The sequence below is a fragment of the Narcine bancroftii genome, chromosome 8 (assembly GCF_036971445.1).
Source record: "Narcine bancroftii isolate sNarBan1 chromosome 8, sNarBan1.hap1, whole genome shotgun sequence".
NCBI classification, from domain to species: Eukaryota; Metazoa; Chordata; class Chondrichthyes; order Torpediniformes; family Narcinidae; genus Narcine; species Narcine bancroftii.
In genome coordinates, this window is record NC_091476.1 from 80,145,247 (window position 1) to 80,289,425 (window position 144,179).

Sequence of the window (144,179 nt, forward strand, 5' to 3'; positions counted from 1 at the left end):
AATACAATTCACTCGCCCCAGTAAAGTTAACTGTAAATCTTTCAACCTATTCAAATGAAATTTAATTTTATTTAATAAAGCTATATCATTTAATTCGTATAAATATTGATAATTTCCGTCAATAAATTTCCTAAATATTCAATCTCATTTGACCATCGAAATTCATGCCATCTGCTTACAATCTAAATACATGTCATCTGCTACCAGTAGTATTTCACGTTTCTCCCAATTAACTTTATAACCTGAAATATCCCTATATTGCTCCAATTGCTTTTGTAAATAACCCAACTATTCCTTAGGACGTGTTAGGTATTTTAAAATATCATCCACAAATAAATTAATTTTATATTCACCTGGACTTACTTTAACACATTTAAAATTAACATTTTGATTAATCACTTGAATCAATGGTTCTATTAACAACACACATAAGGCTGGCGACAACGGGCACCCTTGTCTAGTCGATCTATTTAACATAAATGAAGCTGATATTTGTCCGTTTGTCACCACCCTAGCTGATTTATTCTTATATAAGAACTTAACCCAATCAATAAATTTCTCTACATCTTTAAATTAAAAAAAATCCATTCCACCCTTTCAGCATTTAAGGCTACTATCATTGGCTGATTGAGTTGCTTTCTAGAAACGTAAATCAAATAAATTAATTTAACAATATTGTCCACAGAATATCCGTTCTTTCTAAATCCAGACTGATCTACATGAACCAACTTAGGCAAAAAATTGGCTATTCTATTACTACAACCTGAGCTAAATTTTATAATATAGGTTCAATAAGGAAATTGGTCTATATGAACCAACTTTTAATTGGTCTGTATCTTTTTTTTCGGAATAGCAATAATTCATGGCTTCGTAAAAGATTCTGGAAAATAAAAGAATCTGTAGTTTGTTTCAAGACATCTATGAATACTGGTAACAATAAATCATAAAATTCTTTACAAAACTCTGAAAATAAATCCATCTTCACCCGGTGATTTCCCATTAGGCATAGCCTGTAAAGCATCTTTAATTTTCAAGCCTGTAAAGAAATTATCCAATTTTTTCTTATCTTTTTTTTGTAATGACGGTCAATTGAAATCTGACAAGAATGATTCAATCCAGTCATTATCCTGCACAAACATGAAGTATACAAGTCCTCATAAAATAGACAAAATGTTTCATTAATCTCCTGGGTAATAGGTAATATTAAAAAAAAATTCCAGCTACATTTATTGTCCAAGAAGCTTGTTCCATCTTTAAATGCCAGGGTAGAACTTTGTGAGCCCGTTCACCTAACGTTGTGTAGACCTTGGTAATATTTTTTTTCAAATTTATATGTTTGTAAAGCATTGTAATGAAACTTTAATTTAGTTAAATACGTTTTCTGTCTTCCATAGAATTTTGCTCTAAATCTTTTTCTAAAACCTCAATTTCCTTCTCCAAATTTTGACTTTTTAGCAAATATTGTTTCTTTATTTTAGTTAAGTTACCAGTAATTTGACCTCTGAAATATGTTTTTAAAGCATCCCATAATGTAAAATTAATTTGTACTGAATTTTCATTTAATGTAAACAAGTTTAATGTGGTCTCTCATTTATACAATAATACAGGTTGTTTTAATAATATCGTATTAAATCTCCAGCGGTATGTAGTTTCTCCATTTTCAGGACTTGTACAAGAAATTAATAGTGAGGAATGAACAGACAAAATCCGAATTTTATATTCAGCATGTATAATTCTTCATTGTAATTGCACTGATACTAAAAATAAATCTGTTCTAGAAAAAGAATCATGTTGGGTGAATAAAAAAAAACATTTCTCTGTCTGGTTTAATCTTCTCCTGACCTCAACCAAATTTAAATTCTACATAATTGATGACAATTTCTTAGCCATTTTTGTTCTTTTCAAAAGTATTTTTAGAGTTTTATCCACTAATGGATCCAAACTGTAGTTAATGTCACGACCCAGGAAGACATTTTCATTCACTTGATTCAAATTTAAGAACGTTTCTATTACAAGCAACCCGTCGACCACATTGCATGCATAAATTTTCATCAGTGTCCCTGCTTAAGCAAAAATGTTAGAAGTTACATCCAATACTCTCCTTGCTGCTGGACAAAACTGAGTATAATGTAAAAGGTAAATTGTTATGTATTAGAATAGCCACTCCTCTTGCTATAGAATTGAAGGAAGTCGCCACTTTGTGCCCTACCCAGTCTCATTTCAATTTTTGATGTTCCTTCTCAGTCAAATATTTATTTTGTAAAAAAGCAATGTCAATCTTCATCTTCGTAATGTAAGCTAAAACACTTTCCCTTTTAATTTGTTTATTTAATCCATTAACATTAAATGTTTCAAGACTTAAATTCGCCATATCTTAAAATCTCCCCTGTGTGGCACCTAACATGGATTTATAATAAAAAAGCCCCTTTAAAAATTAAAGAAAAAATCCCCCAAAAAAGAAAGAAAATCAAAGAAGAAAACAATACAATGAAAAACATATTAAAAAATCCCAACAAAATTAAAAAAAGGAAAATAATATATAACAAAGTGTAGCACCCTCTCTGATATGCGAGCATAACAGAACCAGTGGCAGACGACTCGGGAAGTATCTTAGTTATTTATCTTCTTCAGACTAAACCCTACACTATAAAAGAAACATATTTGTTCATGTGTGACCCTCATCTTCCAATATACGATTGACTTGATAATCATCATCGATATTAATCAACTGCAAAGACTCCAATTCCTTCTTCCCATTCTTTGCCTCTGATATCTTCACAAATAGCTGGTTCATTAGGTCCTGACTTGAAATCAGGGAATTAACTAAGGTTAGAAAATTATGATCATTTTCAAAAAACTAAGCTTCAAAATTCCCATAAAACACTTCCAATACTGCCAGATTCTGAAATGCAAAGTTGTGTCCCTTTTATTTTACACAAAACCGCTTTAACTGGATTAAATTCTTCGTGTCATTTAATTAGATCTTGACTTAAATCAGCATAAAAAATACACCCTATTACCCTTAACCATTAAAGCACTCTGACTGGTCTAGGCATCTTGTACAGCAAGACACAAAATCATCTCACGGTTCTGATAACGCAAGCAGCAGATAAGTACTGAACGTGGAAATTGACCTGGAAAAAATTTTATCCTTATTGCCTGGTACGCTCTCTCTCATTCCAAGCCATGTGTAAAAGCCTTAATCCCTAACACCTGAGGAATCTACCTAGAAAAGAAAATTGGTTCTGGTCCTCTCATATCTTCTGGTAGCCCCACTATCTAAATATTATGAGGTTGACTTTGATGTTCTAATGAATATATCTTCTTCAGCAACTCTCTCTTCTGAATTTCCCAGTCGGTAAAAGAATATTCAATATGGTCAAATCTTTCTTTGTACTGTTTCATCTGATCATTACATAAAAAAAGAGGGTTGGTGTGAAAACACAGCCTTGCTTCACGCCATTGTTAATGGAGAAGGGTTCAGAGAGCTCATTGCTGTATCTGACCCGACCTTGTTGGTTTTCGTGCAGTTGGATAATCATGTTGAGGAACTTTGGGGGACATCCGATGCGCTCTAGTATTTGCCAAAGCCCTTTCCTTTCGGTGTCGAAGGCTTTGGTGAGGTCAACAAAGGTGATGTAGAGTCCTTTGTTTTGTTCTGTGCACTTTTCTTGGAGCTGTCTGAGGGCAAAGACCATGTCAGTAGTTCCTCTGCGCGAAAGCCGCACTGTGATTCTGGGAGAATATTCTCGGCGACACTAGGTATTATTCTATTTAGTAGAATCCTAGCGAAGATTTTGCCTGCAATGGAGAGCAACGTGATTCCCCTGTAGTTTGAGCAGTCTGATTTCTCACCTTTGTTTTTGTACAGGGTGATGATGGTGGCATCACGAAGATCCTGAGGCAGTTTTCCTCAGTCCCAACAAAGCTTGAAAAACTCATGCAGTTTGGCATGCAGAGTTTTGCCGCCAGCCTTCCAGACCTCTGGGGGGATTCCATCCATACCTGCTGCCCCCAACAATGAAGACGCTGTTTACATCCGGTACCGCACGGATGGCAGTCTCTTCAATCTGAGGCGCCTGCAAGCTCACACCAAGACACAAGAGAAACTTGTCCGTGAACTACTCTTTGCAGACGATGCCGCTTTAGTTGCCCATTCAGAGCCAGCTCTTCGGCGCTTGACGTCCTGCTTTGCGGAAACTGCCAAAATGTTTGGCCTGGAGGTCAGCCTGAAGAAAACTGAGGTCCTCCATCAGCCAGCTCCCCACCATGACTACCAGCCCCCCCACATCTCTATCGGGCACACAAAACTCAAAACGGTCAACCAGTTTACCTATCTCGGCTGCACCATTTCATCAGATGCAAGGATCGACAATGAGATAGACAACAGACTCGGCAATGCAAATAGTGCCTTTGGAAGACTACACAAAAGAGTCTGGAAAAACAACCAACTGAAAAACCTCACAAAGATAAGCGTATACAGAGCCGTTGTTATACCCACACTCCTGTTCGGCTCCGAATCATGGGTCCTCTACCGGCATCACCTACGGCTCTTAGAACGCTTCCACCAGCGTTGTCTCCGCTCCATCCCCAACATCCATTGGAGCGCTTTCATCCCTAACGTCGAATTACTCGAGATGGCAGAGGTCGACAGCATCGAGTCCACGCTGCTGAAGATCCAGCTGCGCTGGATGGGTCACGTCTCCAGAATGGAGGACCATCGCCTTCCCAAGATCGTGTTATATGGCGAGCTCTCCACTGGCCACCGTGACAGAGGTGCACCAAAGAAAAGGTACAAGGACTGCCTAAAGAAATCTCTTGGTGCCTGCCACATTGACCACCGCCAGTGGGCTGATATCGCCTCAAACCGTGCATCTTGGCGCCTCACAGTTTGGCGGGCAGCAACCTCCTTTGAAGAAGACTGCAGAGCCCACCTCACTGACAAAAGGCAAAGGAGGAAAAACCCAACACCCAACCCCAACCAACCAATTTTCCCCTGCAGCCGCTGCAACCGTGTCTGCCTGTCCCGCATCGGACTTGTCAGCCACAAACGAGCCTGCAGCTGACGTGGACTTTTACCCCCTCCATAAATCTTCGTCCGCGAAGCCAAGCCAAAGAAACATAAAAAAGCTTCTTCAATCTTATATTTATCTAATGCATTATCGTCAGTCTTTTGGCATTTATTGACATCAGTCTTTAATGAAGAAACATCCGTTGTCACTGCTGAAATTTCACCACATATATCATTCATTTTCCCGTTTATTTCAATAAATTGCTCATAACAGCAGCAAAACTTTGATTGACTTGCAAAACCAAATTTTCCATCTGTTTAGCAATGTCCAATAAAACTGAATTTCTTGCCTCATATCCAATAGGTACAGATTTTAAAACATGAGACCTACCTTCCATTATTCTAGCTGCCGCCATAAGTAATTCTTCTTCATTTTCTTGTGGGGCAGGAATATCTTCTTCCTCTACACCTGCCTTTTCTTGGATCTGGGCCTGTTGACTGCTGGTCTGCATCCCAACTCACTGGGCAGAACTCGTCGGTACAGCGGAGACCAAGTGCCCCCACAGCCTGGGCCCGTTGCAAGAATGCGCACATGTATGAGTCACGTTTGCTTCTGGCCCTCTGTAGACACGTCGCGACGCAGGGCCGGGACACCAGCCACATATGCGCGCCCGCCAACTTGCACCTCGCTGCGCTTCTCCAGCACGCTGACTGCGCGCTGTTCACAATGCATGCACAGTTTGCCCGCATCTACCGATAAGCCAGGAATGTTGGGAACGTCAGCACTATCGATCAGAACGCATGGTACGCGCCGGCATTGTATCTGACCAGCCGGTAGAATTCCTATATGGCTTCGGCATCACTTCACCCCACTGCTGAGGCTCCTTTTGGAAGGTAGTCCGAAGTTCTTCAGCACTCTCAGCTCTTTTAAATATCGTTTACTTCAATAATTGTCCTTTTATTTTCTTTATTGCTACTCTAGTTAATGTTTAATTATCTTTTTATGACTTAAAAAAAATAAAACACTTATAAATCAGGTTTTTAATAGCTCAGTCGGGGAGTGGACTTTTCTCACCTCTTCTTCCTATGCCATCTTGAAAACCGCCCCCCATATCCTGGCCTCCGCTAAAATAAGTTTAAAAAATATCAATCGCTATTTCAACATGCTTATTTTGTGTATTATATCTAATTATTTCCGCACTAAAAGCAATTCTGCCACCCTATGATATCGGATTCCAGTAATTAGTAGCAGGAGATTCCCTAAATCCAAACAGACGTATCTCAACTTGTTTCACGACCACATCGAATTCAAAAATGATCCCCATATCTTAACCGCTTGAAAAGTATAAATTGGATATATTTTTGGCGGAAAAAAGGTGCATCTGATATAAAACATATATTACTTTAGGTTATACCTCACTTAATTATATTGCTCATGCTGCCCCGACGTAGGACAGACCAGCAAACTGCTTCAATACCTAAGCTTAAATCTGATTCCCATCTTTGTTTAGGGGATTACGCCTGAAACAAGAAAGACAATTCTTCGTAATTCCGTTTCTAACCAGAGTCACGCATTCAGTACATTATGAAAAGGTCAGTATTCGACCTGATTTAACCAGTAAATAAGATCTTATCTTAGTTAGCAGACGAAGCATGTATTTAATACTCCAAATGTAACCCTGATTTACTCAAATGTCATAAATTTGCCTTGTTTCAAATACTTTTCAATATATATGAGCACACTCAGACCAAGTTTCAAGAATGATATTTTGAATAGTTAACGGAAATAAATTTTAATTGAGATGGGGTGTGTCCGGTACGAAGCCTATCATAAAACCAAATTGACCATTGCGTTTATTCCAAATTGTAATAATATGTTTTTGGAACCCGATTTTAGTTTACTGTTGTCTTTCGTTTCACCAACCTTATGCAATTCCAACTTTACCCTAGCTGACTTGTCTCCTCTGGTAAAGAAGTTGGTGAAGATCTTCATTTGGGTTGCCAAGCAATTTTTTTTAAAATCTGGGAGCTTTAAGCCTACCAGTCATAACTACCAGTTAATTTATTGGTAGTACGTCTGGATATCCTGCATTTCAACAGAAACTTCCAAATATATTTATTTAAAATTACAAAGAGTTAGAGTGGTAATTTAGGAGAAACATTCATTTTTTAAAAAAATATAACTGATCCAATAAACATAATAGAATGATTTATCAATTTATTTACATAATCCTCATTTTGCCAAGAAAGGAAAGACAATTTAACCTAAAATTCTGTAAATTATCATCTATCTTAATAGCTAAATATTTTATTCCATTCTTCTTCTTTGGCTTGGCTTCGCGGACGAAGATTTATGGAGGGGGTAAAAAGTCCACGTCAGCTGCAGGCTCGTTTGTGGCTGACCAGTCCGATGCGGGACAGGCAGACACGATTGCAGCGGTTGCAAGGGAAAATTGGTTGGTTGGGGTTGGGTGTTGGGTTTTTCCTCCTTTGCCTTTTGTCAGTGAGGTGGGCTCTGCGGTCTTCTTCAAAGGAGGCTGCTGCCCGCCAAACTGTGAGGCGCCAAGATGCACGGTTTGAGGCGTTATCAGCCCACTGGCGGTGGTCAATGTGGCAGGCACCAAGAGATTTCTTTAGGCAGTCCTTGTACCTTTTCTTTGGTGCACCTCTGTCACGGTGGCCAGTGGAGAGCTCGCCATATAATACGATCTTGGGAAGGCGATGGTCCTCCATTCTGGAGACGTGACCCATCCAGCGCAGCTGGATCTTCAGCAGCGTGGACTCGATGCTGTCGACCTCTGCCATCTCGAGTACCTCGACGTTAGGGGTGTGAGCGCTCCAATGGATGTTGAGGATGGAGCGGAGACAACGCTGGTGGAAGCGTTCTAGGAGCCGTAGGTGGTGCCGGTAGAGGACCCATGATTCGGAGCCGAACAGGAGTGTGGGTATGACAACGGCTCTGTATACGCTTATCTTTGTGAGGTTTTTCAGTTGGTTGTTTTTCCAGACTCTTTTGTGTAGTCTTCCAAAGGCGCTATTTGCCTTGGCGAGTCTGTTGTCTATCTCATTGTCGATCCTTGCATCTGATGAAATGGTGCAGCCGAGATAGGTAAACTGGTTGACCGTTTTGAGTTTTGTGTGCCCGATGGAGATGTGGGGGGGGCTGGTAGTCATGGTGGGGAGCTGGCTGATGGAGGACCTCAGTTTTCTTCAGGCTGACTTCCAGGCCAAACATTTTGGCAGTTTCCGCAAAGCAGGACGTCAAGCGCTGAAGAGCTGGCTCTGAATGGGCAACTAAAGCGGCATCATCTGCAAAGAGTAGTTCACGGACAAGTTTCTCTTGTGTCTTGGTGTGAGCTTGCAGGCGCCTCAGATTGAAGAGACTGCCATCCGTGCGGTACCGGATGTAAACAGCGTCTTCATTGTTGGGGTCTTTCATGGCTTGGTTCAGCATCATGCTGAAGAAGATTGAAAAGAGGGTTGGTGCGAGAACACAGCCTTGCTTCACGCCATTGTTAATGGAGAAGGGTTCAGAGAGCTCATTGCTGTATCTGACCCGACCTTGTTGGTTTTCGTGCAGTTGGATAATCATGTTGAGGAACTTTGGGGGACATCCGATGCGCTCTAGTATTTGTCAAAGCCCTTTCCTGCTCACGGTGTCGAAGGCTTTGGTGAGGTCAACAAAGGTGATGTAGAGTCCTTTGTTTTGTTCTCTGCACTTTTCTTGGAGCTGTCTGAGGGCAAAGACCATGTCAGTGGTTCCTCTGTTTGCGCGAAAGCCGCACTGTGATTCTGGGAGAATATTCTCAGCGACACTAGGTATTATTCTATTTAGTAGAATCCTAGCGAAGATTTTGCCTGCAATGGAGAGCAACGTGATTCCCCTGTAGTTTGAGCAGTCTGATTTCTCGCCTTTGTTTTTGTACAGGGTGATGATGGTGGCATCACGAAGATCCTGAGGCAGTTTACCTTGGTCCCAACAAAGCTTGAAAAACTCATGCAGTTTGGCATGCAGAGTTTTGCCGCCAGCCTTCCAGACTTCTGGGGGGATTCCATCCATACCTGCTGCTTTGCCACTTTTCAGTTGTTCGATTGCCTTATATGTCTCATCCAGGGTGGGAACCTCATCCAGCTCTAGCCTTAGGGGCTGTTGAGGGAGCTGGAGCAGGGCGGAATCTTGGACTGAGCGGTTGGTACTGAAAAGAGATTGGAAGTGTTCTGACCATCGGTTGAGGATGGAGATCTTGTCGCTGAGGAGGACTTTGCCGTCTGAGCTGCGCAGCGGGCTTTGGACTTGGGGTGAGGGGCCGTACACAGCCTTTAGAGCCTCGTAGAAACCCCTGAAGTCGCTAATGTCCGCGCTGAGCTGTGTTCGTTTGGCGAGGCTAGTCCACCACTCATTTTGGATCTCCCGGAGTTTGCGCTGAAGATGGCTGCATGCGCGACGGAAGGCTTGTTTCTTCTCTGGACAGGACGGCTTTGTAAGGTGAGCCTGGTGGGCAGCTCGCTTCTTTGCCAGCAGCTCCTGGATTTCCTGGCTGTTTTCGTCAAACCAGTCCTTGTTTTTCCTGGAGGAGAAGCCCAGTACCTCTTCAGTGGATTGCAGTATGGTAGTCTTCAACTGATCCCAGTGGGTTTCAGGGGACGGGTCCGTGAGGCGGGTTGCAACGTCGAGCTTTGCTTTGAGGTTTGCCTGGAAGTTTCCTCTCGCTTCGTCTGACTGCAGTTTTCCAACATTGAACCTCTTTCTGGGGGCTTTATTGTTCCTGGGCTTTGGCTTGAAGTGAAGGTTGAGCTTGCAGCGAACCAGCCGGTGGTCAGTGTGGCAGCACTTAAATGACGTTCACTTTCAATATGATCATAAATCCCACCCGTTAGTGGCATACGTCCGATCTTTATCCCAATGAATTTAATAGCCCAGGAAAGTCACAAAAAATTGCATATTATCTGTAATTTCTGTAATGGAATTAATTAATCCTACAGATATAGGAGAACATCGACAGCAATTAGAGTGATATAAATTTACATCTGGTTTAAACTGAAGTCCTTTATTTCTGTATCATGATAGATAGGTTCCGCTAACGTTTCGATAGTGAGTTATAAAAGTTGTGGAGATAATGAACAATCTTGGCTTATCGTTCTGGAAAAGGGATAGATCGATGAGATTTGACAATTAATTATTTATTTCACTTTTATCTCATAATCTAGAGTTTTAACCCAAATAATAATACCCTTCTTATTCCAAATACTCCCAAGACTTAAATTAAATAGTCCCATTCCAGTTTGTCGAAAGAGTTCTCCACATCTAGGGCCAGAGCGTCACTCAGTTCATCTCATATTTGTGTCAGATCTATTATATTGAGCATACCGCTGGCATTGTCCGCTGACTGCTGCATCTGTACGAAACCCGATTGATATAAATGTATATATTTATGCAGATATACTGCCAATATATTTGCTAGTGCTTTAGGAACAATAATTTTGTCGTTATTCACTAGTGATTTTGTTTTACAGTATTACGATTTCAATTGGATCCATATTTTCTTTCGGAATCACTGTAATAAATGCAACTCAGACGCTCTCCAGGAGAGTCCGTGTTGCCATCACTTGATCTTATATCTCCATAAATAAAGGTATAAATGAATCTTTACATTATTTACTAATTTGGTGTGGGAACTGTTTTGACCAGGGGTTTCATGAACATTGAAGGATAACAATGCATTCACGATGTCAACTTGATTAAAGGGAGCGAAGAACCCTGTTTTTCAAGACACAAAAATGGAAGATCCAGTTGTGTCAAGATTTCCTTTGATTTTGTTATTATTTTAAATTCTCTACTTGTGTATTTTAATGTACTTGAGCTTCTCTACTTTTGTTTTGTAATGTACTTGAGCCTCTAGGCCTGATTATTTTATTGCACCGGTACATATGTTTAATGTTTTTTTCCATAGAGCCTTTTTGGTGAAATAACTTTTCTAAATTTGTGATTCTATTCCAAGTCGATCGCTTCCCTCGTGGATGGGTCAGAGTTCATTTCAAGGTACATATAATGCGAGTCAGAATAAAACTAGAAAAATCTAGCCTTTCCAACAGCAAAGTGTAAAAGCGCCTTTTATGAAATGTTCCCTGCTTATCTGGCGAAAACAGGCGCTGACTGATCTGATCAATGTCTCGTGAGACAGACAATGTTATATTTAATAATATATATCCTTATGTTTTAAAAGGAAATCAATTGTGGCAGTTTAATTTGAATATAGGTCACACACAGATGCAAATATTTCATAACAGATGCAAACACTTGAAAACAGATGTCCTATAAAATGCTGGAGTTCTCATTCCAGATAGGTCTGTCTACGAGTTCCCTTTGGAAAACATTGATGAGTGCCTATAGAACCATCACCAATGGATTATTACTTTGCAAAGGAACTCATGAAAGGACTCAAAGGATTTGATTCGGAGCTACTGTCTGTCTGAGTGCAGTTTTCATTTCTAAGAGGGTCATGTTGTTTTTCAACCAGAGAGAGTCACACAGACTCTCCACTGTGTGGGACTAAAACATTACAAGCTGGGAAGCTGAAGTATAACCTGATTTTAGTTTACCCTTGTCAAATCACTTTTCGCCCATAAAAGATGATCCCCTTTTGAAGTTTAAAGATAATTAAAAGCAACTTTTCCGTAAGTTACAATTTGTTGGTGAATAGCTATTGCAGTTGGGTTCTGGAGTCATCTGGGCTCGTAACATCTTTTGGGTGGCTCGATTTTTCGTATAGAAAATTGGAGTTTTGGGATCTTAAACGTTTAAAGTTTGTAATTTATTCTTTAATTGGTTCTTCCATGGTAATTTAAAGCTTGTGTGTATGGAAAACAGCAGCAATGGATGTTAGCACATTTTTGTCACTACCATCACCTGTGTAGTAGAGCAAGAGAAAAGACGAACTGACAGTGATTTGTAAGACATTTAAACTAATTGAAGTCAAGCATTGGATGAATAAAATACAAATACAGAGGATTGTAGTGAAACTTTATTTAGATGACGAAACATTGTTGAAATAGGCTTAGATCATTTTTTGGAGGATAGACTTGTTGATTTGCAATTGAAGATGGGAAAATTGAGCATTTAAAAAGAAAAAGAAAAAGAGAAAGGGAAGATATTGGAACAAAGTGTGAAACGTAACATTGCATAAAACCCTGTTTTCGCCAGATAAGCAGGGAACACTTCACAAAAGGTGTTTTAACACTTTGCTGTTGGAAAGGCTAGACTTTATAGTTTTATTCTGACTGGAATTATATGTACCGTGAGATGAACTCTGACACAACCACGAGGGCGGCGGTCGACTTGCAAATAGAATCACAAATTTAGAAAAGTAATTTCACCAAAAAGGCTCTATGAAAAAAAAAACATTAAAATTATGTACCAGTGCAAAATGAGGCAAAAGAGGATAAGAAACGAAGACAATATTATGAAGATGAAGCTAACAACAAGGAGAAGAAGCTGAAGAGGGTCGAAATATGAGTTACAGGCAACTGAAAATCGTTGGGGGTTTGAATAAATAGGAAGCGAATATGACTTGTAATAGGGTCAGATGGTTTCAATTAGAGAATTTAAAAATTGATTTGGACGTTGGTAAGATATTTGTGGCTGGATCTCCTGGTAGAGTGGTACATCTACTTCCTCTTTTTGATGAGGGAGATATATAAACAGATTTGCAGGTACATATAATGCGAGTCAGAATAAAACTAGAAAAATTTTGAGGAGAACTCAAGATGGCCAAAATGAAAATGGCCTCTTCTGCACCAAGGGAAAAGCACAAACTGTTTGACTACAGAGCAAGTGGGAAATTATGGTACTGTTAAACAAGCAGTATTAAACGCTCATGCTTTGTTTCCAAAAGCAGAAAGACAAAATATTTAGAGTATGTTGAAAACATGAAATCAATCTTATATTGATTTTTCTCTGTGACAAACTGTATATTTTGACCGCTAGTGCGCCTCAAATTGAATAAACGCTGATTTTTTACAGATTATGAGTATTCATATTAATTAAAGAAATTAAAAGGTGTACTTGAAAGGAGATTAGATGAGATGAGAGAGATACGAGGACATGGCTGCAAACGGCAGAGTATGCAGAATATGCCGACATTCATAAAAATAAAATTTCAAAATAGTACATATGTTCAGAAGGTTAATGTGGAGCAGACTAGTAAGCTTGAAATTAAGTCTGGGGAGAATATTAAGAGAAAAGGTGAAGGCAAGGCATAAAGCTACAGAACTTATGGATTTGAATCTCATTTTTGGAAGAAATCTGACCATGTTATTGCATAACATAACATAACATAACAATTTACAGCATGGAAACAGGCCATTAGGCCCTTCTAGTCCGCACCGAACCAAACACCCCTCTCTAGTCCCACCTCCCTGCACAATGCCCATAACCCTCCATCTTCTTCTCATCCATATACCTGTCCAACCTTTTCTTAAATAATACAATTGACTCCGCTGCCACTATTTCTCCCGGAAGCTCATTCCACATGTCTACCACTCTCTGAGTAAAGAAGTTCCCCCTCATGTTACCTCTAAACCTCTGCCCTTTAATTCTTAACTCATGTCCTCTTGTTTTAATCTTTCCTCCTCTTAACGAAAATAGTCTATCCACATCCACTCTGTCTATCCCTTTCATAATCTTAAATACTTCTATCAAATCCCCTCTCAACCTTCTACGCTGCAAATTGTTTAGTTTTAAAAAATAGAGACAAGAAAAGGGGGATTTACCTAAAGAATGTATTCATACAGTTGAATTGAAGGAGACCAGATAATGCAAACATGGTAAGCGAGCTATGCATGTTTTTAAAACTCTTGTGTAGGAGGGTTTGGATTCAGTGACAGATAGACAATCACAGGCTCCAGTTTAAATTCTCAGTATACTGGGACTGCTCAGTCTCGTTTTTTGGAAGGTGTTTAAACTCTTGGTCAGAAGACTGACACAGGGGTTACAATTTTGATTAGATGTGTTGAGGTGTATAGTCAATATCTCTTCACAACATAATGCTGAATTCAGAATTTTTAAAGATCTTATTGCCATAGGAGTTATTTCAACGTTACCCATGCAAACAGTCTCATGTTTATTATGGAATGATTTGGCAAACCATAGATTTAGGTCAATTTTGAGAGTAGTAATTCAGCCGAGTAACCATGAAATTGATGAAGATTGTGTGGTATTTGCTCTACGTGCTGTTACAAGTTCTTTCTCTAAGAAAAATATGAGAGCAGAGGATGATTAATCGATAGAGACTTGCCCAGTATTTCCGAAATAGTTTTGATAGATAAGGTTAATTGTGAGTGTAAGTATTTTTCTTTATCAAGGAGAACACAGATATAGATTTTATTGAATTAAGGGTCAAAGCCGTAACTGAACAGAAGATGAAAAAAATGGATTGTGGATATTACTTGAAGGGTGAATTGTTGATGATGAAATGGAAAACATTTGATATACCTGTAAATGAAGAGTTTGGGTGATTCAATTTCTAGAAATTACTTATTTTAAATCTATCCTCCAGTACAACATTGGGTGGTCATTGCCGTGTAAACAAAACAATGAATAAGATTTTGAGACAATTTGTTCTTGCCTTGTTTGTAAATTTTTTAACCGGACATGTCACATTTGTCAGGTTATAAGGAACCCTAAACACAGTCCTCCAATAGCTCCAACGTAACATATTCATGTTGTGTGGAACCTTTCATTAGAGTTATTATGGATTTGTTGGACCCCCTTCTAAAACAAGTCCGTGAATTAGTACTTGTTGGCAATTAAGTGTACGGGGTCAAGATTTCCAGAAGATTTACCACAAATGAATATTAAAGCTAAAACGGCAGTAAATATTTTGGAAACATTTTTGTCAGTTTTTGGATAACCTAAAAAGATGCAGAATGATGAAGGATCTAACTTTATGCCTGTTTCAGCAGTTGATTTATGAGTTGGATCACTTCATCTGCGTTCAATGGTGAAACTCATGGAGCTTTGGAAAGAATTCATTCTACTCTTAAATATAGTATGAGGATTTATTGTCTGGAGAATGAGAAACATGGGAATGAAGGTGTTTATTTATTGTCACTTGCAGCAAGGGAGGCTGTGCAGGGTTCATTAAGGCTCAACCATTTTGAAATTTTGTTTCGACATCAGGTTAGAGGATAACAAATGTTAATGAAAGTTTAGTGGCACAGGAAATAAATAGAGAGATAAGTGAGGCATGTAATAATGATACGGCAGTAGTCATGGGGGACTTCAACTTCCACATAGATTGTAAAAATCAAGTTGGTCGTGGGAGTCTGGAAGAGGATTTCATCGAATGCATCCGCGATAGCTTTCTTGAGCAGCATGTTAAGGAACCAACAGGAGAAAATGCTCTCCTGGATCTAGTGTTGTGCAATGAGATAGGTAAATGACGTAATAGTCAGAGACCATCTGGGAAATAGCGATCATAGTATGATTGAATTTCCCATTCAGATGGAAGGGGAAGTAAAACTAAAACTAATATATTATCTTAAACAGGGGTGACTACCATAGGATGAGGGAGGAATTGGGCAGAGTGGACTGTGAGCACAGGCTAATTGATGAAACAGTTGAAGAACAGAGGAAGATTTTCAAAGGAATATTTTGTAATTCTCAACAAAAATATATTCCACTCAGGAGAAAGAGCAGCAAGGGAGGAAAAAATCAACCGTGGATAACAAAGGAAATAAAGGAGAGTACCAAAATTGAAGGCGCAGGTGTACAAAGCTGCAAAGAGCAGTGGGAAACTGGAAGATTGGGATAACTTTAAGAGACAACAAGGGGTTACCAAGCCGGTAATAAGAAATGGGAAAATGATTATGAAAGTAAATTGGCACAAAATATAAAAACAGAAAGCAAAAACATTTATAAATATATAAAACCGAAGAGGGTGGGCAGAGTTAACATAGGATCCTTGGAGGATGAGAAAGGAAAACTGGTAGCAAAAAAATGAGGAAATGGCTGAGGCAGTGAACAAATATTTTGTGTCATTCTTCACGTGGAAGACACATCCAGCATGCCCAAGTGCGTAGTTAAGCATGCGAATGTTGGGGAAGGCCTTGATAAAATAGTTGTTACAATGGAAGTAGTGATGGAGAAACTAATGGGACTAAAGCCAGACAAATCACCTGGTCCTGATGATATGCATCCAAGGGTTCTGAAGGAAATGGCAGAATTTATAGTTGATGCATTGTTGGTCATATCCCAAAATTGCTTGGATTCTAGGCAGGTCCCAGCAGACTGGAAGACAGCAAATGTCACGCCACATTTTAAGAAGGGATGTAGGCAGAAGACTGCAAATTATCGGCCAATTAGCTTGAAGTCTGTAGTTGTTAAAATGCTAGAAGCCATTATTAAAGATGAAATAGTGAAACATTTGGAACTTAAGGGTTAAATCATGCAGATACAGCATGGTTTTAGAAAGGGAAGATCTTGTTTGACAAACTTGTTAGGATTCTTTGAGGATATAATGGGTGCATTGGATAGAGGGGAACAGGTTGATGTTGTATATTTGGATTTCCAGAAAGCATTTGATAAGGTGCCGCACAAGAGACTTATCAGTAAGTTACAGGAAAGTGGAGTCCGGGGAACTATATTGGCATGGATCGAAAATTAGTTGTCTGACAGGAGGCAGAGAGTCGGGATAAGTGGGAGTTTTTCAGGTTGGCAGAGAGTGGTATGTGGGGTGCCGCAGGCGTTGGTGCTAGGCCCATAACTGTTCATCATTCACATTGATGACTTGGAGGAAGGGACCAAATGTGGTGTAGCCAAGTTTGCGGATGACACCAAATTGAGTGGAAGAGCAAATTGTAATGAGGATGTGGAGAGTCTGCAGAGGGATATAGTTAAGCTGGATGAGTGGGCAAAGGTCTGGCAGATGGAGTGCAATGTTAGTATGTGTGAGGTTATCCACTTTGGCAAGAAAAATAAAAGAGCTGAATATTATTTAAATGGTGAAAAACTACAGCATGATGTTGTGCAGAGGGACTTGGGAGTGCTTGTGCATGAATCACAAAAATTTAGGTTGCAGGTGCAGCAGGTCATTAAGAAGGCAAATGGAATGTTGGCCTTCATCGCTAGAGGAATTGAATTCAGGAGTAGGGAAGTAATGTTGCAACTTTATAAGGTACTGGTGAGATCGCACCTGGAGTACTGTGTCCAGTTCTGGTCTCCATATTTAAGGAAGGATATACTCGTTTTGGAGACGGTCCAGAGGAGGTTTACTAGGTTGATCCCTGGGATGAAGGGGTTGACTTATGATGAAAGATTAAATCGTCTTCAATTGTATTCCCTCGAGTTCAGAAGAATGAGAGGAGATGTTATAGAAACATATAGGATTATGAAGGGTATGGATAGGATAGATGTAGGAAGGTTTTTTGAGCTGGCCGGGGAAACTAAAACGAGAGGACACAGTCTCAAGATTCGGGGGAGTAGATTTAGGAAAGAGTGAGGAAAAATATTTTTTCCCATAGAGTAGTGAATGTTTGGAATTCTCTATCCAGGGAAGTGGTTGAGGCTGCTTCATTAGACATATTTAAAATTCAGTTAGAGAAGTTTTTACATGTTAGAGGAATTAGCTGATATGGGGAGAAGGCAGGTAGGTTGAGTTATGTCATAAATTAGATCAGCCATGATCGTATTGAATGGCGGAGCAGGCTCGATGGGCCGTTTTTGCCCTACTCCTGTTCCTATTTCCTATGTTCCTATGAAAGAACAGTGGGTTAATGAGAATGTGCAGCTGGACTTGTTGGACTATGTTTTTAAATTTAAAGATAGCTCACAAAATGTGTGTACGTTTGCTCAAGAGAATTTAGAAATTGTTCAAGGTAAAATGAATATTTTATTTGACAAGTCAGCTCAAATGACGATTTGTAAGACAGTATGCAGGTTTCAATTTTGTTCCCAACGCATAATAATCCTTTGAGAGTTAAATTTTCAGGATCGAATGTAGTTTAATCAAAACTGAATGGCGTGAAATATCTTGTAAGTACTCCAGATCGGAGGAATGAAACTATGGTTTGTCATATAAATATGTTGAAACCATATTATAAGCAGAAGGGCAGTGGAGAACATTCTGTGTCTGAGGTGTTGGTTTTTGAAAGTGTTGAAGAAGTTATGTTTCATAAGATTATGAAAACAGAATCTTGTGAGGGTAACTTTAAAGAAACCACGTTTCCAATGCGTCTGTCTAACTCAGCAATTTGGGGTAACATGGAGGAAAAGATAGGCTATCTTATGTCACAAGGACTGTTGCAGTTCAAATAATAAATTTTGAAAAATACAAATTAGTTTTGTAATGTGCCAAAATATGAGAACAGTGATTTACCATGACGTGGATATGTGAGTATCAAGTCCCATAGAACAATACGCATATAGAATAAACATTAAAAATAGTACAGCCATGGATCAGGAGGTGGACTAGACGTTGCAAAATGGTATTATAAAACCCTCGAATAGAGATTGGCATTCTCCTTATATTCTGGTACCGAAACCTGATGGAACTGTTAGGTCCTTTACTAATTAAAGGAAGGTTAAATCAGTAACTAAATCAGATAATTATCCTATGTCATGAATTTATGATTGCATTGACTAAATTGGGTAAGCTAAATTTCATACTAAAGTGGTTTGTTGAAGTGTTACTTGTGTGTGATTTTAACGAAGAGAGGAAAGAAGGTTTCGGCTTTTGTAACTCCATCAAATTTGAATGACACAATTTATTGTGACAATAAAATATGAAACAGAGAGAGAGAGGAGACAGAAATCAGTTCCGGAAAGACAAAGCTGGCGAACATTGGAAGGTTGCCTGGTCAAAGGAGCAGATTGGCAGTCTGAAAGGTGACCTTAAAGAAAGAGGATTATCTGGAGAACCCTCAAGGAGCCTAGTTTCGTCAGCAAGTCTGATTGAGAATGAATCAGTTGTGGACATCCTGAAAAAGGAATCACTCTCTGAAACCAGAAAGAAACTTTCTGAGTGGTAACCATTTGCCTATTAAGGACCAAAGACGGGTGAACTTTGTTAATGCTAACTTCTGTGCACAGTCCAAGAATTGCCTGCAACCAATGAGATTGAATTGTGATCCCAAGTACATATTTAATGTTAAATTTACATTATACACACATGCACAGAGTTAGAGAAGGGATTGAAGAGTTAGATAGGTTATTTAAGTAGGTTAAGTGATAAATTAATGTCTAATTCTGATTTCTTCTTCAATTATAACTAAAAACTACTTTTGTTTAAGTAATCATGTGTAGTGGTGCATATCTAGTGCTGCTGGATTTTGGGGTCCTCTGGACTCCATAACGCTACTGACCATCTTATTCAGCAGTAGTGTTAACGGATTAATTTTAGAGATTTTTCAATAAACAAAAGGCTGTTATATGTGGTAAAATTGCTCAACACCTCTGAGCTTCCTGTGATACCTCCTCGCACTCTCTTAGCATGCACATTAGTAGTTTCCATTAGATTGTGGGTGGAAAGGTTGATGTAGCGATTAGCCCGAAGCATTTACAGGGCCAGCATTCATGTCCTGGATTATATTTCTGCGCCTTCAGTCATTAATTTGTTCCTTCACTCTGTGTCAGCCTATCTCACCTCCTGGGGCTCCGATTTCCTCCCATCGTTCAAAGGCACGAACCACTCGTCGAAATATCCTGTTGCAGTGCATTTTGCTGATTAATTCAATTTCAAATTTAAATTTAGACATTCTTTCCTCTCAGGGATTTGTGCTGCTATATATACAGTCAGTTATACTACATTTTGAAGGGTAGAAGGAAACATGGACCCCCACATGAGACCGAAACAGAGACAGGGAGTTCATACAAAATCATCAGATATTTTGCACGTTGCGCAAAAAAATACTTCTGTGCAAAAAGATCACCCTAAGTTACCATGAATGTTTGACCTTACAACTTTAACCCACGTCCCTTGATTTTTATGCCCTTATCTTTAATGGTAAAAAGCCGAACTCCAACGATCTCCGTATTTGGACGAAATATATCGCTCGCTCAAATCTCCGCTCTTTTGATATACACCGTGGAATAACGTTCTAGACTGTTTAGCTTTTCCCAGTAACTCATTTTTGTATTCCGAGCATATTCTTGGTAAATCTTCTTTGCAAATTTATCAATCTTCTTGGTATTTTTCTGTAGTTCATAATCACCGTTCATAATCTAAATAACGCTCACCAATATTTTGTTAAACATCACAACATCTCAATGCTTGCAGTTATGGAGGCCAATAGGCAAAAAAAGTTTTCTTGGCAACGCATTCACCTGGGATGTCACTTTCAGAAAATGATGCATATCTATACCCAGAATCCTCTATTCTCCAGCACTCCTCAATGCTACATCATTTACCATATCGTATTCTTGGGGATTTTGTTCAAATTGTAGCACAAATGTCACAACAGTCTGTACATTGCCCTATTCTTTGACTGCACATCGCACTCCATAATGTATTATTACACTACACCATCAACGTTCGCTTTATTATTGCACAGACGTGCTTTTCATAAATAAATGTTATCAAGCCCATATGACACTCAGAATTAAGTGTTAACGTTTCAGTGCACGTGGCCAGAAACAGTGCCATTCAATTCAATGCAATCATTTTAAAAAATCACGCAAAAATCCGATCAGAGACAACTGTTAATCGCCTGTGTGAAATAGCTGAAATTTACAACTGCATACAAAGTATATAGATATGTTTTGGGAGATAAATTGGGAAAGACAAGTTAGATTATGCAACATACAAACACTTTAAAACAGGTGTTATTTAAAATACTGTAGTTCTGAACAATGCTAGACATATCTGGGCCTCAGCTTTTTGAGGAGATTAGAAGAGTGCTCAAGAGACTTCACTAATAAAGGCAGCAGATGAAAGAATGATGATTCCATAAGATTCCATTATATATGTCTGATCAATGTTATATGGAAGAGAGCTTGCTGTCTGAGGAGGATCATGTGGTTTTGAAAGCAGAGAGATTCAAACAGGCTGTCTCTCAGAGAGGGAAGGAGAGAGAGAGAGAGAGAGAGAAAGAGAGAGAGTCTGTTTAAAGCCCTTGTGGTTCATGCAAGAGTAGAGGACTGGGTGTCAAATATTTCACTACCACATGGAGAACCTTGGTGGGGCAAGAATCTTCGACAAGACTCTGAAATGGCTGATTAAAATGATGCAACAATTGTCTCTCTGAAACCTACTATTTACCTTGAAAACACCAAAGCCTGGCGAACATTATAAATTTTAAATTTTCTGAACAGCATAAGTATTGACGGCAACCAGTGATTTGGAGCAATGAGAACAAACATTTGACTGTGAACAAAAGAAATTTTCTGAAATTACACACACACATAACATACAAGTGCGCTTAGAATTCGAAGTGGGTTGTTAGTTTAAGTAATGCAGTGGAGATCAGGTAAAGTTTGATTGTATTTTCATATTTAAAGATAATTAATATTAACTTTTGTTTCAATAACCAATTACATGGTGACTGTCTAATGCTGGTGGATCTTGGAGTCCTCTGGGCTGGTAACACAACAGATGACAGAATATCGAACAAAGAAAAAAGGTTAATAGGGAATGACAGGAGATGTGAAATAAAGTGTCATGCAATTTGAAACGAGGAGTAGAATGCGTGGCTGCATTTATTCAAAAAGATAGTGTTGACAATAAAATGGATCACTGATTCCTTAAAAATAAGAGACATGCTTATTTGTGCGATGACAACGTAAACTTTAGAAGTCGGAAGTGTAACATAGCATATAGATACCTTCCAGGAAAAAAAATGATAATCCAGGCGATTAGACACCTCTACGATATTTGAATATCCCGTGCTTAATAAATATTGCATAAGATATGTGAAACGCAAAATGTTGTTGGAAAAGTCAAGTCTGGTCTACGATACAATTGACAGAATCCCTCAGTATCGTGGTCATTATTTACCGAATCGATCAGTTCAGTTTTGTCAGCACTGATGCTATTTTACTGACAGTATTGTTTTCATGATTTAATAATAAAGGTGAGAGATACAGAGAAGATATTCCTTGGAAAAACCCTGTTTACCTGAAATACAAAACTAGCAGAGTGCAGATGTTAGGTTAAAGGGTATGACATCCTGAATGTAATCTCAATTGATCAATATGGTTGTCTGAGAGTATTGTATAACGTGAATATACTGGCTGGGAGAAGGATGCATGTAGAGCCACTATCAACATATCAAAGGCACTTGCAGAAGCCTTCCACGAACTTACTCCCCGCTAAATCCCGCCCCTCATTCCTCCTCCCCTTCTACTCCCCCCGTCATCACCGCGCCTGACTCAGTCCTCCACCCCTCGGCATCCCCCACAACGCCCCTGTCCCCTTCCCCGCGCCTCTCTCTCAAACAATGGTTGAAAGATAAGATGAGCACCGTTCAGCAATCTTGCATTTGGAGGTAGAATGGAATACGTCCTTGCGAGGGGATTGAATGTAAAATCAAAAGCCCAATATTGGCACTTATTATAGGATTTTTCAGACTAGCAAAATCGTGAGAATTTGTTGACTTCATATTGAGAGGGTCCACAGGATTTTCACGCAAATGATCCCAAGAATGAAAGTGTTCTCATCTGAAGAGCATGTTGTAGCTCTACCACATTAATAGCCGGAGGAGTCTGTTATCATTGAAACCAATCACAAGTTACATAACAGTTGGCTCGCAGACTTTGACCTACATGGCAGCTTAACTGTGATCATGGGAAATAGACTCAGAAAAGAAAAAAAAACATGGACTGTTACAGCACCGTTCAGCCCACTATTTTCTACCGACAGAGGAAACATACACCATTACAATCTGATTTTTGGATGCCTTACATCAGCCTATATATGACTTAAATCCATGTACCGGTGTATGAGCCTTTGAATATCACTATTTTACCACTCTTATAAAAACACTCGACAACTCATTCCGTGCACGCAACACACTCGGCATAAAAACGCAACATTAACAATAACCCAACGTTTCATCTACTCAGATTCTACAAATGATCTATAGTATTTTCTTTTGTGGCACCAGGCAACGAAGAGTCAAGTCTATCCACCTGATTTTATCCGTCTCAAGTCTTGAATTCTTACACTATTACATCCTTCGTATTTCCAAGTAGAATTCCAAAGGACAGACGAAGGAGGAAGTCACAATAGGGTGAAAGCTGAGTCGTATAACTGGTTCTGGAATGGTAGAGAGTCATTAATTCATTTTCTGATAGCATTGGGAAATTTCCTGGAGAATAATGACGTCCACATGTTGGAACTAATATTCTTGCGTGGAGATGCAAATAATTGGTGGGGTATATGAACCTCCGATGGATGGAGCATCATAGTGAATAGGCAGGGCAAGTGCCAGTTGTCGCACAAGTAGAGAACAGATTGCACCCATTTGAGTGTTTGGTAATCCACCCTTGGGGATATGTTCATGATACCTTTGAATTCAATTTCATATTTAACAATGAAAAATAAATTCAGATGTGTCGATATTTCTGTGGAGTGCAGGAAATTTTAGTGGTATGAGAGAGGAACTCTATATTAGATTCGATTAAATGTAATGTAGAACGGAGAATAAGTGGGGAAGACGGCAATGCAGTAATTCATGGAGTTTCCTCAGAGATGAGAAAGATGCGGAAAAATGCAGAACAAAGCAGACAAAGGAGTACTGTCAGACCTATGGCTGACAAGTGGAAACAAACCATTTAAAAAGCAAAAATGAGGGAATTCAAGGAAACAAAATGTACAGGAAAAATCGTGATTTTATTCACTTACACTGTGTGGAACGCACGTCACACCTGGTTTATAGATGGTACTGATAACATTATGTCTTTGTCCCTCACTTCCAGGAACTGACACGGGCGACATGAAATCATCTGGGCATTGCTCTGCCAACGAAAATAACATCGCGGGAAAGAAGATACCAAGTGAATATTGGGCATCACCCTCACTAGAAACAGAAAATGACTCACTAATAGAAAGACAAAAAGAGTCTGGTGAGTATTTTTATGCACATTTGAAATATATCACATTTTCTGGTGTCTCCTAGTAAACAAAATCTCATGATAGGAAAGTAAAACGGATTAATTAATTTAATTATCACAGATAGGTCTACAAATTAAATCTAAATAAATATATAAAACAATATTACCAGAAGACATTGGAGTAAAATAGGCCATTCAGCCCATCAAATCTCTCCTGCCATTAATTCAGCCTAAACGCCCGGACTACGTCAGATAAATTGTCATGCCAGGCTTGAAAGGTAACCTATCAATTTCCACACAAAACATCACGAAAGACACTCCACAACCGTCTGACATGACCATTTCCACCAACTCATCAAGCTGTGATGAAATGAATTCAGCTGCATCTCTCTTCCAAACTGATGCCTTCCGAGCTCTACCACGCTGGAAAAAAAAACATTTTCACATTTACTCCGACCATGTCGATGTATATTGCAGATGCTTCAATGATAATTAGGACAGAATGATTGGCATAGCGGTATGTGCAACCCATTTAGTGCAAATGCGTTGCACCAAACCATGGGCCGAAATGTCCTGTTCCAGTGCATTTTGCTGAATAATCAAATTTTAAATTCTAATGTAGACTTTCGGCTCAGGGATCGGTGCCAACATATATACACTCCGTTAGCCTACGTTTTGAAGAATTGAAGGAAAACTTAACCCCCACATGAAACGTATGCAGACACTGTGAATTCGTACAAAATTCTCAGCCTCAGTGTGCAGTCCTGTTCGCTGGCGCTGTCAACACGTGGGGCAAATAAATCTTCTGTGTAAAACCATCAGCCAAAGTTCCCATCAACGTTGCACCTTTCAACGTTAACCCATGTCCCTTGATTTTATGCCATTGACTTTAATAGGAGAAAGGGAATCTGCAACGATCTCCGTATTTGAGCGAAATATATAAGACTGCTTATCATTTCCCTGTAACTCGTTTCTTACTTCGGGGCATATTCTTGGTAAATCTTCTTTGCAGTTTTATCAGTATTATTGATATTCCTTCCGTAGTTCACGGGAGGAAAACCACCCTCACTAATCTAAAATTGGTTCATCGATGCCTTGTTAAACTTTACCAAAACTTCCAAACATGTATACTCACTCCTTTGAATCGTGGCCAATATGTCAAAAGAAGCTTTCTTGGCAACCCATCCACCTGTGATGTCACTTTCAGGGATTAATGCGTATCTGTTCCCAGATTGCTCTGTTCTACAGCACTCCTCAGTGCTATATCATTTACCATATCTTTTATTTTGGGGTTTCGTTCAAATTGCAGCACGTCGCAATTATTGTACGCTGCCCCTTTCACTGACGGCACATCATAGTAAATAATGTATTATTACACTACACTCTCTACGTTCACTTTATCATTGCACAAACGTGCTTTTAATAAATAAATGTTGACATGCCAATATAACACTTAACACTCAGAATTAAGTGTTGACGTTTCAGTCAGCGTAACCAGACATAGTGCGAATTAATTCAATACAATGTAATTCTGTTAAATTATTGAACAAAAGCAGGCAATGAATCGATCAGAGACAGCTGTTCGTCACCCTGGTGAAATATCAGAAGTTCACAACTGTGTACAGAGTATATAGAGTATATAGATATGTTTTTGGGATATAAATTGGGAAAGGATTGTTATTGTAGGTCACATAGAAACACTTTAAAACAGATCTTATTTAACATAACAGAGTTGCCCAATGCTAGACATATCGGGGCCTTTTTCAAGAGATTTGAAGAGTGCTCAAGAGACTTCACTAATGGATTGTTGTTTATAAAAGTCAACATATGAAAGAGAATGTCTGAGACGCTGCAGTCTGCAAGGGAGTCTGCTGTTTTAAATGTGTTATGAGGTTTCGCAAGCAGAGAGGGTCAAACAGGCAGTCTGTCCGAGAGAGAAAGACAGAGAGACAGAGATTATTGCATAGTGTTAGAGCCAGCAGAAGTAGCTCGGCCTAGAAGAGGACAAACTCGCAAGCTTGTAGAATCCCCATTTTTGAAGATGGCCTTGGCAAAGCACTTGCAGAGGACTGTTTGTCAAATGTTTCACTTGGAATACGTTAAACAAAAAGGAACTCTGTGCTGACCTGAATGAAAGATGTTATCACCTGGAGAACCCTGATGGGGAAAGTCTCTTTGACATGACACTGAAATGACTGACTAAAAAGATACATCAAATCTCTCTCTGTAAACCAACAAGGACATTACTAACGGGTCACCATTTACCTTTTAAACAACAAAGCCTGGTGAACATTTTAAATGTTACATTCTCTGACCAGCATAATAATTAACTGCAAACAGTGAACTTGGAAGAATGAGAAGTTTGATTTGACTGTGAACCAAAGAATTATTTCTGAATTTAAAAATACGTGTCATAAACGTGCGCTTAGAAGAAAAAGAAGTTATTTTAGGTTAAGTACGTCAATGGATATAAGTTAAAGTTTTATTATATTTTCAAGTTTAAAGATGATTATAATTAACATTAGTTTAAGTAACCATTTATCATGTTGAATAACTATTGCTGCTGGCTTTTGGGGTCATCTGGGGTCATTACACAATAGGTGACAGAATATCGAACAAAGAATAAAGGTTAATGAGCACATCAAGTGACAGGAGATGCGAACTAAAGTGTCATGCAAATTTAAAAGAGGAGAAGAACGTGAGGCTGGAATTCTTCAAAATGGTAGTGCTGACAATAAAATGGATCACTGGTTCCGCAAAAAAAGAGACCTGCTTATTTGTGCGGTTTCATCATAGACTTTATAAGACTCCAGTGCAACAGAGTACTTGGATAACATCCAGGAAAAAGATAATCCAGTCGATTATACACCTCTATAAATATTTGAATATTCCGTGCTTAATCAATATTCCGAAAGATATGTTTCCGCCCAAAGGTTGTTAGAAATGTCGAGTCTGGTCCGCGATACAATTCAGAGAATCCCTCGTGATCGTCGTCATTATTTATCGAAGCGATCACTTCACTTTTTGTAGCAGAGATACTATATTTCTTACATTAATGTTTTCATGATTTAATAATAAAGGTGAGAGATAGAGAGAAGTTATTCCTTGGACAAACTGTGGTCACACGAAATGCCAATAACAGCAGAGTGCAGATTTATGTTAAAGTCGAGGACATCCTGCGTTTAATCTCAATGGGTCAATATGGTCGTCTGAGTGCAGTGCATAACTTGAACACACTGGCTGAGAGATGGATGCAAGCAGAGCTATTATCAGATTTTTAAAAAGCTCCTGCAGAAGCGTTAGAATGGCTCTGCCATCCACCACCTTACTCCCCGCTGCCACACGCCCCATCCCTCCTCCTCCCGTCCAATCCCTCGTCATAACTGCGCCTCTCTCAGTCATCCGCCGCTCACCATCCCCCACTCTGCCCCTGTCCCCTTCCTCGCCTCCCTCACTCAACAAATGGTTGAAAGATAAAGTGTGCAGCATTCAACTACCTTGCAGTTGGAGGTAGAATGGAATGCCTCCTTTTGAGGGGGATTGAATGTAAAATCAGATGCGTAATATTTGCACATTATAGAAATTTCAAACTAGAAAAACCATGAGGACTTGTTGACTTCATATTTAGATGGTCAAAGGGATGTTCACGCAAATTATCCCAAAAATGAAAGTGTTCTCATCTGAATAGCATGTTATGGCTCTACCACACTACTCGCTGGAGGAGCCTGTACTCATTGAAAACAATCGAACACTTACATAACATTATAGAGTTGGCTCGCAAAATTTGACTTTGATGGCATGGTAACTGCGATCATGGGAAAAAGATTCAGAAAAGTAAACTCTGAAAACATGGAATTTTCCACACCCTTCAGCCCATTATTTTCTACAGATGGAGGGAAGCCTAATCCATCTCAATCTGATTTTTAGATACCTTACATTAGCCTATATTTGACTTACATCCAGGAAACATTGAATATCACTATTTTACCACGTGCATTAAAACACTCATCAATCTACTCCAGGCATGCAACACTCTCGGCATAAAAACTGAAATTTAGCAATACCTCAACGTTTCATCTATTCATATTTTACATATGTTCTCTCATATTTCCTTTTGTCATAGCAGGCAAAGAAGGGACCCGTCTATCGACCTAATTTTAATCGCTACAAGTTTTGAAACTTACACAATTAAATGCTTCGTCTTTCCAAGTAGAATTCCAAAGAACAGAGAAAAGTATAAATTTCCTCACCCAGAAAAGGGAGAATGGGTGGAATACGTTGTTCATAGTGTTATGGTGTGTTTACGACAGAGGTATATTGATGTATAACGTGGTAATAGTCACAGTATCAGGAAGGAACAGGTCACAACAGGCAAAAAGGGGAGACAAATGATTGGCTCTGGAATGGTAGAGGATCAGTGGTTAATTTTCCGAGAGCACTGGGGAATTTGTTGAATAAATAATGACCTGTAAATGTAGGAACCAATATTCCTGCTTGGAGATGCAAAGAATTAGTGAAGTACATGAACCTTACACGGATTTAACATCAAAGTGAATAGACAGGAAACGTGCCATTTGTCGCACAAGTAGGTTGCAAAATGTACCCGTTTGAGTGTTTGGTAATGCACACTCGGGATATATTCAGGATACTTTGAGATCAATTTGTGATTTAACAAGGAAAAATAAATTGAGATGTGTCAACGTTTTAGTAGTATAAATGGAAATTTAGTGGTATGAGAGAAGAACTGTATAGTAAATTAGATTAGATGTAATTTAGAAAGGGTAATGAGTGGGGAAAACGGCAGAGCCACATTTGTTGGAGTTTCCTCAGAGACAAGGAAGATGTGGAGAAGTACAGAACAAAGCAGAGGAAGGAATAATGTCATAACTATGGCTGTCAAAGGGGAAAATAAACCATTTAAAATAAGCAAATATAAGGGCAGTAAAGAAATAATGCACAGGAAAATTCGTGATTTTAGTATCCCATTCACTGACCCTCTGCGGAAGGAACGTCATCTTTGGTTTTTAGACAAGTGTAAGGTACTGATCACATTATGTTTATGTCCCTCATTTCCAGCTACTAACAGCGGCGAAGTGACATCAGCTGTGCACGACTTTGCCAAGGAAAACGACATCACCGGAAAGAAGATGCCAAATGAATATTGGGCGTCATACTCACGAGAAACAGAAAAGGACTGGCTGATGGAAAGACAAAAAGAGTCTGGTGAGCATTTGCATACACATTTGAAATATATCGCATGTTTAAAGTGTCGCCGAGTCAATAAAAGTCTCATGATAGCAATATAAAACGGATTAATTAATTTATCACATATATATCCACAAACTAAATCCAAATTAATATTTAAGGCAATATTACTGGACGAAATTGGAGCAAAATCGGCTATTCAGCCCATCTAGTCTTTCCTGCCATTAATCAGCCTAACGAACGTCTCCACGTACACTTGGATACCAGGTCTGAACATGAACCTATCAATTTCCGCACAGAAATTCATGAAATACACTTCACAACCGTCCGTCACAACCATTTCCACCAATTCACCAAGTTGTGGTGAAATGAATTCAACTGAATCTCTGTTCTAATCAGCGGCCTTTCAATCCTAAAATTATGCTCTCTTGTCCGAAACTCAGCCATCATGGGAAATAACATTTCTACATTTACTCTGACAACGTCGATGCATATTCCAGATGCTTCAATTATATTTACGGCAGCACAGTTGGCCTAGTGATTAGTGCAACCAATTTAAAGCACCAACGATTGGGGCATGGGTTCATATCCCACACGGTCTGTACACAGTCTATACATAGTTTGTCTCCCTGGATTTTCTTTGAGACTTCTTTTTTTCTTCCTACCCTTAAAATGCTACCAGGTTGTAGATAATTTAGTGTAAATTGGTCGGCACACACACAGGTGGACCGAAATGGTCTGTTACTGTGAAGTATTCATATTTCATATTTCAAGTTTAATGTTTTTAAACTTTTATTTCCATCTCTCTCGTACATTCAAACGAGCACGGTTCAATGTTCCTTATGTTATAGCCCTTTGATAATTGCAATCAATCCATTGATCCTTCCTGCATCGTCTCCAAATTCCGCATATATTTTCTGCTAAATGAGGACCCCATATCTACTCACAATACTGCATGTGAAGACTTTATGTCAAAGCCTGCTCTTATATTTCATTCCTCCTGAAATAAATACCACCATTTCACTTTATTTCTTCACTACGGTCTCAACATGAAAGTTTTCCTTCAGCCTACTCTATACGAGGGATCAAAGATCCTTTTAAGCAGGGTAATTCCGGTTTTCTCTTCAGTTGAAAAGCGTCTTCCAAAGTGCATGACCATACGCTTTCCGATATGGACTTTCCTTCATCACTTATTTGCGCATTTCCCTTATCTGTCTAAATCTTCTCAGCCTCACTGTTAGAACTGCTTATTCCTCCAGTTACTTTCGATTCATCTGCAAATATGGACAAAAGTCCATTCATTGCATGATCTAAATCATTGAAATACAGGATGAAAAAAGTCCTCTGAACATTGCCCCCTCTTAAATACCGACAGATTCCCATGCCTCGTCGTTTTAGGTTGTATGTTTATTTTTCAGTCCATTTAATTTCTTGTTTTATTTTGTTAAACCTTGTCTCGTCTCCTTCTACTTTCACACGTCCTGTCATCTTTCTCTCCAGTGCAACTACCTATATCCTGCCATTATGTGTTTCATCTGTGGCTCATTAACCACCTGTGCCTTATTATCTTCCCTTCCCCTTGTGTATATATATTTTTTCCCTACTGATATCCTACTCATGGGTTTTTCAACTTTGGATAATGCAACTGTCTCCTAGACTTGCTTTTGGGTCTATACTCTGTGAACCTAATTCTTTGATACACATCACATGTTACCTTCTCCATGTTAAATCTCAAGTTGACCAAACATATTTTGATCAATGACCCCCAATGTTGACCTTTTATAACCTCTGGTGTATTGCAGAGATCCCATCCAGTACCCCTGACCAACTTACCTTTTCATCAACAAGCTGCTCTAAAATCGATTAGTGGGATTTGTATAAATTCTCTCTCAAGCTCTAGTTATAACTTGGATTTACCAGTATTATTGCACGCTGATAACACTCATGATAAATGATAGATTTTACATTCTTATATCCACATTTGATCTATTATTTAGAGGCTAGCTATAAATTCCAAAAGTGTCTTTTTATTTTTGACATATCTTGTCAACCCATAATAATTCTGCACAAGGTAATAAGGCGATAACTCAATTTGTAAAGTAAACTCTGTCCCCTTTCATAGCCAGTTAACTATTCAATATAAATATTTCCTTAGAAATTCGTCCCACATTTACTCCACCATTTAGGCACGAGTGGGTGATGCCCGCAACCTCATGCGTGCCAATCTAGTGCTCTACAAGTATGTCATCTAGTTTATTTCTATTTCTGCATGCACATAAATGCAAACATTTGACTGTGTCCCTGTTGCAAATTTATGCAAGTTGTCTATCCTTCCACACAGTCTCCCTACCAACTGTCCCCACGTGGGCGGCTAACGACTCTTCATTTACTTATTCAGATTAGTACCCAACCTCTTCGAGGTTAGTGTAAAAAAGTCTTCTCAAACAAATGTATTAGCATCCCTCCTTGACAACATATTAATTCCGGTTCAGGTGCACATCGTACAGGCTACCATGTGGCGAAAAAGGTTTCACTGAAACAGTAACCTGAAATCATGCATCCTGCACAACATCCTCATCCATAGGTTTGTTTGCGTTTTTTTTTCTTTTCTGGATCGTGGCAACGGGCTCGATCCAGTGATTAGCACCTTGGATGCCATGTGTTTCAGCCACATTCATTACACAGCAAACCTAGGTTGCCCGGATTGTCTCCCACCTTTCCAACTGCCGATGGCAATGATAAATAGGTAGAAAATAACAGAATTGGATTTTATGACTCGCGCCTTTATTATGACAGTTTCTCGTCGAGATAATTTGTTAAAACCTTTTTTGTATCTATCACTATTAGAAGGGGTCGCCGAGCAGGAATGGCTTCGGACAATCATGTACGTTATTGCCGTCGGAGTTGACTACCAGCTCGGAATATATGCTGTAATTTCCGTGATCTGCATATTGATAAATTGGAAGCGACGAAACCAAGAATATCATCTCACAACATCTGAAGGTTTGTTGCACAATCTTCAGGGAAGCTAACGGAAGAGGTCATATAATTAGATCTACCATGGTTCACAGCATATTGACTGCCATATACTTGCCTATCCACTCATCCTTTTCAATGCTAGGTTTCCTTTATGCAATATGCTTTCCCACTCAGTGAGTGTCCTCAACAAACTTAGATCCGCTGCACAGTGTCCCGTCTTCCAGATCGTCAATGTACATTGTGAAAGTTTCAACCCATGTTCTAAACTCTGCAGCACCTCGCTTACCATCAATTGCCAAAGAGAAAATTGTTTCCTTTACCCCAACTCGGTGTTTTCGATTGGCTAATCAATGCTCTAATCATGCTAATACATGAACCTCAAATCTATGTCTCCTCATCTTATTTTTACATATTTGACCCTTCACCGCATCAAACCCAATTTGGGAATTCAATACGATAATATCCACCTACCCCAGTCTATCTGCCGCGCTCGTTATGTCATCAAAGAAATCCTTGGACCAGATATGAATCAACCGATAAAAGAAAAGATGCTATAGCCTAGCCCCTTCACTCAGTCCTGGCGCACCTCGGGAATAATCTGTGCCACGCCAGAACGTTGTTTTGACTTTAGCTCGGCTTTTAATATAATCATTCCCCAGAGACACGTGCAGAAGATTACCTCGCTGAATTAAAATTTACTCTCTCTAAATTGGTTCTGGATTCCCTAACAGCGACAACGCCGTCTGTCTGGTTCAGTAGCAGCGCAATGCTGAGCGCTGCCGCACATTATGTCTGTTTGCTCAGCCGCTCCTGTTCATATTAATTATTCATCGTCGGTCAAATACCAACAATGTCTTGATGTTTGCAGGCGATACCTCAGTAATTGTACCCATCGCCAACATAAGAGCATAAGAAAAAAAGATGACGCATCTGTTTCCAGACCATAAAGCGTCCTGCGCCATTTCAAATTATCATAGCTGATTAGATGATGGTCCCACATCCATCTACCTGCATTATCACCATATATCTTAAATCCTTTCTTAATACATATATATTCTAACATTGTATGAAATATTTTCTGAGGTTTCTGCCACTTTTCAATGGGCAGCAAATTCCATATTTCAGGCTTCCGTAACAAATTCATACACATGTCCTTCTTCTATATTAGCTACGCTTTACATAATTTTATATGTTTCTTTCTGATCTCCTGGTGTCCATTTTCAGTCAGTTCATTTCCAGACAACTCAATCTCTCCTCACAATCTTACCCCCATCTCTCTTATCAATCATGTGTACTTGATTAACACCGGCTCCAGCTGTAACAACTTTCTGCAGGTGCAGATAACAAGAATTACACAGGAAGAATGTATGTTTCATTTTGCATAGCTTCTTAAAATGCACTGTTGCTGACAACCACATCATTTGCCACAGTGGGACAGAGAGATAACAATGATCTTGCTTGCAGTCACGTTTATTAAATTCATTGATAACTGTTGAGTTTATCCAGGGATGTGTTTTAGTTTTACTTTGAAGGCATGGTTAGAAAAGCGGTTAGTGCAACGCCATTACAGCGCTAGTAACTTGAATTCGAATTCCGTGCTGTCTGTAAATAGTTTGTAAATTAACCCTGTGTGTCGGAGGGATTTACCCTTGAGTTCCGGTTTCCTTCGATCATTCAATAGTACGGTGGGGTGGGGGGGGGGGGGGGCTGTTCGACAATTGTAATCTGGTGTTCTTCCCGATAGAAAGGAATACAATGTATGACAGAGAAGCAGATATAAAACGACACAGAAAATAGACCTTCAAATCTTTCCCGGACACACTTTAGGAGTGGTGTCGCATCAAATCTCCTCGCATTTCAATCACAGAAAACAAGTATTAAAATCTGAACAGTGTTTATTGAATTAAATTGTGTGTACGTTTTCCAGTTCGATCATAAAACTTGTTAATGATTAATGAGCCACAAACCCAGAAAATGGTATAAAATTTATTTTGTGATATTATGTTTGTAACGTGACGGGAAGTGTACGAACATTCAATCTTCCTTACTTCAAATCGTCCTACTGACGTTTTGAGAGTCGTGTGGAAAGTTGGACACGAATAGTTCAGTGGCGTCAGGGCGTGGAGGTGGAGCGTGTGGGAAATTATAGTTGGGATCTTGGGATTTGTTTCATTTTTGGGGATAACGGGGGTTGAGACACAAGGCAATTTATATTTCTTCAGCCACATCCATCGCTATTAACAAAACAGTTACTCCTCCCCCTACTTGCAGATGTGACCTCCCTTTCTTATTACTTCCAGAATTTAGGACCAAGGCCGTTCCGACACAGTCACCCTACCAACTGTCTCCATGTGGGCGGAAATCGCCTATTCCTGAATAATCCACACCCTCATCGAGGTTAGGTTAAAATCGGCCTCTCAACCAAATGCATTAGCATCCCTGCATTCCAAGGTATTAGTTCAGGTTCAGATGTACCCTATGCAGATTACCTTGTCCCACCAAAATGTTTCACTGATTCAGTAACCTGAAACTGTGCACCCTGCACAACGTTCTCATCCATAGCTTTGTTTACGTTTTCTGTCTCTTCTGGTTGTCGCATCGGGTTCGATCCAGTGATTACCACCTTGGAGGTCCTTCAGCCACATGCCTAACTCCACAAACCTAGTTTGCAGAGTTTCTACCCCACTTGCTAACAATATATAGTGAGACAATAACAAAATTGTACATTATAATAATTTCTTGTCGAGATAATTTGTTAAAATATTTTTGTATCCTTCACTATTGGCAGGTGTCGCTTGGAAGTGCTGGTTTCAGTCAATTGTTTTTCTGATTGCCGTCTTTGCTGACTTTCAGCTCAGAATACCTGCTATAATTTCTGTGACACGCATACTTATAAGTTTGAAGCGACTTAAGCAAGAATACCACCAGCCAGATTCTGAAGGTTCGTGGAACAATCTTCAGCGAACCAAGCGAATGTTGTCAGAAAGTAAGATTCAAAATGGTTCGCAGCTTATTGACTGCCAGATATTTGCCTATCCACTGAATCTATGCATATCTTTCTTCACACACCAGGTATCCTTTCCGCATTGTCCTTTTCCATTTAATTGCGCCTCATGAGCAAACGTAGGAATGCTGCGCAGTGTCCCGTCTTCCAGATCGTCATTCTACATTGCCAACACTTGCAGTCCAAGTTCCGACCCCTGCGGCACCTCGCTTACATTCGATTGCCAAACAGAAAAGGAAGTTACCCTTACTCCAACTCTGTGTTTTACTTGGATAATCAATCAACTATCATGTTATTACATCAATCCCAAATCTATTTTTCCTGATCTTATTTTTACATATTTGATCTTGTTCCATTTGGGAATTCAAGTTGATCATCTTTAGCTAGCCCTCTCTATCCACCGCTTTCGTTATGTCACCAAATAAATCCTTGCACAACACATCAATTCGCCGATAGAAGAAACGATGCTTTAGACTTATCCTTTCACTCAGTCCTGGCGAACCTCGCGAACGATCTCCGGCATGGCAGAACTTTCGCCTGGCGTTTAATACTTTCATTATCCAGAGACAGGTGAAAAACTCTTTCCTCGCTGGCACTAAACGTTCCTCTCTATTAATTGATTCTGAACTTCCTAACAAAATCACTGCACTGGGTCCAATTCAGCAGCAGCTCAACGCTGAGCACCGGCTTACCCTAGCGCTGTGTGCCCAGCCTGCTCCTGCTCACAGTACTTACTCACGAATGCATCGCCAGTCAAGTGCCAATAGTGTCTTGAAGTTTACAAATAATACCTTAGTGGTTGTCCTCATCATCAACAAACGAGCATAAGAAAAAAAAGGAGGGTCTTCTCTCCAAAGCATCAAGCCTGCGGCACACACAAAATAATCATGGCTGATCACATGATGGGCCCACATCCACCTAACGTTTCCCCATATCTCTTAAATCCCCTATTAATAAAAAATAGCATTGTCTTAAATTATATTTTCTAAGGTTGCCGCCACTCCTTCAATGGGCAGGAAATTCCATTTATTAATTTCGCCGTGGAAGAACTAGTTCCTTATCTCTGTCATAAATCTACTGGCTGATTCTTCGGGCTATGTTCCCTAGTCCTGGCTTCCACTACAAACTAAAACAACTCACTTACTTCTATATTATCCACAAAGTTCATAATCTTATATGTTTCTCTCTGATCCCCGTGTATTAGTGTAAATTCAAATCAGTACATTCCAAGACGAATCAAAATCTCGTCACTATCTTACACGCTAATCCCTCTAATCGACCTGATGAACTTGCTCCACACCGGCTCCAGCAGTCATATTTTTCCTGAAGGAGCGAGAACACAACTGCACAACTCTTGAGTGACAGAAATTTCATCGGGAGACTGTATGTTTCATTTTGCATATGTTCTTAAGATGCACTGTCGCTGAGCACCACCTCGGTTGCCAGAGTGGAACAGAGAGAACGGGATTATCTCGTGATTAACGATGATTAGCCTCATGGATAACTGGTGACTTTCTCGAGCATTGTGGGTTTTTTTTTACCTTAGAGTAACGGTTAGAATAGCGGTTAGTGCAACATTATTACAGCATCAGCAACTCGAGTTCGAACTCCGTGCTGTCTGTACAGAGTATGTAAATTATCCCACTGTGTAAATTGGATTAACCCGTGAGTTCTGGTTTCCTCTCATCATTCAAAAATACGGGAGGGGTGCGTGGGGGGGGGGGGGCTGTTCGACAATTGGATGTAATCTGGTGTTCTTCCCGACAGAAAGTAACACAATATACGACAGAGAAGCAGAGGTAAAACGACACAGAAAGTAGGCCTTCATATATATTCAGGACACACTTTAGAAATGCTGCCTCATGTTATCTCCTCGCAATTCGATAACACAAAGGGGAGGATTCAAATTGAGTGTATTTAATTAAATTATGTGTAGCAATCTCCTGTTCGATCCGAAAACTATTTGAAAATATACATTACCCACAAACCGAGAAATTGGTAGAAAATGTATTTATATATATCTACAACGTGACTGGAATAGTGATAACATTCATTCTTCCTTAGATCAAATGCACCTTATTGAAGTGTCGCGAATCGTGCAGAAATTTCGATACGAATTGTGTGGTAGAGTTTTATGTTTTAGTCTTTTTTAGAAACGTTAGAGCGGGGAGGTGCTGTGTGGCGGAAGTCATAGAAGGGAGTTGCGGATTTATTTTAACATTTTGGGGGATATGGGGGTTGTGCCAGATGACAATTTATAGGCCTTCAGCCACCTTCCTCTCTATTGAGCAAACAATTACTCCATCCACTACTTGCTGTTGCGACCTCCCTATCGTATTAATTTATGAGCATGACCTTTCCCACGCAGTCACCCTACCAATTATCCCCACGTGGGCAGCAAACGCCTCTTCCTTTAACTCTTCAGATTAGTCCGCCCTCTCAACCAAATGTATTAGTATCCCTCCTTGTGGAGATAGTGGCTCTGTTGCAGGTGTACCCAGTACAGGGTTTCACGTCGCACTAAAATGTTTCACTGATCCAGGAACTTGAACCCCTGCAACTTGCACAATGATCTCATCCATAGGTTTGTTTGCGTTTTCTTTCTTTTCTTGTTCGTGGCACCAGGTTCGATCCAGTTCTTACCATCTTGCAGCGCCTGAGCTTCAGCCACATTCCTAAATCCCCAAAGCTGTTTTGCACTGTTCATACCCCACTTCTGACAACGTGGATGATAATATATGGAGAGACAATAACAAAATTTGACTTTATGACTATTGGCAGGTGTCGCCGTGAAGGACTGGCTTCAGTCAATTATTTTCCTGATTGCCGTCGTTGGTGATTTTCTGTTCGGAATACAAGCAGTAATTTCTGTGACCTGCATATTGATAAATTGGAAGCAACGTAAACACGGATATCACCTCGATAATTGTGAAGGTTCGTGGCATAATCCTCAGGCAAGCTAGCGAACGATGTCAGGAAGTTAGGTTCATAATGTTTCGCAGCTTCTCAACAGACAGCTGTTTGCCAAACCACTGAAACTTATCCCTCTTCAGACACTCCGTATATTTTGCACAATGTGCTTTTTTAATCAAGTTAGTGTCATTAGCAAACTTTGATACGCTACAGTGTCCAGCTTCAAAATCGTCAATATTCATCGTACACCTTTGTGGGCTATGTTCCGACCCCTGCAGCACCTTCCTTTACACCCATTGCCAAACAGAAAATGTTACATTTACTCAAATACTGTGTTTTCTATTGGCTTATTAATCCTCTAATCATGCTAATACATCAAGCCAAAAATCCATACCATCTAAACCTGCACCACAGCAAAGGCCTTTTGAGAATTCAAGTTAATAATCTCCACCTACCTCTCTATTTACCGCGCTCGTTATATACTCAAAAGAAAACCTTGGACCTCATTTTAATTGGCTATAGCCTTGTCCCTTCAGTCTGTCCTGGCACACCTCAAGAATGATCTCTCCAGCACCAGAACGCTGTTAGCTCGGCGTTTAATGCAATCATTCCCCAGCAGCAGGTGGAGAAGCTTTCCTCGCTGGCACAAAACTATCCTCTCTCTTAAATTTATATCTAGATCCTGTCCCGTTCATTAGCAGTGCGACGCTGTGCGCCTGCACTCCTTATGGCTATGTGCTGAGCCCGCTGCTGTTCACAATACTTACTCACAAATGAATCGCTGGTCTTGTACCAACAGTGTCTTGAAATTTGCAGATGAAACCACAGTAGTTGTCCTCTTCACCTACAACAAATATAAGGAAAAGGTGGAGGAGTCTGCTTTCCAGACCATCAAGCTGCTCCGCCATTGAATAATATCCTTGCTTATTTGACGATGGGACCTTGTCCACTTGCCTGCCTTTTACCCATATCCTTAAATCCCTTATTAGTACAAATATATTCTAACTTTGAAATATATTTTCAGAGGTTTCCGCCACTGCTTCAATGATCAGCAAATTCCTTTCATTATTTTCGCTCTGGAAAAAAAAAGAACAGCTGCTCATTTTAATCAACTGGCTGATTCTTCGGGCTCTGTCCCCGAGTTCTGGATTCCCCTACGAATTCATACAACTCGCCTACTTCAATATTATATTTGCCTATCATAATTTTATATGTTTCTCTATGATCCCCGATTATTCGTGTAAATTCCATTGAGTACATTCCCAGACAACTCAATCTCTCCTCATAATCTTACCCCCATCCCTCAAATCAACCCGGTCAACACAACTGCACGATTCTTCAAGACACGAATTACAATGGGAGACTGAACCTTTCATTTTGCATAGGTTATTAAGATGCACTGTCGCTGAGCACCACGGCTGTCTAGACTGTTGGACAGAAAGATGACAATTATCTGGTGCGCAGGCACATTTATTAAACTTATAGAAAACTTTTGAGTTTATCTAGCATTGTGTTTATTTTTCTATAAAGAAACGGTTAGAATAACGGTTAGTGCAACGCTATTACACAACAGCAATTCGCGTTCGAATTCCGTGCTCTCTGTAAGGAGTTCGTAAATTATCCACTGTGTGCGCGACTTTACCCATGAGTTTTTGTTTCCGCCTGTAATTCGAATATACAGGGGGCAATTGAATATTTGGCTGTAATCCGGTGTTCTTCCCGAGGGAAATGAACACAATGTATGACATAAAAGTAGAGATAGAACACACAGAAGATAGACCCTCAAATCTTTACTGGACACACATTAGAAGTGGTGTATTATATACTCACTTCACAGTTCGAACAAACACAAAAAAATGTATTCAAACCTCGACAACTTGTGTGTTGAATTAAATTCTGTGTAGCAGTCTCCAGTTCTATCATAAAACTCTTTGTGCGAACATTCAACCTTAGGTAATTCAAATCAACCCTTTTAGTGTGTCAAGAGTCGTGTGGAAAGTTCGAAATCAATAGTGTAGTGGAGCTGGATCTTTTCGACTTTTTTTTTAGAAACGTCAGAGCAAGAAGCTGGAGCGTTGTGGAAGTCATAGAAGGGAGGTGGGGATATTGTAATCACTTTTGTGGATATCGGGGGCTGTGACAGAAGACATTTATGTGCTTTCAGCCATCTCCACCTCTATTGAGAAAACAATTAGTCCCCTCACTACTTGCTGGTGCGACCTCCCTCTCTTATTACTACATGAATTTCGGACCATGGCCCCTTCCACACATTCTCCCTACTAAATGTCACCACGTGCGCGGAAAATGTCTCTTCCTTTACCTCTTCAGATTTAACCCCTCCCTCTTCGAGGTTGGTTAAAATCACCCTCTCAACCAACTTGCCAAGATATTAGTTCCCGTTCAGCTGTACCCCGTACAATTTCTCATGTCCTAATAATATATTGCACTTATCCAGTAACCTGAAACCATGCAACATGCACAGGGTTATCATCCATAGGTTTGTTTGGCTTCACTTTCCATTTTAGTTTGTGGCACCGAGTTCCAACCTGTGACTACAACCTTTGAGTTCCCGTGCCTAACTCCCCAAATCTAGTTTGCACGGATTCTACCCCCCTCCTCCACTTTGGATGGTAACAATATATGGAGAGGCAATAGAAAATGGACATTATGACACGCACCCTTGTTATAATAGTTATTGTTCGAGATAATTTGTTAAAAAGTTTTGTATCCTTCACTATTGGCAGGTGTCGCCGTGAACGACTGGTTTCAGTCAATTCTTTTCCTGATTGCCGTCGTCGTTGATTTTCTGCTGGGAATATATGCTATAATTCATGTGACCTGCATTTTGATAAACTGGAAGCGACGTAACCAAGGATACCACCTCGCAACTTCTGCAGGTTCGTGGCACTATGTTCAGGGAACCTAGCTAACTATGTCAGGAAGTTAGATTCCTAATTGTTCACAATTTATTGAATGCCAGATAGTTGCCTATCCACTTAACCTATGCAGATATCTCTTCAGATGCTATGTATCCTTTGCGAAATATGCTTTTGCACTCATTTGAGTGTCATCAGCAAAATCTGATACACGGCACAGTATCCCGTTTCCAGATCGTCAATCTATATCGTGTTCAGTTGCCAGCCAAGTTCTGACCTTGTGGCACCTCGTTTACCAAACACAGAAAAGTTGTCATTACACAAGCTATGTATTTTGTATTGGCTAATCAATCCACGAATTATGTTAATACATCAACCCCAACGCTTTGTTTTCTGATCTTATTTTTTTATATTTTTGATCCTACACCATCTCAAATGCCTTTGCGTAATTCATATTGATAATGTTCGCCGACCACATTGATGCTCATGTAGATAGGTTGGTTGAAAAGATTTCTGGGATGCTGTCGTTCATAAATCACAGCATAAAATATAGGGGAAGGGAGGTGATGTTAAGAGTGTACAAGGCATTGGTAAGGGCAAATTTGGAAGACTGTGTTCAGTTCTTGTCTCTAAATTATAGGAAGGATATCAATAACGTAGAACGGGTGCAGAGATAATTTATGAAAATGTTGCCAGGATTGCTGTATCCAGAATACAAAAAAGATTGACTAGACGGGATATTTATTTATTGAAGGGTAGAAGGTTTTAGGGGAAATTTAATAGACGTATTGAAATTATCAGGGGGATTGATAAAGTAGATGGGGTAAGCCCTTATCCTTGAGGGTAAGTGAGATTGGAATGAGGGGTCATATGTTAAGTGTTACGGGACAAAACTTTAGAAGCAACTTAACAGCAAGCTTCTTAACTCAGAGAGTGGTTGCGGAGTGGAATGAAATTTGGAAGAGGTGGTTGCAGCAGGGTCACTTTTGTCATTTAAGAGAAGGTTGGATGAGTGGTGGATGTGAAGGAAAAGGACGGTTATGGACAGTTAGCAAGTAGGTGGAACTATTGGAGTTCACTTAAATTGATAAAGACTAGAGGGGTCGAAATGGGCTGTCTCTTTACGGTAATTGTTATATAATTATATACCCCTCTCTGCCTACCACGCTCAAAATGTCATCAAAGAGAACCTTGGACCAATTTTCAATTCGCCAATGGAAGAAAAGTTGCTATAGCCACACCCCTTCACTCAGCCCTGGCGCACCTCGAGAACGATAGTTGCCACACCAGAACGCTGTATTTGACTGTAGCTCGGTGTTTAACTCAATAATTCCCCAGACGGGGTGGAGAAGCTTTCCTCGCTGGCAATAAACGTTCCTCTCTCTTGATTCTGGATTTCCTAACGGAGACACAGCATTCTGTCAGGTTTAGTAGCAGTGTAATGACGAGCGCCGTCGCACCTTAGAGCTCTGTGCTCTATGTTCTGTGCTCAGCCCACTCCAGCTCCAACTACATACTCACGAATGCATCGGCAGTCAAGTACCAATAGTGTCTTGAGGTTTGCAGGCGATGCTGCAGTATTTGTCCCAATCACGATCTTGAACTTAAGAAAATGAAGGAGGAGAATGCTTTCCAGATAATCAAGCCTGTTGCGCCATTGAATAATATCATGGCTGACATGATGATGGGCCCACACCCACCTCCCTGCCATTTCCCAATATCTTTTAAATCCCTTATGAATACAAATATATTCTGACGTTGTCTTAAATATATTTTGTGAAGTTGCCGCCAGTGCTTCAATGGGCAGCAAATTCCATTAATTAATTGCTCTGTGGAAAAACAAGTTGCTCGCCTCTGTTGGCTGATCCTTCGTGTTATATTCCTAGTATTGTCTTCAGCTAAAAAGCCATACATCTCACCTATTTGTATGTTATCTACACCTTTCATAATTCTATGATTTTCTGGATTCCCTCCTTTTAGTGTAATTTGCAGTGAGTACATACACAGACGACTCAATCTATCCTCGCAATCTTACCCCTCATCTTTCTAATGTACCCAGTGAACTTGGTATACACCTGTTCCAGCTGTAACATCTTTCCTCAAGTAGGGAGAACACAATTGCACGACTCTGCATGTCAGGAATTGTATCGACAGGCTGAATGTTTCATTTTGCATAGGTTCCTTAGATAAATTGTCAGTGAGCACCACCTCTGTTGCCAGAGGGACAGAGAGATAAGAATTAACTGGTGCACAGGTGTGTAGAAAGTATCAAAGTGTATGACAGAGAAGCAGAGGTAAAACGACACTTAAAATGGATCGTCAAACATTTCTGGACCCACTTTAGAAATGGTGTTTCATCTCCTCTCCCCTTTACTGATCAATATAACAAGAAAAACCTATTGAGGTGTCGAGAGTCATGTGGAAAGTTCGATATGAATAGTTGAGTGGACATGCATGTTTTATGAATGTTTGTTAGAACCGCAGAATGGGGATGTGGAGGGTGGGGGAGCATAGGACGGAGCTGTAGATTTTTTTTTCATTTTTATGGATATCGGGGGTTGTGGCATAGGACAATTTTGATGCATTCAGCCACTTTCCTTTCTATTGACCAAACAATTACTCCATCCCTACTTGCTTTTATGTCCTAACTTTCTTATTATCCCTGACTTTATGACTGTGGACCTTTCCAAACCATCACGTTTATCTGTTTGGCCACCTGCTAACATTTTCTCTATCATTTGAGTAAGTACTCCAGCCTTATTGTTTTATTTGCTGAGGGTATCCTGCTTTTTTTAATTTCTTTTTCATCATGGTAAACATAGTGGTTAGCACAAAGCTATTACAGTGCTAGCGACTCGAGTTCAAATACTGTGTAGTCTGTCAGGAATTTGTCCATGATTCCTCTGTCTACGTTGGATTTACCTGTGATTTCCAGTTTCTTCCACCATTCGCAACGTACCTGGGGTTGAAGGCCAATTGCCTGCAGTTCCTGTTGCTGTCTACAAGTCTTTTAAATGTTCCCCATTTTTAACTTCCACACTTCCAACGACGAGCCTTCCATACGCCCACAATCATCTCTGAGAAAAAAGCAAGTGAACCCTCATATCTCCCTCAAATGTGCTCACTACATTTTACATATGTCCGATGGTTGCCCTGGTAAAAGGAGGATGGCTTTCAACTTTACATATGCCAATCAGAATCATCTGGTCCTATATTAATTAATCTTCCACCTTTATACTCTCGAAAGACAGACGTCTCAGTTCTGCTAACCATATGACATATTTTACAATCCATCCAACATTCTGGTCAATCTCCTCTGAACACTCTCAAAACCTTCCGGATCCTTCATGTAATGAAGTGACTACAACTGGGCACAACTGACCTCCATCTCAGCAGAGATTTTGGAGTAAAAATCTGGTCTCTTAACTCTTTAACTCAACTCACCCCTCTCCCAGTAATAAATAGATATTCGTAATTATCATATCAAACTGTGTGGACACCTTGCGACCCCTTGGTCACAGGCTGTCAGACACGAGACTATACAAGCATTTGAATACAAAAAAGCGTAAAAGAGAAATCAAAACTACAATAATCACAAAAACAAGCAATAAAGCGAGCAACCAACGGAGAATTTTGTGGCCCAATCCCCCAAATGTACCAGCTAACCATGAAAAAGAATTCCAACAAAGGCTCACATTATCCTTGTTGGCCACAATACCCAGACGCTGGAGCTCACGAACAGACTTCGAGACATGCTGAATAATAACAGAAATATTAGTGGTTACATCAGGAACATACGAGCAACATTCAGAACCAACAACGGCACACGTGCCACCCTGTTTTGCCAACAGAAAATCCAAGGCCATATGATTCTGTAAAGCCACTGTCCTAACGGAAGAGAGTTCATCATTAAGGTCTCTAAGGCCCTGATTTACAGACAAAAGAGCAAAGGATGTCTCATTGGCAATAGAGTTCATCAGATCATATAATTTGTGAATCTCTAGGGAAATGCGAATATCGCCATAACCTGGCATCAAGGCGCCAAGGACAATCTCGGCACCTGAAAGGTGACATCTATGCCGAAGGACAGTGGACCTATGCATAAGCGAGGGATGGTCCTGCAAACGGGAATTATGGTGCAGGTAGGGGACGGCATATGCTAAATAGCAGCAACCACCCCAGGTAAGGGGCAGCCAGACATAGGCGTGAGACCCACAAATCCAATAAGTCCCGTTCACAGGGTGCTTGGAAATGAAAAGGGAATATGTCAGACAATCAGTGATCTCAGTGAATCGGCAGGTTTGGCAGGGAATTTACAAAAACAGACAGAGCCCTTCACATATTGGGAAACAATAAAATAGGGGGGTGTGATATTATGAGAGGAGGTAGAAATATGCCATCCACGGAAGGTACCCAAAATGTCACTCAGATTGAAGAAACGAGCCTCCTCAGGCACAGGCTGATCAACATCAATGTAAACTCTGCCTTTGGAGGGGTCAAAATATTTCCAGGCAGCAACTTCCTTTCGGGTGAAAGGGATGGGGATCATGGGAATGCCTGTACCAGCATGCAAAGGGCCTATGGTACAAACTGAACAATCAGAAACATTTAATCGGTGAGCGTATGCATAGGAAACATGGAGAAAGGAATTGTCAGACAAATCTGAAGGAATGTTTGATGGCGAGGTAGGCCACCAATTCTCCACAGATCTGGAATCCTTCCGCCACTTAGCAACAGGTGGAGCAGAGTTATTACAAGATACAAAGCGAGTACAAAAACGACCATCACAGAAGTAGGGGGCAACCTCTTCAGTTGGTCCATCTACAAACAAAATATAAGAACCGACATTGGCAATAACATATCTATATAAGCTGCACTTGAGGCGGGTGACCGAGGACTTCCTTGATGTAATGCACCAGACCGTGTCTCCCACGGACAACTCCCTCGGAATGTTATTACAAATCCAATTGTTGGCACCAAAGCAGCTGTTAAGCCAGATCACGAGGAGCGTAAAACGGAGAACCTGGAACAAAGAAGCCTGACACATGTCACTCACAATACCGTAAGCGTTCAGTGTTTAAACAGACTAAATCATCCTGTCCCTCAATAGCTACCCATCGAGTGTTACCCTGGGCAGGTGTAACTATTTCCCCTTTTACAGGAGGGCCACTACCTGGTGGTGCCACCCATACCTTTTTTCCGGCATTCTCTAGTTCAGGAGTGGGGAGCAATGACTGTTTTTCCTCTGGAATAGGCTGTAGTTCAAAGGCATGAAGAAGTCGGTGGAAAGGTGTACCTCCTTTTAAAGGCTGATGATTTAAATTGTCGACTGCCTGCTGCAGCACATGACACCACCCCATCAGGGTTCCCAGTGGTGTTAACAAACGAATTTGTTCCTTCAGTAAGCCATTCATTCGTTCAACTAACCCAGCAACCTGTGGGTAATAAGGAATATGGTGAACCCACAAGATACCGTTTTAATTTGCCCAATCACAGATTGCTTTCCAGGAGAAGTGCGAGCCATTATCAGACTGAATCTCCTCTGGAACATCATAACGAGAAATTAAATTATTTAGTCCTTTGATAGTACTAGCTTGGTGTCAACCATTACTAGGACGTAACGTTTACCCATACAGTCTGGCATGGGGCCTATGCAATCAATTTGCCAAACCGCAGCTGGGAGAGCACCCCGTTTTATTCGGCCATGAGGACCAGGAGGAACAACACGGGACTTCACAAGTTGACATTCTGGGCATATACGCACGACCATGCGGACATCATCCTGATGGACGGGTAAAGCATGTGTTCGGGCCCACATAGCTGATCCCTTCTCCCCAAAATGACCACTCTGTTCATGTGCCCATCGAGCCAGGGGGACGGTATCAGCACGGCTGATGGTGGCAAGCTGATCTGCTACTGCATTATGTTGTACCATGTTAGTCGCCACATTAGTATGGGCATCAACATGATACACAGTTATCTCACGGTGGTGGGAAGAATCCCACAACAGCAGCCACAGCTCTTTGCCCCACACTGGGTGGTCATGTATCATCCAGTCATTCTTTTGCCAATCAGGCATCCATACCACAAGTCCATTAGTAACAGGAATTAGTAAACAGGCGAAGAGGGTGATCATGGGGATCTAGAGGTAAAGTGACTGCCTTCAACTCAGCATACTCACTGGAGCCACCATCCCCCTCCTCTTATAGGTGAGTTCCTGACTTGGGATGGTAAGCCACTGCCTTCCACTTTTGCTTTCCTTGCACCCACCGGCTGCTACCATCAGTAAACCAGGCATCCTCTTGTTCTGCTGGAGTGAGCAAATCATATGGTTTACCCCACTGAACTGGTGAAGGGGGTAAAGCAGGGGGAAAGGCAGGTTCAACATCCTCATGACGAGACGGAAGATCAGCCACCTGTTTGTGTATGCGGCCCACCCCTTCAGGCCCTCTGGTTGCACCACTCTGAATATACCACTTCCATTTAACAATAGAAGACTGCTGCACCCGCCCGATCTTTAGATTAGCATCATTAGCCAGAACTCAATTCATTATTGGAAGTGCAGGTCTCAATTGAACATCTGCATCACCTGTCATTCTTTCAGTCTGCAGCAGGGCCCAGTAACTGTTGTTCAAAAGCAGAATAACGAGTGGCAGCCTCAGGCATGGTACGTGACCAGAATCCCAGTGGGACTCGGCGACCCTCTTGTTTCTGCCAGACGCTCCAGCAGGCCACATCATCAGTAACGGAGTCCTGTAGTTCGTAGGGGGTATCAGGGATGCAGGGAGCAATGGGCAGGGCCTGAAGAGTAGTCTGCTTTGCGGACTGGAAAGCCGTTTCCTGATTGTCACCTCATACAAAGTCTGTTTTCTTTCGGGTAACCTTATACAGACGACGTAAAAGCAATGCCAATTGTGGAATATGGCGTCGCCAATATCCTAATAACCCCAGGAAACGCTGGGTCTCTTGTTTGTTAGTAGGAGTGGCCAAGTCTGCGATTTTATTGCGAACTTTATCGGGAACCACTTGTTCTCCAGCATGCCACTGAATTCCAAGGAAAATAACTGTCTGGGACGGGCCCTGTACCTTGGCGGGGTTAATGGCCCACCCTCTTTGCATCAGGGTATCTTGGACACTCTCCAAACCTCCCTGTATCATCTCTTCTGTGGCCCCTTGGATCATCACATCACCAATACAATGGTGAATTGAGAGGGAAGGCGATATTGGCACTGTCTCCATGTCATGGGCAATTAGGCTGTGACAGATGGTGGGAGAGTGTACATAGCATTGAGGGAGGCGAGTGAAGGTATACTGCTGCCCCTTCCAGGTAAAGGCGAACTGATCCTGTGAGTCCTCAGCTATAAGAATACTGAAGAAGGCGTTAGCGAGATAATGACAGCATACCATGTTCCTGAGTTCACAGAAGCAATGTTTTCAATAAGGGTAACAATGTCCGGAACTGCCGAAGCAAGTGCTGGGGCATGTTTGTTCAAAATGCGATAATCAACTGTCATTCTCCAGGAGCTGTCCGGCTTCTGGACCGGCCAAGCAGGGCTATTAAAGGGCGACGTTGCGTACCTCACTACCCCTTCTTGCAAAGCATTAATGGTGGCACTAATCTCTTCTTGCCCTCCAGGCAGGCGATATTGTGGAATGCACACTGGTTTCATGGGGGGGGGGGTGTGGCACCATCACAGGATCCCACTTAACCTGACCCACTACTAGTTTTTTTGTAATACTCCGAATTCCAAATGCAAATCCCCCTTGGCTAGTATTAAGGGCCGTACCGGCCAACATATTAATACCCAGGATACACTCGTCAGTAGCAGCCACCAGAGCATGTAACCAGATAGGGGAAGGGCTATCACCCACCGTGGCACGGACTTTTATTTCCTTTGCCAGGGTGACCGCCCTTCCCAACCCCTCTATTCGAAAGGTCGCTCCAGTCAAGATGTCAGGGTTACCCGGAATCACCGAGTGCTCCGCACAGGTAACTGGAGCAGGAGAAGCCTGCTTGATAGAAGCAGCAGGGAGAGCAGAGGACACAGCTGGGCCAGGAGGACTCAGCAGCTGCGGGATGATGTTCCCCTGCTTTTATCTTATAAGGGGAATAAAGGACTGCAGTAGGTTTCCCATCAATATCACTTTTAGGTACGCCTAACTTTAACAAGGTTAGAATAAGGTCCTTTCTTGTCGGTCTGTTATTAGTAGTAGGCCCTCTCTTTTCATCCTGCTTGTCTGATTTAACCTGGGCTGTACGTGAGTGGATTTTACCTCCCAACTCTAATTCTTGAAGCTCAGATAAGGCGTGCACCGCCTCAGACACAGGGTGCCCAATTAGTGGACTAGTTATGGACAGAACCAACCCCCGTGTGGTGGGTTGGGTGGAATGAACCAATCTGGTATACATTCCGGCCGTGAATATCTCTTCATCTGGGCTCCCCCCATGTACCCATAGCGTCAAACACCCTGAATACAAGGCAGAGGCTAGGGCCTGTTGATGAATTGCTGCTATACCCTCCTCTGGGGTTCTCCAATTGTTCTGCAAATGTAAATCCCAATCTACTGGTGATGGGTACACTCGTAGCAGGGCATCCCCTAGTGTAGTAAGTAAGTAATCCACCTCTCTCCCTCTACCCCGCAGCTCAGCAGTGACCCTGATATCAGTAGACAATGTTCCTAATCCCAACAATTCCTCAGGCGTTAAAAATACATTACCCCCTCCTTGTTCCCAAACACGCAGGAGCCAGGCCGCCAGAGTTTCTCCTGCCTTTTGCCTAAATCGATCTCCAATGGCAGCCAGCTCCTTTATTGAGAAGTCACGGATCATTGACTGTTTCTGAACCCTATTCCCACTTTGGCCCACAGGGTCCTCCACCCAGTCTAGGGGAGGAGGTCGAGGCCATCCTGTAGAGGGAGTAGGCCATAGAGCATAAGCAGGGGTTTGGGTATTTTCCCCTGGGTCCACTTGGGAGACTGGGGTATCTATTCCTTCCATCTCTACCCTTATATCATCCCCCCTTCTGTCTGTTTAGGAAGTCTGCTGCCTTATGGGGTGGGCGTGAACAGCAGGTGGAGAGGGTGTTGCCACATGTTGGGGAGTATCTGCATCATTACCATTATCATTCCAGATATTCCCATCCCTATCCTCAATTACATCAGGATTATCACCATTCCTTATCATGGCATGAATACGATATGGATCGGGTACTACTCCTTGCCTTTCCTTATTTGCACAGAGCTGCTGCCGGAGTTTAATATTACGGCAGATCGTTTGGACATGCTTATCTTCCAATTCTTTGGCTCTGTTCTGACTGGTGTGAACAATTTCGCTCATCATGGAACAGCGTTGTCGCATGGCTTCTAGCTCCTCCTCTAATTGCTTTCTCTTGCGCTGAGATTCTACTTCTCTTTGAACTGATTCTGCTTCACGCTGAACGGAGTTGCGTAAGGCTGTGGCCAGCAACCAAAAACCATCCGTCAATGTCCCCTTTTTATCAGGAAATTTTCTTTCTCGAAGGAGAGAGGCAACCCGCTCTCCCAGAGGTGCACATGATGAATCTAACTTCTCATCCCAACAAATGGGTAGTCCCAACAAAGATAGGGTATTGGCTAACATGTCAAACCCATCGTCTTTGGAAGTCCATCCAGGAATCAACAACTGCTCAGGGCTCACCTCTTTCTTTCAGCGAAACATCTTGAGACCAACCCTGCTCGCTGCGCCAATTGTCTTGGGTAAACTTATACCTCTCATTTTTTTAATTTTAGATTGGTCACAGTGTTTGAGCTACCGAAAGAAAATAGACACACACACCGAGAGCAGTTCAGATTATACAAATGTTTATTACAAATTCAAAAGCTGATTTCACACTACAATATGCAAGCCTTTCCCAACTATATTTATCAACGCTTGGACTGGTCCCAACTGCCGAAGCGAGGCAACGACTGCACACTTGTAGTAGGTTGTCAGGGCGCTGGTAGCAGCTTCTCCACCTCCCGTTACCGGGACGTTAGCTGGACTCCAGAAGGTATTCTTCTTGCTGAGAGATGTTGCCACCTCTCGGAGATTCTCAAACTTCAGCAGCGGGACCATGGCTTATATTACCCAAAAACTGCTTATCCAAGCACCTATTCCCAGCACAGCAAGAAAGATAAGCAAGCAAGCTAGCATGCTAGGTTAATTAACGAATAACATAATTTTCAGCTATCATTTTGAATACAATGGTTTATTCTACATCAAGGTTAGGCCTCTGTCAGTCTGTGACCAAAACAAGCAGGAAGATTAAATGTTCTTGGTACACAGATGTCCTTTCTTCAGATAACAGCATCTCTGGCCCCTCGGTGGAATTTTGCTTATGTCTGCTGATTCTAAAAACAATTCGGTTCTCAGCCTTGCAGAACCCAAAGCTGCAAGTTTTAAAAAAAGTTTCTCAGCTCTGCAGAACCAAGAGCTGGAAATTAAGAAAAAAACAGGTTAAAAAATAGGTTAGAATCTTCCATTACAATGTATTTTGAACTAATGTCTCTTTACTTCTCCTCACTGAAAACTAAATATCATTATCCCTATATTCAGTTTTCAGGTTTGACCTTCCATCCCGCATCAACTGACACTTGTCTGGATTGAAATCCATCTTTTACTTTATCACCTAATAATCATGTTGTCATTGTCCTTTCTGATGCTCTAACATCCAGAGTGGATGAATGAGCATGCTCTAAAACATATATCTTAAGCAAATCTATAGGGATTAATAATTATCCTCCAATAATTTGGCATGGTTGTAGAAGGGTGTAAAAATTTTTAAAAACTTCTACCGTGTTTTGAAAAAAGCTAGGTAAGTATCAGGATGGATATAGGAGATTTGATCATAATATCTGATGTTCGAATGTTGTTGGCGTCGATTAGCAACGCGATTTTATGGTGGACCTGAAGATGAATGTCAGTATTGGTCAAAGTCAGCATGATTTCCTCACTTTTATGGCTTGTACACTGTGCCACTCTAAGACAACTATTTAAATATGTCTACATCGGATGCTTTAAAGGGCGCGACGAAACCCGACCACTGGACGCAGCAACAGAAACATCGAATATAGAGTATGAGTTAATGCATAGTTAAGTTGAAGATGCAGACAGTAATGTGGAAAGGTAGAGGCTGCAGTGAGCCACATATAGATCAGAAGAATGGGCAAATAAGAGACAAATCAAAAGCAAATTTGGAAAGTGCAATCTCATGCAAGTTATTGGAAGGAATTCAAAGATGAAATATTATTTTGATGGGTAAAATAATTAATCTTCGGAGGTTCAAAAGGACTTTCTGGTCCTCAGGCAGGATAGCCCCCAGATTTAAACCATGCTGATTCGGTAATGATGAAGGAGACGATAAAGTTTTAAACTAATTTCGAGCATCTTACAGCGGTATCAGGGGTACTGGAATCCATCAAGGCTAACTAACTACTTCTTGGTAATGACACAATTTGACAAATGCAATATGGTAGCATAATTATGTGATTAAACATGATAATATAAGTAAAGGTTATTTCATGTTTATCCAACGTCCTACATGATAAAACATATCTAAAATTATATTGTGTTCATATAACTATAGAATCTTCCTCACTAACCTTCCACACGGAATCTTATCGAAGGCCTAACTGAAGTCCATATGGACAACATCCACTGCTCTACCATCATCAACATTCCGAGTCACCTCTTCAAAAACTTCAATAAGATTGGCCAAACATACTCGTCCACGCACATATCCGTGTTCAGTGATCAGACCCAGTCTCTCCAGATACTTAAATATAGTATTTCTAAGAAAGCTTTCCATGAATTTACCCATTAGAGGTCTAAAACCTACTGGCTGATAATTTCTAGGCTTAAGTCTTTGAACCATATTTAAACAAGTGAACCACATGTGCAATATGCCAATCCTCTGGCACAATATAAATATCTAATGACATTTGAAAAATCCCTGTCAGATCTCTGCTACTTCATCAATAACTTCTCTCAATGTTCTGGACATAAATCAGCCGGGACCTGGAGACTTATCCATATTTATAGGCTTCAAATGCTCCAGTACTTCCTCTTTGATAATCATTATAGTCTCTATAATTACCTCGTTTGACTCTTTTACCCCGCACAATTCAAAATCCTTCTCCTTAGTGAATACCGAAGAAAATAAATTGTTCAACATCTTCCCCATTTCTTTTTGCTCTACTGTCAGTTGTCCGCTCTGATTATCAAAGGGACAATTTATTCCCCATTCTCCTTTTTTTATTAAACATTTTTGTTGAAATTCATTGGAATTATTTTCATCCTGCTTGCCACCTCGTACCTTTTTTTCTAATTTGTTTCTTAAGGTTCTTTATTAATAAAATGTATTCAACGAACATCACCTTTACTCCTTGTGTCAATTATTTATTTTTGGTCTTCATCATTTTCTAAGCACTTTTCAAATATCCATTGAAAACAATGGCTCTCTAATATTTTTTTACCCTACCTTTTACCCTAATAGATTTTGTACCCTCAAAATATTACTTTAAAAGAACTCCATTCTCTACTACATCCTTCCAATAAAGCAAATTTCCAAATCAACTCCTTGAAAATCCTTACACATATCCTCAAATCTAACATTTCCCAATTGGAATCTTCAAACTTATGTCCGGACCTAACACTTTGCATAATTACTTTGAATCATCACCTTTGTTGACCTCACCAAAGCCTTTGACACCGTGAGCAGGAAAGGGCTTTGGCAAATACTAGAGCGCATCGGATGTCCCCCAAAGTTCCTCAACATGATTATCCAACTGCACGAAAACCAACAAGGTAGGATCAGATACAGCAATGAGCTCTCTGAACCCTTCTCCATTAACAATGGCGTGAAGCAAGGATGTGTTCTCGCACCAACCCTCTTTTCAATCTTCTTCAGCATGATGCTGAACCAAGCCATGAAAGACCCCAACAATGAAGACGCTGTTTACATCCGGTACCGCACGGATGGCAGTCTCTTCAATCTGAGGCGCCTGCAAGCTCACACCAAGACACAAGAGAAACTTGTCCGTGAACTACTCTTTGCAGACGATGCCGCTTTAGTTGCCCATTCAGAGCCTCCTCTTCAGCGCTTGACATCCTGCTTTGCAGAAACTGCCAAAATGTTTGGCCTGGAAGTCAGCCTGAAGAAAACTGATGTCCTCCATCAGCCAGCTCCCCGCCATGACTACCAGCCCCCCCACATCTCCATCGGGCACACAAAACTCAAAACGGTCAACCAGTTTACCTATCTCGGCTGCACCATTTCATCAGATGCAAGGATCGACAATGAGATAGACAACAGACTCGCCAAGGCAAATAGTGCCTTTGGAAGACTACACAAAAGAGTCTGGAAAAACAACCAACTGAAAAACCTCACAAAGATAAGCGTATACAGAGCCGTTGTCATACCCACACTCCTGTTCAGCTCCGAATCATGGGTCCTCTACCGGCATCACCTACGGCTCCTAGAACGCTTCCACCAGCGTTGTCTCTGCTCCATCCTCAACATCCATTGGAGCGCTTTCATCCCTAACGTCGAAGTACTCGAGATGGCAGAGGTCGACAGCATCGAGTCCACGCTGCTGAAGATCCAGCTGCGCTGGATGGGTCACGTCTCCAGAATGGAGGACCATCGCCTTCCCAAGATCGTGTTATATGGCGAGCTCTCCACTGGCCACCGTGACAGAGGTGCACCAAAGAAAAGGTACAAGGACTGCCTAAAGAAATCTCTTGGTGCCTGCCACATTGACCACCGCCAGTGGGCTGATATCGCCTCAAACCGTGCATCTTGGCGCCTCACAGTTTGGCGGGCAGCAACCTCCTTTGAAGAAGACCGCAGAGCCCACCTCACTGACAAAAGGCAAAGGAGGAAAAACCCAACACCCAACCCCAACCAACCAATTTTCCCCTGCAGCCGCTGCAACCGTGCCTGCCTGTCCCGCATCAGACTTGTCAGCCACAAACGAGCCTGCAGCTGATGTGGACTTTTACCCCCTCCATAAATCCTCGTCCGCGAAGCCAAGCCAAAGAATGGCACTATGATCATTGGACCTGAAGTTCTTTCAACATATTCCTCCGTCGCCTACCTATTTCATTCCACAAAAGTAGATCCAACACTGCCACTTATCAATTTGGTATCTCTACATTTTGCTGTAAATAAAACACTATCCTGCACACATTTTACAATCGACAATTCATCATTCCTTTCAGAGAATGGAGTTTCCAATCTATATTTGGAATATAATGGTATATAATACACCACTATATGTATAACTACCCCTTTCTCATTGTTCAATTTCACCAAAGTATCCTCCCTGCATGAGCCCAATAATAAATCCTCCCTACCACCACAGCGTTATTTCCGCTGACACTATCCCCCTTTCCCCCACCCCGATTCTTAAAGTTGTCCATCGTACTTGTCATTTCAATCTGTAAGCAAACCTTTCGAGAAAAAAACTACCTTGTGATAGAGAACCACAAATGCAGCATTGCACCCAATTATTATCAAATAACAGTTTTAGATGTCATAATGAACTGATCTGCATTCTGATATATTATCTCATAAACTGTGCACAACTCCACCAATATTTTTCATGACCGAGCACATATGTTGACCGTGAAGTGTAATATATGAAAGGTTAGGGAAACATGATTTGCGCAGGTAGCCGAAAAGTTTAACTTAGCAGTTAGAGCAATGCCGTTACCGTGCCAGCGTTCGGGAAAGAGTTTGAAGCTCTCTCTGTCTGTAATGTGCTAAAATTATATTCCCGTGTCTGAGTGAATTTCCCCATGGGGCTCCTGTTTCCTCCCACGTTCGAAGTTTAACGGGGTTTGGAGGTAAATTGGGTGTACTTGACCGGCACAGTCTCGTGGGTTCCTGGGCCAAAGTAGCTAAAAGTCCGCATCAAGTGCCTGGCACGATTTGCTATTTTATACAGTGTTGTGCTTTCGATTTTGTGAAGTGTTTGCCTGTTTGTGAAATGACGTACAAACTAAACACTCCATAATTTAGCTATTAAAAAAATATTAATATATAATATCAAATAAAATATACCCCATTATATCATCCTTCTAATAATAACCAGATTGAACACAATATTCCATATGCGATCTGTCCTTCTTTTTAATATGCTGCAATAGCTCTCCCTTCCATTTAGTAATTAGGAAAGGAATACCACTGAACAGAGCATGCTATTCTACACTCGATCTTGTGTCGATTCATATATGACTACAGAAAGAAATAATCTTCACCCTCATGACGCAGTTTTTATTCTTCCACCCATGTATGTTTCTAAGAGTGGGTTTCAGTCACATAAAAATGGCTAGATTAAAATTGGGAAAGCAAACTTATTTGAGTATTTGTTTTACTGTTATAGAAGTGAGGGAAGCTATGGTACATTACAGACCAATAAATATCCGGGAGGGGGGGGGGAAATTAATTGATTTTCATCTGACTTATATTGAGAATGTAAAGGGTTTTTACTTTCTATTAACTCGAGCTGAGATGACCCCAAAAACTAACAGCAATAGATATTCACCAAGACAAATGGTTTCTTAATCAAAAATTGATTTAATTATCTTTAAACATGAAAACAGAATCACATTTGAGTTTATCACTATTGAGTTAACTAATGTAACATAACCCCCTTCTAATTCTAACCGCATGTGTACGTAATGTGTGCGTGTTAAGAAAAATTATTTGTTTCACAGTCCAATCTCACTTCTCATTCCTCCAAGTTCACTGGTTGCAGGATATTCTTTTACTGTGGACAAAATTTAACATTTATGAAGTTTACCTGCCTTCGGTGCTTGCAAGATGAATGGTTACGGCACAGGAAGATTCAAGTCGGTTTTCAGAGAGAGTTGTGTTGTACGATGGACACCCAGCTACTTCAGTGTCTTCCGAGAGAAGCTTTCCCCCTCAGGGTTCTCCAGATGATAAATTATTTCTTCAGCTAAGCTCAGAGTTCCTTCTTGTTTCTCTGATTTCAAATGAATCATTAGACAGCCAATCCTCTCATCTTGCATGAAGCACAAAGGCGTTGACTTGACCAAACTAAGAACTCGCAACCCTTCTTCCAAATGCCTGCCAGCTTGTCCTCTTCCAGTCCCAACTGCTGTTGCTGACTGTATAACCGTCTCTGTCTGCCCCCACCTCTCTCCCTCCCTCCCTCCCTCTCTCTCTTTCTCCCCCCCCCCCCTCTCTCTCTCTCTCTCTCTCTCTCTCTCTCTCACACGCACACACACACACTCAGAGAAACCCTGTCTTACTCTCTCAGCATCAAAACCCACATGGTCTTCAAAACAGCAGGTGTTTTTCCAGACAATATACGGTTCCGACAAAGGGTTTCATCTGCTGCCTTTTTCTAAATAACAATCCATTAGTGGAGTCTACTGGGCACTCTTCGAAGCTTTTGGGAAGGCTCGAAGGGCCCCAAATATCTGGCATTTGCAGATAACCGGTATATTATATAAGACCTGTTTAAAAGTGTTTGGATGTGAATTTGACTAACAGACATTCCCCATTTACCTCCAGAAAAATATCTATATGCTATGTTACACACTGCACACCTCCATTGTCTACAATTTAACGAGTTTGATCTATTTTGATTAGTCATACTAAAATGGTACACCTCGGATTTACCAGTATTACATTTCATCTGCCATCTTTCAGCCCATGGTTCTAACTGTCCTGTATTGCACTGTAAATTCTGATAATCTTCCTTACTGTCCACAATACTGCCAACCTGTGCATCATCTGAAAATTTGCTATTCTAATTTGCCTCTCTATTATCTAGATATTTAATAGACATGATGAACGGCAGTGGACCCATTACCGATTCCTGAGGCATTCCATTCGATACCGGCCTCCAATTCGACCAAAATAAATTCATCACTATTCTCCAGTATCTTTCATCCAAACATTGTTGAACCAACCTTGCCACTTCTTCATTAATACCTAATGCTTACACCTTCCCTACAAACATCTTATGTGGAACCTTATCAACAGACTTTCTAAATTAAAAATAGTAAACCTTCACCAACTTCTCCTCATCAACCATTTTAGTAACATCCTCAAAAATATCCATAAGATTTGTTAGACATGATCTACCATAAACAAAACCATGCTGACTACTACGAACAAATCCCCTTCTTTCCAAATTGTTGTATATATTATCTCTAAGAACAATGTATATTAATTTACCCACCGCTGATGTCAGTCTTAGAGAATATAATTACCACCTCCACTTTTGGATCCTTTTTTGAACAGCAGAACAAATGAGCCATCCTCCAGTCTTCTGTCACTTACCCCTAGGACAGTATTTTAAAAAAGATATATATTTGTATCCACGCCCACACTATTTGTTCACTAACGACCATAGAGTCCTATTGAATATTGTTTTCAGGATCTGGAGATTTATCCACCTTGATTTTTTCAATATAGCCAACACTATCTCCTCATTAAAACTTATATTATCAATGAGCTGCCTATCATTTATCTTCACTTCGACTGGCTCATTATTCTTTTCCTTAGTGAATACGGAAGAATGAAATCGTTGAAAATTTCACACATCTCTGGCTTCTCACGGATCCTACCAACCTCATCTTCAACGGGTCAAATTTTATCCCTCACGATTCCATAACTTTTAATGCATCCTTAGAATTCTTTTTGGATTTTTAAAAACTTTTACTGTCAAAGTAGCGTCATATCTAATTTAAGCAGTTCTAATCACTTTTTAAATATTTTAACAATCTTTATATTCTCGAGCATTTAATCTCTTCTTTGCAATTTATACTTTTTGTGCACAACCCTCTTCCTCCGAACCAAGTTCCCAATATCTTGTGAAAAACAGGGCTCCCGATAGCATTAAACACTTGTGTTAATCCTCACGGGGATATATCAACTCTTCACTCTCGGAAATTCTCCTTTGAATATCCTCCAATTTTCAGCTATCTTCTTCCCTCAAAATAACATCCAATCCACACTCTCCAATTCTTTCCCATTCACTTGAAATTTGCTTCCTTCCAATAAAGTATCTCAACCTTTGGCCCATCTGTCTTTTCATTAGTCGACAAAAACAAATAGTATTGTGATCACTACACCCAAACTGTACTCCAGCACATACCTCTATCATCTGACTTACCTCGTTTACTTTTAGGAGATCCAAAGCTTTACCTTCTCGAGTCAGTTCTTTCACGATTTGTTTCAGAAAATTGCCTGAACACTCTTAACAAACTGTCCTATTCAGCTCTCTTACACTATGGATCTCCATGTTAATGTTTGGAAAACTGAAATATTCCAAATCTACCATCTCATGTTTATTACACATATACGCAATATCCTTACAAATTCCCTCAGCCCGTTGGTGGTATATAATGTACTCCGTTTATTGTATTATGCCTCTGCATACATCAATTCCACCCAAATACCCTCGCTGGACGATGCTACCAAGTCATTCTGCCACTGCACTGTTGTAAAATACTCTCTAATAAGCAATAGAGCACCTCCACATATTTTTACCACTTTCTGCAATGCCTAGAACAACGGGATCCTGGAATATTTAACTGCTCAACATGCTTTTCCCGCTCCCAAGCTTATCCGATGGCCACAATATCATATTACAATGTGCCCATCCATGCCGTAAGATCAGATCCATTATTGAGTATGTTCCTTGAATTACAATATATGTACATGAGGAAGTGTCCTCCACATATACTCCCTTTGGTACCAACTACTTTACCTTGCTCCCTTCTTCATTCATATATCTGTTTTGGTCCCTCCATTCTAAGTGTACTTCTTCCCGAATTTCCATACTATAATTCATATTGTAAACCATTAGCAAATTATTTTAAAATATCATCAACAGCTCTAGGAAACCTTCCCATCAGTTTGTTATTCCCCCTCCCAGTCAACTGCAGCCCGTCCCTTTTGTACATGTCTGACTTAGCCCAGATGACATCCAACTGATCCAGATATGTAAACCACTGCCCATTGCACCAGCTCCTGAGCCACGCATTCATCCTCCACAATTTTCTATTTCGACCCTCACTAACTCGTGGCACAGGGATAAATCCATAGATTGCAACCCTGACGTCTTGGTTTTGAAATGATTCCCTGATTATATTTAATCACATTTCAGCGCCTCATCCTACTTCTAACATTGCCATTGATCCCGACGTGGACCATGACTTCTAACATCTCGCCATCCCCTTCCAGAAAGCTGTGCACTCGATTAGAGGCATGACTGACCCTGGCTCCTGAGAAGTAACATATCAGCCGAGATCCCCGAATTCGTTCAACAAACCTGCTATATCTTCCCCAACCAGCGAGCACTCAACAACAATAGCCCTAAACTTTTCCCCTTTCACTTCTGAGCCAAGGTTCCAGCCCCTGTGCCAGAGACCCGACCTCCATGACTTGTCCCCAATAGATCGTCTCCTCCACAACAGTATCTAAGACAGTATACTTGTTGTTGACTGGAGTAAACACAGGGGTACTCATAATCAAACATGATGTTAATAAATCACAGTTGGGCTGCCTTATATTAATTCATAAAATTGAGGAGGTGTAATCTTCCTAATTCAAAACTCCACGTTATTTTCTCCATAAAAACCTCGCCATATTTCCTTTCTATAAACAATCCTAACACTGGATATTAACATTTGATGAACTATAGCTTCATTGAACAGATTCATTTCAAATCAACTATTCATAACTACAAAATAAATAGGCAATGCATTTCATATCTATAATTTACTTCAACGATGGTGAATAATTTAACTTATTATCCTTTAATACTTTATCCACACGAACACTTAAGTCATATATTTCGAATTCAGTACCCATAAACCAGTAGTCCTCAACATTTTTCCTACCATTCACATTCAACGTTTGGTATTTCCTCGGCCATTGCTGTTCTGTGATGAGTAATGGATTCCTTATGGTGGTATGTGAGTGGGAATATAAGGTTGAAAATCACTACTTTAGACCAAAGTGCTACTGAAATATTTTGCTTGATATGAAAATGTCATTGGCCAGTTTCCTTTGGAGTTATGATGCGGTGTACATAATGAAACAATTACTTATGATTAATATAATGGTTTTCAAAATCTTTATTTCCACACACATACCACCTTAAGCAATTCCTTATTATCACAGAGTATCTATCATACAGGGAATAATTGAAGTTTTATGTGGGTGGAAACAAAAATGTTGAGAACAACTGAGGTAAACTGAGAGCACGTTTACACTGTGTATTGTAACCATTTGTTAAAGGCATAATTTCATTTTTATCCTAATTCATGTTATAAACAGAAAGTTCCCCATATTTTTCTTGTCTTCATTGCAGTTGACACAATGAATTCAAAGGATCTGTTAAATAAATCAGAATATTATCCCCAGATCATTAATTGTTATACTCTTGCTTATTCACCATGATACAGTTTATCTTGGAATCCTATATTATTAACTCAGCCAGGCTTTCAATTGCTAAAATGAACAAAACCGGTGATAAAAGATAGCCGACCTGTCCTTGCAACCATCGGTTACAACTTCTACACAAGGGTTTTTACATATATTGTTAATGCAATAACCTTAGAAAATACCATTATAGTCTATCAAGTGATATTTCTCTTAATAAAAATCAAGCGCAATGCTCTATTTCCCATTTTTGTTCAACTCTTCAAACCCCGGTAGCCAAGCAGTGGACAAGAGTAATTTCCATCACCCCACGACAGCTCATTATAGTCCTTTCTAAATTCTATATTGTACAGACCTATAAGTTCATTAGAAATAGGTTACCCTTCCTATTCCTTCAACCTCCATTTTTTCTTTCATCCGAGTGCCTGCTGACTAGATTTTTAAATACCCCTGCTCTTTCCGCCTCCACCATTATCCCTGGCAAGTCATTACAGGCACCTTGAACATTCTTTATATATTATACCAAATGTCAACCTTAAATATCCCTCCATTCAACTTGTTTAGATATCCTCTGGTATTTGCTATTCCTGCCAACAGTAAAAGGCGCTGTTTGGTCACCATATTTGTGCCTTTGATAAACTTGTACACCTCCGTTATTTCTTCTAATCCTTATTCTCTTCAAAGAGAAAGCCTGAGCTCTGCGAACATTCCCCCTGTGAATTATTTTCCAATTCAGACAACATCCTGATAAATCTTCTCGATAGCTTCCACGACTATCCTATAATGATGTGACCATACAGGAAAAGAATACCTCATCCAGTGAGAGTAAAAGTGGAAATGTTTAATGGAGACATAAGGGGGAGTTTCTTTACGCAGGAGGTGGTGGGGCTATGGAATAAACTTTCAGCAGTGGTGGAAGAAGTGAGATTGATGTTAATATTCAAGGATAGGCTGGATAATTATATGGACGAGAGAAGAGTGGAGTGTTATGGCCAAATGCGGGAAATTTGGATTAGGTTGGAGATGATGATCGGCACCGACCTTTAGGACTAAACTAGCCTGATTTCGTGTTGTAAGTGGTTATAGGGTTACCTTGTAAATATTTTTACGAAGATCAAGCACTTCCTTTATTCTTACTTCAACATTGTTCAGCATACAGGCTTGTTCTAATCAGACGTCAATTCTACAATCTTTCATTTCAAACTTCTGCACACAATAATCTCATCCACATTCTGAAAACATTCTTGTTCGTTTGGCAAGATACTTAAATTTATTCCTGAGTCGTTCGTCTATATGAAATCAAATATTTGCTTGTCTATTAAATTCGCAACAACTAGGACAGAGACAATTATTATCGTGCTCGTTCGTTTTCCCCAAATGATTTTCACTGGCACACGAATAAAACAAATCCACGAAACTCTCTGTCGATGCCTAGAACCGAATTGGAAATAAATATCACAAAGGCAGATACCTCTTCCCGTTGACATTTTGTGACATCATAGCTAAAATACTACTCTCCTCTCTGCACTCACTCATATCATGTGTCTTCCTGACATTAAGCTTTGTACAAATCTCCGTTGGGACAGGCAGTCAGGCCAGGAGTCTCCTGTTTCTGCTTTTCAACAACTGTTGCTTTTAAATATGAGTAAATACGTGTAAGGATGCTGTTCAAGTGTACTACAAGGAAATACGCAGGACACGTTCGGTGTAATTATTGCTTGACAGATTATACACCCAGACATTTTAAATAGTTTCCAAATATCAAGATAAATAAATGATACAACGTGAACTACCTCTTTATTTAACAATATATTTTTGCCAGAGCTGGAAAAGCTCTGCAGCTGATTGGAAAGTATATAAATCCAATCCTGACTAATTCTCTTGATGAAAGTATTTTGAATCAGTGCTGAAACCGTGAAAAGAGCAAAATTTCAATTGCTGAATATCCTGAGTGTCCCTGTAGAACGAAACTGTGTCTGACAACTCATTCTTTATGCTTTTGAAATTTTAAAATGATAATTCTCGATTACATGTAATCTTTCCTCGCACTTGTTCTATTGACACGTTAGGACGAAAATTTGCTTCTGCGAAAAAAAAATAATTTAAAGATGTAACTATTTATTAATATTGAAAATCATGTCATGGTGCAACGTAACTTTGAACAAGTCGCCGTATAGGAAAGGAAATCACTTTGCTGGATCCAAATTAAAAGAGAGCATATGTGCGTAGCAATGTTGTAGGAATTACCACGACCGTCGGAAGGAAATACCTCTTGTCAAATTTCAATTATAGTTTATACATCATTGCAGCTTATGCATGCACACTTCTTCGACCTATTTCTAAAGTTATATAACATACACTCCAGACGGTGTTCGAAACCTCTTCGTGCTGTGTAAACATCAGGGCGACACGGTGGTGATTGAGAGATCACTTGGCTGAACAATTTCGCTCTGTTCGAACAAGTGGCTGAGACCTCCCAGTAGCAACCATTATAGTTATTTATCACACAGCTATACACATAGGTCCATGGTCTTATGTACTGTCCCACCAAAATCACCAGTAAATTGGTGGAATAACAAATGATTATTCATTCAGGCAACCTCCAGGTAGTTGGAATAAACAACGAAATTTTTGTTTTTTCTGATCTGATTTCCTCCTCACCAATCCCCTTCACCTTCCCTTCACACCTCTTGTTCTCTGACCTTTTTCTCTATTCACCTAGCCATCCTTCTTTGCGTTGATCACTGCTGTCTCCTCTTACGTTATGCACCTACTGCTTTCCTGCCTTTGTGACCATTCTCTCATACCTCAGGATTGAATGCATGGGTAATCTATGTACTGCAAAAAATGGGATACCCAAATTATGCGCTTGTTGGTGGTCCCTGAAAATTTAGGCACGTAGCACAATTGGTAATATTGCAGGACATAAGATATAATTGGATAAAGCGTGCTAATTGGTCATTGGTCGTCTTTGTATCTACAATGAAATAGTTTTAATATATTCTAAGTATTTAATTTAACTAATTTGGAGGTAATCGATTAATAATATATTTTTACTCATTGGTTCTCCGACAATTCTGTTTAATTCAAACAACCATGGACACCACTAAAGGGAATGAACTAACGATAACTTGAAGGTATGATATGGATGGATTATGCAACGAAACAATTGTCATTTAATGATTTTTTCATGAACATAATTATTTAAACTGCAAACACTTTTCGAATACGCTGCACAAAGAAAATGGATGCAACGCTAACATTTTTCGAGGTAAGTGTTTGAATATATATTTAATTGGCCCTGTTGCACGTCCAACATTTCTACAGCTGTACATAGAGAATATTGCATAGCATCGGATTAGAATGAAGTATCAAATCATGTAAAGTTTATTGACCTCTCCTTGTGCTGAAATAAAACATAAAGAAAACACACAACCAGACATAACATATATACAGATAAAAAGAAAACAGGCCGTGTATCCATACATACAAATAAACACATAGGTATTGTTTAATGAATAAAAGGGTCTCGAATGATTAGTGTGAGCTGTTCCATTGGTCGTTTGGAATTTTCACAACCCATGGTAAGACGATGTTCCTCAGATTGGTGTTCCCAGCAGCTATACTCCTGTATCTCTACCCGATGGGAGAAGTTGCAATATGCTCTGTTGGTCCTCAATGATTTTGCCCCTGCGGACCTCGATCCCATTAGATCACGTCGATAGTGAAGAAGGATATTCTAATATACCAGTCATCCACTCTTATGGTTCTGTGGATTTACATCCGCTTCATCTCTCCGCAGAAACTGTACCATACCATGTTTCAGGCGGAGAGGATACTCTCGATTGGGCCTTTAAACGGTGATAATGGTGTGCCGGAGCTGTTACTCCTTCCGTTCAGGTGCGGTGAAGATGAATGTCCATAATAAATCACTGATTAAGTGAACGTCAAGGAGTTTAGTACTCTCCACTCTTTTCACGACAGAGTTGGTGATCATCAGTGGAAGTGATCGTTCCTGGTCCTCTTGAAGTCCACCATCATCTTCACCGTCCTGTCCACGCTGAGCCTCGGGTCGTTATTCATCCATCGTTTCATGAACAAGTATGATAAATTGGATGTGTAGGGTGATAGCGCTGTGATGCGGTTCATTCTGGAGCATGACGGCGGCCTGTAAAATATTTGTTTCAGTCTTTTTAGACTTTTGAAATCCCCTCCTCTCTAGGAGGTGGAGTCAGAGAGCGTGGCCGTTGTGTGACTGGTCTTTCAGAAATTTTCCTGTCCCAGGCATCAAGAGAGGTGAAAGGAATCCATGGAAGCGAGGAGAGTTTGGATAATGTTGTGAGATGTATTCACCGTTACTGCAGATGCTTCTGATATTGAACCTTGCCGAAACGTGCTGTCATGCAATGGATGATTATAATTGTCAATTGTAATTTATCGTGGGACAAGGGTGGGAGGGGGGGGGGTGCATGCCGAACGTCGTTCATTAAAAAAATGCAGGTGTTTTGCGCTTTTAGGAATATCGTGTCAATATTTTTTTTTAAAAGAGGAACGGTATAAAATAGGATATATTTATTTTTAAGGTGTTCACAATAGTCCACGCTGCACACAGTCCTTTTGAACACGTGTGTACGGCATGCAGTTGAAGTGGAATTTGCATTAAGAAAGCAATTCTGGCTGTGCTCATGACCAGGAAACAGTAATGGGGAAGATATACCGTATATAGTGGTGTGGTTGAGGATTCTGTGTAATCGCCCACAACCCCGGCGCACCTTGGACGTAAAATATCGTTGGTTCCATAAGACACGTGAAAAAAAGCAATCGCCCCTGCATATTAGACGCAGTCCGTCCGCTTACAAGAGCCTCCGAAGCCCAAATCACAGACTCTTGCCTTGGCCCCGCCCATCCGAGCTCCCGACTCCGTACTGCGAATCCTCCCACCGCCGGTCCGAGCACCAGAAATCCCGTAGACCAGAATGCCGACTTAACAAGCTGTCCCACCCATATGAACTCGAGTCACATTGAACGACGCAAATAATTATCATGGTCAAGTGCACGACCCCTGATAAAAGGGATACCCACATTTATCCCGAATAATTCAGTCTGAAAACTGTATAATTGCACACAAATATATACGATAAGCATTCTGGATCACGTGTAGACCTGTAGGAATTAGGGAACTGGAAAGCTGACTAAGTAAAAATCGTTAAACGATAGAGTATACCAACGATGGGTCTGGCAGATATTTTAAGGATATTCACACGTTTATTTATGAGTAAATGAGGCGTCTACGGGTAACCAGAGAAAAGGTGGACCTCTTAGGAATACCTTTGGTCAAATTTGTATGGCGTCTCTAAGAAATTTCCCTCTGTTTCAACTGTCGGCAGAAGCATATAGATTGTGCAATAAGGGAACAGCTGTCATCATGGGAGACTTTAATTTGCATGTAGATTGCACTAGTCAAATTGGTAAAAATACAGAGGAGGAGGAATTCCTTGAATGTTTACGGGACGGTTATCTAGACCAATATGTCGAGGAACCAACTGGGGAGCAGGCCATTTTAGATTGGGTATTATGCAATGATAAGGGGCTAATCAGCAATCATGTTGTGCGAGGCCCTTTGGGTAGGAGCGATCACAATATGATCGAATTCTCACTCGACATGGAGAGTGATGAAATTAAAACCGAGACTAAGGTCCTGAATTTAAATAAAGGGAATTATGATGGTATGAGATGGGAGTTGAGTAAGATTGATTGCGTGGTGTTTATGGGGGAGTTGTCTGTAGATAGACAATGGAAAGCATTCACAGATCTAATGGAGAAATTGCAAAAATCGTTCATACCAGTTTGGCATAAAAATAATCCAAAAAAGGTGACTCAACCGTGGATAACAAGGGAAATTAGAGACAGCATTGGGTCCAAAGAGAGAGCATATCAATTGGCCAAAAAAAGTACCGCAACTGAAGACTGGGAGCAGTTCAAGATGCAGCAAAGGAGGACAAAGGGATTAATCAAGAGAGCAAAAATAAATTACGAAAGTAAGCTTGCGGCAAATATAAAAACCGATTGCAAAAGCTTTTATAAATATGTCAAGAGGAAACATGGAGACTAATGCAAGGGAGGAACTGAAAGAAATCAGTATCTCTAAGGACATGGTTTTGGGGAAATTGATAGGATTGAAGGCAGATAAATCCCAAGGGCCTGATAATCTACTTCCTAGGGTACTCAAGGAAGTGGCCATTCAGATAGCAGATGCTTTAAGAATTATTTTCCAGAACTCGATAGACTCAGGATCAGTACCCATGGATTGGAGGGTAGCTAATGTTACCCCACTATTTAAAAAGGGGGGTAGAGAAAAATTGGGGAATTATCGGCCGGTGAGCCTTACATCAGTAGTGGGCAAAATGATGGAATCCATTATTAAGGATGTAATAGCGGAGCATATGACTAGCAGAGAAGGGATCGGATGGAGTCAACATGGATTTACAGAAGGTAAATCGTGCTTGACAAATCTATTGGAATTCTTTGAGATGGTGACAGGTAAAATAGATGGGGGAGAGCCAGTAGATGTGGTGTACCTGGACTTCCAAAAGGCCTTTGATAAAGTCCTGCATAAATGACTGGCTTCCAAAATCAAGGGCCATGGGATTGGGGGCAAAGTATTGAAGTGGATTGAGAACTGGCTGGCAGGTAGAAGATAGAGAGTTAGGATAAATGGCTCGTTTTCTGAGTGGCAGGCGGTAACCAGTGGGGTACCACAGGGATCTGTACTGGGACCCCAGCTGTTCACAATTTACATTAATGATCTGGATGAGGGGATTGGATGTAATATCTCCAAATTTGCAGATGACACTAAGCTAGGAGGGGTTGTGTGCATGGAAGAGGGGATCAGGAAGCTCCAGTGTGATTTGGATAAATTGAGGGACTGGGCAGATACATGGCAAATGCACTACAATGTGGATAAATGTGAGGTTATCCACTTTGGTAATACAAACCGGAGGGCAGATTACTATTTGAATGGCAATAGATTAAGAGATGGGGAAGTGCAGAGAGACATAGGGGTACCTGTACATCAGTCTCTGAAGGCGAGCATGCAGGTACAGCAGGTGGTTAAAAAGGCAAATGGTATGTTGGCCTTCATATCAAGAGGGTTTGAGTATAGGAACAAGGATACCTTACTGCAGCTGTACAGGGCCTTGGTGGGACCACACCTGGAGTATTGTGTGCAGTTTTGGTCACCTTATCTAAGGAAGGATGTTCTTGCAATGGAGGGAGTGCAGAGGCGATTCACCAGGCTGATTCCTGGAATGGCAGGAATGACTTATGAGGAAAGATTGCACAAATTGGGATTGTACTCCCTGGAGTTTAGAAGATTGAGAGGGGATCTCATAGAGACATATAAAATTCTGGCAGGACTGGACAGAATGGATGCAGATGGGATGTTTCCAATGATGGGAATATCCAGAACCCGGGGCCATGGTTTGAGGACAATAGGCAAACCATTTAGGACCGAGATGAGGAGGAATTTCTTTACCCAGATGGTGGTGAATCAGTGGAATTCATTGCCACAGAGGGCAGTAGAGGCAGGTTCATTAAATATATTTAAGAGGGAATAAGATATATTTCTTCAGTATAAGGGTATTAACGGTTACGGAGAGAAGGCGGGGACGGGGTACTGAACTTTAAGATCAGCCATGATCTCATTGAATGGCGGAGCAGGCTCGAAGGGTCGAATGACCTACTCCTGCTCCTATCTTCTATGTTTCTATGTGTAAGATGCGCCAGTGGATGAAGTGATGAATGTCAAGATGCCTTTAAATTTAGTGAATTCTCCTATGCCTCGTTAGAAAGGGGTAGGAAACTTTTGGAAGCTGAAATTGGAAGTGCCCTATCTGAGATGTTAGGGTTACAATTAATAAAGATGCTGGATGATGTGACCAGAGAATTATGGATATTGTGTCTCTGTATTCTGCATGAAAACACAAGGGAACTACAGGCTCGTAAGCCTAACATCTGTGTTTGCTAATATTTCGTGAAGTAGTCTGAGAAATAATATGTTCCTAAGAATTTAGTCTTTGGCAAGACGACAGGCATTTAAAAAAGATTTGGCACAATAGGATGATGAGAAATGGTAGATAGCATGGGATGGAAACTGAGATAGAAAAATAGATATACAGTTTCAACACAGAAAAAAAACACAGAGGATGTTGGAGCTGAGTATTAAATTGCTCATAATATTTCAAGTCAGGTCTCATTTATAAAGCCACAGCATTACTTCCATGTCCTTGAATTCCATTATTGTTGAAATGAATCCATGCTGTGCATTCTACTTCTTCACCACAATATCTTTCATTCCTTTTTTAAAATATTTTTGTTAATTTCAATAACAATGAATTTGTGCAGTATAACCATGGACTGTTCCATTGAAAATATTAGATAAACTCCTGCATGCATAAACAAACAACTGATATTCAAAGTACATGCTTAATAAAGAAATGACATAATAAAATTAAATTTAGGAAAACACCTAAACGCTACAGCAATATTTAAAATATATTAATCAAAGAGAAAAACAGGTACAAAAGTAGAACGAGCCCTTTAATCCAAACAGTTTCGAGTTGACAAGTGTCAAAATAAATCTCGCATGTGGATATTGAGTGATGATTATTCAAAAGCAACACAATAATTTCAAGTTTTTGAAAATTCTTAAAAAATTATATTATGATAATATTCCACAGAGGCCCCATGTATTTGACAAATTATCATTTGATATTTTTCTAAGCTTAAATCTGGTATAATATAATTTAAACATTGTATGTGCAGGTGGAGTGCTGTCTTTCTAATTGTTCAATGTACATCTGGATATTGATGAAATAAAATATAAAAGAGGTATTCGTGAAGAAGTAAAAATACACGTCATTATCAGATAATATAAACACAGCATTTAAAGGGAAATCCTCCAATAAAACCTGGAGGATCACCCATAGCGTGTGCAAAATACCTTTCTGGTTTTGTTTTTGTTCTAGCATTGGGCAACACCAAAACAGGTGAACCAAGGAAGTCTCCGAAATTTTATATTTGTCACACAAAGTATTTATATCTGAATAAAAGGAGCTAATTGAGTATTATAAAAAAATGCTAAATGGTCCACTTTAAATTGAAATAAACTATGTCGGATACCAACGAAAGTAGCATTAACTAAATTACAAATAGAGTCCAAACCTCATCAGAAAATTAACGACTATAATCCGGTCCCCAATCGCTCTTGTTCTTAACTAACACGGATGATCGTAATCAAGCGAAAGTATTATAAATCTAGATAATTAAACATTTGTTGCGAAGCTGTAAATATAAAAGTTAATATTATGCCTTAGAATTCGAGGAAAATAGGTCATCTGACAGTGAGCAAAATGATTAACATGCAAATAAGTGAAACAAATTACAATTTTTTAAGTTAAAATTTGCCACCAATTGTCAAATTCAATCGGAACATGTAAGTTCAACTTTAGGCAATACTGCACGAGGACTACGAGCTCCCGTTGAAACTGGGTCATTTCAATTTAATACCCATTTATGAAATAGATTGTCCATTTATGTTTTCTCCAAGAGTGCATGGCGTACGTTTTCTACTTTGCATTGTTTCCAGTTCTGCGCCTATTCTTGTAATCTGTCCAAGTCCTTCTTTAACGTGCATGTAACACTACCTGCCCTTATAACTACCAGTACCATCTGCAAAACTGGCCACAAAGCAATTCATTTTAAATTTTAAGTTATAAACATACAAAATAAAAAGAAGCGAACCGACTCAAAACTTTGTGGAAGTCCTTTAACAATGTGGAACCAATCAGAATAAGATCCCTCTTTACCAGTCTGTTTCATGCTAATCACCAAAAGCTCTACCCAGGGTTGTGTGTTATCGATGAAGTAAAATATTAAAAAAAAACTCTTAACCGGTTAAATATAGCATAATGTATGGAACCTTATCAAATTCCTTCTGAAAATCCATTTTTCTGGTTATCGATTCCCGTGCTCTCAACAATAGATTCTCTCCGTAACCTCGATGTATTACTCTCATGTTTTGTCCGTTATCTTATTCCTTCGTGTGCTGAAATAACGAGCCAGCTTGCTTGACATCATCTTACAGTTCACCAGCTCACCAGCCCACCCAACTATGACCTCTTCCTAAACCACCGTATACTGAACTTTTCCATTTACTTTTATTTCATATATTCAAGGCTTACTTGATCAGCACAGAAGCACACTTCTATGTTCAAAGAGAAATGATATATTCGTGAACCCAGGACGAATGATGTATCAGATGACACAAGGGTGGAATTTGGTTGAACAATGTGAGTTGAAAGAAGAAATTATTAACAATAGCTATAAAGATGAGTTTACTCAATTATTTACCAACAATGACGGAAACATGCCAAGAACTACAATCGTATGTGGGGTTGCAGGCTGTGGAAAAAGCAAAATGATACAAAAGATCATCCATGACTGGGCCACGAAGTATACGGACAAACAGTTTACATCAATATTTAAATTTAAATGTCATGCCTTAAATTCAATTAGAAACAGAACCAATTTAAATAATCTGATCCTTGATGCCCATCCATATCTCAAAAATTGTCTTGACAATCTGTGGAGAGAACCTAAAAAAATGTTGTTTATATTTGATAATTACGATACCTTGAATCGAGCCATTAATTCCCCGATCGATGAGAGGAACAGTGTTCCATTTCACCAATGCATCGAACCCCAGTCATACTGTTATGTGTCCGACATCGTGCACTCACTCATACAGGGAAATCTACTGAACGGCTGCTCCATTCTTATCACAACGCGGCCCTGGAAACTAGAGGATCTGCGTCAGACAAGATTAGACGCAACATTCCAACTGGCGGGATTCACAACTGACAACACGAAAGAATACTTTCACCATTATTTTCAAGATGCAGTGTACGCGGAGCAAATTATGCAAATGACTGGGCAGAGTGAAATATTGCGCTGCATGTCCTGTAACCCTTTGTTATGCTCGATTCTCTCCTCTTATCTGAAGTCTCAAAAATCACAGGGAGCGGGACAAATAAGGGCCATAAACTGCACACGCGTGCTCTCTGCTTACCTCTTAGATCTTCTGCAAAGATGCGGATATGACAGGGAAACCTCGCGAAAATGTTTGCAACAACTGGGCGAAATGGCCTACCAAGGAATTGCATGTCGAAAATATTCCTTTGAAACAAGTGCATTAAGCGATTTGAATTACTATCTTCCAAACTTCACCTCTGCCTTTATTACTCAGGTGCCAGAGAAAGATAAATGTGATTTTAAGTGGAAGTTTTCATATTCAATTATCCAGGATTTCCTGGCTGCACTTACCAAAATACAAATCACTCCAGGATCTCAGCTAAAAGAAATTTTGGATGCATGTATCATGGTTAACGATGACAGATTCAAGACATTTTCACGATTCATTTTTGGCTTTTCCTCACGGAATTTAGCCGATTGCTTTCAATGGAAATTGGGCTCATTTCCTTCTGACGTATCTACCCGTGTCACTGAATGGATCAGAAAAAGTATGAAAAATCGAATGTCGAACATCGATAGGAAGGGCTCCCAAGTGCTGTTTTTAAACATGTTGCATTGCCTATTTGAATTTGATGACAAAGAACTAAATAGGGAAATAATGGAAGGGTTGCAGTCTATAAGATTCGATCAATGCGTCCTGAAATCCCTCGACTGCGCCGTTTTATCCAGTGTAATTGACTGTTCTGAAGAGATCAAGGAGCTGCATCTCAATTCATGCGGTGTAAAGATGGAGGAAATTCAACAGCTTCAATCCGTGCTGCACAAGTGTAAAAGACTCAGGTAATTGTCCAAACTCAGTAAATCATAAAGCAATTTAAAAATTAATGGAACGTTGAGATTGATTTTGCAATTAAGGTTAACTTTCCATGATTTACTGAAGCTGAACACCGTTTTTCATTTAGTGACCAAGGCATTTTCGAATACAGTTGGGAATAGTGCTAGATTCAAATCTGTGTCAATATGATAAGTTCGAGAATAGAATGTGTGGTGTTCAATTTTGGAAGGTTGTCGTCTCATGTAAGTATCACCTCGAATGTAGATCTGGTTATTTTGTAATCAGAGTGATGAAGGAGCACTGGTACATATTTATTTGGAATTGGCGTCGCATGTACATGATCTGATCAAGTGATTTTGGATATTTGTGGTCAGTGCATTGAGTTTGGGACGTCATTTTGCAGATTAATAATACGTTGTCAGTTGCACATTCGGCATATATGAAGTCCAGATCGCAGTGCACTGAGTTAAACATTGTCAAGCTATGATGACTGCACAGTAAGTTGATGAGAATTTCGCTACGACTTGGAGTGGCTGAGTTAGATCAAGAGTGTTGTATTATTTTGAGCGTAATGGATGAAGATGTGTTCTCATAGATGTGTACACAATACTAAGAAGAGTAATACAAGTTTACAAGGAATATTAGGTCCACAGCTTCAAGGATAGAGTGGTGAGATTTAGCAAGAATCAGTGCGTGAAAGGGGTGTATGGATATTTGTCTGGGCAGGTACTATTTCAACGTATTTTAACATAGTGGGATTATCGATGAATAGGATGGGTTTGTAGAATATGAAGGAGGAGGAGCGTGGTGAGAGTGAGGAGTAAGGTAATGCAATAAATCCAAGTCTTGACCGGTGTTCGGACTTATTTGCTTCGAGCAGCGAGTTGGAGGAGACGGCGACCAGAGCTCGGGCATTGTTTGGAAGAGGGAGAGCAAGTTGAGAGTGAGAATGTTAATTTGGGCCAATGAAAGGAGTGTAATGCAAAGAAGCGGCCAGCGAGGAGAAAGGAGAAGCACAGCGAGTGAGTAGGCTGGTGAAGGAGTGTGGTTTCAGTGCTTTGGCTCCAGGGGCTTCGGCGAGCAGAGGCAGGGGTCAAGCGTATCTTGATTAATGTAAGATTGATATTTGTCATATATAACGTACATATATATTTATCTTTATAAGGGGAGGGGAAGATAGGATGAATATGTGTGAGAATAGTTTTCTGCTTTCAATGTCAGATGTGGGAAGTCCTGGAGCCTTCTAGCTCCCCGGGCATCCATGTCTTCAGTAGGCTTGCTGAGCTGAAGCATCTCAGTGACAGAGTTAGGGAACTGGAGCTGCAGCTCGATGACCACGCTCTGGTCAAGGAGATTGAGACCGTCATATATAGCAGGTATTGCGAGGTTGACTCACCAAGACCACGGAAGGAGGATCAGTGGGTTACAGTTAGGAGAGAGAATGGGAACAGACAGGTACAAGAGAGGGAGCTGTGCCTATAGCCATAAAAAAAAAAGGTACTCCTCTTTGACAACTGTTTGGGAGGACTGTCAGGCTTGCGATGGTGTAAGTGGCTTTAACTCTGGCACAAGGTCAGCTTCTGTAGCCCAGAAGGGTAGGGAAAGGAAGAGGAGGGCAATAAGTATAATGGACAGGAGGAAAGATAGGAGATTCTGTGGTTACAATAAAGAAAACAAGATGGTGGTGCGCCTCCCTGGTGCCAGGGTCCGGGATGTAACTTGTCATGTCAATGATATCCTAAGTGGGGCTCGTAATTAACCAGAGTTTGTGATACATTTTGGTACCAACGACATGGGGAAGAGTGAAGTGATCCTAAAAATGAATATCGTAAGTTAGATGATGGAAGCCGTTGATGAGCGGTGTGCCTCAGGGATTGGTGTTATGTCCAGTGTTGTTTGTAATTTACATTAATGATATGGATGATGTAGTGGTAAATTTGGTTTGTATATATGCGGATGATACACAAATAGTGGGAGTTTTTGATAGCAAAGATGGTTTTCAGTAACTTCAGAAGGATTTGGACTACTTAGAAAATTGGGCTGAAAGACGACAGATGGAGATTAATATCGACATGTGTGAAGTGCTTCATTGTGGGAGGAATATTGAAAACAGGAAATATGTGGTGAGAGAAAGGGCATTGAAGAATGAAGAGGAACAAAAATATCTTAGAATAACGGTTCAGATTCTTTTCCTAATGGATTCTTATGTGGATAGATTTGTAAAGCTGGCTTTTGGTATGCTGCCATTTATGATTCACATCATGGAATATAGGAGTTTGGAGGTGATGTTGAGACTTTTCAATCCATCCGTGACGCCAAATTTTGAATTTATTTTGCAGTTCTGTTCACCAAATTATAGGAAGGATATCATTAAGGTAGAGAGGATGCAAAGAAGATTTACTAAAATGTTGCCTGGATTACTGTATCAAGAATACAAAGAAAGATCGAATCGACTTGGTCTTTATTCTTTGGAGCTTAGAAGGTTGAGGGGAGATTTATTAGATGTATATAAAATAATGATGGGAATAGATAGAGTAGATATGAATAGGCAATTCCCCTCGAGGGTTCATGAGATGGGAACGAGGAGTCATAAGTTACGTGATAATGGACAATAGTTTAGAAATAACATGGGATGGTGGGGGGGGGGGTTCTTCACTCAGAGCGTGGTAGCTGAGTGGAATGACCCTGAGGAAGAGGTGGTTGCAGCTGGCTCAATTTTGTCAATTAAGAGATGTGAGGTCAATGGAGGATTAATGACCCTTCTGGTACGTGGGTCTCGAGGCGATGATTTAAATCGGTGAGGTCTGGAGGGGCCGAGGTGGCCTGCTTCCGTACTGTAGTGGTCAAATGGTTTAATGTTTATGGTAACATTGCAATGGCCGGTCTAATATTGTTCAAAAATGACAGCGATATCTGGTAGTGAAAATATAAATAAGACAATATACATACAGTAACAATTTTGTTGGTGACTATGTTCTAACGGGCCATGTAGAATTTTGATTTTTAAATTCACATTGTGCCACTTAAAACTTAGTACCTGGCTGACATTATCAGCGGGGGAGCAGCATTTTGTCACCCCTGATTCAGGAACTGATCAACTTCCTCTCCGTCAAACCACATGTTGCCTATTTCATCCTTAAGCGGTCCTACTATCACTCACGTAATCATTCTATTCTTCACACAAACTAGAGCACCTTCCATACTCCTGCTTGCTAAGGCCTTCTTATGTCCCCTTTGTGCTCTACTAAATCTGATTTTAATTACTTTCTTGGTCCCATATTTTTCTCATGAACCCTTCCAGCCTTTAGCTTCCTAAACCTTCTGCACGCTTCCTTCTTACTCTTGACCAGATGTTCCACCTGTGTTGTCATCTACAGTTTCCTTATCGAGATCTCTTCATCTGTCACAATGTTGCAATCCTATCTAAAACTGTGCACACGTGGTCCCTAAACCTACACCTTATTACGTCGGTGCTTTATAGCCGAGGAGATCCAATCCCAATATTCACTTTATAATTCATACTGATCCCAATATTTGCCCAATTAGACCTTTAACCTTGTGGTCCATTCCAGTGGTCCTGAATCTTTTTTTCTTTGCATTGACATATCATGTTAAGTAATGCCTATGCCATCGGTGCTCTGAGAATAAATAGTAGGGGATTGCTGAAGGTGAGATGTGAAGTGTGTTCAAAGAGAAGGTTGTAAACGACTGCTCTAGACCCATTTGTTACAGAAATAATTTGTATGAAAAAAATGTGATTTGCCAATTTTATTTGGAGTTCTGAACCCACGCTACGTAACATGTCAATTAGATACGATTAAAGCAGTCGTTCTCAAACTTTTATAATTCCACCCACACACCATTGTGAGCAACACCTTAGTAATCGATGAGCACCGATGGCATAAGGAATACTTAAAGTGTTATGTGAGCAGAAAAAAAAGTTTGAGAAGGCTCATCATGTCCAGGCCTCTGCTATTGTTCAGAGTGTTGTTGTTACTTTAACAAGAATGCTCTGATACGTAGAGGTCTTTCACCTGAGCAGGTTCAATACCATTAGATTAATTAAGGCCCTCCTCAATTCAACTTGTCCACATACTGTGTCAGAAATGCATCTTTGTGCACTTAAGAAATTCTGCCCAATCTATCGCTCTTGCAGTAAGGGGTTTCCAGTTAATATTGTGGAAGTTAAAATCCCCCCCCCCCAGGAAAACCATTTTATTGCTACATCATTCCAAATATCAGTCTCCTTATCCACTTTTCAGAGTGTTGATGGGTATTTTGGGGCCCATTAAGAACTGCAATCTTTGCAATCTGATCATCAGTGTCAAAACGTGGAGATATCCCGCATTCTGTTAAGACAAGTGGTTAAAGGTTTCACACATCATACAGTGATTGATCCTATCTTCATTCTGACTTCCACCCACATTGACGGATAGCAGAAACCCACCACAATGACTTCCCTCTCATCAGCTCTGGTAATGCTACTGTACATCTCTTCCTTTACTACCTTATTCTATTCCTCTTCAAAAATATATATGCAGTGACCTGAATTAGTTGTCCTTTCCTTGTATCATCCAACTCTCTGTACTGGCCATAACATAATAATTCCATATACAGGTCCATTATGTAAGTTAAACCCTTGTTCCTGATATTTCTTTCATTGAAATAAACAAATGTTAAACTCTCCAACTGAATATATTTCTGCTCCCTTCACTCCTGTCTTTCTCACAAACGCAATCGTTATAACATCAATAATAACATAACATAACATAACAATTTACAGCACGGAAACAGGCCATTAGGCCCTTCTAGTCCGCACCGAACCAAACACCGCTCTCTAGTCCCACCTCCCTGCACAATGCCCATAACCCTCCATCTTCTTCTCATCCATATACCTGTCCAACCTTTTCTTAAATAATACAATTGACTCCGCCGCCACTATTTCTCCCGGAAGCTCATTCCACGCGTCTACCACTCTCTGAGTAAAGAAGTTCCCCCTCATGTTACCTCTAAACCTCTGCCCCTTAATTCTTAACTCATGTCCTCTTGTTTTAATCTTTCCTCCTCTTAATGGAAATAGTCTATCCACATCCACTCTGTCTATCCCTTTCATAATCTTAAATACTTCTATCAAATCCCCTCTCAACCTTCTACGCTCCAAAGAATAAAGACCTAATCTGTCCAATCTCTCCCTATACTCTAGATGCTTAAACCCAGGTTTGACAGTTTTCCCCTTTATCTGGTTCTAATCGCATGTCAAAATTTTAAAAATGCCCTGGAGTAGCGTTGCCAACCTTTTCCATAAGGATATTAGTTCCCCCCCCCCCCCCAACCCTCCCACTACCTTCAGGTTCAGATGCAAACTATCCATCCTCAAATATTCCACCTTCCTGATCGACAAATCTGAAGCACACCTCCCTTCATCATTTCTATCGCGACGTGCATTTCCATTATCCTCCTATTTCTGACCGCAAAACCCATGAGTTCCTGTCCTTGATCTTCGCACCCAATTACATGGACTCACCCTACAGGGCCTTATGAACCTTCGAACACCCATTAGGGAACACAATATGTGGCTGCACTAACTACCCCGTGAGAATTCCGTGTACTCATCTGAGATATCCGGGCACATGGGAGGGAAACTATGACGTATGATTCTCGATAAGCTTCCAGAAAGCTATCCGTTCCCCTTGTCCTTCCTTCGCATCTTAGCTAAAAGGAGAGAGTCTGCGCCATAGGCCTGACCGCCGTGACTCGTCCCTGGTAGGTCGTCACCACTGACTGTATCCAAAATGGTGTAAATGTCATTGAAAGGAACGGCGACACGGGGAATGAACTGACTATCTGTTCTCTCCCCCCTATGGACTGGAACACAGTAACTTATTTGTGCCACCGATGTGTGACTTCGTCCTTGTAACTTCAATCTAGAACCACTTCCCCACAGCCTCCTGAATGACCTGAAGATCGTCCAGCTCCAGCTCCAATATCCTGACCTGCTTTGTCAGGAACTGCAAATGGATGCACGTCTCACATACGACGTTGACAGCGATGCTGCTGGCATTCCTGAATATCCACATTTGCAAGAAGTGCAATGCCTCTACCTTGTCTGTCATCCCAACTTGTCTGTGAAATGGAGAGTGAGAAGGAAGAAAAACCTGCCCTAATGTATACCGTCTTACTGAATACATTTGTTCCTTGGTTGGGTTATTCTTACCTCCGCTTCTGTACCGCCGCCTGCACAGCATATTTTCACGGAGCAGTTTGAGCCTTAAGGTCAACTTCACACTTTGGCGTACTGAAACAATGGTTACTCCCACAATGGCCCTCCTCTTATACCTTTCCCCTATTTAAACAAGCCTGTTCTTGTAATCCCTCTCTCCAACTTCCATAAGCTCTCTCCATTAAACTTCCCCTCCATTGGTGAGACTCTTCCCCACCTCTCTCTCTTCCCCACTCTCTCTCCCTCTCTCCACACACACACACACACACACACACACACACACACACACACACACACACACACACACACACACACACACACACACACACACACACACACACACACACACACACACACTGCCTCTCACTCTCTCTCTGTAAAATTCTCTCTATGCATGCGAATTCTCTCTGTCGACGGGATATCCCCATCTCTCTGCGTAAGACTCTCCTTTCTTTGTCAGACTCCCCTCTCTCTAAACGAAACATTAATCTCCCCTCTATGGGTGAGACGGCCTCTTTATATTATTCTCCCTATGTTTATGAAACTCGTCTCCATGTGAGATATTCAATCTATTTGTGTCAGACGCAGTTTTTTCTGTTGCAGTCTCCATCTCCTCATTTCATGTCACTCCTTTATGTGCGACTCTCTCGCTCTCAATCTCCCTCGATCTGACTATTGTCCGCCTCCTCACCTTTTCATTGAGAGACTGCTCTTCTTCCCCTAATAAAAACCATGGTCCTGATGATCACACCTGGGTGTGTGTATTTGCCCAGTGACAGTGAAGAAGAATGTAAGTGTCATTATTATATGAATATCAGATTATTAGATATAAAGGTTCTCGTCCATGAAATGATGTGTATCCTGTCGAGCAGGTGCAGAGGAGATTTACAAGCATGCTTCCTAGTTTGGAGAGCCGGTCTTATAAGGAGAGGTGATGTGATCTTGGTATTTCCTCCTGGGAATAATGGAGATTGAGGGGTAATCAGATGGAGGTGTTCAAGATGATTAGAGGTCCTGATCGTGTGATGGCCAGAGCCATATGGCGAGGCTTGAAATACGTAACACCATGGGGCATAGCTTTAAGGTGCTTGTGAGTATGTACAAGGCGATGCAAGAGGCAGGTTGTAACACAGAGTGGTGCGTGCATTAAATGATCGCCACCAGTGGTGGGCGAATCGGGGACAATAAAGAGACATTTCAGAAATGTACATGGAGCTGAGAGAAATAAAAAGATGATGGAATGAGTTTAGCGACCCCTGGGAAATTTTCCCAATTCCATGCCCATGTTTACTTCAGGAGTAGAAGTTACGGGACAGAAACCGCGATGGGGAAAACCGCTTCCTGATGGAAGAGTGGGCAGACTTCAAGCACCCCCACACAGTCTTGACAAGAGGTTAAAGCATCACATCGACAGATCATTCTTCAGTGCATTTGTGGCATTTCGGGAAATTTCTGTGGAGTTTTTAATTATTGAAATGACCGAATGTTATAAGGTATAAGAGACGGGAGGCATGAATCGGTTGGTTTCTCTCGTTCTCTCTCTTTGTATTCAGACTGGGGGTCAATGACCTGGGAGATTCTGGAGTGAAATTGGTGTCTACGGCTCTGAGGGAGCAGGACTGTAAGATAGAGTCACTCGAGTAAGTACCAGAATTTGGCAGACTGTGTTTTTCCCATGTACTCTTTAGGTTGTCCTCTCATCCTCCGGCTCCCGGTCCACTCAACATCTGGGCTGCGAAATGGGCACCACCGTGTTGGACCTGGATTCCATGGATCCTGCATGTGAAATGATTCACTTCCATTCCTGTCTATAGTCGGTCCAATCCTGCACGGGACCAACAGTGGGGATGGCTGGGATTTGGGAACCCGCCGGGAAAACACATGGGCCTCGCTCCTCCCGTGTCCCCATTAGCAGCACCTCTGCCAATACTGCAGCGCTGGGTTCTTGACTGTTCTGTCTCTCCCTGTGGCTCACCCCCCTCACTCTAACATCTACAGGGTGAACAGCGTCGGGCTCACACAATATGGGGCCGAGAATCTTGTCGCTGCTCTCAGTACAAATCGCTCACTGATGGAGCTGGATCTGGGTGATAATCAACTGGGAGATTCGGGAGTTAAACTGGTGGCTGAGGCTCTAGTGAACCCGTACTGTAACATACGGAAACTGTGGTAAGTCCCAGACTGTGATAGAATGTTCACTGTCACTGGGTCACGGTGTTGGTGATAAGCTCGATATTTGTACTGTCTCCTGTCTCTCCCTGTCCCTCACCCTCTGCCTCTCTCATCTACAGTCTGAAAGAGGTCGGTGTCACAGATTGTGGGGTCGAGGATTTCGTCTCCGTTCTCAGTACCAACCGTTCAGTGACAGAGCTGGACCTGGGGTCAAACCTTCTTGCAGACGGGTCTGTCCCCGCTCTCCGCCTCCTCATTCAGTCCCTCCCGACACTGCAGCGTATATGGTGAGTGTTTTGTTTTCATGTCCCATGGGGTAAATGGTCAATGTGTCCGCGCGCTTCCCTGGAGATGTTTCCCTGTGAGTGTCGGTGAAATATTAACCGCGGAGTCTATCGTTTACCCAGTTATTCAATCTATTCGTCTTATTTCTCTCCCGTCTCTTTCAGGCTACGGGGGAATCATTTCAGTGGGAGCGGGGAGAAGCAGCTGAAGTCTCTGCAGGATTTCAGACCCGAACTGAGCGTGGACGTGTAAAGCCCATCATCCCGAGTGGTTGGGGCCGTTTCCCGCCCTCCCCTGTGACCAGCCACGCTCCAGGTTTAAATCGTAACTGCCCAAACCATTCCGCATCCAGCCAGAACTGCACGCGCCCCGGTTGGTGGAGGCAACGGAGAAGCCCGCGAACACTTGACTCGATGTTGCCGCCGTCCTCGTGCCGGGAGCCGCCATGTGGTACCTGGGAATTCACATCCAGATCTTCAGCGATCCCGGACCCTGGTTGGAAGTGCAGATCTATAGTGACCAACCCGTCCTGGTGCGGAATGAGGGTGATGAACACACCTGATCAGTCCACCTGCCGTTCACCATCACACCTCAGTTCAGAGGATAGCAATGCATCTCACCGTCAATAATGTTTTTAATCTCATTTTCTAACATTAGTGTTTAGGTGAACATTGGAACTGAACTCGGAATTTATTGTCCTGAATATGTCCCGACCTTTGTTGTTCTGTGGGAGCATCGCAGTGGAAATAATTATGTAACCATACTAAAAGATAATAAACAATAATGCAAGGAAAAAGACTACGTCAGTCAGTGTTTTTGGTACATTATCCATTCAGGATTCTGAGGGCAGAGTGAAAAAAACTGTCATTCAGTTGCTGAGGGCAATTCTTCAGGCTCCCATACCCGTTTCCGCGTATGGTTTCTCCTGGGGGTCCATAATCGTCACTTCACTAATTTAACCTCGGATTGTAAACCTATAGCTACAAAAAGTAGGCACTAGAATAAAGAGGTCATACTCTTTATAAGAGACGAGGTTAAGAGCTTGTTAAATGAAAACATCATTGAGTCCAACACATGTCCTTGACGCACTCAAGCAGTAGTGGTCAGGATTGGCTGGAAACCTAGAATGGTTATGGATTATAGCCAAAATATAAACAGGTACAATCAACTAGACACTTACCCCCTGCCTCGCATTTCAAATTTCTAAGTGCGAGATATACTCAACTATTGATCTGAAATATCTTACCACAAAGTTCCCATCCATAAGGAATAAAGGCAGTTTACTGCTTTTCAGGCAGATGGCAAACTCTTCCAGTTTAAGATAATTCCTTTTGTTGTCACTAATGGACTATTCATTTTCTTCAAAGAGAAATTGATAGGTTAGTGGATACATCTAAGTTGTAGGGCACTTTTCCTTATCTGGACAATGTTACCATCTGTGGCAAAGATTGAATGAATATGGCAGTTCCTGCAAGTAGCCAAAATCTTGTGTTTAACCCTGAATAATGACAAATGTTTGTACTGCATGAAGAGTCTGCCAATATTAGCCTACGCAGTAAGTAAAGGAGAAATCAGTCTGGATCGAGAGAGAATGTAACCACTCATGGAGCTTCCCCCTCCAACATACAAATGGCCCTCAAGCGCTGTTTAGGATTTTTTTTTTCCTTTTACACTCAGTGGGTGCCATATTATGCTGACAAAGCACGAACTCTTTTTAAAACATTCAATTTTCTTTGAGTAAAGAGGCTCTCTCCAAGCCTTTGAAAATATTAAACAGGATATAGCCAAGGCCTCCATGTATGCAATTGATGAGGGTTTACCTTTTCATATGTAATCAAATGCATCTTATTTTGCTCTAGCTGCCACAACAAATCAAGTTGGCATACCTGTAGCCTTCTTTTGTCTCGCACATAACCTGCGCCAGAATTAAAACACTTTACTTTTAGCGTAAGCATTAATTATAAAATCAGCTGGTTATATTGTGGCGTCCCACTTTCTGGTAACAACGAACAGGCTCCGCTTGTCACACGTGATCGACGGGCCATCCACTGCAAAGTTGACTCAGCGGGACGTCTATTCCAGTACAAGATGGAAGGTTGTGTATGCGCTTGAATCATTAGGAATCAAGATTAGGGACGTTGGAGGTAGAATGAAACACAGCCAAATAGCTGCCGCGCTAGATTCAAATAAATTCAGGTGTGATCGCTGCGCTCGATCACAACACGCAACAATATAGAGAAACCTATACATACCGAGGGTTTAGAGCTATTTCATTTAAAATGTATCGTTGATGAGCATGAATTTAATATTGAAAATGATAGAAATATTGGACTGACAAATTGTCAAATTATAATTTTATTATTCAACATATTGCCATAAGCGTGACGTGGATTAAATTTTACTGGGTGAACTCCGTCTTTGGGGTTATTCATGCTTAGATATCGATGGCAACTGTGTGAAACAGCTGATAAATAACGGTCAAATAATAAAATATTCATATGCGTTTCAATATTTTTTTCTCGATAACTGCAAAAAGGAGCCGAGGTGTCCTAAAATCTGATGAACCTGGGTATCCATCGTCTAAATCTCTTGGTGCCTGCCACACTGACCACTGCCAGTGGGCTGATATCGCCTCAAACCGTGCATCTTGGCGCCTCACAGTTCGGCGGGCAGCAACCTCCTTTGAAGAAGACTGCAGAGCCCACCTCACTGACAAAAGGCAAAGGAGGAAAAACCCAACACCCAACCCCAACCAACCAATTTTCCCCTGCAGCCGCTGCAACCGTGTCTGCCTGTCCCACGTCGGACTTGTCAGCCACAAACGAGCCTGCAGCTGACGTGGACTTTTTACCCCCTCCATAAATCTTCGTCCGCGAAGCCAAGCCAAAGAAGAAGAACAAACTGAACGTTTCGCTGGATATTAATCTATCTTGCTAATTTGAACTAACAGTCAGTGAATTGTTTCCTCTCATACTACATGAAATATAAAAATACTCGTGAATCCATTGTATAATGAAAGGATAAAATGCTAAGTATCTTTTTCGTGAGACAGATTATGTGAAAAAAGTGATTTCTTCATCAGAAAACCAAATTTCTTCAAGGAGAAAATGGAATACGAGAGGAATTTTTTGGTGATAATATTCGCGACATCTTTTCCCCCCGCATATTAAAAGGAAGTTCTAGTTTCTGAGTGATTGAGGAGTCAAGGCAGAAATATCATTACAATGTTTGAGGGAAACGTGCTCTCTTCGTAGTGAACGCGATGAAATTGGATCCTCCTGTGACTGAAGTAAAAAGCTTTAAAATGTCACAGGTTGAGGTGGAGCATTTTGAATGTTTCCATTTACTAAATATCTGTGGCTAATAATTAAAAGGGGGGCTCAATATGAGCAACCAATGTCGAGCGGCCAGTACGTGAGTGGCTCAGGGTCGGATTGGATAGTTGAAGCCTTGACCGGTAAACCTTCCGCGAGCTGCCATTAGCGAGGAGGAGGTGATTATGTCTCATTGGCTATTCATATGTAATGAAATAAAGTAGGCGTGCAATATCAGGTTAAAATAGCATAATGCGTGTCTGGCAGATTCATTTGCCCTTCCTGATGACTATATGGGCATCTCGAAGAAATCAAGCGCACATTTATTACCTGGTATATGCGCTTCAAAAACTGCCATATATCAGGGACGAGAGAGATAACTTGATACTTTGATTCAAGAGGAAGTAATAGATATTTGATTAGCTGCCTCATATTAAGCCTGTGGACAGGGAGAAGAATATGTGACTGCGAGTGAGGCGAATAATGGGATCCAGGCGAGAGTACTGGTGGAGCGTCGGCACTTGATGTTATCTAACAAATTGAGATTCATTCATGTCGTCCTCATCAGAATGCTGGTAAGGAGTAGTAGATTGACGCAATGATATAGGTAACTATTCGCGGGGAAAGAGGGTGTCTGTGTAGGGAAGAGAAATATATTGCCAACCTTTTATTGTTTAGTGAAAAAACTTGAATTTATAGAAGTTTTCTGTCATAGGGATACAGCGTCACCAACGTCTGCGTTGCTTTCCATGCACTAAGGCTTTTTTTGTAATATTATGTCACGTTCTGTTGAATTTGCGGTGGTAGAGGAAAGATCCAGTTTCTGTGTTCCATGTAGGCACCGACGACGTAGGCAGAAACAGGAACGAGGTCGTGCCAAAGGAATGTGCAGAGTTTGGACTAAACTAAAAAGCAGAACACAAAAGGTGGTGCAGAATGACGACTGGATCAGCTCGGCGTCGAGGAGTAGTCGTAGACGTTGACTGATGGGGTGTCCTGTGCTGAATAAAGCAACAGCTTTAAGATCTTCTGATAGGGAATGGAGATGTAAAGATATTCGATAACCATCGTGAAGCTGATGCGACCGTGTTCAGTGGTCTTATCCTCTCTCCGTAACGAACCCGACTTCACCATGAAACCCAAGAAAACCTAATATTCACGCTTTATATTTTACCAGAAAGGTGGTAATATTTCGAATACTACAGATGCATATGCACATTCGCATCGGGAAAAGATTATTAGATAATTAAATAGGTGGTTGCTCATGAATAGGTTATGAGAATTGTGTTTCCATATATTGGAAATTCCCATCAGTATTCTTAAAGTGAAGAACTATTCAAAGTGCACAGGCTGTATGTGAATAGTAATGGTACCGTGATGGTACCCTGATCCTGGTGTATTTCATAACTAGGACTGTGGACCTAACTTAAAAATCAGTTGCGTGATGGTGGGTTCAACGGATTGTGTCAGGGATGGATAACGTTAAAGAGGAAGTGTGTATAAAGATAGTTATGTTGAAAAAGAGAAAAAAAAATAACAGTAGAGTGCATACAAATCACAGGCAAAAGTGGAATAAATGCCAGATTTGAAAGGCTCAATGAATCTAAGGCCACTTTATATCAATGCATTTAATATTTGAAACAAGCTAATTGAACGTGTGCCACAAAATAATGCAAATGCATATGAATTCTTGCTTATTATTGATACGTGGTTGCATAGTGGAGAGAACTTGAAGTAAAATCTAAAAGAATATTAGTAAATACAGAAATAATGGCAGGGTGGTAAGGGCGTTTTGGTAGAGCTATTAGCTAAGAGAGACAACAGTTCAAATGAGAGAGATAAGCCGGAGAACGATGATGAGTGGTCACTTCACACATTGGAGGCCTGTGCATAGTGGTGGGCCTGATGAATCGGTGCTGAGACCATTGCTGTTTGTCATGTACATAATAGATCTATATGTTAACGCGGTAATTTGAACCTGCAAGTTTCCGGATGACATAAAGTCTCTAGGCATTTTGTGCATAGCTAGGAAAGTTTTCAAGGTTTTCAGAGAGATCTGGATCAGATGGAAAGATTGAACAAATATAGCATGTGGAATTGATTTCCGATGGCTGTGAGGTGGTGCATTTTGAATGGAGAATCGAAGAAAGATCATACAAAATAAATTAGAAAGCAAGAGGGAGTACAGCAGAACTCAGGAATCTGGGAATATAGATAGGTGAACCCGTGAAATTGGCGTAACAGATATATAAGTGAAGTATCCACTCCAATATTTTGCACACCACTGAATTTAGAAACAAAGGTCTATAATTCCCATGATTCTACATATATATATTTTTAATCAACAAGATAACATTGAGATTCCCGAAGGCCAAAGAAGATGCAAAGATCATAGCTATTTCTCCAGTACCCAGAGCAACATGGTGAACATCGTGACCAGCCCTGTATCTTACATATATTAATGTTTAAGGAACACTCAATGGCCCGCTTCGTTAATCTCAACATGGTCGAGCAAATATTCCTGTTCTATTCAAACTTCACCATAACCTAGTTATTTTCCTTGTGAATAGAAACAAAATAATATTTTCGGCCTTCCAACCCTCTTCTGCGTACTTTCACATGCTGCCTACTTTACAGGATAGAGACACACAATCTTTTCAATAATCCTTCTGTTCTTCAAACACGTATAGAAAGCCTTGCTGTATTCCATAAGAAGGAAATTTCATGACACCTTCGATCTCTTTAAAGTAATTTCTTATGGACCTTCGTGCTACCATATATTTACCATGATCCATTCCTGTTCCCTGCTTCCTATATATAATCTATACTTTCTTCTTCCTCTTGAATAGCTGTCTCACGTGACCAAGACTAGGGTTCCATTTTCCTACCATACTTTCCCTGACCCGTAAGCATAAACCTATCATTAACCCAGCACTAATGCCCCTTAATTCCTCCAAATTAGATTTTTACTTTTCTCCTTGAACACGTTTCGAATTAAAAGTTTTCCCATTTGGTTTGCTGCAATCCTTTTCCATTGATATGCTAAAGCTCAGTGAGTTGTGGGCACTCTCCCAAAAATGCTTTCATACCCTGAGTTCCGCCACCTGGCCAGGTTCATTACCCAGAATTAGATTAAATGCGGTCATTAATCTCGTCGTCTGGTTTACAAACGGTGTCTGTAATTCTTCTGGGACACATTTGACAAATGAAGCCTCATCTGTGCCTCTATGATAAGAATGATCCAGACAAAGTTATTGAAGTTGAAATCCCACATAACTATAGCCCATTATTTCCTACATCATTCCAACATTTGCCTGCTTATCTGTGTTATGCAGGCTAAATGGCAGACCATAATCTACTCCCAGCATATTGATTGATTCCGTCATATTTTCTGAATTCTACCCACACGACTCAGTTGACACTACTTCTGTAGCCTTCTCCCTTTCAGGAAGGATGAACTGTCCCTTATCAGTAGTGCTACTCCACCTCTCCAACATTTCATCCCTTTACTTATCTATAACCAATTACTTTCATCAGCCATTCCTTCAGCCAAGTCTCTCTAATAGCCGCAAAATCGTAGTTTCAGGTACTGATCCATGCTCTAAGACCATCTTCCTTTTGCCTTGTACTTCTAGCTTTGACGCAGACAAATTTCGAACGCTCTTTCCACTTTTATGTTTTTTTATCACAAAATAATGATCGATAGAATTATACCTTTTCACTTCTTCCCTAATTTCTGTACTCACGTTGTGGTTCCCATACCCTTGTCAAGGTAATTAAAACCATGCCCAACAAATCTAGCATATATACCCTCCTCGATATTGGTCACGTTACAGTTTTGCTGCAGCCCGTCCTTTTTTTTTTACAGGTAAGACCTTCCTCAGAAGAGATCCAAATGATCGCCAAATTTGAAACCGTGCCCCTGTATAAACACTTTCCACTTTCTCTCTCAACTTTATTTTCCTACTCTCCCTACCACGTTGCACTGGAAGGAATCCGCGGATTTCCACCCAATGAGATTTTTTCTTTAATAATTCCACATTCTCCTTATTCAGCACTTCAACCCTACCACTATATATGTCATTGATGGCGACGTGGACCACGAATTCTGGCGACTTCCATTCCCCTTCAGAATATTGACTATGGCACCTTGAAGGAAAGATAACATCGGGAGCCTCGATCCGGTTCACAGAACTTCCTATCTATTCGGCTGACTGACGTGCCCGATTCACCAAGGATCTCCTCTTCTCTCCACTTCCCTTCTGGGCCGAAGGGGTAGCCTCTGCTCTAGAAACGTTTCAACTACAAACTGTTTCTGATAGAGCGTACCCCTAACAATATCCCAAATAGTACATTTATTGTTAAGGGGAATGATCACATGTGTGCTCTGCACAGATTGGCTATTCCACTTCCCTCTCCTAACATATATCCTGGTATTTGGGGTGATTTTCATGCTGATTCTCCTCTAGACCACTCCCCCTACACCCCGAATGATCTGAGTTCATCCGGCACCAGCTCCAGTCTCCCATCTCGGTCTCCCAGGAGCTGCAGCTGATGCACATCTTTCATGTGCAGATATCAAGGGCTATTGTGCTACCCAATGTTACCCTCGGTCTGAAATCGGAGAAATCCGCTGCACTTGCTACTGTCTCCATTAACTCTTTCAAATTTAAATACATATATGACCTTACCTCACTGGACACATGCAGGTCCTCAGCAACGCCTGACCGAAGCCTCGTGAGCTAAAGCCTCAGGTTCCTATTCAAACCCTGAGCTACTCTCCACTGGCCTCTCTGCTGGAGCTACCGCTTGTTTTTCTTGTGACCGCGCCTTATATTTAATACTGTTAATCCCATTATGAACCGTTCAGTTTAAACTATATCATTTCAAAAATTTGTCCATATATTAATATTTAATTTTAAGTAAACTTTTAACAGCTTTAATTGGTATTGATAAAGAGAATGACATACATTTAAAGGCATCTGGCCTTTAAGTAGTATCCTCTTTTCCACTGATAAGAGGGTGAGCAGTCACGATTAGATGGAGGGATATTAGCGCTGCTAATCCTGTTCAGTGTCTCTGTGACATTATATCATGTTAAAATTAGAGAAGATTAGATGCTCAAATTCCGATTTGAAGTGAGTATATTAAACAGCGTAGGACCTATTAAAATTACCATTATAATTTTGATTTGTTCAGAAGTTAGATGTGTTGACCAATGAGGTAAATTATCACTGTGTTAAGAATTTTTGCTCTTTTTATTTTAAGAAACTACTTGTTTCTAGGTAGTGCGGTTTTGATGTTCCTTTTTTTGTAATAAAATAATAAAATATCAATACAATATAATTTGTATGATGAAAATGTATGATACCTTGGATTAAATTATATGATTTTAATGTCACGTGATTTAAAAAATATGTATCTGTGTGCAAATTCGTATTAAGTTAAAAAATGAAACGTGAAAAATAATGATCTTGAACCAATAACTTTCCATCTTCTTCCTATTAAACTCTCTTAGATCCATCTGGTTCCTGTCAATCGCAGCTCTCCCGAGCTCTTCATTCCTCCTATTTCAATGACAGTCCCGAAATTAATGGCGTATCACAAACAATATATATATATATCTAAAGATAAAAGTGTAAAAACGGTAGCCGGAGGTGAAGTCAAAGCAAACATAAAGACAAAGACAAAGCATGTGTGTTATAGAGATCAGCGGAAATATAGAGGTTTGAGCAGTTTTAACGGCAGGAAGAATAGAAAATAATTAATCAGACGAGTAAAGATGAATTTAAAAGGCTGGGAATCAAACAATATATAAAGCTTCTTCAATTTACCGAAGAATTTAAAGAGTTGAGAAGCGCTATACGACCTCTAACAATTGAGTCTGGAGAAATAATTATATGATACAAGGTGAAGAAGGAGGAATTAAAAGAGTTTTTCTTCATCAATCTCACTGTACAATTCTGGATGAGGAAGGGAATGAGCGCACTCAATATTTCAATGAATGGTGATTTGTCTCAGGGTAGATAAAACTCCTGAAATGGATGATGGTTGTTTAAAACCGATAACACGTTAACAGCCCATGTTTACGGTACAGATTTCTCGTGTTGTAATTGAATTATTTAGATTATAGAATAAATGGATTATTGTCTAAGTTTGTAGATGCTACGAAGGAAGTGGAGGGCCAAGTCGTGCTGATAAAACAGGGAGGCGCGGAAGGATTTAATCAGATAAGGAGATTGGGCAATGACGTTTCAAATGGAAAACAATGTCGGCCGTATAATGTCATGTACTTGGGTTAAAAATAATGTTGAAATAATGTACTAAATGTGATGTGTTGGGATTTATTTACGGAGGAAATGAATAATCTCAAATTTATAACCACTGGTTGTCGTGGTCCAAATTCTTTCGTGTATTCAATTGTGTTTTACAGGTTGTTGCTTATCCTTGGCTTCAATAATTATGGGGAAATGCTGGACAGTTGAGGGGAGTGGGTAATTACATCACCTTATGATACACAGTCCTTACATATGGATTTGGAATGAACTGTGACTGGGTGATGCAGACATCTCCTAATGATTGTGTTAATGTCAGGTTTGACAGATGTAGGTGATTGACGTGGTATATACTGAAGGTGTTGAACATGTGTGCACTTTCTGAATACTGCAACTGCAATGGAACATTTCACCTGCTCAAACAAATAGAACACACACCTGTTAACAACCCAATAAACACGACAGAGTAGTGCTTTTACATCACGAAAATGGGTGTCAAATGCAACAGGTGGAATTCATCTATTATGTGTGAGTTATCTTTGGAAGCCATGTGAGGCACTAATAATTTTTATTTACATAATATCTTCGCTGAAAGCGAATTTGGGTCATTATAAAGTGAGAATATGAATTATTTGCATATTTATCTGCTTGGGGAATGTTGCCTAACAGTTTAAACAAGCATATCAATTACACTGGGCATGGCATTGTGAAATATGGCTGAAAATAATTAAACCTGCACCAAACTGGTACCATTCTGTGAAAAGGAGATGGAATGCAACGAATGTAGATGAGAGCTTGAAAAATGACAATGCTAGCTAGTACGCCTCTTCTTATCAGTAGCCCCAAGGATGCAAGGATGTGGTTCAGGCTGGTATAGTGACCTAAGGTAGTCTATAGCTAGTACTGCGCTTGCTTAATAGAAACATGAATATTAACTTCGACACCCCTAAGGAGGGAATGAACTAATTAACATAACATGCAATGTATGAAGAGGGAGGAACTAAGTGATATCTGTATTGCTGGATGGCAAAAGGAGAATTTTGTAATGTATTGGCATTCTGATTGGAAGAAGGTAAATGAAGGTTGGGTGATGTTGAGCGCAGAACTGTACCAAAAAGTGATAATTTGAACCTTTAGTGTGTCTTCAGACCCGGGACACCCGACTCTGCAGACTCGAAATAAAGCTGAACCTATTCTCCAAGACTTTGTCGCCAGAGTAGTGATTGTGAACACTTTATATTTCACAGAATATTTCACGTGATCTCTGAAAATCTGAATGACAGACACCAAAAGGATTGGAATACAATGACAGATGAACATTTTCAGCAGGTCCATATAGACACAGCACATGAGAATGAAGACAGGGCGTTTGTCCTACCATTCCCTGTGTGTTGCTCGCTTACAGAGAAATTAAAGTGCACACTAAGGTCAGTAAACTGAAACCAAGGTGGAAAAAATCTGAACAAAATATCTTACTTCGTGGAATGCAATCATACTTGTATTAAATTAAACCATGCCTATAGAGCTCTATAAATCATGAGCTATGGGCCGCGCACAAATAATCTTGAAAATAATCAACCTTACATTTTAACAAAGATTCAGTGCGCACTTAATTTTATCACAGAGAAGAATTGCCCAAAATGACAACTTTGCGCATACTGTCTACTAAACATCGGAGGGAATATTGGATGTCACCCAGCAGGGCACAAATTTCGCCGGTGGCTAAAGAGCAGAAATATGCAACATCTTCGGATTCCCCTCTCTCGCCTCTGAAGTTTGTTATAGTCAAAGGCTGGGATTGGTGACGAGTTACACATTGCTTCACAATGCACTTTGTGGCGTTCGCTACGGACAGCCTCTGAAAACCAAGCTGAACATTTCTCCTTCACGAGTTGCACAATTCGTGTGTCCGACCGAGGTATTCCGAGCACAAGGGGCTCGTCAATCACAAATTTAAGGTTCACTGCCTTATGGCCCTAACCTTTACAGGAAAGGCTGTGGGCGTAAAGCCCAAGGAAAAAGAAAAACGAAATCAGTATCTGGTAGGCCGCTAACTTCTACACTGAGGAGCTACTGACACCAAACTGCATCGAGTTTCGTCGTTTATTTGGATGTGTCATTTTCATAGAGAGGGCATCCCATTACATGGGAAACAGACGGATGTCCCTGCCAGCTCTGTTTTGCCTTCCGCCTTAGAGAGGGAATTCCAGCTACGAGGTCATCCTCGACCAATGGAGGGAACACACACACTCTCTCTCTCTCTCTCTCTCTCTCTCTCTCTCTCTCTCTCTCTCCACAATCGTTACAGTTTTGTTAAGAATGAATGTTCCGTAACCATCTCATAATGACCTACCGATATAGGTTTTGATTTTGTGTGCAGAAAGCAAAGGGATTATAATGGATCTGAAACGTGTTGAGCAATGAACGAAATGCGCATTTTGGATTGCAGTGTGTTGTCTTGTATTTTAGGAAGATTTAATCGGGAGACGTGAGGGAGACACCGAAATACACAGCGAGAGCATCGAATTAACACAAAGAGGGAAAATATGCAGAACATAGCTCTGCAAGTAAGATAACGATATTGTAGGACGTTGGTGATCAAACCTCCAACAGAATCCATGAACACTCAATTAGCTGCAAACGCCGAATTCGATAATCACAACTGCGGGTCCAGCCACCTCCATCGCTACCATATCGCAAGTGGTACATGTGGATGAACCGGGATCCATGGCAGAAAGTTAATTTGTGTTGGTCCTTCAGCCACAAGATCCAGCATCAATCAGCCGCTTACATCCACGCTCGCCTGCTGTATGAATGACAACGAGCCGTGTTTCCTGGATTACCATACAGTACGAAGAAAGATAATCAAAGGAGAGTTCCTTCTGAGTCACTGAGAATCCGTGGATTCGCCTTAGGGCTCCTCTTGTCCCTGCAACCTTGCGGATCCCTGTTAGAATTCCAGGGTTACGCTTTACGTTACTGAGACCTGCTCCAGTACGCTACCTGACCGAAGTGTGCAACACCTGGTGGCCGCTGTCACAAACAAGTAGTACCATCATGGATAAAGAAACTCCATTTTAAAAATTCCAGATAATAATGACGTCAACTCAATTTCCCGGCTGTTTGAGCCATGTGTTGTCCCATGGACGTGGGGGTCGGACTGTTGGACGCAAGGACAGAGCCGCTGTTCCAGCATTTTTGCAGCGTTGACATAATGTCCTAGCTCTACGCCCTACAAAGGAAACAGCAGAAACATTTGTTGCAATGTTAGAACTTCGGACTTCGCAAAAAATAAAAATAATAAAAATGAAAGAAGTGAAAGATGATCAAAAGATATCTGGATGGATAATGGTGGTGAAGTTCCATTTGATGAAGTAGGCAAAGACGATGTGGTCAAACAATACTCATGGCTTTTATTAGCAGAAACTCATGGTACAATAATGAAAGACAAAAGTTGCATGTACAGTTATATTCAAGGGGAGCGTCCTTAATAGTAGAGACAAAGCACAGCCAATGTTAGAAAAGCAAGGCTCGCCAGAGGGGAGACAGTGCAGCTTGGCAGACATTCGCTAAAGTCTCCCCCTGGCAGAAAAAAGTGTTAAAATCAAAAGGACATCTCATAGGAATGACTGAAGCAAGCGATACATGGATATCATGTTTGGCCTTGAGATACTCTAACAGACAATATACGTCAGTATCTCACAAGCAATCGAAATATAATGAGATGTTTTATGAATATGTCAACCTATCAGTTTATTTACTAATTCTGGTGCTTTGTCGCAAAACAGGTGGCTCCTTTGCAACCTTGGTACAGGTCCTGGGAAGGACTGACTTCTGGACCCGCTCAAGAATCGCCAGCGTGAGCCAGTGGAGTCTCAGCAAGGCCATTTGAAAGCTGACTAAGGGGTCAAAGGCTGGGGCGGGGCGTGTCCAACCTCTTAGGCGCACACTGAGTAGAGGTGCGAAGAGGGGGTGAACCAGGGAAGGCCAGATCTCTTAGGGGTACAGTGTCAGTACTCCCGACTGGGAATCTAACATGTGCGTAGTTGGGGTTAGTATGTTGTAGCTGAACTGTTTGGACGAGAGGTTTTGTTTTACACGCCCGAGCGTTGCTCTTGAGCAGCACGGTTCCAGACTCAGATAAACAGGCTGGCCAGTCCATCACTGTTCCTGATTTCCTAGGAAAGGCAAACACACGTTCATGAGGTGTTTGATTTGTTGCAGTACACAATAAAGTCCGAATAGAATGTAGTGCTTCAGGCAGCACCTCCTGCCACCGTGTAACAGGGTAGCCATGTGTTTTTAAAACAAGATTATCAGTCTTCCAGACTGTAGCATTAGCCCATTTAACCTGCCCATTGCCCTGCGGGTTGTAGCTCGTGGTGCGGCTGGTGGCAATCCTTTTTCGTAGCAGGGTCAGCGCTCATGAATGCTGAGCCTCTATCAGTATGAATGTAATTTGGAAACCAAAAATGCTAAGAATTTTGTCAAGTGATTTAATGACAGACGCTGAGGAGATGTCAGGGCAGGGTATCGCAAAGGGAAACCTGGAATATTCGTCAATTACAGTAAGGAAATATACATTTTTATTGTTGGAAGTAACGGTCCTTTAGAATCTAAGCTAATCCTCTCAAAAGGTCGGGTTGCCTTGATGGGAGTGGCCTCTGGAGCTTTGTAGTACTGCGGTTTGCATTCTGCGCAAACAGGACAGCTTTTAGTCAGTTTCCAGTCTTCTTACATAGAGTAAGGAAGGTTGTTAGCCCTTATATAGTGGAAGAAACTCGTGATTCCTCAGTGGCACAGTCTGCTATGGATCTCTTTTAGCCCCTCCAGCTGAGCACCAGATCAGCGCAGATCGTGACAATGCGTCAGAGGGATCATTTAACCTGCCAGATATGTACTGGATCTCAATTACAAGCTGAGAGTTGTATTCGCCAGCGTGCCCTCTTATTGTTCTTGATTTTACTTTTGTGTTTAGTATTGAACATGTAGGCTACAGATTTCTGATCAGTGACAAGAGTAAATTTTCTGACGGCTAGAAAGTGTATCCAGTAGCGAACAGCTTCAATAATAGCCTGGGCTTCTTTTTCAATGGAAGGATGTTGAAGTTCAGGTCCGTGTAACGAGCGGGAGTAGAATGCCACAGGTCTGCCATTTTGATTAAGGGTTCCTGCCAAGGCACAATCTGATGCATCAGTTTCCACTTGGAATGGGACATCCTCGTCAATGGACGAGAGTGCAGCTTTGGCAATATCCGCTTTAATTCTCTCGAAAGCCTTCAATGCCATTGGAGAGAGAGGAAAGGTTTAGTGTCAGAGGGCGTGCCTTCGTGGCGTAGTCCAGAACCCATCTGCAGTAGTAGGAAAAGAATACAATACACCTTTTAAGGGCTTTTGCTGAGTTTGTGGGTGGTAACTTCTTCAAGGGAGCCATTCCTTTCAGGTCGGTATGAATTTCGCCCTTGCGGACAATGTAGTCCAGAGTGGGTAGCTCTGTCGCGATGAACATACATTTGCCCTCGTTAAATGTAAGCTTCAGTTATTTAGCTGTTGCTAATTTTTTTTTTGTTATTGCCGTGCTCAGCCTGTGTATTCCCACAGATAGTGACATTATCCAGATAAGGAAACTTACCCTGAAACTCATACGTCCTAACAATCATATCCATTTCCCTCCGAAACACTGACACACCACTGGTGACTCCAAACGGTACCCTTGTAATCTGGTATAAAACCCCTCATCAGACCCAAAGGCTGTATAGGGTCGTTCCTTTTTTTAATGGGGATTTGGTGGTAAGTTGCTCTGAGGTCGATAGTGGAGAACACTTTGTATTGCGCTACCATTTAATAATTTAATTGATGCGTGGCAGGTGGTAGGCATGCAGGTTAGTGTAACTATTGATTGTCTGACTGTAGTCTATAGCCAGTCATTGCATAGTGTCATTTTTCACAACTACCACCTGGACTCGGCACGGACTCTTACTGGATTCAATTACTCCGTCTTTAAGCAGTATTTGGGTCTCATATTTGATAAACTCACGATCCTTGTTGCTGTAAGAACGGCTCTTATTGACAATCGGCCCATACTCGGGGGATAAATCACTAAAAAGGGAGGGATCTTTGATCTTTAATATGAACAGACCATAGTAACTAGCGCAGGGTTAGTGGCCCACCAAGATTTAATACTACACTGTCCATCTGAGATTGAATAGCTAACCCCAGTATCACAGGGGCGCAGAGCTCCGGAATAATAAAGAGCCATACATCAGCCAGGCAATGTCCCTGCAAATTTAAAGTAACTTTACACTTGTCCAGTACAGTTTTTGTAAGTTCACTACAACCTTCGATATCTTTCAGTTCGCAGGATATCTCCGCAAATTTAACGCTCTGGGAACTCTCTCGTGTATGTAACTTTCAGCACTCTCGAGTCTATTAGACAATCAAGAGTCTCACCATTCACCTCCTCCTTCGTAGTCAACTGCTCCAGTCCGTAATATCCCCCAAGCTCTGGAGTCAATTGAGCGATGACAGGGGATCTCACCTCTCCGTCACTTGAAGTCGATTCATCCTGCTCGTCTGAAGATTCCCCCTTTCACAGTTGTCTTCCATTCCTGCAGCTCCAGGACGCATTTTATTGGTGCTTTTCTTCTTATCAGTGGGAGTACTTTTCGTCTTACACGCTTTAGCAAAGTGGCCAAGTTTCCCACAATAGCTGCAGGTAGCAAATCAAGCCAGGCACTTCTGTCTGGGGTGCCAGCTATTATCGCAGAAGTAGCATTTTTCAGGAGTTCGACTTTTTCTTTCCTTCGGGGTTCCATCACTCCTGGATGTTTCCTTTTTGGTTTCTAGCATTTCACTGGACGCATGGCACTTCTCAGTTTTTTGGCTAGAGTGACTGCTCGGTCATAGGTTAAGGGCTCCGACTCCCGCAACCTCTCTCGGATGGAACTGGAGTCAATTCCGTTGACTAAAGCATCCAGCTTCAAGGCATTGCGGTGTTGTTGCACATTGACTGCCCTGATATCACATTCATTTGCTAGTGAGTCGAGAGCCAGTGTATAGGCGGCATCACTTTCTCCGAGTTTCTGGCCTGTAGTCATCAACTGGTGTCGAGCAAGCACCACATTCCGTGGCACTGCATAGTAAGCAGTCAGACGTTCCCTGGCTATAGCCAGAATGGCAGCTCCATGCGTTACGGCGAAAGGGACCTCACCCAGCAGAAAGTTCAGGTGGCCCCACTATATCGCCACGTCCACCACGTTGTTTCGAGCAGCCATGTAGTAATCGAAACAAGCAATCCAATGGTTGAAAATTTCTCTTGCCCTTGAGGCAGGCTGGTCGATTATCAGCTGCTCTGGCTTGAGAGTTGCATCCAGTTCTGCTAATAAAATTGAAGTTCCAGTAGATGAATTAGACAAAGACGATGTGGTCAAACAATAATCATGGCTTTTATTAGCAGAAACCCATGTACAATAATGAAAGGCAATAGATGCATATACAGTTATATCCAAGGGGAGTGTCCTTAACAGGAGAGATAATGCACAGCCAGAGGGAGACAGGCAGCTTGTAAGACATTCACCACAGGTGGATAGGCAAAGGGGAACAGCTGGCTGCGAGTAAAACTTCAGCGGTTACAAGAATCTCCTGAAGGAAAAAGTGTACCTTCAAGTTCTCTGAAATTTCACCTCTTGGTTATGACGTTTGACCCAAAGTCATATATAACAGAAAATGACAGACACCCAACTAATAATGGTGAGGGGAGAGGATGAGAAAGGGAGGGGGATAAATTCGCAATGCACCAATAAAGAGAGAACATAAAATTCATGGGTGCAGCTGAGGATGAAGAACTCAATAAATGCTGTGATGAGAGGGAAGAGTGTAGAGGATAAACCACTGCTGGAGAGGGAAGGAACTAGCTAGTGGAGAACAGGAGACAGTCGGGTGGAGAAAGTTGGGAAGCGGAGGTCAGGTTAATATCCAGGGTCATTTTTGAATTTGGCGCTTCTGGTAAGGTCTCCTCTGCTCAGAGATATTTGAGGGAGTTGGATATTTTATCTGACGGCTGAACAGGAAACAGGTCCCTGTTGGCAACCCTTTCAGTCCACACCACAATGTCACAGGGAGAGTTCAGTCCATGGCCGCATGCACTGCCACAAAGAGGACAGCCGAAATTGGCTGCATACATTGACTTCATTTTCGCGAACCCTCTATTTCTCCAGCTGACAATACTTCCCTGCCCTCTCCTATCAGAGAGCTCCGTAATCACACCCCATGGTATTTCTCGCACCTTAACAACCAGTATCCACCTATCACTTCACACATTTTAGCTGCAAACTTCATATTGCCCCAACATCCTACTTCTTGTCACCTCCACCTCCTCGCCTATTTGATTCCTGCCTGTTTTTATCTAATAGCTGTCTGCGGGTTCAGGCGCAAAACTCTCGTTACCATTTTCCTGAGACGGATGCTACCTGACTCGCAGTGTTACTCCTGCACGTTTGAATTTTGCATTCGAGCCCAGCCGCGATTGTTCCAAACAGCTGTCCATTCCAAAAATAACATCCAAATGGGAACCATGAGATACATCCTTAAACAAAAGAAAATGCCATAATCGCACCGCAGATCAAGCTCAATCTGACTACTGAAAAATAAAGTTAAAGGACAGTTTGTGCATGCTCGTTGTTGGAAGTAATCCTGACAATTATCTGGCTTTATCTAGGTAAATTAAAGTAACGGAGCTCCCCCACCTGTCTGTGCCTTTCTTTAGTGTCTGTTTTCAGAATCTTCAGAATTTCTCTTTATTTTGATCAGAATTGAAAGATTGTTCTATTTTCCTCCCACTGCGACGTCTGCGACCAGACGTGCTGAGAGTTTAAATTTCAGTTGAAAAAAATAATTAACTTTGCAGCCTTTCCATCTATATATTAATAAATCGACACTAAGCCAGACAATTAAAGTAAAAAATATATTTTTCTGAATTAAAGATCAATTAAACAATTTTTCAAAAGCAATAAGAAAAGAAAAAGTAAACAAATACCAAATGTACTCAGCAGGCCAGGCTGCCTTTCAACATTTTTTTAAAGACTTTATTTAAATTTTTTATAACGAATACAATAAAGAATTACATTTAAATAAAAATAGAAAAAAAATTTAAAGGTATGATTACAATATTACATCAGAAAACTACACAAAATAACCCCCCCCCCGTTAATTGTAACACAATATTAATAGTCTAACTTAAAATTAGTCCAACCCTCCCCCCCCAAATAAAGTGAAGAGTTAATAAAATTGACATTATATATGAAAAAAATACCCACTTACAAAAAATAGAGATAAAACTTAACCTAAAAAAAGTCTAACAACTAAAAAAAATTGTCAATACTAAAATTTCACACTTAAACATATATTTAAATCAAACTTAAATGCATATAATTAGCAAACGGAGTCCACTTTAACATAAAAAGACATCTTATCCTGAATTGAAAAACATATCCTTTCCATAGTCAAACAAAATTTCATTTCCAAATACCACTTATCTAAAGTTAGTATATTTCTATCTTTCCAAGTAAGTGCTATACATTTCTTAGCCACAACTAAAGCTAAATAAATAAATGAAATCTAATAATCCTCTAAACCTAAATCGATTAATAATTGCATGTTCCCTAATAAAAATATATCGGGATCTAATACAAGATGGATATTATATAAACTGTTAAAAACAGATTGAATACCTTTCCAAAACTGTTGCAATCGATCACAAAGCCAAACAGTATGCAAAAAAGTATTGGCCATCTGATCACATCGAAAACAAGAATCCAACTTACTAAAACCAATTTTTAAAAATTTCTCTGGCATTAAATAGAGCTGATGAATAAAATTATAATTAATCATCGCTAGTCTAGCATTAATTAATTTCCGAATACTATTCTGACAAATTTCCATCCAAGCTTCTTCAGCTCTTTTATGTCCTAAATCTTTTTCCCATTTCAACTTATCTTTATCCCAGTCTTTTTTACTATCAATTTCTTGTAAAATACAATACAAATCAGATATATATCCCTTTTTTGGTATTGAAAGTACATATTCTTCAAAACTAGATTCAAGGAATAAAATCATATGTTGACCACATAACTGTTTTACAAAAGATCTTAATTGATAATATACAAATATAGAATTTGCACTAATACCATATTTCCTTTGTAATTCGTCAAAGGAACAAAAGCAACCCTCTGAAAAACAATCAGATAATTTTTTTATTCCCTTCTTTTCCCATTGTTTCAAAGTGGCATTGGAGACCATAAAAGGAACAAGTTGATAATTATATAATGGCAATCTTCCAGAATATATATTTTTAAGTCCCAATTTTTTAAGTTTACTTGTCCATAAATTCAATAAATGTTTCAATATTGGCACATCATAAGTTCGTAATAAATTTTTATTCCATCGAAACAAAAGCTGATGAGGAAATTTTTCTAAAATAACCACCATTTCTATCTTTACCCAACTAGGTGGGTCGTCCATATTCATTAATGCACTAAGAAATTTGAATTGAGCTGCTTCATAATAATGCTGAAAATTCGGTAATCTTAAACCTCCAAATTGAAAATCCCACATCAAATTTCTCATTGCTACTCTCGGAAATTTTCCCTTCCATAAGAATTCTCTAATCGCTTTATATAAATCCTTAAAAAAAACTTTTTTTAAAAAAAAGGGATTGATTGAAACAAATATTGTATTCTAGGAAAAATATTCATTTTTATGGTATTAATCCTCCCTAGTAAACCCAAAGGTAGATCCCTCCACCTAATCAAATCTAATTTAATCCTTTTTATTAAAGGAAAATAATTAATTGAATATAATTTTTGAAATTCCGTATTAACATTAATTCCTAAATATTTAATTTGTGTAGTCCACTTCAAGTTTGTAATATTTTTATATACTGAATAATCACCTTTACAAATTGGTAAAATTTCACTTTTAGCCCAATTTACTTTGTAACCAGATAATTGGCCATAAATTTCTAAACATTCTTGAATTGCAGGTAAAGAAATATCTGGATCCACCAAATATAATAAAACAACATCAGCAAATAAATTAATCTTATATTCCTCATTCAGAACTCTCATACCTTTAACATTTTCATTTTGACGTATTAATTGTGCTAAAGGTTCAATAACTATAGCAAATAAAGCAGGTGACAACGGACATCCTTGTCTAGTAGATCTTGTCAAACTAAAAGATTCTGAAATTTAGCCATTAACAGCAATTCTAGCCTTCGGGCTATTATATAAAGCTTTTATCAACCCAATAAATGAAGAACAAAAACAAAATTTCTCAAGTACTTTGAACAGAAACTTCCATTCCACTCTATCAAAAGACTTTTCTGCATCCAATGAAACCACTATTGGATAATTCAACTGAAATTTAGATTTATTTATCAAGGTTATTAACCGTAAAATATTATCTGACGCATACCTGTTTTTTTATAAATCCCGTTTGATCACCATGTATAATTTTAGGCAGATATTAAGCTATTCTATTAGCCATAATTTTAGCTACAATTTTATAATCTACATTTAACAATGAAATTGGTCTATAAGAAGAAACCTGTAAAGGGTCTTTATCTTCTTTTGGTATAACCATAATTATTGCGTTAGAACAGGACTCAGGTAATTGAAAAGTATTGTAAGTTTTTTGTAATACATCCTTATAAATAGAAGATACATCAGCATAAAAAAAAACTTTATAAAACTCTATGGAAAACCCATCTTCACCAGGTGCCTTTCCATTCGGCATGTCTCTTATTGCCCTTTCTATTTCATCTTCTGTAAAAGGTTTATCTAACTCTTGTCAATCTTCTTGATTTAATTGTGGCAAGTTAATATTTTCCAAGAAAGAATCTATTGCATCTCCAGTTACATCTTTACATTCCAAAGTATACAATTGTTTATAGAAATTACAAAATTCCTCATTAATCTCCTTTTGATTAAAAGTAATACCTGATTTCTTTCTAATCGCTGGTATAATCCTAGATAATTGTTCCTTTTTTAATTGCCATAACAAAACTTTATGAGCTTTGTCACCCCATTCATAAAACTTATGCTTAGTTCGATTCATTAAACATTCAAACCGATATGTTTGTAATTTATTATATTTAAATTTTAAATTAGTTAACTGATTCTTTTGCGTTTTGGTAGCATGTTTTTGAAATTCTTTTTCAGTAGCAGTTATCTTTTCCTCTAAGTCTTTAATCTCTTTAATTCTCTCCTTCTTTACTTTAGAGGCATAACTGATAATTTGGCCTCACAAAAAAGTTTTCATTGCATCCCATAAAACAAAATGACTAGAAACAGAATTACAGTTAATACTAATAAAAATTTCAATTTGCTGTTTAAAAAAAAACTAATAAATTCTGGTTTTTGCAATAGCATAGTATTAAGTCTCCATCTTGAAGCTTTCTGAACATCTTGTGAACTCAAATATTCGAATAATAATAATGAATGATCCGAAACCAATCTAGCCTTATACTTCACAGATGTAACCCTATCCTGCAAATGTGCTGATATTAAAAAAATAATCAATTCTATAAAAAGAATTATGAATAAAAAGAAAAATATTTCTCTGTAGGATTAACTCTTCGCCAAATATCAATTAAATTCAAATCTGCCATCATATTAATCACTTGGATTGCCATCTTAGACTTCTTAATTACTCTTGGGTACTTATCCAATAAAGGTTCCAACACCACATTCAAATCTCCCCCAATTATCACATTAGAGTTCGATTGTCCAAGTAATAAAGACATATCCACAACAAAAGCTGTATCCTCAACATTAGGAGCACAAACATCAAGCAAAGTCCATGCCTCATTAAAGATTGTACAATTTAATTTTAATAATCTTCCACCATTTTTCTCTTCGTTCTGTAACTGAAATGGTAGATTCTTATGTACCAAAATTGGCACACCTTTTGCCTTAGAATTAAACGAAGAATAAAAACTTGCCCAATCCATTCACGTTTGTTTCAAATGTTTCTTATCTGTTAAATAAGTTTCCTGTAAAAAAGCAACATCAACTTTTAATTTTTTTAAAATAAGCAAGTACTTTCTTACGCTTAATAGGGTTATTTAAACCCTGAACATTAAGAGAAGCAAATTTCAATTTAGACATTTCTTACACTCAATAAAACACAACAACGAGAAACAAACAAAAAAGGAAAAAAGGAGAGAAAAAAAGAAAGAAAAAAAAGAAACCCCCAAAAAAAGAAAAAAAGAAAAAAAACCCTTAATTCCCCTTTGAAATTACAATCAAAAACTAAAAAAAAATAAAAAAAGTTATATGTAAAAAATTTTTAAATTATTTTAAAAAGATTTAAAAAAGCTTCACTCCCTAACCCAAAATTTAAAAAGAAAAAAAAAACCAGGTCGGAGGTCACAATTACCTCCTCCTGTTTAAACCGCCTAATGCGGTAACTCCCCAAAAATATTGGGTGTGAGATAACTCACACGCAGCTGATGACTCCTGGAAATTGGTGCCCACCCAGTTCCCTCTCCCAACTCCCATCACTATTTAAAATCTTCTCAACAAAAATAATTTAAAAAAAATTATTTTTTTTTAATCAACTTTGCCATTGCGACCATCGTTTCTTCCATTTCTTCCAGAAATCAAATTCCCTTCTTGCAGCTTTTCCCTCTTTGGAGACCGTGGAGGACTACGTCGTTCCTGGAATTGCGTAATTGGTAAAGACTGAGCAAAATCCATAGCTTCTTTAGGATTATCAAAGAACTTTGGTTGATATCCATCCTGAAAAATCTTCAGTACCGCAGGGTATCTAAATGTTGCCTTATATCCTTTTTTCCACAATAATTCTTTCACAGAATTAAATTCACGTCGTTGAAACATAATTTTCTGACTCAAATCCGGATAGAAGAAAACACGATTACTCTGAACCATCAAAGGAGATCTGTTTTGCTGTGCATTTCTAATAGCCATAAGTAAAATAGTCTCTCTATCACAGTAATTTAAACAGCAAACCAGAACAGGTCTTGGATTCTGTCCTGAAAAAGGTCTCCTTCTCAAAGCTCTATGAGCCCGTTCCAATATTAAACCTTCAGGAAACTTATCTTGTCCCAACACTTGTGGAATCCATTCAGTGAAAAATTTTCTTGGATCTGGCCCTTCTATGCCTTCTGGCAAGCCGACAATGCTGCCTTTCAACATTGAAGTCTTATTCAGATTGTTCATCCTTCCTCCAATTAGTTCTGTTTGATCACTGCTCCAGGTCCCGCTACCTCATTAATTTAATTATACATCCTGGGCTGCAGATTCAGACAACGTCCTTAAAGAAAGAGAGTTTGAAATCAATGAACAATTTTAATAATAAGGAATTAATTAAAAGTCTGTTTTCATCATAATGTCTACTCTCAATGCACATCTTGGCAACAGACAAATATTTATTATCAATGGAATAAATAATTTTGGCAGCTCGTTCAGACGAAATTTTGGAACCAATTTATACTCTGTAAAGTGATGATTGTTAAAAGAATACAGATCCTTTGGAAGTATGCGTTCTGCATATCGTTGGTCACCAATGCCTCTTCAATGGACGAATATTCCTTGATACACAATTGATGCGTTGCTTGTATCAGCCCCGTTCCAACCCGAGGAACAGCAAAGTTCTGAGTGACACAGTAATTTCCTTATCGGGCTCCAGAATGTTTAATTGGGAGAGGAAAGGACGTTGGAAAGCGTGGTGGCTAGTTCCTCGGGTTGGGTGGTGTGAGCAGTGCGACAGGCATTAGATAACACGGGTTACATTAGTTCTACAATTGTGTGGAATCCAATAAATTCGGACTTTTTTGTAATCAGAGGTTCCTTCATGAGTTAAGTGTCTCTGATTGCCAAATCAGAATGGATACGTTCCGTTATTTTGAAATATTATTTCACCAATATTTAATCACACACGCAGGACTCCGTTCTTTGTCGCAGCTTTGCTACCGAACTATACCAATAATACATATTTAGGTGGCTATATATTGTGCATGAGATTTTATTCGATTTACCTTGTGAAAGTACAGTGTAGGATGTTGCCAATCCTGAATCAGACAGAAAAAATAATCAAGTTGTGTAAATCCCATTGACCGATTAAATGTAATTTAGATCTTTATGTAGTCACACTGGCAGACGTGGAGCATGTCTTCGTTTCTTCGTCAGATACAGCGTACGGAAATGTATCTGACAGCGTAAAAACAGCGTACGGAAATGTTGCGCCCTCATATGTGCTGGCAATTTTCTGAATGAAACTGCATGCCTATGTACCTTAAATCAACACAGAGAAGGCTACCGGACGCGAGTCTCATTGATGGATTTACTTTTATTTTTGTTGGAATCGTTCCAGTAAGGATAGTCAGTACTGATATGTCAGTTAAGGACTATTCATCTGAAAGGTGATTGTTGTTTCGAGGAGGGTTCAAGGGGACGGTCCATCGTACGATAGTAAGATAATTTCTAAGGGACTGTACCAAGCTATTTTACTCGGTATCAATTATGGGTCGGTCACTGAATTGGACAAAATATAAGCCAGTCTGAGAAGGCAAAGATAATGGAGAATGGATTGCAACTAGCAGGCAAATATGATCGTGGAGTTTTTTTTTTGGTTGCGATACCTGCAATTAGCGATGTGTGCAGGAAATGGTATGGTATCATTTGTTTCGAATTTTATATATATGGTAATGGATAAATATTGGGTGGAATTTTGTAAGATTTAGAGTAGGTTAAATACATACACATATTTTAAAACGGATTTTATTTGAAAGACTGAAGAATTCATATTTAGTAACATTGCAGGATCTTTAGAGACTTTTGTACATTTCATATGTAGGTATTAATTGAAATTACGTCATGAAATGAATAGAATATTGTTTGGAATTGGAGACATGCTGGATGGTTGGATAATTTCAAGACTTCTGACCTTTCTACAAATGCTCACAGAATGGTCACTCGAGGTTTCTGTTTATCTAAGACAACAGCTTGACTAAGGGGGAGAACTCTTGTGATTTGCTGAAAGAGATGGGGGTGTTTGCAAGCGAGAGAATCACATTGACGTTCTGGCAGTCTCCGTCGAAGAGAGAGATAGAGAGGGAGGGAAGACAAGCCCTCTCAGCTAGTGTGTGTGACACTAAAAGTGACTGAACAGTCACGGCTGAAACAAGCCAGGATGAGCTGGTTGGAAACAATATTACTTCAATGTTGAAATCTCCAGAGCAGTGGATGTCTGGACGTGCTATCTGTCTGATGTCTATCTTAGAATAAGTGAAACAGAAAGCTGCTCTGAATGAAAGAGGTTACTATTTGTAGAACCCTGATGGGAGAAGTTTCATCAGCGAGACCTTCACGTGACTAATGGCGGTAACTCGCTTGTGAAAATCCTGGAACAACAGATCTGTCTCAGAAAACCCTACACGAACCTTCCTGAGCGGTAAACATGTACCTTCCGAACTCCAAACCCTGGCGAACTTTATACATGTTAAATTCTGTCCACAGTATAAGAATTGCCTGCATCTAGAGACTTGGAATAAGGAGAAGTGAGATTTAACTGTGAACCAAAAAACTTTTCTTAAATTTACACACACCTTACATACACGTGCGCATTGAATTAGAAGGGGTTTAATTTGGATTAGTTAAGTATAGAGATAAATTAACGTTTGCTTCTACTTTCATGTATAAAGTTGATTAAAATCAACTTTTGCTTTAAAACCACTTGTCTTGGTGAATGTCTATTGCTGCTTGGTTTTGGGGTCCATTGGGCTTGTAACAACATCATCTGTAGTTACATTATGTAGGCGATATGATTTTTAACTTTGCTGTCTATCAGCGCACATCCGTTCTTCCCATTGTAGGGGTGTCTAAATCCAGAGATTATAATTTGAATATGTGATGGGAAAGATGGAAGGGAGCTTGAGTGTCAACCAGTTTACAGAAAATAGAGCTAAGAAGTCGGTAAACAACAAAGATAAATAGGAAAGGCAAATAATAACAAACTTAAAAGAAAATTGGACAACCAGACAGATAGAACATTTTTTGGTACAGGTATATAGGATGTGCAAAGATAGGGAGAAAAGTTGCTTGAGCGATTTCGACTGAAGATTCTGTTTCCCTGCTATATATCTATGACATTTAAAATAAAATAAAGCGATGAAACCTTGAAACGTTTGAAAACATTTATTAGAAAGTCATGCAAATTTCAATTCGGTATGTACATTATTACCACCGAAGGCTATTTAATGTAAACAGTAAACGTACGTCACTTTTCAGCTGTTCTCTAAATTTTCGTTTTGGTAATGTAGAGATACACGTATTGGTTCACATATTGAGCATTTGCAAGATATATCCGAACTCCTGGAGGATATACGGAGGAGTATTCAAATATCGGTCCATTTAAGAATGATTTACCATTTGTCACTTCATAGATTATACGAGATAGGGCATCCATAATAATATGAAATTAACAGATAGACAGAACAACAAAATCATGGACATTCTTCTGCTCTTCATCTCTGGACCCTTTGGTTTCACAATGCTCTTCCTAATTTCTCTGCGGACTTTATTTACCGTTACCATGTGTCTGATTGTGAATCCATTGAACAAAACAATTAAACTTTTCGGTAACGACGGTTTAAATATACTGTCAAGTAACTCTATCCTTTCCACGCCTATGAATAAAGTATTCACAATTCAACACGAAATTCCATGGCACGTTGTCAATAATCATGGCGGGCTCCAATATAAAATAAATCGGGACACTTCTGGCGTAGATCACTGCGTCGACATTCGTTTTAACTATTGCAGCCGACCTGTCGTTGCAGTACCGTTCACGCAGCGGTAGAAAACAAATTGCAACAAAACGATCTAATGTGAAACTTACTGACAGACAAACAGAACAATCAGACCATAATCACTTGTGACAACGCATACAAGAGTAATGAGCAGGAAGCTAGAATACATATAAATATAATTAATCTGAACCAAAATAACAACGACGACAACCACCATGAGATCTGCCGTTGCCATGCCCACCAGCTAACGAGCGATGTATTTAGAGAGTCCGCAGTTTCCACGGGAAAGGATGAAAATCGCTATTATATTAACAGCGAGGAACAAACAAGATCGGCGTTAGTCCCAAACGAGCTAAACTTCAAACAATGTACTTTGCTTACATGGAGAAATAACGGCTGTGATAACTGAATTGTTCACAGACATCTGATGGTACATCGTAGAAAGCGGCTGTGTCATTGCAGAATGGAATGTCTGTCGGTTTTGACTCCACCGTGGCGCTGTAGGTCACTGCAGGGTGTGGGGTGGATGGGGTGCAGTGACATCCTTGAAAAATTTAGAACGGGTCCTTTGAACCTCAGGACATAATTACCAGGATCGTGCTTGTCACATAGATGATTCATTTATCGTTTTGTGAAATGCGGAAATGATCATGAAGAGTGGGACTACGATGTACGTAGAAAATTATGTTGGAGGAGCACAGTGGATTGCACTATATCTATGGAAGGCAATAGATAGTCAAGATTTCATTAAGAGATATTTCTGCAGCAAAGAGGACGGAAGGCCGAATAGAAGGTGTGCAATGATATAGAGGGGGAAACATGAATTGACAGACAAAATGTGACCCTCCTCCTCCCCTCTACTAACCATGCGTTTATTTGCTTCCACACGTATGTTTCCGTTAATGATGGAGCCAAGACTATGATAAATAACAATTTTCTACGGATTCTGATTGACAAGTTTCTTTCCGTCATTGGTTTGTGTTAGTCCTATTTTCCAGCATTTGTGATATTTCAGGGTAATTAAAAGTGAGTAAATAAATAACACTAACATAGCTGCCAAGTCGATGCATAATTAACAATTGAAACAGACAGTCGCAAAAAAGAAGTGCAAAATATGGTGCTGTGAAAATCAAAAAGAAACATACAAACATGAATCAAGTTGTTCCTATTTTTATACATTTTATGTACGAACCGCATGTTGTGTAGAAACTAGAAATCATTTTGAATCGACGACAGCTATTGGGTCCTTTCTGTAAAGGTTGAGGTGAGATTTGATAGCGGTATTTAAAGTTACGAGGGGAATATATGGAGTACATGGGGGTAGGCTCTTCCCCTTGAGGTTACGAGAGATTGGAACGAGGGGTCATATGTTAAATTTTAGGGGTAAAAATTTAGAAGTTACTTCAGTGGAAGTTTCGTCACTCAGAGATGGGTGGCTGAGTGGAATGACCTTCCGGAAGAGGTGGTTGAGGCAGGGTCAATTTTGTCTTTTAAGAAGAGATCGGATGAGTACATGGATGTGAGTATGATGCAGGGTTTTCGGCAAGTAGCAGGTAGATGAAAATTTGTAGTTAACTTAAATCATTGTGGACTAGAATGGCCGATATGCCCTGTTTCCATACTGTAATTGTTGATTTATGGTTATGTAAATGAATATAAACCTCAATAGTAAAATCATGAAATCTCAAACATGACACGATGTTATTTTGAACGACTTTGTGAAGGAATCCTAAGACCTTCAGGAGCTGTGTTAAGAGCAAAGTATATTAAAGGACAGACATATTCCCGTTCAAGAGATATGCGTGGAACCTCTAAATTGTGGGAGATCTAAAATGGTTTTATTGCATTAGTATTAACTAAGGAAAGTGGCACAGAATCGAGATAAGTAAAGAGAATAGTCAGTGAAATCATGAATTCTCTGCAGGTTGAAGATGAGTATGTACTTTCTTTCTTCATGGATGTATAAATCCCCAGTACCTGACACGAATTCCCTTTGCTACTTGAGTGGCGATAGTGGCGAGATTTTTGGAGCTATGGCAGAATATTTAAATGTCTTAGTCACGGGTGTAGTGCCCAAGTATTGGGGCATGTGTAGCACTACGTGTTCCGTTGTTTAAAAAAGGCTCCAAAAGTAGACCTTCCTCTAAAAGACCGGTGAATCTAATGTTAATACAAGGTAAGGTATTGGAATGTGTTCTAAGAAGACGTATATAGAAGTTTTTTTTTTCATAGGCAGGGACAGATTAATGACAATTAATATTGTTGTGTGCGTTTGGTTGTCCGCGTATAACCAATTTTATAGATTTCAGTGAGGATGTTACCATGTTACTATGGCCTTTGTTAATATGTTACATGGGAGGTTATTCAGGATACGTTCGGTGTGGCTGATGTTGTGATATATTTGGTTTGACTATAGCTGGACGGGAGGTGACACATCGTGGTGCAGAAAGCTCTCACACACAAGGCGTGTGAATTGTGGTGTGTGTCAGCGAAGGGTGCTGGGACCATTGCTGTTGTTCTGCATATGAATCATCAGGAGGATAATTGGGATAGAGGTTATCTGGAGACTGAGGGTTCTGCGAGAGCACAAAAATACATGAAAGTGGCATCACCTTCATATACGGATTTAAAAGAGCTTTTGGCGTATTAAATTTTATAATTCAAAGAATTGAGTATAGGAATTAATCGGTAATGTTCAAGTTGTAGAACATATTTGTGAGGCTAAAATTAGTTTATTCTCTGATGATTTAGTCTCTGACCTACAGGAAATATATCAAACATTTAGAAAGAATACAGAAAATATTTTCTTGGATATTTCCCGGTTTTCAGGAACTGAGTTACATTGAAACGTATTTCTGGTTGGAATTTATTGCCTGAACATTAGAAAATATTTAATAGATGTTTTTAAAATATGAGGTAAAATAATATTAAATATATGTCGGATCTTTGCATAAATTTAAGGTGAGGTGCAAACCTGTGATATGGTGGATATGTGTTTCTATTAATGCATTAAATGTTAAGGAATAACGTTAAGTGCGGCATGGGTTTTGTAGCGGGTACCACACACAATACCTTTACTGCGACACCTATAGGGACTGGAACTTGATCGAGACTCACGCTCTCTGCAAGGACCCATGGCTTGCATAGTATTACCCCGAGGCTGCGCTTCATTTCCACCGTTATAAATGCATGGGGAATCCGTGGGTCTAAAGTTAATGGGGTAATTGTGCTATACATATATAAGGGATTACAGTGGTTTAAGTCCAATTTTAGTTAACAAATATTACTGAGTGTCTTCCAAGTGGTGGAGGTGGTAGTATGGAACGGGCTGCGACCTAAATTGTGAATACAAGGTCAGTTTAAACACTTCTCTTTTTTTAAAACTTTATTTAAGATTTTATAACATGAATAACATATAGGATTACATTAAAAAAATTAAGAATAAAATAATTAAATTACAATACAGTATCAGTAATCTAAATAAACTATACCCTCCCCAGAAATTATTACACATTAATAACCCAACTCAAATTAGTCCAACCCCCCTTTCCCCCCAAAATAAAGAGTGAAGAATTAATAAAGTTAATAATATATGTGAGAAAAAAACCCACTTACAAAACAAAAACATAACCGATTAAAATACTAACAAAAAGAATAGTAATTAATACTAAGATATCAGACTTAAAAAACATATTTAAATCAAACTTAAATGCATATATTTAACAAACGGAGTTAAGATGAAACATATATTTAACTCAAACTTAATATAAAAATTAGTAAAGTTAGTAACATAATTTATCAAAAATTCTTAAACAATAATCAATTCTTAAAAAATAAATTGTAGCATGAACAAAAGATAACCACTCCTTTCACCTTAAAGTTAAAGAAAAAATATAAAAAAAACTTATCCATCCCATTCACATTTAAATTTCAGATATTCCTTATCTACTGAATAAACTTTACAAAAAAAAAATTCAATTTTTAGTTTTTTTAAAAATTAAATACTTTCTTATGCTTTTTTTATATTTAAACAGAAAAAACCCTTCACTCTTTAATCTAATAATACAAAAAAAAGGAAAAAAAATGGGTAGGACGTTAAACATACCCCCTCCCGTCTAAACCGCGCAATGCGGTAACTCCCCAAAAAAATGGGTGTGAGATAACTCACACGTAGCAGATGACTTTCAGGAAATAGTGCCTATCCACTTCTCTCCCCCAACCCTCACTTCATCTTAAATTAACATCATCATTATTTAATATCCCTTTTTTAAAAAAAAATTAGAAAAAAAAGGACAACTCTTCTTTTAATCAGCTCCAACATCCGAGTCACCATTTCAACCATTCCTTCTTGGAGCACGGCTCTTTTCTTCCATCTCTTATCTCCTTAGAGATCGCGGCGGACTATGTCTCTGTTGAAACTGAGTAATTGGCAGCTCTTGAGCAAATGCTATAGCTTCCTTTGGAGAATCAAAGAACTTTGGTTGGTAACCATCTTGAAAAGCCTTCAAAACAGCTGAATATCTAAAGGTTGCCTTGTAACCTTTCTTCCACAACAACTCTTTAGCAGGATTGAATTTCCGTCGTTAGAACTCAAATCTGCATAGAAGAAAACTCGATTATTTTGAATCATCAAGGGTGATTTTCTCTGTTGTGCATTTCTAATAGCCACTCGTAAAATTATTTCTCTGTTGTAATAATTCAAGCAATGAACCAAAACAGGTCTTGGACTTTGATCTGAAATAGGTCTTCTATGCAAGGCTCTTTGAGCACGTTCCAATATTATACCTTCCGGGAAATGTTCTTGACCCAGCACCTGCAGAATCCATTCAGTAAAAAATTTTCTTGGGTCTGGTCCCTCTATACCTTCCGGTAAACCAATAATCTTTATATTGTTCCATCTGGATTGGTTTTCCAAATAATCAATCTTTTTCACCAAATTTTTATTTTGAGTTTGTAAGTCTTCGAACATTTTGGTCACATCAAAAACTTGATCCAGTATTTCGTCTATATCTTCTTCACACGAATTAAATTTATCTCTCACTTCAAGCTTAAAACCTCCAAACTCAGCCATCTGTTGAGAATGTATTTTCACCAGAGTATTAAACCTAGTACCAAGTTCAGTCATAATCTTGGATAATCCCTGCATTGTATAAGATAATTTAGATTTAAGATTCACAAATATCTTTTCAATTGGAAGAGATTTTGGCTCAACAGATTCCTGCTTCTTCTCCAAAGGATCTTCTGTTCCTTCCTTCATTCTGGTTGCCTTCCTTGTAGTATGACTGCGTGTGGAAACCCCAGCCACAGCCTCTCCAGCAATAACTGGAGGACGCTGGCCGGGATTTTCCCCAGTCCATAACGTATTAAGTTCTCCCAGTACATCAAGTTGTATAGGTTCTTGTATCTCAAGAGATGTAGTTTGCAGCGCGACCTCTACAGTTGACAAATGCCTTTGAGTAACTCTTTGTTCTAAAGACTGTTTGGCGCCCTCTTTAGGGGACTCTACCGATGTAACATAGAGCTCTACATCCGAACACTGTACCTCTCTCCTGGGATCCATTTCACGCTGAGTCCCGGTGCCTTTCCTGTAGGTAGGCTCCAAAACTTGAACTTTTGGAAAATGTAGTTTTTTGATGATCTGTTGTCGTTTTTTTTTTGCTCTTTTCCACCAATTGTACCATCATAAATTAAATTAACTACTGAAATTATCTAAACTTTTAAAGAATTTTAACGGGCATTTCTAGACAAAACAATAAGATAGAGTCAGGAGAGGACTGGAAGGCACGTCTGATCCTTACGCCATCTTGCCATGCCCCCGTTTAAACACTTCTCGACAATTCCATAGATTGGAGAGGTCTGGAGGACAATTCAATGGTTACAGCTCAATGAGATGAGACATAAAATCGTTCCGGCACAAACGATAAGGAGCAACGTCGACTCTTCCTGTGCTGCATTGTTGCGTGGTTCAATGATGAACGTGACTGGATGCAGCTTCATGTTAAAGTCTGAACGCTGAGTACTTAGTGAATAGCAGAGTTGTGAACAATGTCAATCAATAATGGTTTACAGACCCACTCATACCTTTCACTAGCCACCGATTTTCTTGGGCAGGATATTCTTTGCTGGTTTGCATTAAATAGATGTGGGATAATGCTCCAGTTCTGTCACCTTCAGGTGAATCACTTGAAATTTTCGTTCATTGATACAAGCCCTACGGGTTGTATTATCAGTCTTTAGGCTAGTCGCACGATTTACGAAATGTTCCAACAGTGGTTGAAGGTGAGGTGAAGGAGGTCCTTTGCACATACTGTAAATTAGGACAATGACCTGATTCATTCGTTGAATTAATCAACGTACCGCAATGACAGCGAACTCTGTAACCTGTGTGTGAGGACATATTTTGAGAAAGTCCTGTAGCTCAACACACAGGAGATTAGCAAGACGATTCTTCCCGATTTTTCACTGTTTGATTGCTGCAGACAGATCCAGCAATGAATGACATTTGAAGAACGTCAGGTGATGTGAAGTGCGCGTTGATATTTGATTTGTGATAATTGAATCAGTTCCAAGAGAACTAATGCTTAAGGAGGCTCACCATAAAACAACATCATGTTCACTTCAAAAAATATGCAACATCTGTACTACATTGAATCGATTAATTGTAGAAAATTACATCAATATCGCCAATTACGATTAGACCAATAAGATCAAGTATTCCCAAGTATCTGTTTTCCTGTTAAAAAGGGATGCGATTCCACGCTCATTTCACAATGAGCCAAATACCTTAGGACGACAACAATAAGAGCTGGGGCAACATGGGAGCTTCTTGGGTAAAGGTATTTTTCGTCACTCACGAAATAGAGAGGATATACTATCCGGCATTGGCTATATTCGCAGTTCATGCTATGTCAGCAGACCGGGTGTTCATAAAGTAATATAAATTTTATAATGCACGTTTATTTCGATGGCATATTTAATACAATTATCCAGCATTTCCTCGTTTGTGTTTCGGGTTGGTGTTGCCATATCGTGTGATTATAACACTTGGTTGGAGTTGCTTAACGGAAAATCTTTAATTTGCAATAATTTTACATTCATTTTTACTGATTGACATTAAGCCCTGTTGTCGGTCCATCTTGCGACGAAGAATTGTACTGCAATGTCCCGAAGCTTTAAGTAATGAAACTAAGGCAGCATGTGTAACGTGGGGTCTTGCAGAAAGGTGTTGCAGTGCATGGGATTGGACCTTTGGTTCGAATTCCGCGGTGCCTGCCTGGGTTTTCTCCGGGTGGTCACGTTTCCTCTCACTGTCTCAAAACGACCCTGGGGTTGTTCCTATATTGGGTGTAATTGAGTGGCACGGGAATGAGGTGTGAAAGCACCTGTTACCTTGCGGTATGTCTAAACTAAATGTAAATAGATAATAATTTACGTGCTTCGCCTGTGAGGCAGATTATATTATTGATTAAATAATTAATTAAACGATATGTCAGACTGTTAATTGTGTTCACCAGTAAGGGCCAGTTCTATTGGAGGGCCTATATATGTTGATTTGAGTTTTTATATGAAGATAATATTAGTATTTAGTAATAATAGTAGGTATGTCAAAGTTGAGGTTTGCTACTTTTAATGTTCGAGGATTAAACAGTGCGATTATGCATAAGCGAGTCTCGGTGTATATTAAGAAAATGAAAATTGTTATTGCTTTTTTACAAGAAATACATTTGAATATGAAGGATAGCATGAAATTAAAGAGGGACTGGGTTCGGCATGTATATTCTTCATTTAATACTGGAGCTAAAGGTGTAGCAATTTTGATACATAAAAAATTATCTTTTGAATTGCAATCAATGGAGGAAAAGGCTGGATGTATTCTTAAATAGAATTGTAAGATTTCTAGTGAATTTTGGACTTTACTTAATATTTATGCAGATGATGAAATATTTATTTCAGATGCATTTTTATGTTTTGGTCAAGCTAATGATAATATTTTAGTTAGTGGTGATTTTAACTGTGTTTTGGAACCTTTATTAGATAAACCTCCGAAGAAATTTATGAAATCCAAGATGGCAATTCAGGACAAAGCGTTGATGAAAGATCTTAATTCATTAGATATTTCGAGATGTCTTAATCCGACAGAGGAAGAATTCTCCTTTTATTCATATAGACATGAATCGTTTTCAAGGATTGACTTCTTTTTAGTATTGGCACATTTACAAGGGAAAATACAACAAGCAGAATATAAAAGTAGGGTGATTTCAGATCATTCTTTGTTATATTTTACATATGAAACTGATAAAATTCAAATAGCTTATCGTTGGAGGTTTAATACAATGTTGTTAAAATATGTAATTTATTGATTTTTGTGAAAAAAAAAACAAGTTATTTTCTTTGAAAAAACATTCTAATTCTGTTCAAAGTAAGTTTGTATTATGGGATGCTATGAAACTCTATTTGAGAGGACAAATAATTAGTTATACTTCTAAAATAAAAAAATAAATCGATTAAATCAGAGTCTTGAATTAGAGAAACAGATTTACCAGTTAGAAAAAGAATTTCCGAAAGATGCTACAGAAGATCAGAAAATAGAATTATCTAGATTGAAATTGGAATATAATACTTTGCAATCTTATCAATTTGAATGTGTAATTAATAGGACTAAACAATGGTAATACGAATGGGGAGAAAAAGCACATAAGGCATTGGCATGGCAATTAAAGAAAGAACAGATCTCGTGGGCTATTAATGCTGTTGGATGGAATTCTCTTATTCCCTATAAACCTCGTTAGATTAATTATGATTTTTATTAAAAAGTTATATACATCTGAAGGAAAACAAGACACTGGATCGATTGATCTTTTTTTAATGACATTTGAATTTACCGATATTAGAGGATGCAGATATACAGGAGTTAGAAGAACCATTTACTGATTCGGAAATTAAAATGGCTATGCTGGAAATGCCAAACGTTAAATCGCCTGGTGATTATGGATTTTTGGTTGAATTTTATAAATGTGTTTAATGATGATTTATCTACAGTGTTTGGAGATGTATTACGTCAAGATGGAGAACATTATGAATTACATGAGTCTTGTTCTAGTGCTTTAATTTCAGTAATTCCTAAAAAAAGATAGAGTTCCTTTGAAAGTATCTTCATATAGACCAATTTCGTTGTTAAATGTAGATTATAAAATAATAGCTAAAATATTAGCGAATAGATTGGCTAAAATTTTACCCATGTTGATTCATATTAATCAAACAGATTTTCTAACGAATAGATATGCTTCAGATAACATTTTGAGAGTGATTACTTTGATTAATAGATTTCATCAATCCTCGGATCATCTGATTGTGATATTCCTAGATGCAGAAAAAGCATTTGATAGAGTTGAATGGAATTTTTTGTTTACAATTTTGGAGAAATTTAAGTTTGGTCCTTTTTTTATTGGTTAGATTAGGGCTCTATATAGTAATCCGGTCGCTAGAGTATTGATGAGTGGTTTGATTTCAGAATCCTATAAGTTAACTTGATCGACTCGTCAAGGCTGTCCTTTATTACCAGCTTTGTTTGCGTTTTGAATATTTAGCACAGCTGATAAGACAAAATACACAGATACAAGGTATGAAAATTTTAGATGAGGAGTATAAAATTATTTTTTTTGCTGATGATATATTGGTATATTTAATAAACCCAGCACAGCCACTTTTGCACTTGAAGGAATGTTTAATACAATATGGATGTCTTTCTAGATATAACGTTAATTGGGACAAAAGTGAAATATTACCGGTAAGTGAAGGAGATTATTCAGTTCATAAGAATATTATTAATTTGAAGTGGACTGATCGAATTAAGTATCTGTGTATAGTTTTGAATGTTAATGATCAATCTTTATATAAATTAAATTATGCTCCGTTAATGAAAAAAATTAAAACTGATTTGATTAAATGGAAAGATTTACCTATTAATTTAATGGGTAGGATAAATACAATTAATATGAATATCTTAATTGAAATACAATATTTGGTTCAATCTATTCCATATTTACTTGATAAATTTTTTTTTTCGAGATTTTAATAAAATGGTTAGGGAGTTTTTATGGAGGGGGAAATTTTCGAGAGTAGCTTTGAATAAATTAACTTGGAATATGAGTTATGGGGATTACCTTTACCACATTTTCAAAATTATAATGAATTATTATTATTTAGGTTCTAGGGGTAAATTATTGGCTTTGACTCCGTTGTATAATAATCAACTTATTTCTTTTTCAATACATAAAGTATATTGCATTGGAAATTTAAAGGTATGAAAAATTTGGGAGATTGTTTTAAAGAGGGTAAGTTTTTATCTTTTAATCAGATGAGGGAACGTTTTGGTATTGATAAGAACTCTTTATTTCTTTATTATCAAATTTGATCTTTGGTAAAATATATGTTTGGTAGAGATATGATTTTACCTGACATGACTAAATTTTAGACTTTTCTTATGAAGATACCAGAGAAGGGTTATATTTCATTTATGTATCAAATATTACAGGATGGTATGGATAAAAAGGGTTGGGAAGTGGATATTGGTTTTATTTTTTCTGAAGATGATTGGTTAGATATCTGTTATGATAGTGTAACTAGATTGATAAATACACGTTATACAATGATTAATTACAATTTTGTACATCAATTATATTTGACAACTGAAGAATTTAAAAATATATATATATATGGTTTTCCTAAATCAGATTTGTGTTTTAGATGTAGTGATGCGGTTGGAACTTTTTTCATGCTGTTTAGTTATGTATACATATACAACCTTTTTGGAAGAAAATTCAAACATTTTTAGAATACCTGCATAAGATTAATATAGTTTTAGATCCAACAGTATTTTTTATTAGGTAGTTTGCAACCTCTGAAATGTTTGGGATTAGATAAATTTCAACTTGCTTTTGTATATTTAGTTTTATCTGTAGCGAAACAATGTATTGCTAGAACGTGGAAGGATACAAATATGATTGATGTTTATAGATGGCATAATGAGATGAAATATTGTTTAATAATGGAAAAAATTATGCATGTTTTGCGTGATAATTATAACTTTTTTATTAATAAGTGGTTTTTATACTCAGAATATTTACATTTCAATTTATATTGACTAGATTTTAATATGTACATTTAAATTTTTCTTTAATAGTCTTTCTCTTTTTCTTCCTTTATAGCTCTCCTTAGGAGAGTTGGCTGAAGGGGCGGTTCTTTTCTTTTCTTTATTTTCTATATATAAAAAAACTTTCAGGTTTATGTTTAATTGCTGTATATGTCATATATTATTTTTTGAATGAATAAATAAAGTTTAAAAAAAATGAATTGCATAGACTGTCACATCGAAAGCCGAAGACAATCTGTTTTTCTGCTTTTGCATATCTCTGTAAATTTCATACTAGTATGAGGAGTAAATACGCTGTGTTCAATAATGGTACGAATGCAGGATTTGGTATGTTATTCTCTCGCACCACCGGCTAATTTAGTGGAAATCGGATTTATTTCCCAGATGCTGAGTTGTTGCACAAAAACCTATATTTACGCTGTGACACTGACCAAGTTCAGGAAACAGCTGCTGACTGTGCTTAAGTATCCATTATATCTCCCCGTCAGATTCATCAGACTTTGTAAAATAATTTATAACCTCAAACGGATAACACTAAAGTAAGTACAAGTCCTTCCATTCTGGATGTTAAGCCAATCCATATATTCCTTTGAAAAATATGATGAGACATTTCGTGTGATTTAATGCTTATTTTTATTTAACCGCGTGACCATCTAATTGTCTCTTTTATGCCCTTCGAGCTTCAGCATCAACATTATCCAAAGGAAAGCAATCAAGCCACCCACTACATTCTGTATTTAAAATAAACAGACACCTGATGTTCACCCCAAAACCTCTTCCTTCATTTTATACATATATCCTCTGGTGTTTGCGATATAAAGCGCTGTCTCTCCAGTCTTTCCATACCTCTCAGAATCTTGTACACACATATTCAACATCTTGCCATCCTTCTTTGCTTCAATGCGAACTTACTGAACACTGCTAACCTTGGCTCACAGGTCATAGCAGTAAAACGAGGGAGATCACTTGTATTATCCATGCAGACATTTGGGAATTTCCATTATCTGATTACAAAAGTGTTCATTGTCGACTTGAGGAAACAACATAAACAATACCGACGGCCCAGATAACCTGGGTCATCTGAAAATACCAATCACCTCAATCTTCCAATAACCGAACCACCGTGATCTGTACGCTCTGGGCAAAATTGACAAATCACCTCCAAACACAGCTTAATACATGCTTAAAAATGACTTGCGGTTCACTAGTGTGTGGAATGATGCACGTAACTATAGCCCCATTGGCAAACCTACCCTGTAAGTGGAAAAACGTATACAATGGAATTATTCGTGTTTTTTGAAGACTCGTATCTATTCATTACTGCGCACATTATCACTTCTTGTTCAGCCTGATCTCAGCTCATTCACTGGAGTCTTCTTCCATGTTTCTGCTTTATCTGAAATATATGGGGTTGCTAATAAATGTTAGTGCATATTTCCTCTGCGTCGTCTCAGTAGAAAATAAAATTATTGATGTTTAATTTATTGTCTGTTTATGCCAACTTTCACCTTTCCATGAACTATATTCAGTGGCCCATCATTTTCAAGTTTTCATGCCCCCCACGTTGCCGACAATAGCTCGTGCATTTACATTACATCAAGATGCAATTCTCTTCAAATTATCTGGTCTAATATATTTTAAAACCTGAAAATGTTCCAACATTGGCTTCCTGTTGGTTTCAAATATACCATCTAGATCTTCATGAAACGCACTCCCCTGCTCCGGGTTTCAAATTTGGAGATGTCACATGCAAATATGTCTTCCAAATGTATTTAATATTATTCAATGAAAGGAAATGATAGCAATCATTTGTATTATCCTTGCTCTAGTCAATGTGTAAACCCCCACAAAATATATCAGTTTCAGTAATTCCAGAAAGTCAACGCGACCAAATCACTCATTTCTGAAAAATATTATTTTGACAAATGGTAGCATTGCATTACTGGTAGTCTGTGGGTACAAACAAAATTAGCAGTCAATACACCGGACAGTATCCACAATATAGAGAAGTCTTCAGTTAACATGAAACAATCTGAAGTGGGAAGGGAAAATTTTAAAAATGGGGAATAGATAATCTGGAGTCGGTGGATGATGATGGTGAGTTAAAGTAAAACACAATGCTGGTTACACACAAGTAGATCAAACAGTGTATTTTGTTTATCAAGTATTGAGACCTTCATTAAAGTATGAAAAATTCCAGCAGGCGTCGATACAAAAAGAAAGAATGAGGAGTTTGGGTAGGATTAGGGTTCTAGAGTACAGAGATAATAGATGGAATAAAGAGCGAGGGCACATACGAAAAGCTGGGTTAGGAGGGAAGGGAAGATGAATAGAGATGGAAGGGGTGGATGGGTGAGGGAAAGGTGACATGAAAAACGGAGGGAGAAGAGAAATTAGCAGAAAACGCAGAAATTGGATAATGCTACCATGTAAGAGTGTAACCACACTGAAAATCTATTGTTGTTCCTCATTTGTTCCTCAGTTAGCTCATTTTGAGAATTATTATAAAGCAGCTCATCTGAATATTATTAATAGAATGTTTCATTTAGGTTGTTCAGTTATTTGGTTAGAAATATAATTGAATAGAATTGGAGAGATTGGAAGAGATTAGTTTATTTATAAATGCCGAGCAAACCTGATAATAATTATAAATCTCCGGTTTTATTTCGTTTGATAAGTATATGGGAGGAGGTTACTAAAATTATATGAATGGCAGGTGCATTATCGAGGTATGTTCATTTGTTGTTCCCCTTTCACAATGAACAATAACCTCCTTAAAAATTAAAGCCAGGAAGGAATGAGAACGGTACATGAATGTTTTGAGGTGAGTGGTTGTTTAATCATTTGATAAGTTGAAGGTGAACTAGTAAATTTCTAAAAATTCTCTGTTTTGTTATTATCATCTGAAATCAATGTTTAATACCTGTTAAGGGAGACATTTTGAATTATCTATAAAATTATTATTTGAGATATTAATTCTAGATGGAGTAAAAAAAGGATTTATTTCAGATATATGCAAATTACTTCCAAGGAAAATCGCTCAGGTGGATTTGCATAAATCCCGATTGAAATGGGAGAACAGTTTGGGATTCAATATTATACAGATAATAAGAGGAAGATTAGTAAAGAAACTATGACAAAGTTAGTTACTGTTAGGTATAGGTTGGTAAATTATAACTTTATACATCAATTATATTTAACTCCTGAACGGTTAAACGATATAAATTGAATACTCCAGATTTGTGTTTTCAATGTAATGAGCAGAAAGATATATTTTTGCATTCAGTACGGGCATGTGATAAGATTAAAAGGATTTGAGGTAAATATAGAGAATGTTTGCGGGAAATTTTTAAAACATTTTTTTCTGGAAACCCAAAGATTTCTTTCAATTCGGGACCTTCCTGACTTTATTACATGAATTAGATATATTTCAATTTGCATTTTTGAGATTGGCTTTATCTGCAGCAAAATGTATAGCTGTTCAATGCAAAGAAAAGAAGGAGCATACAAAGATGGAATTCATAAATGAGGTCAAGCATTCCGATGGAGAACATAACTTAATTTAGGAGATCAATGTTGGAGATTTAAATAGATTTGGAGTTCATATTTCGATTATTTTAATTCGAAAATTTGAAACTGATTGTGTGCGCTGGATCTACACATTTAATACTAAATAAATGATTGAAGTTGTTATCTTTATCACTTTTTCTTTTTTTGTCTCCTTTTATGGGGAATAGGGGTTAGATTTAGATTGGGGGTAGAGGGGGTGTGAAGGGTTAGGTTGCAGATTTTTAAAATTTTAGATTTTATAACTTTTTTCTGTGTAACCATGTAAATAGTTTTTGATAATTTGTTATATTTAATTCTGTTATTAATTTGTTTTGTAATAAATAAAATATTGTAAAATATCAGCAGTAAAATGTTGAATATCCTAATAAAAAAGCATTTGAAAAACAAAATAACTCCACGTTGGGAAGCCAGACTAAAACAAAAACCACTTCACCTACCCATAACCCCCAAGCTGTCTTTCGGAAAATCCATCTATTAAAACAAAAACACCATTAATTCCTGTTGGCAACACTTGAAATTAATTGGAAACTATAGCTAACTCCTAAGGAAAACTAATCCAATTTGGACGGGAATATAACATATGAACATGGAAAATATGAGCAGAGGCAGGGCATCCGGCTGTCGAGCTTGCTCCGCTATTCAGTTATAACATGGCTGATAGGATCATTGTTCCACTCCACCAACTTGCCTTTTCACCATATCCTCTTCTACCTATTCCGCTCTATCAGCCGCAACCATTATATCCTCAGAAAACCCAAGACATTTGGTTAAACAAGACATAACCTTTCTGAATCCAGACTGCTTTTGCCTCATGGAACCCCTTAGTTCTAAATGTCTCAATACTTCATCATTACTGACAGCTTCAAGCATTTTCCTGACTACAGTCTGTAAGCTAACTGGCCTATAGTGTATCCATATTTGCCGACATCCATTTGCTGTTATTTAATCCACCGCTATATGCCAGAATCCATAGAATTCTGGTAAATGACTACCAAGGCAACTAATATAACTCCCACCATTTATCTCAATAGCCTGGGATGTATCCAAACAAGATCAAGAAATGTATCTGCTTTCAATCCCATTATTTTTCTCATCACTATATCTTTTGTAACAATTATTTTATCATGGCATTCACCTCCATTCACATCCCTATTCCTACACTTTGGCAAGCTGAACATGTATTTCAACCAAAGGACTAACATTAAATTTTGTTTAATGACTCAACAAATTCCTTCTTGCTCAATATCAATTTCCCTGTCTCATCTTACAAAGGACCTGTTATGACTGTAGCTACGCTTTTCTGTTTTACTTATTTTAAAATGTTTTAGCTATCTGTTTTATATTTTGTGCTAGTTTGCCTTCATTATCCTTATTCCATTTCCTTATTTCTCGTTAGGTTGTCCGTGGTCAACCTATAATGATGTAACAGTCCTTCGAATTCCCACTAGTCTTGGCTAATTTGAACGCATGAGCTTTTAATTTTATACTTCCATTATTTACTTCGTTAACCAAAACTGATTTTTTTCCCTTTCTTTCTTTCCTTATTTTTATGGGAATACAATTTTGTTGATAACTGTCAAGAATATAATTGAATGTCTCCTACTGTGCCTCAACTGTTCTGCCAAATAGCCTGTGCTTCCAATCCACCCTGACCAATTGCTCTCCCATATTGTTGTAGTCTTCAATGATCAAGAATGAAACACAAGTTTTACACTAAATATTGTACCCTACATCTGAATGAGAAATTCAGTTATACTATGATCGCCTTTTCAACGAGGGCCCCTAACTATTAGATCGTTAATTTTACCTATCTCATTGCACAATACTAGATCTAAGTTAACATTCCCCCTTGGTGGATCCTTAACATGCAGTGCAAGAAAGTTATTACTGATACATCCTTCAGACTACCTCGAAAAACTTGATTGTCCCAATCTACGTGGACGTTAAAGTCTCCCGACAAATTCCAATCAGTTTTTAGATGCCCAAGCTATCTCCTGTCTAATTGCATATGCCACTGTGTTCTTTTTGGTGGGCGATAGACAATTCCCGCTAGTAAATTTTCCCTTTACTATTTTAATCTCTACCCAGATGGACTAACCATTCTACTCCTTCGATCTTATATCGTCTAACACTATTGCCCTAATCTAATCTTTAACCATCTTTACCTTACTCTCTATCTTGTCGCATTAACTGTTACCCTTGAATAAATGATTCCCAGTCAAGCCCATGTGGCCCATTGTTAGAACACTATTGTAATTTGCAGATTTGGGTGATTTCGGTGACCTAGTGCAAATCTCTCCATCTTTTGGAGATCGCAACTTGACCACCTTTTTATTTATCTTGTCAGATTCGTTAGAGGGATGGGTTAGATTATTAGTTAATTTCATTTTTTTTAAATCTTTTATATAAATAAATTTATGGGGTTTATGGCGATTATCCTAGAAGATACTATATTTATAATGTATTAAGGTATATCCAAAATGAGTGGTGGACTAGCCTCGCCAAACGAACCCAGCTCAGCGCGGACATTGGCGACTTCAGGGGTTTCTACGAGGCTCTAAAGGCTGTGTACGGCCCCTCACCCCAAGTCCAAAGCCCGCAGCACAGCTCAGACGGCAACGTCCTCCTCAGCGACAAGATCTCCATCCTCAACCGATGGTCAGAACACTTCCAATCTCTTTTCAGTGCCAACCGCTCAGTCCAAGATTCCGCCCTGCTCCAGCTCCCTCAACAGCCCCTAAGGCTAGAGCTGCATGAGGTTCCCACCCTGGATGAGACATATAAGGCAATCGAACAATTGAAAAGTGGCAAAGCAGCAGGTATGGATGGAATCCCCCCAGAAGTCTGGAAGGCTGGCGGCAAAACTCTGCATGCCAAACTGCATGAGTTTTTCAAGCTTTGTTGGGACCAAGGTAAACTGCCTCAGGATCTTCGTGATGCCACCATCATCACCCTGTACAAAAACAAAGGCGAGAAATCAGACTGTTAATCTACAGGGGAATCACGTTGCTCTCCATTGCAGGCAAAATCTTCGCTAGGATTCTACTAAATAGAATAATACCTAGTGTCGCCGAGAATATTCTCCCAGAATCACAGTGCGGCTTTCGCGCAAACAGAGGAACTACTGACATGGTCTTTGCCCTCAGACAGCTCCAAGAAAAGTGCAGAGAACAAAACAAAGGACTCTACATCACCTTTGTTGACCTCACCAAAGCCTTCGACACTGTGAGCAGGAAAGGGCTTTGGCAAATACTAGAGCGCATCGGATGTCCCCCAAAGTTCCTCAACATGATTATCCAACTGCACGAAAACCAACAAGGTCGGGTCAGATACAGCAATGAGCTCTCTGAACCCTTCTCCATTAACAATGGCGTGAAGCAAGGCTGTGTTCTGGCACCAACCCTCTTTTCAATCTTCTTCAGCATGATGCTGAACCAAGCCATGAAAGACCCCAACAATGAAGACGCTGTTTACATCCAGTACCGCACGGATGGCAGTCTCTTCAATCTGAGGCGCCTGCAAGCTCACACCAAGACACAAGAGAAACTTGTCCGTGAACTACTCTTTGCAGACGATGCCGCTTTAGTTGCCCATTCAGAGCCAGCTCTTCAGCGCTTGACGTCCTGCTTTGCGGAAACTGCCAAAATGTTTGGCCTGGAAGTCAGCCTGAAGAAAACTGACGTCCTCCATCAGCCAGCTCCCCACCATGACTACCAGCCCCCCCACATCTCCATCGGGCACACAAAACTCAAAACGGTCAACCAGTTTACCTATCTCGGCTGCACCATTTCATCAGATGCAAGGATCGACAATGAGATAGACAACAGACTCGCCAAGGCAAATAGCGCCTTTGGAAGACTACACAAAAGAGTCTGGAAAAACAACCAACTGAAAAACCTCACAAAGATAAGCGTATACAGAGCCGTTGTCATACCCACACTCCTGTTCGGCTCCGAATCATGGGTCCTCTACCGGCACCACCTATGGCTCCTAGAACGCTTCCACCAGCGTTGTCTCCGCTCCATCCTCAATATCCATTGGAGCGCTTACATCCCTAACGTCGAAGTACTCGAGATGGCAGAGGTCGACAGCATCGAGTCCACGCTGCTGAAGATCCAGCTGCGCTGGATGGGTCATGTCTCCAGAATGGAGGACCATCGCCTTCCCAAGATCGTGTTATATGGCGAGCTCTCCACTGGCCACCGTGACAGAGGTGCACCAAAGAAAAGGTACAAGGACTGCCTAAAGAAATCTCTTGGTGCCTGCCACATTGACCACCGCCAGTGGGCTGATAACGCCTCAAACTGTGCATCTTGGCGCCTCACAGTTCGGCGGGCAGCAACCTCCTTTGATGAAGCCCGCAGAGCCCACCTCACTGACAAAAGGCAAAGGAGGAAAAACCCAACACCCAACCCCAACCAACCAATTTTCCCCTGCAACCGCTGCAATCGTGTCTGCCTGTCCCGCATCGGACTTGTCAGCCACAAACGAGCCTGCAGCTGACGTGGACTTTTTACCCCCTCCATAAATCTTCGTCCGCGAAGCCAAGCCAAAGAAAAAAAAATTGTTTATAGTAATATTAAACTGATCCGTATGTTTAATTATTTTAACAAACAACCACGTTTAACAATTTGGGATGAAATTTAAAATTTTTCGTATTTTTCATTTACTTTAAATATTTTGCTATGTCTGCATTATTTTGATGGCTTTATTAATATCTTATATATGGATTTTATGTTAAACTCAAAACTATTTTAAAAGGAACTAAATACTTCTTGTACGCTAGGCAGCAATCCCTGACCCAACTGAAAAACAACTGAGAAACAACAAAGTATTAGGTAAATTAGCAAGACTTAGCTTCTTCGTTTAATCGTATGATTCTTTATTTTTTTTCTTAATTTCTTCGCCCCCAAAACCACAAATTCCTTCAACAAAATTGAATTAGAACTTTTTAATTCAGCTTTACGATTTTTAAGGTCCTGAAGTTGAGCTTCCAGAAATTCAGCTGCTCTTTAAATATCTTTAATTGTCCATTCGTGAATTTCAATAATGGTCTGTAGTTCATCCAATATACTAACAACCTGGATGATTGATGCGTTAAATTCTTTTCCATCACGTCAATATTCTTCTGTTCACTTATACATTCCACATCTGTAGAGATTGATTCCACACAGGCGGAGGATTCATCCTCTTATCTTTCACCTTGGCACCTCATATTGCCGTGTTGAACTTGTTTTACTCGTTTTACATGTAATTCTAACTAAGATAACAAGAGAATATGAAAATGTACGTTTGTAAAATTTGTATGAGTGCTTTACAAAATAAATAAAAACTTTAAGAGCAACTATTGAAGGCTATTACCTCATGAGCTGCTAGCAAAGTACAAATTTTATGCTTTGAATGTATTCCACTTATCTGTCCCGTCCTTACTGGAAAACAACATCCCATTCCACGTTTCCTAATTCATTTATTATTTCCGCAAATTGGACTTTTGCATGCTTCAAATCGTAAACTGAGGCCCAGATAAATCCCTCTGCATAATTATTTTGAGTCTAATGGCTTACTGATCACTATACCTAAAGTGGCCCCTTGCACACACGTCTGTCATCTGTCCTGTCACGTTCCTAGATTTAGATCCTCTATTGATCTCTCTCTAATTGGTACCTCTACATATTGATTTTGAAAACTTTCATACATTATAGTTGACATTCTTCACGTCATCCAGCCCTTCAAGGGCGTCTAAATCAATATGTGGAGCGTTTTCATCTCAATATTTAGCACTATCATGACCGTTGTAACATTTTCAACAGTAGGAGCAGTAGTTGTTCAAAATTGCAGTGGCAAGCTATGTTGAATCTGAGTATTGTAAAGCACCGACAGTGTTATTTCTCTTAAGACAATATATTCTAAATATATTTTATTTTCCCAGGTGGTGCAATAGATCAATCAAGGGTTTACATGCATATGGTCGGATCGTTATCAAATGGACATGTGCATGATAAGTCCAAGGCCTTATTTCTGTGCCATTAAAGTATACTATTCTATGAAAACTTGCAGGATGATGCACGATAAATTGAACAATTATGTGATGAAAGCTTTTACCCACCCAGCGCAGCTGGATCTTCAGCAGCGTGGACTCGATGCTGTCGACCTCTGCCATCTCGAGTACTTTGACGTTAGGGATGAAAGCGCTCCAATGAATGTTGAGGATGGAGCGGAGACAACGCTGGTGGAAGCGTTCTAGGAGCCGTAGGTGATGCGGTAGAGGACCCATGATTCGGAGGCGAACAGGAGTGTGGGTATGACAACGGCTCTGTATACGCTTATCTTTGTGAGGTTTTTCAGTTGGTTGTTTTTCCAGACTCTTTTGTGTAGTCTTCCAAAGGCGCTATTTGCCTTGGCGAGTCTGTTGTCTATCTCATTGTCGATCCTTGCATCTGATGAAATGGTGCAGCCGAGATAGGTAAACTGGTTGACCGTTTTGAGTTTTGTGTGCCCGATGGAGATGTGGGGGGGCTGGTAGTCATGGTGGGGAGCTGGCTGATGGAGGACCTCAGTTTTCTTCAGGCTGACTTCCAGGCCAAACATTTTGGCAGTTTCCGCAAAACAGGACGTCAAGCGCTGAAGATCTGGCTCTGAATGGGCAACTAAAGCGGCATCGTCTGCAAAGAGTAGTTCACGGACAAGTTTCTCTTGTGTCCTGGTGTGAGCTTGCAGGCGCCTCAGATTGAAGAGACTGCCATCCGTGCGGTACCGGATGTAAACAGCGTCAATAAACATCCTTATTTTCCAGATGCGTGAGCGCTTGGTGTTAATTACGAGTCAATAATGCGGAATATCTGCTGACTGTGCGGTACTATTAATGTTTGTAAATACAGAGGAAAATGGTATATAAAATCATTTTATGAAGTCGATCATTTATGATTCAACCGCTTGTTTTTCACTCACATGAAAAACTCAAGAATGGTGGTGTTATTGTTCCTGTTACTAAACATAACAGGAAAATCTGAAACGACGTTCATTCAAAATGTACCCGGAGGTTCAATGGATGGTGATATTGCATTGCCATTTATCTTTCTAAGGCAGACAATGTGAACTTGGTTCCTTCTGGCCGACAAAATAAATTGGCAATTTCCGTTTCATTTTATATATAAGAGCAACAATGCATAGAAACAGATAAACTCTATTTATCTCAGTTCGGGAAGAGTTACAACGAGGTGCTTAAAGAGAGAATTTGCATCCCTTACAGAAGGGTACTTTCGTCGTTTCTACCGCTATCAGCAATGGCCTCCACTGCCTCCACGCTTAGGATTCAGAGCAATTCCGGGCACATTAAATCACGTTGTCTCGGGCTGACCGCTGTCAGGTTTGGCTATTTGATAAACTGTCCTCAGTTGACAATCCACATACGTCTCCTTCACGTAATCTACACGATGTAAATTTGTCGAGGCTTCTCACCACTGCAGAAGTGGTCGGAATATAAAAGAATTAAAAGTAAATGGCGGCAATACAATTTATGTTGTGAGTTATAACACTCGACCTAAGCTTTGTCGGCAGCAAATGCATTATTACATATCTGTTTAAATCGTTTGATTCCAGCCGAAAATATCCATAGAAGTTTGGTTCGGATGACACGAATCCAGATTCAGGAAGTGTGTTCGCTCGCTGCGAAAACAAGACCTCCAGAAACCACCCGGGCATTTTCTTGATGTCAATGAACCGCATCCGGGCGTAATAATCATCAATGGCAATGTGGTTCAGCCCAGAGTGGCGGGAAAATGTTATAGTAACATTAGTGAAATGCTTTGGACGTGAGATTATCGGGGAAAGGACGAATGTCACTCTAAAGTGTTATTTCATGAGATCTTGTATATAATGCTGAAAGTGGTTGATAGTGATCAATGTCAGTTCCACGGAGTGGCTGTGATTTAGTCCAGTTCCCTGGCACTCGAACAATGGCGGCCAAACCTGCAAGGTCAGCGGATTGATACAGTCAGTTGTTGCGCGTGTTAGTCCCTCAGTACACGTTCGGAATGTTGTCCTGTTCTGCAATATTACGTCTTCACCTCAACCGTGGCAAACTTTTCTTTAGGAGAAAAGGGTGTTTGTTTGCTGTAACGTTTATATATTCAACATAAAAATGTCAACCGATGTTTTAAACATGGGAGGTGGTGGAATTTTTTGACTCTCAGGTGTCGACCACTTTATCTTCAGCGGAACCTCACAACTCAGAGTTTGAGTTTACATCTGCAACCTCCGCCCGCCACCAACACTAACACTGGGTAGGCAATTTGGGAACTGTATAGAGCTATAAACAAACTGCAGACCGCATAGCATGTCAGCGATTATTATCGCTGGAGTTTTCAACGGGACGCCCCTTAAATCAGGGCTACAAATAAATCCATACGTATGTGGATATATACGAGAGAGCCGAACATGTTGGATCTTATGCATACAAACATCTACAAAACGTATCGGGCTGATACCTGCCCTCGCTCGAATAATCAGACAACGTCTCTGTAATGTTAATCGCAGCATACTGACCACTCGCGAAATGATCCAGGCCTGTTTTAAACGAAATCAGAACCTGACCAGCGTTGGAAATTCATGCAATATTACACAGATTTGAGCGCACTCATTGGCACCTGTTCAAGGAAGCAATACCCAATGGCAGATGCATCAATCTGGAGCTATACGCCATTATTGACCAGTTGCATTAGTAAGTATTCTGAAGACATTAATTTACGCAAGACGATCATTATTAACTCTAATCAGATGGCAGCGGAGGTGCGTGTGCTGCTGACAAGTCGAAACTCTGCTTTGAGAGCAGAGACAACATAGTACTAGATATTGTGAGAAATATTGTCTAAGGCAATCTGTGAGGCAAAGCGCGCGCATGCCCAGTGAATTCATAGCTTTTTTGAAGACATCACGATACTCAGCTCGTGTAGATGGCCATTTGAAATTGCACCAGAGCACGATTTCTCAATTTGTCTGTGCTTGTGATGCCTTCATCACAGATTCAGGGAACAACAATTATTCGTGTTTTGAGGTGACGAAATCCACCTCTCCTCCAAATAAATCAGATGCTGTGTCTTTCAGAAGCGTGTAAGGCAAGCTCAACATACGGAAATCTGCTGTTGGGAATAACATTCCAGACAGGGATGAGCGAGTAAACTGTCAGATGCGCTCACCAATGTCTGTAATATCTCTCACAGTAGTGCAGTGGTTCCAACCTGCATCAAATCCACCGCCATCTTCGCTGCGCTGATTAATTCATCAGCATCCTCCCTTAATGACGACCGCCCTCTCGCAGTTACGGGTAAGGTCATGATGTGCTTCGGGCTTGTCATGGAGAACATCAAACTCCTGCTGCCTCTCCTCACTGGATCCCCTACACGTCGCCTATAGGCCCGACCGATAAATGTAACATTAGATAGCCACCACGTTCCACCAAGCGTTCACGCATCTGGAAAATAAGGATGTTTATTGATTTTAGTTTCGCATACAACTCAATAATACATCATAGGGTATTTAAACCTGTTGGGTGTAAGCACTAGGGGAGACCGCAGGCAGTCCACGACTTAAATAGCATTTCTAATACCATGATATTGAGCACAGACCCTCCTAGTGTTGTGGAGGCAGCCCATTGCTATTTCCTATTGAGCAAACACAGTTGGAATTCTATTATTAAGTTTGCTGACCAAAATGCTGTCGTAGGCCTTACAAGCAAGAACGGTGTTTCAGCGTACAGAGATGAGGGGCAAGCGCTGACAGACAGGTTCAGAACCAACAACGTGCATCTGTTTACATATATATACACATTTAATAACAGCTGTTCAGTATTTTCAATTCTGAAGAATTCATATTCAGTCACATTGCAGAACATATGGAAAGGACGTTTTTCTTGGCAAATGGATGAGAAGACAACCAAATGCGGAGGAGAAAGGCGGCGACTCCCTGAAGAAGTCGGGATGCCTTCGCTGGGAGTCGAGACCCGCATTAAATCTTTTAAAATGACTCTTGTTGAATTACAGCAGGAGCTGCAGTTACCTTGTTCTCCCTCCATGTCAGAGAGAGCAGAGTTGAAATTTACGGATTCACAAAGTATGCAATTAAATGCAGTTTTTCAACCTATGTTGACATCTCTAATGAATGAGATGGTTCAAATGAATGCTGGTATAAGTTCAGAATTAAATATGGTTAAGACACGTGTGGATTCATCTCATGAAGAATTTTTAAAAATTCAGACTGCTTTTTTGCACTGTAAACAACAAGTGACTTCTAACACAGAAAAAGTGTTGAAGGTGGAAAAATCAATCATAGAATTAGGAGATCGTGGCAAGGAGCTAGAAAGAAAAATAGATTATTTGGAAAATCAAAGCAGAAGGAATAATGTGAAAATTGTTGGTTTGCCAGAAGGTATAGAAGGACCGAACACTCTTCGTTTCTTCAAAGACTGGATTCCGCAAATATTAGAGCAAGAATTTTTCTCTGCGGGATTGGCACTGTAAAGAGCCCATAGAGCTTTAAGAAGAATACCCTCAGCTGGTTAACCCCCGAGACTGGTAATAATTCGATGTCTGAGTTATTTGGATAGAGAAGCAATACTTCGACTTGCAGTACAAAATGCGAGACAACGACAAACGCCATTAATGATTCAGAATAGGAGAGTCTTTTTTTTAAATCCTGATCTGAGTCAAGATGTCATTCAACGTCGATGTCGATTTAATCCAGTTCAAGAGGTTTTGTGGCGTAAAGGTTATCAGTCTACATTTTGTTACCATGCAGTGTTGAATGTCTTTTACGGAGACTATCAATTTTGGTTTTTTGAAACTGATTGTGAAGCAATGATTTTTGCTGACTCATTGCCGGATATAAGAGGAGAAAGACGTAGCTCACCATTATCTCCAAAAGAAAAACTGGTAGTTCTGAAATGGAAGAAATGGCAGAAATGGGGAAAAAAATGGGAACGGATAGAGTCCACCTCCTTCTGAAGTGGGATCTTCCAGACTGGGAGTCTTTTGGATGAAAAGAAAAATTTTCTTATTGTAGTTTTGTTCTTTTGTTATTATGATACTTGGATATTATTGATTGTTTGGCTGGGGAGGTGGAGATTTGCACTAAGTTCTTTATTAGTCATCAGCCACTGGTGGATGATCCACACCCAATTTTTGTTTAGGGGATTACTACATTTTGGTAGTTTTTTTTGAGGGGGGGGGGGATTTTTTAATTGTTTTTTTCATTTTTTTTGAGTTTTTTTCTTAAAAATTGGATTGCCCATATCAGTTGATATGTGTTTTTATATAAAGCTTTTATTGGTATTTTGTCATAATAGTAGATATGTCGAAGTTGAGGTTTGCTATTTTTAATGTTCGAGAATTAATTAGTCTGATTAAATGTAAGTGACTCTTGGTGTATGTTAAGAAAATGAAAGCTAACATTGCATTTTTACAAGAAACATATTTGAATGTGAAGGAAAGCTACTGGCTTTGACTCAGTTGTATAATATTCAACTTTTTCAATACATACTCAAAGTTTATTGCATTGAAGATTTAAAGGTGTGGAAAATTTGGGAGATTGTTTTAAAGAGGATAAGTTTTTAATCTTTTAATCAGATGAGGGAAGATTTTGGTACTGATAAGAATTCTTTATTTCTTTATTATCAAATTCGTTCTTTGGTAAAATGTATGTTTGGTAGTGATATGATTTTACATTAAATGACTAAATTTGAGACTTCTCTTATGAAGGTACTAGAGAAGGGTTATATTTCATTTATGCATCAAATATTACAGGATTGTATGGATAAAAATGTTTGGGATAGATCTAAAATTGTATGGGAAGCGGATATTGGTTTTACTTTTTCTGAAGAAGATTGGATAGATATTTGTTATGATAGTGTAACTAGATAGATAAATGCAAGTTATGCAATGATTAATTACAATTTTTACATCAATTATATTTGACACCTGAAGAATTTAAAAAATATGGTTTTGATGAATCAGATTTGTCTTTTAGATGTGGTGATATGGTTGGAACTTTTGTTCATGCTGTTTGATCATGTATACATATACAATCTTTTTGGAAGAAAATTCAATCATTTGTAGGATATTTGTATAAGATTAAAATAGTTTTAGATCCAACAGTATTTTTATTGGGTAGTTTGCAACCTCTGAAACCTCTAGATACGTTTCTGCTTGATTTTGTATATATAGGTTTATCCGTGGTGAAAAAAAATGTAATGCTAATACGTGGAAAGATACAAATATGGTTGATATTAATAGATGGCTTATTGAAATGAAATATTGTTTAATAATGGAAAAAATATGTATGGTTCGCATGATAACTATAATTTTTTAATTAATAAGTTGTTGTTATACTCGGAATATTCACATTTCAATTTATATTAATTAGATTTTAATATGTATATTTAACTTTTTTTTAATATTCTTTTTTATTTCTTTTTTATGGCTCTCCTTAGGAGATTTGGATGGGAGAGGGGATCATTTCTTTTCTATTTTTTTTGCTTTTTTATATATATAAAAAATGTTCATGTTTATGTTTAATTGCTGTATATGTCGTATATTATTTGTTTTTTGAACGAATAAATAAAGTTTTTAAAAAAACTCTGCACAACCAAAACCCTATCCCTAATACGTCGATCAAAGTTAAAAGCCACCTTAAGCCAGACGGAACTATCTAATGGCATAAAGTATAGTGGACAAGGCAATACAGAGCTCTGCGTATATCCATTAAACATGTGAGTATAATATCGTTATCCACCCAGGAAATAAACTCTCTGGTAGAAGATTACTTCAATAACCACACCATGAGATCCACTGCACCCATAGCCACCAGATAGTGAGTGATACACTTTGAGAGTCCGCATTTTCCTATTCAGATAATGCTATAGTCCTCAGGTTAACTAGGAAAACAAACCAGGATAAGAGTGACATTTAATAAAACACGAAGTTTGTTGGAGAGGATGTAAACATTGTTGCATGGGAACAACTGCTTGTACTACTCAAATGAGAATATTAGTTTCAATATCGTGGCTCCTATGAAGTCTTTTCCACCGACATTCTCCTCCTTCAACTGGACAGTGACGTCACACAAATTGTCAGGATGAAGAGTCTATGCCAATCTGTTGACTGAGATTTGCATATCTTCACCACGTTCATTGGGTCGTGTCCCCAAAACCAGACTGCTTTTGAATATCGGTATAAAATTACATTTTTTCTATCGACTTTTTTTTACTGTGGAAAATCGCATGGAACTACTGAGCTGGTGTTTTGATGTATCTGTAGCTAGTTTGACAGAGTTTCATGTCAACAGATTTCTATTTTCAATCATTGGGCTGCTGCTGACGAACATGTTCTTGTGAAGGTCAAACCAGGATACGTCATGTATCCTTTGAGCGAACTCGGTGAAACTTCAAGGTGATCGCGATTATGTGTTAGTGAACCAAATCATTGTGTCGTGATAAGGAATATGTATGAGATGTACCGGAAGTCACGTGGTATGATAGAGAGAGATAAGAGCACAAGCAGGAGAACAAAGGAAACTGGAAAATAAAGACGCTGAGAAATTTACCTGATAAAACTTGTGTTTGATGTTTTATTAACTTCACATTTCGGGCCACAAATGTGACATTGGCGACGAGGATGGGATAAGCTTGAAGAAAATTAAAGACTAAACAAGATTACAGAGGATTACAGACAACTTCAAGGTGATAGGAATTTTCTCTTTGACTCAGTACTTTTGGGGCTGGAATATTTCCTCATGGCTGGTGCAGATGGTGACTTTCTAACACATAGTGGAATTGCTCATTTTGACCCAACGGGTGATGCAAGCACTGTAAGTGTGAAGTGGAAGGCATGGCTGGAAGAATTTGAATCCTACGCCGACAGTCGTGGCCTATTTCTACATACCGGTATGGTTGAACAAAAAGAGCAGAGAAGGGCATTACTTCTTTTCACTGCTGGACCTGCAGTTCGGGAAACATTTAAGACACTTTTGAATACTGGAAGAAAGGATGAGTACCGGAAAGCGGTAGATGCATTAAATGCACACTATGTAGTGACACCGAATGCTACATTTCAACGCCATTTGTTTCGGAGAACGAGACAAGAAGATGGCCAGACAATTGCTCAGTACGTGACGAGACTACGCCAGCTAGCTGTTCGATGCAATTACATGCCAGCTGATTTGGACAACCAATTATTGGATCAAGTCGTACAGCACTGCAGATCAAATAAACTCAGAAGTCGTCTACTGGAAAGGAAGATTTAAAGGTGTGCATTGAAGATTTAAAGGTGTGGAAAATTTGGGAGATTGTTTTAGAGGGAGTGAGTTGGAACCATTGCTGCTGCATTAGAGGCTGTTGAAGGGCAATTTCATACCATGACCCTGAAAGACAACTCAAGCCAGCAAATTAAGAGGCTCTCACATCGCCATAACCAGCCAAGATATACGTCGACACAGGACGTGGAGTGCTATCGATGTGGAAACCGAGGACACTTTGGAAAAGACCCGTATTGCCCGGCCAAAGGCAAAGTTTGCAGAAAGTGTGGAGGTAAGGACCACTTTGCAAAGAAGTGCAAAAGCAAGTCCAATGCAGACCAGAAGAGGAAGAGTACAACTTCCAAAGGCAAAGCCTGGGGGAAAGGAAAGTATCCTGGAAAGATAGATACCATTTGCCAGATAGACGGTGACGATGATGATACCCAGGAGGAACAGAGTTGTTACCAATTTACGTTGAATGAAGTACATCATGAGAAGGTCCCAGTGATCATTGGTGGAGTGACAGTGCAGGTCATTGTAGACTCAGGCAGTGACAGTAATGTGATTGATCGACATTTATGGGAGAAGTTGAAAAGGAAAAAGATCATCTGTACCTCAAAGAAGTGTTCCAAGAAACTGTATCCATACACAGCAACCAAGCCATTGCAGACCATTGGATGTTTTACTGCAACTGTTGAAGCTGGAGATAAGTACACCAAAGCAGAGTTTATGGTCATAGAAGAGAGGGGAGAATCATTGCTGAGTAGAAGCACAGCGCAAAACCTGGCAATACTTCATATTGGAGCTTGTGTCAATTCAATTCAGTCATACGAGGATATGAAGCAAGAATTCCCCGCAGTCTTCCAAGGAGTAGGAAAGCTGAAAGGTCGACAATTGAAGCTAGCGGTAGATGAAACGGTCAAACCCAAGGCACAACCAATGCGCCGAACTCCGTTTGGACTTCGTGGGAAAGTCGAAGCCAAAATTAAAGAATTGATCGAACAAGACATTATTGAACCAGTGGAACATTCGACACAATGGGTCAGTCCCGTAGTGATTCTGCCCAAACCAAAGGGTGACATAAGACTATGTGTTGACATGAGAATGGCCAAAGAAGCTATAATTAGAGAATGACACCCTATACCAACAGTGGAGAAAATACTTCAAGAACTAACTACCAGTAAGATATTCTCAAAAAATTATCTGAAATGGGGCTATCATCAATTGGAGCTGGATCCAGGTTTCCGAGATGTAACAACATTTGTGACTCACTGTGGATTGTATTGTTACAAGAGATTATCATTTGGAATTAATGCAGCTTCAGAGATCTACCAGTATGAAATCCATCGAGTGATTCAAGGCATTCCTGGAGTTGACAACATTTCTGACAACATCATAGTCCATGCACCAACGAAGGAAGAGCATGACAAACAGTTGAGGCGTGTACTATCTAGACTACAGGAGGCAGGCCTTACCGTGAATGGAAACAAGTGCCAGTTCGGTGTGTCAGAAATGAACTTCATGGGACACAGACTTACACGGGAAGGACTAAACCCTGCAGAGGCCAAGGTGAAAGCTATTGCAGAGGCACGTGCACCTCAGAATGCAACAGAGGTGAGGAGTTTCCTGGGATTGGTCAATTTTTGTGCAAAGTTCATTCCTAATTTCGCTACAGTGGCAGAACCACTAAGGAAACTAACCAGGAAAGGTGTACCTTTTCATTTTGGATCTGAGCAGAAGAAAGCGTTCAGCGGTGAAGCAAAGCCTGACAGATGCAAACATTCTTGGATATTACGATCCGCGGCATCAACCAATGTCATAGCGGATGCCAGCCCGGTTGGTTTAGGAGCCGTGTTAGTCCAGATGCATGATGGAGGACCAAGAATCATTGCCTATGTCAGCAGATCGTTATCAGATGTGGAAAGAATATACTCTCAGACAGGGAAAGAAGCACTCGGACTTGTATGGGCCTGTGAGAGGTTCCATGCATATTTATACGGCATTGAATTTGAACTCATCACAGATCATAAGCCATTAGAGGTGATCTATGCACCTAGATCCAAACCATGTGCCAGAATAGAAAGATGGGTACTCAGTCTACAACCCTACAAATATAAAGTAATCCACATTGCAGGGAAAGCAAACATTGCAGATCCGCTGTCCAGATTGGTGAAGGATGGTGGTCCACAATCCAAGTCAGAATTGGGAACAGAAACAGAGAGCTTTGTACGCTTCGTAGCTATTCAGGTGACACCGAAAGCTGTGATGACGAAGGAGGTCGAGAGAGAATCCGAACGTGATCCAGAACTCATGGAAGTAAGAGAATGCATACAGAGTGGACAATGGGACAAGTGTACTCACAAGGCTTACATTCCCATTAGAGATGAACTCTGTTGCATTGGACAGTGTGTATTAAGAGGTTGCAGATTGGTGATACCGCAAAGATTGAGACCGAAGATCGTATCCTTAGCACATGAAGGACAGCTAGGCATTGTTGGTACCAAGCAAAACCTCAGGACCAAGGTATGGTGGCCAGGTTGTGATAAAGACACAGAGAAATTTGTTAAAACTTGTCACGGATGTCAAATCACAAGTAGGAGTAATCCGCCAGAACTGATCCGGAGTATGCTACTCCCGACAGGACCATGGATCGACATAGCTGTTGATTTTCTTGGACCTTTACCGACGGGTGAATCAATTATGGTAGTGATAGATTACTACAGCAGATACTATGAGTACGTGGTGTTGAAGTCCACAACCACTGAAAAAACAATACAAGCATTAGTAGAGATATTCGCAAGATATGGATTACCTGTTACGCTATACTCTGACAATGGTCCACAATTCATTTCAGAGACATTTGCGGAATGTCTTCCCAACGGGGAAGTGGAGAGAAAAAATCAGTCCATTGAAAAACGATTGAGGATTGCACACGCAGAAGGACAAAATTGGCGAGAAGCATTGCTATCTTATGTGGCTGTCTATCGAGCAACGCCTCATGCAACCACTGGAAAAAGTCCTGCAGAAGCATTTTTTGGGAGAAAAATCCGCACAAAAATGCCAGAAATAAAGGAAATCCGAGACGACCAGGAGATGAGGGACCACGATGCTGAAAAGAAAGATGCAGCAAAGCTGTACAGAGATTCGAAACGTGGAGCCAAGTACTCAGACATCATTCCAGGAGATAATGTTCTAGTGAGGCATGAAACTGGTGGTAAGCTAGACACACCTTATTACCATCAACCCTATACTGTCGTATCCAGAAGTGGCAGTATGGTGACAGTCAAGTCTCCGACTGGAGTCCTGTATAAGAGAAATGTATCAGGTGTAAAAAGGTACCAGTCCAGAGATACATCGAGTGAAGAGGTTGAAAGCCAATACGAGATGCTGAAACTGAGAGACCTGATGATGTTCCAGAGGCAGTTACCAGCACTCCTGATGAAGTGACTAGAGCGCCAGAAACACCCGAAGCCGTGGCGAGCAGTATTTCCGACGCTGAGAGTGAACAACCGAGAAGCGACGACAATATCGCAGGCAGGCTGAAACGAAACTGGAAAGTGCCCGAACGATACGAAGACTTTGTGCCATAGTTTTAATAAGAACTTTGGGACAGTATTTAATCTTATATCATAAAGTGCATGTATGAGTGCTGTAGGAAGTAAATTTTATGTAGTTGAGTTATAGTATTACCATTAGTTACGATGTTTGAAGGTTTCCGAGGGATATTGGTAAGTGAAGGTAAAGTTTATTTCTGATTAAAGGAGGGATGTCATGATAATGAATATGTATGAGATGTACCGGAAGTCACGTGGTATGAGAGAGAGATAAGAGCACAAGCAGGAGAACAAAGGAAACTGGAAAATAAAGACGCTGAGAAGTTCACCTGATAAAACTTGTGTTTGATGTTTTATTAACTTCACATTTCGGGCCACAAATGTGACACATTGGACTAGCAAATCATTGACAAAAGTTATTCAATGAGAATTATAACTATTTTGTGACAATCCTCAAATCGAAGTGCTTGAAACCTGGGATGATGTATACAGTTCACTTAAGCTTCAGCCACTGTTCCTCGTTTGGCGAAGGTTATTTGGAAGAATTTCTCTGTGTGCTTCGCAAAGTAAAAAAAGTGGAAATTAGTTGTGAATATTGCAATAGCCAACACTAAGGAAAATTTTAAATATTCAAATCATATTGTCTGGTGTTCTCTCGTGACAAACTCCAAAAACAAAAATTAAACTGTGGAAGAAAATACTTACCTGCGACACTGATGACTACAATTAGTGGGTAGCACATTTCCGCGTAAGATTTTATTGTATTCAGCTGCTGATGTCTTCCTGACGATGCACAGCTGAAGGTAATGTTCTTGTAACTTTACCAGCTATTTCAAAAATATCAATGAAATAAGTGACACGCCCAAAAGTATCCGCAAAATGTGCATAAACAATATTTTATAATTTCTAACGAACACCAATATTTTACTTTACTCCCCTTCATTTTGTTTTCAAGAACGCTCTTCTAAGATTGTTCGCATGATCGTTCTTTCCGAAGTTTTCTTCCCATTCTGAGATACCGGTAATTTATAGATAACGTAGTGACACGATTAAGCAAAAAACTTCACATTAGTTATTTTAATTCCCCGTCACTGAACAAAGAATTATTTTCTGCTTCAGTGCAACGCGAAGTCCACGTTGCAGAAATGCTGAAGCATTGCAACGCAACTCGGCATCTAATGTTATCAGCGTGTCACACTCTCAGTGTGATCTATTAAAATTGTCAGTGAATTTGAGTGTTGTTTCGATTGTGTTTTCGCGAGTCTATACCCCATTTAGTGACTGTGTGTGCATGTTCTTGTATGTTTGAAAATATAAGCATGGGCGCGCGTGCGTGCATGCGTGCGTGCGTGCGTGTGTGTGTGTGTGTGTGTGTGTGTGTGTGTGTGTGTGTGTGTGTGTGTGTGTGTGTGTTTCTGTCTGTGTAGTCTTCATTTATTTATCTGGTCTGGATGTTCAATTTTCCTCTCTCAATTGCCTTTCACCTTAGATTCCCTTCCACTCAGATAACTTCCTTCCATTTACAAGTAAACCTCTCAGTTTACCACATATGTAGAAAGAGAACCTCTTCGAAAGATAAATATCTCTCTTCATAATTTGATAGAACCGTCAGTGACGTACATCCTCTCAAAAAACCGAGATGACACTAATATGCGCGAAGCCTTAATTAATAAAAAGAAAACCGGTAAATGTTTCTTCGTGGTACAACTTATCAGAAAACCTGGGGTCTTCCTCGCGAACGTAAATGGGGTCAAGGTCATTTGTTAAAAATATTAGAGGCAGGTTGCTGCTCTTAATATTATCGATATCTTTTTCACACATATGTAAATAAACTCAACGCAGAATGACGGAGGGGTCAAGGCTGAAATATGATTGCAATGTTTGAGAGAAAAATAATCTCTCTTCTCAAACAACGGGATGCTGGACACTCATCCTCTGCATGGGGAGCATAGATCTTTAAAATGCAGCGGGAATATCGGTGTTGCTTTTAAGTCCTCCGTTGACTAATTGACTCTGGACTACAAATCGCGTGGACGCTCAAACTGAGCGCTCATTGTCCAGCGGCTAGGGTGTGAGTGGATCAGTAGAGGAGACTTAGTTGGACGCTTTGGCCCACAAACCTCCTGCGAGGAGGGACTGGTGCGCAGCAGGTAATGCTTTTGTACTGGTTGTATAA

At 39.7% G+C, this 144,179-nt stretch overlaps 1 protein-coding gene across 1 annotated transcript; it reads left to right on the forward strand.

The window, feature by feature from the left end:
- Positions 1-6,521: 6,521 nt before the first annotated feature.
- On the forward strand, positions 6,522-82,811 carry LOC138740948 (NACHT, LRR and PYD domains-containing protein 3-like). Its single transcript, XM_069894314.1, has 13 exons — positions 6,522-6,604; positions 10,526-10,644; positions 23,922-24,068; positions 29,133-29,279; positions 32,109-32,264; positions 35,029-35,226; positions 38,026-38,178; positions 40,902-41,054; positions 71,719-73,354; positions 81,123-81,209; positions 81,568-81,738; positions 81,861-82,028; positions 82,191-82,811. Exons 3-13 carry the CDS (start codon positions 23,939-23,941, stop codon positions 82,276-82,278), a joined length of 3,087 nt encoding a protein of 1,028 aa, XP_069750415.1. The 5' UTR covers positions 6,522-6,604; positions 10,526-10,644; positions 23,922-23,938; the 3' UTR covers positions 82,279-82,811.
- Positions 82,812-144,179: the final 61,368 nt, after the last annotated feature.

Excerpts from the sequence above, each read along its gene's own strand:
- LOC138740948 (XM_069894314.1), top strand. The coding sequence starts at position 23,939 with ATGAAATCATCTGGGCATTGCTCTGCCAACGAAAATAACATCGCGGGA. Across the intron at positions 41,055-71,718 it reads CCACCTCGCAACTTCTGCAG|GCTTACTTGATCAGCACAGA; the intron begins GTTCGTGGCACT and ends CATATATTCAAG. Across the intron at positions 82,029-82,190 it reads CCGACACTGCAGCGTATATG|GCTACGGGGGAATCATTTCA; the intron begins GTGAGTGTTTTG and ends CGTCTCTTTCAG.